This window comes from Odontesthes bonariensis, chromosome 18 (genome assembly GCF_027942865.1).
Source record: "Odontesthes bonariensis isolate fOdoBon6 chromosome 18, fOdoBon6.hap1, whole genome shotgun sequence".
NCBI classification, from domain to species: Eukaryota; Metazoa; Chordata; class Actinopteri; order Atheriniformes; family Atherinopsidae; genus Odontesthes; species Odontesthes bonariensis.
The window spans coordinates 5,382,449-5,526,627 of record NC_134523.1 but is presented as its reverse complement, the minus strand read 5'-3'; the positions used below and the strand labels follow the sequence as shown (position 1 = coordinate 5,526,627).

Sequence of the window (144,179 nt, the reverse complement as noted above, 5' to 3'; positions counted from 1 at the left end):
TTCCTTTAAGATGATGTGCAAACAGATTTTTTTTGTCTGCTCTTTTTAGAAGCTGTTGTAAACCATTATCAGTCATTTCAGCTGCAGGCCTCACTGCCCTTATTACTTCCTTTATTCACCAGCTTGGGAGGGTTATTCTTTGCTGTGATGAATTGCCTCGCATTGTGTGTCTGTGCTATCTTAAAAATAACCTGTGCTTCAACCCACATCAGCCTGTAAAACCACTGTCAATACTGCGGAACATCCGAGCAATCATGTTAATTACTTGTGAAAAGCCTTTCATTTATTGGCTCGTCAAATGGATGCATTTTCCAAAGGCACAATATTTAGGTTTAATGACTGAGATGGAGGAATCAGTATTTCATTTTCTCCACCTGTCTAATCCTTTTTGGGGGTGCCAGGAATGGTGGCGGCTGTCCCAACATGCATTGGAAGACGCTTTTGACAAGTTGGCAGTTCAGTTCTAATGAAAAAGATAGTGACATTCACACGTATGGACATTTACTCCTTCACCTAAATCTGTTCTTTCTTTGTTTAGCAACACCACATGTAAATGCAATGAATTATTACTATTAGAACTTAAAGGAACAGTGTGTGCCTCATAAGACTTTTCAGTGTCTTGCAGAGAATAAGATGAGAGGATTAAAACTATCCAACAAGAACCTGTGTGGCACTGGCCCGGTTTATACCGTAGGGGCTTTATCAACATCATGGTGAGTACCAGAAAGTGCAGCAATTTACTTTTCACATAAATAACAAATACATGCAGTGTAAAAGTATACAGTTCAAAACAATGAGCTACTAAATGGACACAATATTAACACAGGTTTAAAAAGTAGTCGCCTCTGCCTACAGTTTCAGGCTTTAAATCTGGCTGAGTCTGTTTTTGAGCTAACGGCAAAGGTATTTGGATTCCGTTAGCCTAAAGACAGTTAGGTAACAGTTAGTTACCTATCTGTTTTAGTCGTGTAGGGTAGCTGTATCTGTGGCTGAAGCAATGAGTTTGTTTTGTAAATCTTTTTCTGTTTTCACATCGGCCTCCAACTCACATTGTGTAGTCATAAAGCAAACAGCTAGCTTAAGGATATTTAGCTAGCTGTTCCCATGTGATTCCAAAAACCATATATCACCACCTCTAAGCTCAACAAATAAGTATGGTCCGTGTCTTTAAAACAACATTAATAATAAAAAAACTGAAAAAGAAACATAGAAATGCTGAAACACGAAAAAGTCAGTTTTCCACATAATGTAAAATAACTGTCAAACTCAATGAAGTGGTTAAAGTTTGGATCCTGCATTAAGCCATAAAGAGTTAAGCGCATTAGTGAGCTTTATTTTGCTTGTAAAGGGATTTTTTTTTTAAATCACTTTTGTGCAGAGACAGTTTGTTATTTATTTCTGTTTCACAATAATTAATACTAAACTAAGCTAATCCAGTCAATACTTAATGCAAAATTTGGCAAACTTGAATGTTGGTAGCTTAGTCTCACCAGCAGCCTAGTCTCACAGAAAAATGTGAATGGAACAAACATTCAGAGCACCATTTTATTTTGATAACGGCTCAGTTCAGATTGCTTGGTGGTGCCTCAGAAAGCTAAACGTTTATCCTTCAATAACTTTTAAAAAATAGTTTCTAAGCCTTTGTTGGTATTCAGAAAGGTAAGAATGTTGCAAAAAACTATGAGAAGTCAGTTGTTTGCTTTGTTGTGACATAACAAACTATAATTTCGTCTCACATCAAGCTCATATAAATGATCTCTTATAGTAACAGAGTGTAACTTCGGCATCACTCAGAGGACCTTCTTTCTTCACCATGAATTTACATCTGGGAAGCAGCATGCCACACTAATGTATATCCTTGTTTCCTGCCTTTGCCTCTGCCGAATATGCTTCCACTCTTCAGTCTTTTCTTCTTTGGTGAGTCTGATCCATTAGCAGTTTTCTGTTTTTGCATGTGTGCCTTTAGACTTTTCACAAAACAAAATCCACAACCACAGATTCCTCCACTTTCCTCTTATTCCTCATAGTCTATTAAAGCTGCAGTCTGCAACTCTTTTTCAAGCATAATGCCTGGAACTGTCCGGGGATTCTGAAAGTAGTACATTAAATACCCCAATACAAAAAAAAATGAGTTCTCTAGGTTCCCTATATGTCCCGCTAGGTCCCTCCAAAGCCAGCAGGTTTGTTTACAAAATTGCAGACCGGACCGGTAAAAGGTAACCAATCAGGTTACGAGCTGGGCTCTGCTGCCTGTCAATCACCGATTGTGCACGCGCGATACAAGGTAGGCTCGTCCCCACGCTTATTTATCTAGACTATTGAACTTCATTACGGGCTAGTCTACTTACTGTGTCTTCCATGTTCCCAAATGACAGGTGAGTTGATGAATGAGGAGTTGTGTACGCGCATCTGGCGTGCATGTCTACGTGCACGAGTTCTCATGTGTTTTGATGGGGCGGGACAGGAAGTTGAATAACGTTTTATTTTTCGGTTAAAAAATAAGCATTTCTTGCATTTTGCGACTACGGAGGTCACCGTTTTCAACTTCAAGCGTTCTGATAGATCATGTAAACTCTTAAAATGCCAAAAATTAGGACTTTACGTATGACAACAACAAATCCTGCAGACTGCAGCTTTAAACAGCAGCCCTCTTCTATATGACTTTTATCCAAATGGTGCAAAATGGAAGTGCAAATATGGCCATTATGCTATGTAGATAGAAATGTTTCATTATAATGTAAAAAAAAAACAAAACATGTCATTTAGGAAAGTGATTACACTGAGACATAGTGTTTGTAATAATTGAAATATTGTTTTTTAAATGCATCATTAATACTATACATCGTAACTTAATACAATATCTAGATTTTAGTCTTTAAGTAACATCTTGCTCGTAGCCAGCACTGGATAAGTCTCCATTTATTGGACATGTTTAATTCTCAATCTGTTGCTTGTAACAGCAGCTGCGTGTGTGCATCTTTTACTTAAATCAGCAAAACAATTGAGAGATTTTCAAATTCACTTTTTGTGCTTCTTTTCTCTCCCCCTATCAGAAACACAAGTTCTATTTGCTTACTTTTTCACAAACTCGTCCTATACAGTATTCCATTTCCTCTCTCTACTTCAAACACAAGCGCACGTTACACTTTCACAAAAGGCTCATTAACTTTAAAACTCCATATCATTTTCTTATTCTATCTCAAACAAAAGCAGGCTTTGACTTATCTTTTAATTGCAATAAAGGCTCAGTAAATGCAATTCTTTTCTCTCTTGTCACATCTCTCTATCTCAAATACCAGCACAATTTTTAATAACATTTTTAAAAGCAGGTAGACTGTTACACATATCTCCTCATACCTCACATCCTTTCTTATCTCAACTGTGGCTGTGCTTTGGGTATGTACAGATTTTAATTGCACAATAAAGACTCAAAGACTATGGTACCAAAAAGAGTTGCAGCAGTGCTGCTGGAGAGATGATGGCAGTGCACAGTTCAGGAGGTCACTGGATGCGTATGTGGGTGCGGGGGAATGGCTGCGTTACATCATGCGGAGCGTAACATAATGGCGCATTAACATGAATAATGCATCCCATGTTGACAAGTGCAGAGAAACACACAGAGTTTAAATATTCTATAAGGAGAGAAATCTTAGAATAGAATAGTGCTTTGGGAACTAATGGGCCGTCAGGTGTCACATCCTATGATGAAAAGGGAGAGAAGTGTGCGAATGTGTCTATGTGTTTGCATGAATGTGCTGATGTGCGACCGTTCTGCTCATTATTGTTCAAAATGGGCTATAAAGCCCCGCTCCAAAAAGATTTTTAAATGTATTCTCCTTTTTTTGGGCTTCATGCTCTTGGCTTGTGCCTGTCAGGAAGAAAAAGTCTACTTTTTGAAAATACCGCGAGTGCTGCATACACCACACTTCCAATAATTAGATTTCCGGACAGCGAAAGGAGGCCTTACTCATAAATCAAAATAAAGACTGTCACAGGACATCCGTACTTTCTTACGACTTAGACAGGTGCGTTTAGACAAAAATAGTTGAACGTGGGATCTGATTGATTGGATGTTTGCGGTGATAAAAGGAATACCCATATTGAAAAGTCTGCCACAATTTGAGAAAACAAACTACATTTGAACAGGTGCAATTTTTGATAGATATTAAAATGACATCCTCTCATTGATTCACTGTAGTTCATTTCCACTGGGCTTAAAGATAACATGTATATAAACAAAAAATGCTAAATCTTAAAAGTGCAAGTCTTACTTGAGTAGGAAAATAAATGTTTGATAAGTAAAGCACAAACATTGTACTCATCATGGAGGTAAAAAGCATCGTTGTAACTGACTATGATGCAGTTGATTAAAACAGTCTTATCTGTTGTTCACTGCAGGAATTGCTGTTAATTTACTGTATATTCTTCTAGTTCATAATTCAATTCAGTTCAGTTTTCCATCTATACGTCCACCCATCCATTTTGTATTCAGGATATTTATCCAATTCATGGTTGCTGGGGAGCTGGAGCGAATGCCAGCTGCCATCAGGAAAGACAGAGGACACACTCTATAATGCTTAATCACTGCACAAAGAGAAACTGTTTTCAACAAAGAAACAACAATGAGATCAAGTTGCCACGAAGAGTCATTGGATTCATTAGCTTTAAATCTGTTTCACTCGAAACAGATTGAAGTTATCCTCCTTTCATATTATGTACTCCAAAATACAATTAAATTAAAATGTTTCCTTGTGAATACGCTGTAAAATAAAAGTATTATGCTGTTATTGCAGTGTTTTTACGGTCTAGTTAATCCTTTTTATAGTGTTTGGTAGCTAAGCTGATATCATACTTCAGGCTTGTTTTACTGTATATTTTTGTAATACGTCCATCACAGAGCCACAATGGCATCGACTTGGAGAACCTTTATTTCAATCAACTCCTGACTAAAATCTGTTTGCTAAACACAAGTACATGTCTATTTGTCAGAGGTGTGCTGGTTTAGCACAGTGTTAAAAGAGAACATTTTGAGAACACCGAGCATGGATGGACTGAAGAAGCTTATATGCTGAGCTGTGCCGAGGAGAGCTCCAGAATTCTCTGTGATCCTTCACCGCCTTTGTGATACAAGTGATGGATACTCAAACATTTATATCGGTCTTAACACTTATAGAAAAAAGACACAAATAGTTAAAGGCTGACATTTTTACTTCATGTAAATGATCATGTAAATTAAATGTAAAATGGTGGTTATTCATTTAAGTCATCTTTCAGCAGCAGGGAAAATGTTTCATATATTACTTCAGATGAAACACACTCAACACTGAACAACCCTGTTCAATAAAGCCCTGAAGCTTGGCTCCTCTTCACATTTTGCCCCGAGAGGATATATTTCATCTTTCATCTACTGATAATCATTTAATACACTATATTCCATATGCAGATGTGGGGCTACTCTGGGAACAAATCCACTTACACAATCCTGTTAAGTATCTATCTATCTATCCATCTATCTATCTATCTATCTATCTATCTATCTATCTATCTATCTATCTATCTATCTATCTATCTATCTATCTATCTATCTATCTATCTATCTATCTATCTATCTACTCAGCTCCTGTGTCATCTTTCACATCTCAGACAGACTGACCCACTTCTTTTCCTTTGCCTGAAAAACAGATTGTGCCTGGAGGGAAGGCCGGCCTCAGCATAAGGCTGCTGCAGAGCTGACTGGTTCAGGAGTCCATCTCAGCGGCCTTCTTTGCCTCCCCGTCTTCCCTCAAGTCATTACGGCGGCAGCAGACAGCAGACAGCAGACAGAGGGAATGGATGGGTTTCATTCCAAAGCGGCGCTTCCACTTGTCTGATCATTCAAGGTCATATCGAGCAGATCAATAAGACTACACTGATGTATGAGGAAGTGAATAACGTGTGTGTGTGAGTGTGCTTTGGAGGTGCAAACAGACACACACACAGACACACACACACACACACACCTGTGCAGGGTCAAGCCCAGTGTGTTATCTCAGTTCCTGAAGCTGTCACTAGATGTCAGTGGAATGCAGCACAGGGCTTTAAAGTGTGTTTACGGAGTTCATCAGCACAAGCTCCTTTGTTTCTTAAGTCAACCCACGGTGCAACAACAACATCCATGTTCAAGTCCATATAATGTATTTATTCCCTCCAGCTGATCCATTTAGGACCTGACTACATCATGATGTAATGTCAGGAACAAATGCCAGAGGAGTGTTTTCACTCTTTTCTCCATCAACTGTCTATATATATCCTGGACACATTCACATGAAAATTAGATCTGTGATATGTTTGAAGTTATTATTCAAAAGGTCAATCTTACTTGCTTATTTTGCCAGTGCGATGGAACAACTGTGTACATGCGTATTTAAATGTCATGCAGCATCTTTATCCATTAAACACTCTCAATACAGCTGCTTCAGAGCTAACTTGAATGCATCAATGCTTTCCCTAACGGTATGTGCCATCTTGATGAAACCTTCATTTAATATGGTGTCTGCTGTCATGTTGCAAGATGTCAAAGTCTCACGATATAGATCCAAGAGTTTTGGTGTAATCACATTACAGGTGTAGAATATCACCATACAGGGGTAAGGAATTATTATCAGATCAATAAGGCCATTCATCACGGATATAATTAGATAACTCACTGCATGTCATTCCAAACTGGCACATATAAATTCTGTCCCACTGCCCCTCCCCACCCCAAGAAGTCATTAATGTTTCCCAGTGTAATATCATCACACGGCTACATTCCTTTTCTCTATCTAATCTAATTCATCAGTCTAATAGGTCATAATTAATTGCTCCATTATTAATCGAGTGATGTCATACCTACAAGCCTGAGGGTGAAATGAACTGTCTGTCACCAGGAGGACTGCCTTTGAAAGTGCTTCAGGTGTGTGTGTGTGTGTGTGTGTGTGTGTGTGTGTGTGTGTGTGTGTGTGTGTGTGTGTGTGTGCTGGAAGTGGAGATCACAGTTTGACTTTTTTGGCTGATGCAGGCGCTCAGCAGTGTCAAAAGCTCATCAGACTCAAATATCTGCAGATCAAATCTATCACTGTTCCGTGAGACTGTGTGATTACTGCCGATTACCTCAGGTCAAAAGGTTCAAACATCATTGAGGAGGATATTACACCACAGTGGGACATGAATATTTAACTGTCTCATTCTGGTGATGCTCTCTCTTTGGCTAACTTGAGCTAGAGGAGATGATGATTAGCCTTGCAGACAGGGCTAATGACCTGGGATGGATTAGATTGGATGGCCACTGAATATGGCAATGACACGGCATGGACAGACTCATTCTAGCTAAGACGGATTCAGAAGCTCAGACTAGTGCAAAGCGTGTGTTATTTTTGGTTAATTCAACCTTTAAATGCTTAAATTGTGAATAATTGAATGTAGCTATTTGCAAATGTTTTACAGAAAATAACTAGAAGAAATCCTTTTTTTCATTATTTTTCAAAAAAGTACAAGCTAATTTTGAATTTGATTCCAGCAACACATTTTTTAAAAAGTTGGCTAGGGGCATGTTTGCTACTCTGCTGCATCACTTCTTCTTTTGGACAGCAAAAGGACAACAACTAAGGACATCAAAATGAATTTTACTTGATACAGATTAGCTTTTAGCTGCTCAAACAAACCACAGAGTCATGGTGCTGTTATACATGCTGAATGTGGTTTGGCATAGTCTTGTTGAAGCTCTTTCCTCAAACAGACATCATCTGAATCAGTTTTTACTGCAGGGCTACCTGACAGTCCGAAGATGATGTCGGATGTTGAGGGTCACAGTGGTGCATTAATCCTAGCTCTCTCCAGTAAAAGTTAGGTGAACTACCAGGTGAAAAATGAGCCGTGTATTGGTGGTGATCCTCAACTCGAAAGTTTATCACAAAGTTAATCCACTCAGCATCCATTGACGGCAGTTACTCTTAGAATTTCAACTCCCTAGTAGGTACAAAACACTCTGACCTCTGACCTTTGCAATGCAATGCTGGCCTTATATAATTTACAATTTCATTATGTGGGAATACAGTCCCGCTACAACCACTGTAAAAGATTAATAACGTGACCCCTAAATCCAACAAGTATAACTCTGATTTTTTAAGCTGGTGTGTTGCCAGATCTGCAGTGGTGATGCACTTCAGCTTGGCTCTTCACAAAATGAAATCAATCTTTTTTCAACATGCTGTTCATCTGCAAGCCTAAGTATGACAAATCAACCAGGGAAGACACATTTCTGTGATGAAGGCCACAGCTAGATGTTATAGTTGGCTAGTTCGAGGCTAATGCAGAGTGATAAGCCTTGTTTTATAAAAAAAATTTCATTACATTGCAGTGCTAGGGTGGGGGTCATCTTTTGCTTGCCTTAAATACTCACTCTTTTGCATCACAGAGCTCTGATTTTACACATCCTTAAAAATCAGTCCAACTCAACAATTCAGTGAAACATAGGTCTCAGTCTTTTTACATGTTTTAAGCAACTGTTGTTTAACCAGTGTAAAACATGCCCATGCATATCTCAGATTTGAACTTTAGAAATTCTAATGATCAGGCACCGACCAGCATTCTTCAACCGCTCTGAAATTCAATTTTCGAGAAAGGGTTTTATTGGAAAAGTCACAGGTACTTTTAAAAAGGTCTCCAGGACATAAAAACACTCTCAAATACCTACAAAAGACATTTTGTCTTTGTTGGGTCAGATACTGGTGCATAGAGACAGAATAGGGCAATCGTTATTAAAATAGCTAAATATTAGATTTAATCTCATGTGAACTTTAAATTTGAGATCTGCAAATCATTCTATTTATCTTTACTTATATTTTAGAACGTGCCCTAACTTTTTGGACGTTTTGAATTCTCCTTTGTCTTCTGTCTAGTACATAAACATGCTATGAATAGGGGCAAGTTAATAACACACTAATGCAGTGTTCAGCACAGAAGCATGATGAGGTTTATGGTACCTTAGTCTTTCTTTATTCTCATCTATCACCAGACACTGGACATTAGACCTGAAAAATATCTACGGTCACCAGATGAAGGAGTCCTGCCACAGATGGTATGTCGCTCACAGAGCGCTGATCACAACATCATGGGGTCAGGCTGCGACTACATGAGGAGAAAGAAAGCACTGAGACATGCTGAAATCCACAGAGGAATTGTGTCCAGTTCTTTTCTAATTATTTCTGTATTTAACTGTCATTTATGTTCTTATTAACATCAGTCTCTGTATTTTTGTTTCTGCCATGCCGCTACAGCTTTCGGTGTAGGGCTTTATGGAAATGGGTGTAATGGGAAATTACTGTTTAACTGTTAAAAGTGGCAAGATGCAGAAACATCTGTTTGCTCACGTACGCACTTTTCTCACAGAAAGACTAGTATCTATAAAGCAGGATGTGGCGTGAGAATGTGTGCACCACATGTATCCTTCAGAGAATGCTCTAATGCGCTCTTGAAGCAAAATGACCCATTCAGACATGATCAAGCCTGACGCTACATGACAGTTGTTTTTTTTTTTTGGGTGGGGGGGTTATAGTGAGAAGCATAAAAGCAAAGCCAGGAAAACAGAACAAAAGAAATGTATTTTTATTGATTGTTTTACATTTTGTCAGAGGCTGGGAAGGAAAAAGTTTTAGTGGACAGTTTGAAGTATTCCAGAAAACCCCCAGGTTTAACAATTCATTCTTAAATGGAGCATTAAGTCTAAGTGGGATAATCCCACTGTGGTCAAGTGCAAACTGAAAAAGCTACAAAATTTAAGAACGGAAACAGAATGGAACATGCTCTTGAGTATAAAATTCCCCCTCCCCAGTTTGTCTTTTATCATTCGTTTTTGTGATAATCTCTTCTTAGATTGTGGTGAGGCAACTGAAGCCGTGCACAATCATGTGCATTGTTGGAAAATCTTGCTAAAGTGGCTTTAAGAAAAGAACAAATATTCAGAGATCAGCTTGATTTTCTGTCACTGAATCATTATTGGCTCATGCCGGATACCGTTGGCTGTCCTGAACAGCCAACTGAACGTTGGCTGAACTGCTACCCTGATTCTGTCTTTGTACGAGCTGATGATTTGTCTCTCAGTTGTAATATGATAATTTCTCTTTTTTTTCAAACCTCTACAGGGTCTCTGAGCCTACAGAGCTCATCACTTCTGTTTTTTTTTTTTTTTACCCTTTCAGGTTTTCTTTTCTCTTCATCACAGATGTGTCTCATTATCACATACGGTCAAATTGAGCTTCTTCTTTGCTGTCGCCTTCATTGACATATCTACTTAGTTGTGGTTTAAAGTCTTAGCTTTGAAAAAAAAGAAAAAAAATGCAAATCATCAATTAGGCGAGAATCCTCACCCTTTAATGGCTTCCGATAAGAGTAGACGTCCTGGCTGGGCTCGTTAGCATGTACGGCTTTACAGTTCTGCAAAAAAACTATTCACACACACATTTCTACCTTTGTTCAGATGTTGAGGTGTAACTTTAAAGCTGCCGTCGGCAACTTTTATTTAGTCATATTAGCTGGAACCGTCATGGGATTCTGGAAGTAGAATATTATATAGGCTGTTAAGGAAAAAGCCCAAATTCTGTAGCCCCCTCTAAAGCCTGTAATCGTGCTTGCAAAAATCGAGCGCTCCCGGCTGTTTTTAACCAATCACGTTAGGGTGGAGGAATCCTACCTGTCAATCACAGCTTGTGCACACGCTGCTGAGCGTGAGTCTGCCCCAGCTTGTGTGCGCGCACACTGGTGTGAACTCACGTGCACAACCTCGTCCACAGAGGGCGAGGGGTTTGGGGGGCGGTTTGGAGCTTGGTAGATGTTGGGGAGGGACCTGAAAGTTGTATCAGTTCGAATTTTCCGACTTTAGACTCGGAATTTTGAAAACCTGCCAACGGCAGCTTTAAGGGAGCTCGTGATGCCCACCCATCGTCCTGTGGGCAGGTTCCTGACATTCTCGATGGGTCGTCAGCTAATGCAGCTCACCTGGGAACTCCTATGTGGAACTCTGGTGTCCAAGTGTCTCAAAAGGATGAATTCCTTAAATAATAAGGAAATGAGGAAATAAATTCACAAGTATGGAAATATGAAGACAAATGACAAAATGCAAAAGAACAATTTCACATGTATCGTTTCATTCATTTATGCACATATTTGTTATTCTTAGATAAACCTTCATATCTTCTCTGTATATGTCTATATTCTTTTTTTTAAGTATTTTTTTGGGCTTTTTATGCCTTTAATGATAGGACAGTGTGAGAGAGACAGGAAGCAGGGGGCAGAGAGATGGGGAAGACACGCAGCAAAGGGCCGCTCGGTGCGGGAGTCAAACCGGGGCCAGCTGCAGCGAGGACTGTAGCCTCTGTACATGGGGCGGCTGCTTAACCCACTATGCCACCGACCGCCCCTATATGTCTATAGTCTTAAGTTTTTCTTTGCCTTTGCTTCCTCTCTCCGACTTTTTCCGAACCGAGCAGGTTGTCTCAAACTTCCTGTTTATGAACTGCTCCTGTTGTAGAAGGTTGCTTCATCTGTTGCTTATTGCACTTTAAACAAACATCCACACATGCTTCTGAACATACGTGAGGTGAGAAATAAACACTATAGCTGCTGAATCTGTATTCATATAGCATTAAAGGGGAACTCCGGGGCATTTGAAGCGTGTTTCCATTGCTAGAGGTTGTCAAATACTGATAGTAGGACACAGAGAGGTGCAAATCTGCGCTCCCTGTGTGGAGATCGCTCTGTCCGCACAGCATGTCATGCGAGGCTAATACGTGGTGGCTAAGGGGCAAGCGCTAACCCTTCCACGTAAAACAACAACTTGCACACTGCAGAAACGTCACACCACTTTATAACCCATCCGACAATAAAGTCACAAGCCTTACCATCAAAACCATATGCATGGTTCTCACATTACTGGCATGGGGACGTTACAAAACAACTTTATAAACAGCATGTAACTCACCGGCTGGTTGTAGGCTCGCGCATGTGAAAAACCCAAAAGAGTCGATGGAGAATAATCCCATATACAAAACAATTATATTCTCTAGAAAAACTGCGTTCAAGTATTTAAAACATTACAACAATACATGCCCAGTAATATTTTTGTTGCATTTACAGTGTTAATACTGTAATGCTAAACTAAGCGCAGGCATTGCCAAATCATATAATACTGAAAAGTAAAGGTTATAACAAGAATGTTTGTATCCCACTGACTTCATGAAACAATAAGGGGTAATAGACGAGAGAATTGAACTTTGATGCATCATTTATACCCCAAAATATCTTCACCTGAAAAACAGCTCATTTCTTTCGGTTATGATGTTTAAATGTAAGTGTTTTAAATCAACTTTTGGCAAAGCGATCCGCTTCTCTTGTGAGACTGGACAAAAACGCCTACAGTCCAAAACAAATGCACCCATCGGCACTCTGTTGAGAGAAATTCACCCTGATGTTCAGTGAACATTAGTTGACTAAAAATGACTTCAGTGACACATACGTGTATTTATTCCTGCACACACACCAACAGAAATACATCTTCTAACCACCTCACCAGTGTTGGCACTGTGTCACTGTCAACCATCTGCCCCTTTGTTTCAAACAGCATTGTAACCTTTCTGAGAGAGTGCATGTGTGTGCCTGGATATTTGTGGGAGTTGTGTGTGTGTGTGTGTGTGTGTGTGTGTGTTATCACTGGCGTGCACACATGCTTGTATATCCAGAGTGTGTTCTGGCTGCCAAACAGCCATTTGGTTGGGGAGTATTGCCAAGTTAAGGTGGAGGTCACTTCTACACAGCTGAATCATTCAACAGCACTGCTGATAAGCTTCCAAGGCTGGCAAAGCAAGGCATAACACAAAGTCATCATCTGGGAACAAAAAATCTCCCCCAGGGCTGTGCTGTTTAATGATAGGGGTGAGTTAAGATTCACATCACATGACGTGTTTTATTAGATTTAACATAAATTCACAGTATTTACTTTTGCTGTCAGACTGTCTGGCACTCTCAGTTCAATATAACTTAAAGAAGATATTTCCTTGTCTCATTCCGTGCAGAGTTGGCGGTCAAGGCTGTGTTTCTTCTTTCTTTTCTTTTCTTTTTTCCTTTTTTCTTTTTTTCCCTGTGTGGGGCCAAAGATGCTCAGTCCCCACTGAGCGTTTCTGCTTTCATCCTTGGATGTGATCAATAATGGATGGAACTCCCACAGTTTGACATGCAGGGATTGCTTGGAAAAAAAACTTGGAAAACCATCCGCGGCTCTGCCAGCCCCGGAGCGCCGTGTGGGAGACAGGGCCGCGCATGGCCGCCAATTAGCACCAACATTTCACAGTCACTCGCTGGGTTGCGACTGTTTGGAGGCATGCTCAAAGACACACATGCACTCACATGCACACATTGCAAACACCTCTGGAGAGTCGCTGACCTACTCCCCTAACCACTTTATTGATCTGTGGGCCAAAGATGTGAAAGCCTATTGAGGTCATCATTAATGATTCATCATATCCAGAAAATGTCAAATGTGGCTTGGGAGCGTAAACACGAATGCGTCAGATGTTATGGACACATAAGCAAGTGAGAGCTTTGAAGAAATCCTCCGTGCACCTATAGGAATCATACATGCGAGAAGAGGATGGAGTAAAGAGATAGCTCTCAGATAGTGGGATGCAACTACTTAATTGCGATTTGCTGTTATGCTGTCCTCCACTTTTATAAGGACACCCCACAAAAAGCTACATGTCTTTCTGAATAATCATCCATTTGGCTGGGTTTGTGTCTTCTGTGTTTGCCTCTGGCACTGAGCGGAGAGGGGGATTGTGGGACCACTATAAAAGAAGTACATGCATTCTGAAGTACGAGGTTGCTTTACACTTTTAGCCTATACAGATGCCCTTTGATAAATATTCTACCATGTACAAGCACACAGAAACATGTACATTAAATATATACAATGCATTAGCTATTCCACTATGATTCACACACATGTATGTGCTATTCCCACGGGAAGATCAGATGTAGCAGTCCTGCACTTCGAGGCATGTTATTGATGCAGTTTTTGCGCCATCACATACATACCAAATACCCTTAAATAGCAAATAAACTTAAACGCCTCTCCTCTGTGACCTGCTACACGAGGGTTCCCTGCGGTTCTTGGAATGACGTGATAAACTTCACAGTTGTTTTCCTACTGGACCGCTTGCAGAGGTTATGCTCTCTAATACGGAGCCCTCCCTCTGCACCCCTACAGACAGGGGCTCCCAGGTCCAGCACAGAGGTCCATTCAGAGATTCAAAAGTTAGGTTTTATGGTTTGGGCCAAGCACAGACTGGCCTTGTGTGAGAGACCCAGACAACACCCGAGCTGTGGACATAAATTGGACTTTATGAGGGGAACTTGCTCAATCTTAAAAAAAAAAAGGCAGGGCCATGATTATATTCTTTTAATTTGCATTTGCTGTCTTTTGGTTACTCGCACCACCTCTCAGAAAGTGACTGTGTACATTAAGATTGTAGATCTGTAGATAGGGGGAAAAGAATTCAAAGTCCAGAAACAGCTCCTGGACCATCTCAATCCAGCCAGTGCTGTCCTGATCTAAAAGCAAAATCAATCAAAAAACGGTGGCTTGTTCATTAATCTTGGGCCAAATGAATACAGGGTATTTGTGCATTTCACTTGAATCCAGCAGAGTAAGATGTTTTCCAGTTACAGGTTTGTAAGATCCAAAGATGTGATGAAAGAACCAGACTTATGATGAATGCTTCAGAAAATTAAAAGTCGACTCTGAATTTTAACCAAGAGATTAAATCTTAATGTAAGTAGCTGTTTAAAGGCAGTAAGTTGAAAAGACCAAGAGTGCTGATGTATTTCATACCAAGCAAGCTATACATATTTTTGCAAGGAAAAAGAAGAAACATCCTTGAAATTGTCGAGCGAGCCATTTTCTGACGGTGAATTTTTGAAAAACAACATGATAGGGCAACTGGCATGCTGTGCTGATGTTTCCCTGCAACTGTTCAATGTGCTGTCTTTGGATTACTTTAACTAAGTCCTCTGGCTAAAAAACGTTGCCCACCCTAACGTGCTAAATCCATTCTTTCTTGCAGGCGGTGAGGTTGTATGAATGGCAAGGTAGGAAGGGAAATAATGAAGATCAGAAATTCATAAACACATAAATTATTTTCCTCCATACTTTAGTGTATAATGTTGTTCTGCTTAAACAACAAATGCAGCATTTTTTTTAAAAAGGAAATACTATTTAACAAGATACATCTACTTGAGAGCTGCACGGTGGTGTGGTGGTTAGCACCGTCGCCTCACAGCAAGAGGGTTCCAGGTTTCTGTGTCTGCGTGGGTTCTCTCCGGGTACTCTGGCTTCCTCCCACTGTCCAAAAAGATGCATGTTAGGTTAATTGGTATCTCTAAAAATTGTCCTTAGGAGTGAGTGTGAGCGTGTGTGTGGTTGCTTGTCTCCTTTGTCTCTGTGTGGCCCTGTGATGGACTGGCGACCTGTCCAGGGTGTTCCCCCCCCGGCGACCCAACAGTTGGATTAAGCGGGTATAGAAAATGGATGGATGGACATCTACTTGAGAAGTGCGAATTGTTACAACAATACACTAGCTAGTAGGTCAAGTTTGAGTGAAAAAAGGTACTGCACACTGAAATGTGCCTTTTTAATTGTAAATTAATGATAAATGTCCTGTGATGAAACACATTTATGCTGATATAAATACTGACACTTTTACCAAAATCATAATAGTTTGCAAAATCATAAAAGCTCACAATATCTACTGTCGTATCCTCCTGAACCTTGCAAACCAACCTTCGGTACACAAATTTTGTATAAAAGAAGGAAGTTCTCTTCTTCTTATCAGATGTGGTCAGTCCAACATGCCCAGCCCTTCTCATGAGAGGGAGTCTGTGCATCTCTGTGCTCATTGAGACTCTTCATTTGAGTTTATGCTAGTTTTTGCTCAGAAACTGCAAAAGTTTTTCATTTGTATAGTATGGTTTGGACTTCAGCAGCTGTAGCATTTTTTTTAAAATGATGAAAGTGGAGAAATTCGCTGCTGAGCTCTGGGTGACGTTACACCATAGAGACATGGTCACCGTGTTAGACGTGTTGCTGATATGGAAGTGCAATACCACTGATGACCCATCAAAACAACTCTGGATCCAACCGCTGGGTAATAATTAGGTTAAACATTTTTCCAACAAATTATTTTGGTACAAATTGATTAACTTTTAGTTTGGGTTTCAAGGATCCCCCTCATCTCCACTCACTAGTCAAAACATTGTCATGTAAAAATTGGCTTTGTTCTTAGACATTATGAATTAAATAAATCTCAGTACTTTTTCATGATGACCTAAAGTGATCCAGGAGTAGAAAGACAAAACAATTGGGAAAGCCTGGGAAAGCAAGAGCAGATTCACACACACACATTGTTTTGGGCTGATCCAGAGAATATGACGAAGCATGTTACGAAACTTACTCATGTCCAATCATACTCGGTCAAGTGTGAGTCCAACCTATGAGGCTATAAATACAAATTACAACCGGAAATCGAGGCGCAGTCTGACAGACTTCCTGCGGGGACTCTTTCCCACTGAGCCCAGCGCTGATATGCTTTGACGTGTGACTACAAATAAAGACTTCATTTTCACTTGAATTACTCCGGTCCGTTCTTGAGCTTCCAACTAAAAGAACCGAATCTAACAGTCACATCTGGCTTCAAAAAGGTCAACATGGCCGAATCATGAGGAGTCATAAGGGGGTGAAAATCGAGGCAGTTGAAATGACTCCACAGCTCAGTAATGCAACCTAGTTTTTGATAACTTGACAGTTATTCCTAAAATTTTAGTACATTTTAACACTGCAGAAAGTAAATTACCCTTTTAATGTAATTCTTAAAAAGATGCCTATGCCTATCGATCAGTTCATATGCACGAAAATAATTCTTTAGAGCACTTATAGAAAGGTTCTATTGCCACATTCAAATGGGAGGCATTCAACACATATCAATGCTTGTTATAAGTCTTTTTAAATCATATAAATCAGAGGCCTGCTCTTTAATATCTACAAATTGTGTTTCTTTCAACTGTAGGCCTTTGTAGAGGCACCCATGGGAACCGTGAAACCACAGAGTCCATCCAACCTGACAAATCTTCATCTCACCCCTGGCGACCAGATTTGACATATAATACAATGCAAAAGGACAGTGCAGATTTCCCTTTTATTCCATCCCTTTCTCTGCTCTGCAGCTCTTATTAGGCCGGGCTTGTATCTGCAACTGAACAATGACTTGAGGTCCCTGCAGTTAATTATCTGTCTGATCCATACCATGGAGAAGAATGAATGAACTCCAGCGCTCTGTTCCATACATAGGCACTAATGTTCTTTCCATATAGGTAGACACTGGCAGAGTCATGAGACAGAGCTATTAGACCAATGTAATGAGTTTACCTATGAGTAATGGCAGCACACTTACTCGTATAGAGTGCTCCCTGCATATTGTTCCTGAATCAGTTTCCCCGAATCTCCTGGCAAATCTTGAGACTAATTTTGTAGGTTAGCTAAAGATGTCGAGCAAACAGCCTCTGCATGAAGATTTGTGTGTGAATCATGCATGCTAAACAAGGGACATGGCGCATTCATATACACCATAACTAAACGGTATATAAATTCAAAGAGGCTCTCAGTTTCAGTGAGATCTCCAGTGTCTGACTACTTTGGACACTATGTTGGCCTGAAATGTTGTAACGGCCTGTCTGTGGGGCAGTGTATGTGCTGGTCTTGCATCAGTGCTTTTAAACACCTCAGCCATCATTCCGCAGTGCTGGTGTTTATTTAAATGGATTTGGCCTGCTATGGCCGTAAAGAGCGAGGGCATAAAGCACCGAGGTCTAGTGAATTACCAGCAATAAAGCTGCAAGCCGTGCCTGTTGACGGTGCCGAGCCTAGGTGGGCCAAACTAGGCCAAGCAGGACAACCAAATCCCCAAGCTTGCCCCTAACAACAGCCTGAATTCTTGCTAATTGTCTCTTCTTGTCATCCCTGTTTACTCAAGCCTCACCACTCTCTCTGCCATAATGGATTCGGGGGCCTGACAAGCCATGTTTGATTGATTTCTCTCCCTGACCACTCAGTGGAAGGACTCTTGGCTGTGTGCCAGTTGTACAGTGGGTTGTCCCTGGTGTGCGTGTCTGCACTCGCACACACATTTTGATGTGTGCGTGCACAGATGGAGCCACTATAGCATAACCGCCACACTATAACTCTACAGCAGGATACTGCGGCGTACGGCACTCTGCCCGGAGGGTGTCATTAACATTTAGAAACAGCTCCAGCATCAGTCACACTGCCTCTGCTTAGGTGTGTTTAACCTTTCTAGATGGAGGGATACAGCAGCCGGAACAGAGGGGATTTAACAAAGAAATAGACCTGCTAGAATAGAGAGTGGTATTAAAATGTAAAGTGACGTTTAACAGAGGGCACTACAAAGGGACAGCGCATTTCCATATATATCTTTTGGGTGTGCACGATCATCAAAGTCAAAGCAAAGTCATAGAGTTTTCATTTAGGCCCTCGAGAGTGTAGAAAAAGTTGGACTCCAGCACTTCTTAACAAAATTCAACTTCTTCTCTGTTCTGTTGAGTCTGCCTCTGTGCAGTTTATGACTATGTGCGTGTCAGGGCTGAGCAGTTCTTGTGATGGATGTGCCGGCCTGTCGGCTCCGGATCACCTCAGTTCAGATGATAGATCCGAGCTCGCAAAGAGTTCGATCAAAGTTCACGACTCCTGAGTTAAACTTGCGTTGTGCTTCCCCGGGAGTAAGATACACTGCTGATAAAGATGGTGACAATTCAACCGCCGCTTACTCAAGTCTTACTGAGGGACTGGCACATAACATCAACATCTGTTGATCAACATCTGCATTTTTGGGTGTTGTTGTATAATTCATGTCGCTGGGACACAAATTTGTTCACAGTGACTACTTTGTGTCCTTCTGATAACAAAAAGCAAGTCTCCACAGTGTTTGTCATGAAATAAGATCGTAGTGTAAGTCAGTGTAATATTCTCTGGAGTCAGCGTGTGTTTATTTAAGAGCAAGAGAGAAAACTAGTCTCATTATCGCTGCATATCTAAGCGAGCCCTGGCCTGCCAATTATGGAGTGTGACTGTCAAACTTGTTAACATATCTATGCACAGACGTTACGGCAAATCATTATATTCTTTATGATGAGCGATATAAAATAAATCTACTATTTATATTTCATTCATCCTTAAAAGCAATATTTAACATTGCACTGAATTTTTCAAGACAACATATAATTAGATTTAGAATTACACTTTTTCATGGTTCAGCAGGCAACACAACATGTGAAGCATGGGGGGCATGTGTTGTTGGCAAATGCATCAAAATGTCATCTTCTGAAAGTATCTGAAGCCTCAAAATATGCATATTAGTTTAACAGCATTACAAACAGCACAACGTACGCTTCATATGATCTAAACCCGCTTAATCTGGTGGTAAATTATGAAGCACGGTTAAATAAAAGGGGAGCATTAGCCATAGCTGTCAGCTTATACTGATTGATAGGCCATACCAGTTGTGGCAGACAGGGTGAAGTATGAAGTAGAAGCTGCCAACGCTTGTATATGAGTGTAGAGGTAAAGTTGCTATGAGGAAGCCTTGTGTTTTGATGAATGTAAAACAGCACATCCTGCTCAGTACCTAAAAGATAAATGAAGGTATGAGGACCTATATAAAATAGTAATTAGGTGTGAGTCCTATCCTTCCACGTGTCTGATGTAAATGGATATACAAACAACTGTAGTAGCAAGAGGGATTTGTTATTCCACGAGACTTCTTTTGAGAAGGCCAAAAGTAAGGGCTGTTAGTGAAGACCTTCATGCTGCATCTTTAAATTGGAAACACATATACTGGAATAAGAACATTAACTGATAGATTATTGTTTCAAATGCGGTGTTGTTTAATGAGTATTACAGCTCGAACACTGACTAAAATCCACATCAAAGCTGGCTGAAAATGGAAATATACTGAGACTAATTGATTCGTTATAAACACTGCAAAGTGGAAAAAGGGAAGTTGATATTAGCACCTCTGACTTGATGATTGTGCTTCTCACTCATTCTGAACGTCTTATGGGGTTTGTACTCATTATTTGTTTATCTATTTATCTACTCATGATTAGGATGAAACACTGGAATACTTTCTGTTTTGGGAAATAATCTTGTTTGCTTTCTCCCTGAGAGATAAATGATATGATGTAAACCACTGATATGAATTGATTGCATGTCCACATGCTGTTTACAACATGTGCTACCAGAAGATTTCAAGAGGGCAACTCAGCCAGATGTTAAACACCTAGCTTTTGTGGGTTTAATAGTACAAGAGTTTGACAAAATAGCCAAGCTATTTTTGATGAATGTGAAGGTTCAGTTATTGCAATCACGAACACATAGCAAAGCAAAATTGAAAGGAAAGAGCCAATCAGAATAGGTCCAAAGTCACAAAAACTATATTGCTTTGTACCTTTTTTTTCTACTCTACAGAAAAAAAACTGTCTTTTGAATATTAATATTTGTTGTGTGAAAATATTGAAGCTAAAAACATTATTCTGTCAGAGTATAGCCTACCTCCAGTTGCATCTTAAAGAGCTAACTTTTTCCCTAACAGAGCACTTCGCTCTCAGACTGCAGGTCTACTTGTGGTTCTTAGAATTTCTAAAAGTAGAATGGAAGGCAGAGCCTTCAGTTATCAGGCCCCTCTCTTAAGGAACCAGCAGCTAGTTTGGATTCAGGAAGCAGAAACCATCTGTACCTTCAAGATTAGGCTTCAAACTTTCAAAGCTTATAGTGACCCTGAGATATCCCATAGATTTTCAGCTATAGGCCTAAACTGCTGGGGTACCTCCCATGGTGCAGCTTTCTTCACTCTGTTCTCTTTTTATTCTTTGTACATTTAAACATTATTGTTGTCATTAACTTGTGTATCTCTCTCTCAGCAGGTATCCCTGGCCTGGTGTCATGGTGATTACTGTCCCCTCTTTCCCGTCCTTACAAACCCCAGCTGTCCGAGGCGGATGGCTGGTTCTGGTTCTGCCAGAGGTTTCTTCCTGTTAAAAGGGAGTTTTTTCTTTCCACAGTCGCCTCATGCATGCTCAAGATGGGTGATCGGATCAAAGAGAAGTTTTGTTACAAACTGTTGGTTTCCTTAGCTTAGGCTACTTTCTTTGAACTGCCTCCGTATGTGTGATTTGGACTAATTTGCAATGAATTGGATTTGATTGGATTATGACTGTATTACAAAGAGTTGGACTCTAATTGGTTTGAATTGGATTGGATCTTTGAAGTGCCTTGAAATGACATTTATTGTGAGGTGGCACTATATAAATAAAACTGAGGTGAAATTGAATGGAATCCACTGTGCTAAGTTTCGCCAGTGGAGGAAAAGAATCTGCTAATACTAAAAAAAGGAAAAGAGGGCAATTAACAAACCAGCAGGATATCCACTTTCAAATGAATATTAGGCTACAGCCTACTTCCCTATACTAGTAATAATAACAGCCTTCCTTGAAAAAGAAATCGCAGACTTTTCTCACCAAATTTGAAAAAAGAAAAAGAGAAAACAACAGCAGATTTCAAACCATCAGTTTTGACATCTCGTACCATCCACAGAGTGGAACCCTGGCAGCCCAGGCCTGGTAGCCCAGTTCCCACACTGGCTGGATTAGAACTGGGGGGAGACCTCCACTTACAAACTGAAGGATGAGAACAGGAACACTTGGGATGTTGTGCTTTGACATAACGGGAACAGCAAACACAAGCCTGGCCATATGGAAGTGGGGACAACATTTAGGTCTGCGAGAAGAGGAGGACAGTAAAGAAGAGATGGCAGGATGAGACACTAGCCTCTGCAATCAGTCACACTGAATGTAATGACAGGTTTACTGCCATTGCCAGTAATACCAATCTAGTTTTATAAAAAAAAAATGATAAAGGCGGTTCTCCTTGTTCAGATTTTCTCTGTTTTTATTGATTTTCCAGTTCTGACATTTGAGATGACTGCAGCAAAGAGAGATGAAGATCAACAAACTTGAAAGTGTACTCAAGGCCACTGGAGAACAACAATTCTATGGCTTTAAATGGATATTTCCCATTTGGATTGCTCGTCTTTAACAAGTTATTTTCAACTGCGCAACAACAGCTCTCAGCATGTCGCAAGTTTAAAAGAGCAAAACTCTCACACACGCACACACACATTTTTTTTCATGCACACCAAGAGGACACCGAAAATGGCACTCAGAGCTCAGCCAGAGATTCTTTATGATTTCTACAAAGAAAAGAGGAACAGATAAGTACAAACACAATGAGATGCACGGAGCAATTTGAGGAGCCAAACTAAGACAGGCAGTCCCGAGGGGTTTGATTACAAATGCAATGAGCTTTTCGCCACCACAAACAAATAACAATCACTTCAAAGATGGCGCTGTATTCAAAGTAAAATAAGACACTTTCATCCTCTCGAGCCTTCATCGGCATTTGACGGCCAAAAAAGGTAAACACTTTGGTTCTGAGAACATCAATGCCATTAAAACGCTCTATGCTTTTTTTTCCTCCACCGTTTGACTGAACAGATAAATTGCGCTAATTGAGGACAGAAAAAAAAATGTTACTGGCCGTTTGCTGGAAAACAAAAAAAAAAATAACTTAGCTGTTCTGCTTGATAGGCTTAATGGAAGTAGGATGTTTTTAAGGTTGGAGTTTATTTCTATCACAGGGGTGCAGCAAAGCACATGAAACGCATGAAACAAATCCATATGTGTGACTAATATGTGCAGTCAAGCATGGGTGTATTTCTGTGTGTGTGAATCTCTGTAGAATTTGTAGAAATGTGACAAAGCTTCGCGAGGACGAGGTGTGCGATCACAACTCTCATCACACCCCAAGAGTGTCTATACACACCGTATACACCGTCAGTCAAAAGTTTGGACACGCTTAAAGAGGAATTTTGAATGTGTGAAGGTGCCCAAACTTTTTTTTTTTCTTGCTTTAAGGAGTAGGGTTAGGAAGCAGGTGTTATGGATACATGAAGGATAAATATCCAAATGAAAGTAAGTCGATGTAATATCCTCTGAAGTGATGGAAATGGTACTGTGTGTGTGTGCGTGTGTGTGTGTGTGTGTGTGTGTGTGTGCGTGTGCGTGGATGTGCAACCTTATGCAACTCTGATAATCTCTGGATAAGGGCTAAATAAGAATCATTTTCTCCTTGATGAGCTTTCGCTTGAATCTGACAGACGACTGCCTCCACGCCTTTGCAAGATAGTGAGATTACATCATTTTTCATTCAGACACACACACAGGCATACGCACAAATGTGCAAGAAATAAGCACGCTGAGATCTTTCATTTACACTTCAGGTCAAACGCTGTTGATATATTCACTGCTTCAGTGTTTTGAATTACTTGTATGGTAATTTTGGAGAAACTATACATTTAAAAGACCCCATTTCTATGACTCTAAAAAGATATGGGCGGTTTAGGCCAGAATGGCTCATGCACCCATTTACTCCATCAGACACCCAATGAGAGAGCCGTTCAAATCTATAGGGTCTCACCCACTTTCCTATTCAGTGCTCATTTAGGGATAGAAAGATGCGAGGAGATGAAGGGAAAAGCAAGCTGTCAGACAGCGAAATGCTGTGGGCTGGCACCATCACACACACGGCTGTGTGTCCAAAAGCTGGTCGATCATTTCAAAGAACATTCCAGCCACCAACTTAAAGCTGGATCTGAGCCAGCAGCCAAAAGACTCGAATTTCATTCTTAATCTGTAACTCTTTCTCCCTCCTACCAACACATTTTTCTTTCCTTTCCAATTTCACTTATTCTCCCACCTCATCATCTAATCCAGCCAGAGGGGGGAGTGTGTGCATGTGTGAGAAAGATGAGCCGGTCTTAGCCTTGCTATAACCCCCAGCTCCGAATAAACACACACACACATGCACACCGAAATGTGCACATTTATAAAAATGCAGCTCTGTCAGCAGGCATGCACCTCATGCACGGGCATCCACCTACACAGAAACAATCCCCTGAATCACTCATGTCGATACACACGCACAAACACACGCACGCACTTAGCATGGCTGAATAGGTGAGGTCACGCCTCGTCTGTGATTAGAGGGGCAGGGGTTATGATCTAGGAGCCGAAGAGCGACGCTGCATGTATTATACATAGAACAATGAATCTTTGGAGAAAATGGTAATCCAAACACAGATGAAATATTCATGCCGCACGGCTGTGTGGTTCACCTCTTTTTGCTCTTTAACCAGATAAGATCCACACGGGGCTAAAGCAGAGGTAAATGAGACAGAAAGAGGAGGGGAGAGTGCAGAGAGCAGAAGAAAAAAGGGGCACTAATGTAGTGAAGCATGAAATCATGGCTGGCTTGTGTAATTTAGCTCTGGGACGGAGCTCACTAGTGAGAATTTCATTCCCCTTAGGCCTGCTTTTAAAACACCTCTGTGCACAGTAGAGTATATTAAAAATAACAAATCCATTGCAGTTATTTAATGTGTTCTATTCCACTTACACAAACTTTTCAAGACCGTGTCATTCTATGTGGCTTACTTATAGCATCAGGAAAAATTCCTTGGCCCTTATTCTTATCTTTTCCTGTATAGTACTGTATTTACCAGGCTTACATCGCTGTTTTTGATTCACATTTAGAAGATGTGAATAAAAAACAAGATGAATGGAAACTGTAGAAATAAAAAAGGAGACATCCTTGCCCAGAGAAGGATTTTTCTTTCCCGTTATGAAGAAGTCTTGATGTGCAACGGGAGAAATGCGAACAACTTCCCACATTGCATCGGACCTTGCAAAGATTAAAATGACATGACACACCGTCTGTTTCCAGTCTGAGCCAGCAAGCAATAAACTAAAGGTGACTGACCGCCATCTTCCCAGATATGATATAAAATATAGCAGATATTCCCAGAGTGCAAAGTACTTCGTGAAGAAGAGTTCTCTCCATGTTTCTCTTGTGGGTGTCTGCTGCAGTTGTTTTTTTCCTCCTTGAGTTTTGTTTATGGTTTGGACAACTGCTTCTTCTGCCTAATTCCAGCCCCCTCTGGTGACACTACACAGTCCAGTTTGTTTTGTTCACACCATTCATTAGAAACTTCACTCCTCACACGGACAGCAGACAGAAGCAAAGTTTTTGGATTATCATTTAGAAGATGTAAATAAAAAAAAAAACATGAATGAACAAAGAAAAAAAAGCCTCCCACTAATGCACACAAACTTACACACAAAGGTTTATACACTCCCTTAAGGTGTTTTTCCTCCACTGTCCACTGCAGTTGTTATTGTTGTTTTACTCCTTGAGGTGTGTGTCTCCTTGGGATAACTAACTTCCACTATTGCCCTCTCTGGTGACACTATACAGCCTCGTTTATTCCCTTCAAGCCTGTCATTACAAATGTGTCTGATTCACAGGTTCTTTTCAGGCTTTTCAAAAGATTATTACTAACTATTGAAGGGAATTCTGGTTTCTAAAAACGGTGGCACCAAACAAAGAAAAAGACAGCTTTCCCCCTCTCCTCTGGTCTGACAAATACATCTGTTGTCAGAGTCTTTGAGTGTGTTGCAGGGAGGGCTACCTGTCTCTGTTGCCTTGGCCACAATAGGCACTTCCCTCTCCTGACAGTTTTCCATTCATTAGAAAAGCAAATTTCAAAGGATCCCTTGAAAAGAAATATGAATCAGATAATAACAGAATATGAATGACTAATTATGACTCAGATCAGTTCTAATAACAGGTTTCAAGCAAATACATAAGGGTGCATAGAATCGCCTCGGGATGGCAGAATAAGCTACATTGCTAGTGGTTTTAATGCATTAGAAATAGTAGTTCTAAGTTTTCCTTGAGAAAAAAAACAACAACGACTGCAGTGGACATCCACAAGAGTAAAATACAGAGCAAAAATACTTTATGTGTATGCACTTCATTTGTGCATCAATTTTTTAACATTTCCATCCACTGTTTTTTATTTATTTTAATTTCCACCTTCAAAATGAGAATGTAAAACGGCAGCGAAAACGCTGCTTCTGTCTGCTGTCCTTGTGAGCTAACTGGAGCTGTGAGAGCTAAAAAATAAGAGATTGTGCAGGTGTTCAGGGTTCCAAATAACTTTAACTCGAAAAAGAAACACAAGCTGATCAAGTGGAAAGAGTGACAGGAAGTCTGGCTTCTAGCTAGATGAGTTCCACTAGAGAGAGACGGCTGGTAAACCCTCCTATCAGGCAGGGTCAGGAGGTTGATACACGTGTGAGTGTGAGCGTGCCCTATCTCAACATATTCAGGAGAAGCGGGTGCGATGCGGAGACTCGGCTGCCGTCCATAACATTTAATATTTGCCGTGATCTGAAGACGGCTGATAAGCATTACAGCATGACAGAGAAATAGCGCTGTGCAGCTGAGGACACACACAGGGAAAGCATCCATAAGAAATATTTATCCACATGCGCCCACAAACACACAAAGACAGTCTCATCACCCATACTGACATAATCGCACACACACAGCATCTATAAAACACCCTATTAGGCCTCATCCCATCATATCTGAGCCCACCTCATCACTGACCTCACACTATAAAACTTTAACACACCTTGGTGTGCTCGAACACACTCCACAGTGTCATTACAGCAGCTCTAATAGGTTTGTGCATGTGTGTCCGCTCCTCAGGGTTTATTTGCTCTCTGTTTCCTCTGCAGATGGAGGCTTTACAAGCCCAGGAGCCTGTTACTGGCCTCCTGTCACTGTCCCAGTGAGCGGTGTTAAATCTATAACCATCTGACAGCTAAGCAGTTATTGGAGGACCCTTGGAGAACAATGGTACAGCAAGAGAAACACTGTTGCTATCACTTAGTAAAAAGACAAGGCTTTATATGGACAATGCTGCTGATGATTATCATCTGTTTGCTGCTGCACTGCACTGATAGACACCAGGTGTCTGTATATGCTTTTATACGAGGCTGCAACAAATTCCTCTATTTGCTAATGCAGAATGCTATTATACCGCTAACAATGATGCGACCTGTCAAAATTCCCACTCATGTATGTACTTTTCACCTTCCACTCCAGCCTCTGCATCACAGTCTGTGTATGCATGCACACGGGCCCTGATTCACAATGAGCACAGATGCATTAGTGGATGGGGCTATGCGCATTACAGAGGATAATTGCCTATGCATATTTCCTCATGTGCGCTCCCTGCTCACCCTAACAGTGGATTGGATTGGAGTGCCAGTTGCAGAACCATTAATAGAAATTAAGTGCCAGCGAGAGCTACTGGAGAGAGACCAGTGGAGCCAGAAAGGAGTTTATGTGAAAGATAAATACATTTCTACAGAAGAGTGGCTCCGTTTATTGGTTGGGAAATGCACTGTGATATGATAGAATAGCAACAAATGAGTATGGAATGGGACGATATGGCTGAGAGAGAAGAGAACGTTGTGGAATTAGAGGCCTGACTTGAATAGGAAATGTGTTGCATAAAAGTCAGGGTGCGGCTGGAGTTTTACTTTTGTGGTCAGAGTGGTGGATTCAGAAACGTCACAGCTCAAGCTGATACACTTAGATGTGGATGCCACATTATTACCCATCAGTGCTGTAACTGATCAACAAGCAACTAAAAAAGACAACCGGCGCTGCTCCTCTCCAGCCACTTTGGGCTGCTCTCTCTATCCTGTGAATGTGGAAATGATCAGTCACCGCTCGAGTGTCTCTCCCTCTTGGCTGGCTGGTGTCAAACAGATTACATACTCATCACACACATGTGTGCAAGCACACATTCACTTCTGCTAATGAAAATTCAGCTTCATCCCAGGCTGTCTAATGGGCCTAATAACTAATTCACCGGGGATCTTGCGCGTGTCAGGCAGATTACAGGACGCCTGCGGACTGGACGGACAGGTCCTTGGCAGCCAGGCACCCACGCTGACACATGCAAACACACACCACTCTCATCTTCATGAAAAGCTCACCCCAACCGGTGCAACCACCTCAGTGACCACTGGGAGGCAAGGGTGAGCTTTGCCAAATGAAGATAAAAAGCTACTGAGGCTCCTCATATGCTGAAACGCTGGCTCTTCAATTACACACATGACTTAACCCATTGTCATGTTGTTCCACTGAGCAACAGATCATGTTATGTGTATGTACTGCATATTAGGTTTTCTTGTCAGCACTTTGCTTTGGTGAAGTTTCATTATTTTATTACTGAACTGTTCTGTGAGTCCTGAAATGTAATGTTTTTTTCTAAAATTAAAAAAAAGCACACGCAGACCGTGATATCAAGCAACCGAGCACAAGTCTGCTAATCCACAAGAGGCTCACAGACCACTTGATGTGAAAGTTAACATTTCTTGTTGAAAGGTCAAGGAGCCCAGCTCGGCCTGTCCTGACTGTGTGCCCCTCTAGGATTTGAGTGCATATGAAGGATGCAGAATCATTTCACTCAGTCACAGGTGTGTATGCTGGCTGTCATCAAGTTGTCATCACAGCTTGACACTGATTGTTTTTGGAACAGGAGTACCTCACTTTGTCAGCATGCTGGCGGGTAGCCTGTCGATGTTGGAATGAATGGAGAAAAAATGATTATTCGGGTTATTTTGTTTCCACTCTATTAATTATATCATAATACATTTTTGTGGAATCTCTACCCCAGCTGCACCAACTTCAAGTGCAGTTGTAAAGGTTAATTTGAATTTATTGGCCTCAGTTTCAGAGGAAACTGCTAAGTGTATTTGAGATGGTTAAAAAACCTGCTCCTTTTTTCTCCAGATAAGCCACAGCAGCTAATATTTCAGGGTCGGGGGGGGGGGGGGACACTTGATATAGGCTGAAGCCTATTTAAATTGTCACTGGGCGAGAGGCAGGGTACACCAGTTCATCACTGGGCCACACAGAGACAAACATGACAAACAACCATGCACACTCACTCCTACGGACAATTTATAGACACCAATTAACCTAACATGCATGTTTTTGGACGGTGGGAGGAAGCTGCAGCACCCGGAGAGAACCCACACATACACGGGGAGAACATGGAAACTCCACACAGAAAGGCCCCAGCCGGGATTTGTACCAGGAACCCTCTTGCTGTGAAGCAACGCTGCTCCACCACCATGCAGCCCAGCAAGAGATCACTTAACTGAAAATAGGTTATTTCAGAATGTTTTCACAAACCATGGTGAAACAAATGAAAGACACCACGGTTCGATTTGACTCGGACAGACACCTTCTTTTGTCTAAATTTCAGCCTTTTGTTTCAGACCGTGAGGGATGTTAAAGTGTCATACCTCTAATTTCATGTCAGAACAATCCGAAAAATGTCCAGAAATCTGGACAAGAAAATCTGGTGGGCAGTATGCACCTTTTGCTTTTACCTTTTACCTAAAGCTTTTACTCCTCTGGTTGTTTCTCATTTTTTTTCTGCACCTTTTACAATACACTGGGTACACTGTGTCTCTGTCACTTCTACTTTTAATTACTTATTTGCCTTTTACTGTTTACCTGAGGTTACTTGAAGGTTACTTGAATGTTTTAATTGAATGTTTTGAATGTTTTACTTGCATGTTGGATGTTGGCTGAACTGTTGGATATTTGGCTCTTGTCTTGTCTACCTAAATGTCAGAAATGTCTTGTGTACACCGTGGTGATGGAGAGAAACGAAATTTCAATTCCTATGTATGTTTGGTACATGTGAAAGAATTGACAAATAAAACTGACTTGACTTGACAATTACTGTGATATTAACTACTCTGAGATGCAAGGAGGCTAAAAACAACACAAAACAACTACAAAGATACACTAAACAAACAATTAAATGTGTTTTTTGTAGAAAAAAAGTTTAGAATTTTAAAAAACGTAACTACAGCTTTCCACGGAATGGAAAAATCATTACCTATGATGCTGTATAAAAAATGCCTATATATCATGCTGCTGAGATATACTCCTGAGAAAATGTTTAGGGGCGGACCAGACTTTACTGTAATATCACTTTGTACCACTAGATGGGACATGAGTCCCAGAAGTAGCCAGCACTGGCAGTGGCAAACAAACAAAATGCCAGCTAACATATAGACAAGGGAAAGTTAGCGAAACATTACCTTTGCCACCACTTCCTGCCAAAAATGAGCAGCAGAGATATGAAATTACAGAGAAAAAAGCCAAAACAAGAGTGAATGCTTGCTTTTCTTCACTGGGGATTGCTTTTGAGCGGGAACGGACTGAAATCTGGCGCAGAACTTGCGCCTCTTATCTCCACTGAGAAGTAAAAGGCTTGTATTTTTAACACAGGTGCAGCCTAGGTTGTAAGTAGAACTTTTCCGAATCCAAAGTGTGAGCGTGCTGTATGTATTTATGTATAGAAATGTGGTGGCAACAGCGGCGGGATAACAAAGACTTTATTTTGGCCACTTTATGCTAAAAACCGAGCTAATTGTATCATGTAAACTTTACAGTCCACATTGTATCAACAGTAAGATCAAAATTTGCCTATACTTGTCTTGTTTTTGATTGGTTACTTTCCTTGATGACTTTTCAGAGTACATGAAAGGAGCCGGCAGTAATCAAAAGGCAAGAAAGCCGATGAAGACGAGTCTCTCCGTCATGTTGTCATCCGACAGGCTCTAAAGACAAAAAAAACAACCTGTGAATCAGTTAATCAATAAACAATTCCTAAATCGAACGGGAAACACATACCATGTCTGGTAAAACTCTGCCCACTTGTGGTGGTAATTATAGAAGACCAAGGTTACAAAATCCATCTTTCAAGATGTGACAAAAAACAATCACCAGATGCAAGAGATTACTGCAAAGAGATGAAAATGAATAAAAAACACAAACAAAATTAAACCAAAAAGACGTCTACGAAAAGACACGAAAATTTGTAACAATGACAAAACAAATATAACTACTAAAGGAGTCTCAAAGTGACTAGAGAGCTCCAACAATTTAGAACAATGAAAAATAAATTCAAAATGATTATAAGGTGAATCAAAGTGAAAAAAGGGACTACAGCATGTGTTTTAAGTTGTCTGTCTCGATGGAGATGGGGACTCCTTTACATGTTGCATTTGGGCCAATTGTCTCTTTTTCTGTCAATGCTAAAAAGCAAGAGAGAAAATTCCATTAAACACAGGGAGCCCAATGTCAAACGTAGACACAGTAGCCTATTTGATCAAACACAAAGTCCGAGCCACAAGGGACTAAATTACGACTGCCATTCTGGGGGCTTTGAGCTTTGAGACTGATCCCATGTCAAGAGGAAGCCGGAGGAGACTTTCACGTGCCGGCTTAGACGAGGAGAATAGTGAGAGGCTACCAGGTCTGCGTCTGAACTCTAAATGAACCCCAAATAACTTTCCCTTAAGTCATTTAAAGTCATCTAGAGAGTGAAAGAAGGAGGGAGGGTGGCTTAGGAGGCTGAGGAAGGGACACACAGCAGAGAGAATAGAAGAGGGAAGGGTGACAAAGATGTGACGAGGGAACAGATATTCATCACTGGAGGTTGGGAAGTGAGGACAAGTAGAGGACAAGGAAACGGTAGATGCAAGGTATAAAGATGCAAAAGGAGGAATAAGCACAAAGATCTTGCATGAACTGCACCTCAGGCTCTTTTTCTTGATCATCTTCGCTCTGTAATTCAATTATTTGGCAGCAAAGTGTAACTCAACAAGTCTCATCAACCATTAATTAGCTGAATATACTCTGGAGATCTATACACTGTATGCTCATAGGATTGTCCAACTACTCTATAGATTCCATCCAACTCAATGATAATCATTTCAACCAGCTACATTACTGATCACGATACTCGACACCCAAAAAGTATCCGATACTTTTTGGGTCATCACAGCAATGGACTGTTGGAGGCATAGAAGAACATACACTAGATGTTTCTACAGGAGAGCCGGAATATAATTTTTAATCATCTCCAAAATCAAGATAAATTCTTGAAAATTTAAATTTTTTAAAAGCCACTGTTCAATACCAGTGTAGGTAGATGGAAAGTAAAAGTGTAGAGAAACCTGCAGGTAAGCTTGTGACATTTTTCCAAATTTGCTAGAATTGTCCGATATTGAAGCTCTCGTTTGTCCATAGTGTTGCAACAACAAAGTGAAGAATGGCAAATAAGATTACTGATCAAGAAATCAGAGGATCTGTGGCTAAGAAATGTGATAAAAAAATCCCTTAGGCTGAATGGAAATGCAAAAGTGAATGCAGCATGGATCATCTAGTGGTACAGGAGTGTTATAACTTCAAGGTTGCTCGCACACAAAGCTCCGGTTGGGTTGGGTGACATAAATATCATCATTAGAAGATGTATGGAAAGAATAAAGCACACCACATGAGTTAGTACAGTTAAATGCAAAGTTGAGTCGAGCTACAATTAGACAACTTGAAGTCTAACTGTAGCTCGACTCAACTTTGACCAATAAGGAGTCTGTCAGGATGTCAAAATGACTGGCTTACAGACTGGCTTGTAGTGTCGTACTTGCAGGTCAGATTAGATTGAACACAGAGCAAGTTTTCCTCTGAATGTAAAAGCAGCCTTTAGGTCTCAAAATCCCTGCACTTCCCTGCACCTCAACTCTGCATTCCATACAGTGAAGGCCAAACATCGAAGTGAATTAACAGTAAATAACTTTTTTAGTGGATGGGCACTCCAAGGATAAACAGGGCACCTTCTTTTGAACACTCCAGCACAGACTCACTGATCATATGATGGAATTAAAAGAAAAAGACGAGGGTCAGAAACCACATAACAAATATTCCTGCACAGCATCAGCTCTGTCACCCACCCACATGCAGCCCTGCCCCACCCACACTCTACACCCTCCACCCATCCTGTTAGTAAGCTTGGACATGCTTCCCAGCCCGCTGCCCACACATTTCTCAGCTCCTCTTCATTTTGGACACTCATACATTTATGGATTGATTCGGTGCAGGTCTCCCTCCGAGGCATCCAGGATTACTGCACACACTGAGCTGTGGCGAGCAGGTTTTTTCCCTTTTTTTTTGGGGGGGGGGGGGGTAAGAGACCTTTAAATGATGGATGAAAAGACAGATAGAGGACAGGAAACCAGTCAAAAATCAAGATACACTTCCACACAGCAGTGTTTGTGACTATGTGTGTATATGTGTGTGTGAATGAACAGTACAGGCACCCCTATGTGAGTGTAAATGGGTTGCTTAAGATGTCACCGATAATTTAATGTTATTTTTTCATTTCTTATTGGTGCAACACCCACTTTTCTCTTGTGATAAAACACTGTTTATATCATCAATGAGGATGTGGTCCTTGCTTGTGCGATTGTGTGATCGAGGATGTGTGTGTGTGTGTTGTACTCTAATTAGCACCTAAACACACAGGAGAGTACTGAAGCCAGACAGCAGATAAATCAGACAAGGCTAGAAGATCGTAACACTCTAACAGAAGATATCAGCTGCAGTGCAGCTTTACCACACTTGATAAATTGACAATACGGCGATGAGCTATAAGGAGTTGGCTCCTTTCCCAAACCCAAAGCATTGGATTGGAGTTTTGTGTTAGCACTGCATCTTCCTTTGTCCTGACTACAAAGCTGCAATAAGTAATGAGACATAAACCCGGAAAGGTTTTTTCTCTTTTTTTCCCCCTCCACATTCATTTGCTAAAACATGCCCACTGCATTTCTATACGTTTCCCTCCAATTACCAGCATTACTCAAAGTCAGAGCCTCTCCAAGCACATTTTTCATCTTTCACTTCCCTCACTCTCATTCATTAATTTGAATATCCCAACCCCACCCGAGCCGTTCTAGGCAAACACAGGAGTAGCAGCGGAAACGAGCACGCTCCCCGATGTGTGTTTTTGTCTCTCTTCTCTCCTTGTCTTTGTGTGTCGGCCTCCCTCTCTGCTGCCAGAGGCACAGCAGGCGTGAAGGAGACAGATTCCGGCAGTACAGTATGGTCTGGCACTAGTGTGTCCCCGCCCCAGGGGAGTCTGGGAGAATGAGTCCCAGTAGAGGTTTGTTTAAATGCTAGAGGGAGTATTTGCCCCAGACTAGCCTCACTCGCACTAATGGATATGTCTGTGTTATTGATAGCAGGACTGTTGGAGGGAGAGAGAAAAAAAAGTGTATGAGCTTTTTTATGCATCCATTATATTGTGGCCGTATAAGATGACGTCTCATTGTCCTTGTAGGTGAGATCTTTGTGTCAGAGCTTAGAGCTGTGGCATAGAAAGACAGTCCTTATCTGCACCAAAAAATAAACCCAGATAATCAACTTTAAGCAGACAGTTGGGCTGCACCAGAGAGGAGTTTCAAATTCCCTTCGATACCCTTTTTTAAACAAAAATGACTGTGTAGACACTGTAGTAGTGGGTATGTATTTCAGGGCACTCACAGAACTACAACTAGGTCCAGTAACTGCTCCTTGTTCTCAGAGAACAAGCCTGCAAGCCTTTCTGCGATGATTAGGGTACATCATTATTTTTTACCGGACTGATCGTCAGAACACACAGCGGGAGTAAGTTAGCTTCCAGCCATATCGCAGACTGATAAAAGAGATCAATCTCGTCTCTTTTTATCAGCGAGTTGTTTCAGAGCCGCAGGACTGAGTGCCGACTAAACCTTTCCCCATTGCAGTCAAAAACCTGATTTCAGTGGGTGCTTGTGTGATTTTCACCAGTGGGGAAGGAGCTTAGGACTGCACTTAATGAAGTCTAAAAAACAGTTTTTAAGGAAAAAAAGACTGTTTTTACATGAAAGATTGTGTTCAACTTTGCTGGGGGCAAAACTTCACATACAAGTGGACACTTTCTTCCACAGGTTCTCACATGTCTTGCCTTATTTGTGACTTCAAATCCACTTCACATGTATGAGATTTTTTGAGGTGAAAATTACAAGACCTACAAGTGCAAATTTTTGTTGTGTAAGTTTTTACATCTAATTCTATAGGTTCTCACATCAAATCTATAAGCAAATCTTGCATTTTGAAATATTTTTGCCTTCATAGACAGAGGAAAAATTGGAGGGTTTGAAAAGAGAGCGACAAGAAATGCTGATGCAATCAGGAGCACAAGAAAAAAGCAATGCATTTTCTGACCACTCAAACCCATACAACCAAAACCAAATGACGTATTTGTAAATTACTCTGATATGGGCTCCTCAAGTGGCCAGAAACAATACCGCAAAAAACAATGTGTACTGCTGACAATTTGTTATGCTGCCCCCAAGTGGCTAAACAGTCAACTGCTGTCTGTTTGAGTTCAAAAGTAAAATTGGATTATTACACGGTTATAAAACATATATAGTTCATTTTCAACAGCCATATGCATCAATCAGAAATCCACAGTCGCATTCAAGTGTACTGAGAAGACCTGCTTGGTTACGTGACACTTCCAGGAAAGCTATGAAATTATGCTACATGTGATTATTTTTGAAACTTTGTACAGAAGACAAACAATGTGGAAATGGCTGTTTCACTTTTTCATGTCACACACACATAATACACACTGATCTTTTCTGAAATGACTGTACAGACAAACAGCATCTGAATGTACAGCACTAACAGAAGCTCAGGGTTCAAACTAAAGGTGAAGCTGTCCTCTTACAAGTACTTCAGTGACACATTTGTATTTGTTCATGTTGTCAGACAGTGTTTCCACAAGGCTTCTCTAAATGCAGGCTTTTCTCTGAGTGCGACATTTATGTTGAACTGCCTTCATATCTCAGTCTGCACATCGCGCTGCTTTCATCTCTCCAGTTTCATAGTGCAAGATAAACAAAGCCGAATGAGAAAGAGGCAGAGGGAGTGAGAAAAAAAAGCAAAGAACATCCTGTAAGTGAGAGTTTAACTAAGAACAATGCTGTCTGCCTCCATCGGAGACTGTCTGCAGGAGACATTATGTCATGTGTTACGCCCGCGAAGGCGAGAAGCTGTTGTAGTTAATATCTTGCTGCGTGCCTCCAGCTCTCTGTTTGTCTCCCTCACTGAGGATGAAGAACCTGAGCACTCGCGGACGGTGTTGCAGGCTCCTCTCTAACACAGTGCATATTCACACGGACCTCCTCAGCAGCAGCTTACCATCGCTGCTGGCAAGGTTAGCTCTGTTTATGAAACCACCAATTACACATATTTAATTTAGTAAGAGAAGAAAAGCAGACACACTGACTGAATCCAGACCGAGTGTCCCCCTGAGCACTGGGATAAATAGAGCAAGGGAGGAGGAGGAGGAGGAGGAGGAGAGCGAGAAAGAGTGAGAGAGATAGAAACAGAGAGACAGACTTCATTAATTCTGTCGTCCATCTAATTGAAGCCCTGTTGGACCCTACAGCTAAAATGAAGTCCGAAACGAGTTCTAATGAGAAATAAAAAAGAAGAATAGATTTGAAAAAAAGTTGTAGCTGCTTATATCAAGTGAACAACCTTGGGCAATATTAAGACTTGATGTACAGTACACACCCTCGGGATGTCCCAAACTCCCTCAGTTAGACGCTGATTAAAGCTGGATGATATTCATTCAAAATGATGAGACCTGAGGCCTACCTGCATTTCTTTTTAATCTGGCAAACTGATGGAGCGAAGCAGGAAATGTGAACGGGTGTTTGCATTAAAGGCTGAAACTTTGTGCGCTTTAGTGCAGGAAACCAAAAAGAGGCGGTGTGTGCACAGTTCCTTATTTGACACTCTGATCTTCCTTTTAAGAAAGCTATAAACACATTTAAACAGACAGGCTTGCTTCCAGTAAACAGTGAGGTATTACATTGCTTATTTAAGATAGGATACAACACAACAATGTGAAAATAAATCATCACAAGTAAAAGTTCTACATAAAACATTCATCTGAGTAACAGTGCTTGAGCTATTTGATCATTTATGGTGGAGGAAAGAAGAGACAGTCAGAGCTCTAAAAGATTTTTTTCTGAGCTATTACGTCATGTTCATTTTTACTAAAATAAAACTATGTAAAAAGTTTAGTGGGGAAAAAACAATCTTTACTGGTTGGAGATTTCAAAGATGACATATTAAGCAACAATTTCCACACTTTGATCAAAATACTACAGTAAAGCAGAACAACAGTTCCCTTTTAATCCTTAAATTCAAAGCTCCATTCATAGCAGCTGGTTTTTCAGGGTGGAGCGAGCCCATTAACTCCACTCCATGATCCAAATGCAGACATAAATATGAACATTAATTACACTTAATAATCCTTGAAGCATGTCACTACAGTATGACAGAGCATACAGTAAATAGCCTGAGAACTCACACTTGGGCACACCAAACTGATTTCCTTTGTCTTTGAACTGGCCCAGATTATTAAAACACTGCATAACATATGGGGATGCTAAAGTATTGTAATGGCAGCAGGTGTTAGACTAATCAAAAATCATATCTTTAACTTTCTAAGTTGCATATCAGCTCCCTGGCTTTCACTGTCAGTCCTCTCCTCTGTGTTGGAATTTTTCAGAGGACGATGTTAAGGGTTATTGGGCCAACTGTAGGCAATGCTTCACCAATGTTTAAAGTTTGTGTTTGTAATGGCGGAACCACTTTTGCACCACTAATAATGGTGCATTTAATGACAATTAAGAACTTGGAACCTCTTACTGGGAAAATAAGAAAAAAAAAACCCACCGAAAATTCCAATGGAAAGTCAGATTTCCAAGTCAGGATTTCAGACATTAGACAAAGTTCTGGTAGAGCTTTTGTCTATTGTCAACTAACACTTGATGAGAATTTTCTGGTGAGAGCAACGAAAAAAGCAAAAGAGATTTGAGGCGAATGCAGCATTATTTGAAGTTGTAGGTGGGGAAGATGAAAACAGGGAAGCTGGATAGTTCTCCTCTGAGATCCAACTGTGATGACACGTTAGGCTGCAAGTCTGAGCTGAATGACAGATTTTTAGATCTGGGCATCATGGTATAGTCGAGGCAATCTTTTTATCGGTCCTTGATTATGGTGATATAATCTATAGGCATGCTGCTGCTACCACTCTCAAACCCCTCGACTCAGTTTATCACTCTGCCATCAGCTTTATTACTGGAGATCCCTATAACACTCACCACTGCTCCCTGTACAACAAAGCTGGACCTCTCACACAGATTAAGGAGTTTTAAGGAGTACTGAGTATTGTCTCCTAATGTTTTCATTTTGTCTTAATCTTTGTTTTGTCTGTATTTTTTTTCTGTTGTTGTACCTCGACATCATTGTAAATGAGAAAACTTCAATGTTTTTCGAGGCTTGAATAAAGGTTTGAAATGAAAATGAAAATGGTGTTATGTCGGTTTTCAGCCACCCAAATACAGTAAACGCTCGCAAGCACACTGAGTTTCCTTATCATCTCCCCAATTATGGCTATTCGAAGCCAAAAAGATAGTCAATCATCAATTTAACCTCGAACATTCTCCTTTTTAAAAAATATTTTCCTCACCCATTATGTAAAACCTTTATCTTAAAAGGTTTCAAGTAATTAAAGCTTTAAATAACTAGAGTACAATGATCTTAACACACAAATATGTGTTGAATGTCAAAGTATCTTTTCCATTAGACAATAGAAATACGTTTCAGGAGAAATCCTTGCATATCATTTGTTATAAACCACTTGTTATGTAAGATAGGTAATCAGAAAAGAGGCAAAACATGCATTTTGGTGTAGTTTAATTTTCCTGAATGCGTATCAGAGCCCCACCCCAACGGTCCAGTCATAACAAATGTGGCATCCTAGGCGACTCTGGTTGTAATGGCATCAGTGCACCTAGTCTTTGTCTTTCATTATTTCTGTGATCAAAACCAAAAGCCAGACCGCGAAATGAAGGAAACTGAGCTGAACACGGAAAACAAGCACAGCCAAATAAACAAGAGAACTGTGTGAGGGAGAGGAGAGGATCTGTAAGAAGAACAGAGCAGGGTTGTGTAGAGGAGAGAACTATCAGGTAGAGTTGGGCAGTGAGTGACAACAGTGAGTGACAAAGTAAAACAAAAAGAAGTAATAACGAGGGGTAGAGCTGAGTAAAAAACAGTCAAGCAGAGAGGAGGACAGTGTAATTGAAGAAAAGGGGTGAATCAAGTACAGGAAAGGGCAGAGTGTAGTAGACTAGAGTAAGGAGTAACATAGAAGGGTGTTACACAATAGACGTCCGGTGGAATTTAAAAAAAATCCAACCACAAACACCCGTCTTCAGCACTAAAACTACAATTGTTCAAATATTGTTCAATATTCTGTGTTCTAAATACATGTCGTATTCCTAAATTGATATAGAAAATCATTTTTTATCATGCATTTCAATTAATTAATGAAAAAAGGCACAGAAGCAAAACACACTGTCGTTTTTTTGCCCACACTCACCTTCCTGTCCTCGTATTCATTTATATCGTATGAATGATATCCACAAAAAAGTGTGAGCATGACTGTGTCAAGTGTCACTTGGAAAAGCGTCAGTCAGAGTGGAATGACACTTGGCAGAGAGGGTAGAATAAAGCAGGCAGTCAAAGATGAATATGAACTTTGTGTTGAAGTAAACTGGCCTGCCAACAATGACAGCCGCATGGGCAGTTGAATTGTTAAGCTGTCTAATGAAGGTATCTTGTGATATAGCAATCTTAATGTTTGTTAAGTTCGTTGTTTTTCTAAATAGGGAAAGGGTTTTGACAGTAATCCGTTGGCGTCTTCTCGGTTTGGAGAATCAGGGAGGGGATTCTGAAGGGGGGGGCTGAGCTAAGCTAAGCTAATCAGAAACAGTCCCCAGAAGAGCAAATCGTTGCCACCTTAAACGGCTCAATCCTAAAAGAGTTGAGATTACAGCAGTTCAAACTTATGCTGTATGGTAGATTTTTACACTTCATCTCTTTTGCTACAGTTGTTTACTTTGTCACCATATTTTTTCAACTGGCAGAATTGTCAGTCACAGCTGATTAGAAGCAGGATTAATTGTGCAGCCACTATGAAATGACGAGAAGCAGCAAGAATTTCTTTACAGATATAAAGGAGTGCGGTGATGAGCTGAATGGAGTATAATGGGGTATATAGTCAAGTGGAATAGAAAGTGAAGCTGCTTTCAATTCTAAAACCTTACATATCAGGACAGAATAAGAAAAATCATCTAATCCCAACCATATCTTAACATTGATTTTCAAGGCACTTCAAAAATGCAATTGGTTGGAGGTGTTGTGCTGATAAGCTGTGGTTTCACCTAAACATGGTGCTGTGTATTATAGTCAAACATCTCCGCTTTGCTCTTGTCTCGGTGTTTGTTCAGATCCAACCTTACAAACCTGAGTTGTGCTGCCAGGTTCTTTGTGGAGAAAATAGACTTTCTCCACCAACCCTTCTAAACAAGCTTTTATCTAATTGCTTATTGCCTTAAACTGTAATATTTAACATGCTAACTGAGGCCTGTAGAGACTGATTCTGTGTGTAGCTCTTGGGTTTGTGGAGTTTCTCTGAGCATTCCATGGTCTGACCTTGGGGATGTCCACTCCTGGGAAGATGGGACACTTTCTTGAATTTTTCCACTTATGAATAATCTTTCTCACTGTAGAATGGTGGCCACGTACAGAGGGGCACAATCTTGTCGATGATCAGGTAATCTAGTGAACTAACCCTGTTCATTCCCATGGACACTGCACTGGAAAAAAATCAAAGTCTTACCAAGTATATTTGTCTCATTTCTTGTCAAAATATCTCATTACATTACATTACATTACATTACATTACGGTCATTTTGCGGTCATCACACTTAATATAAGACACAACTGCCTAACAAGTACCATTTCAGCCAGATATAGGGACTTGTTTGAAGACAATACATCTGGAATATCTTGTTAAATGAAAAAGTCTTAAAAACAAATTGTTTTGAGTCACATATCATATGAAACAAGCTTTTTTTTTTAAAATTTGAAGAGGTTTTTAAGCTAATTTCAAGATCACTTTTATCTCAAAAGTCCCAAATATCACATCTTATTTCAAGAAATCTCGACAAGCCGATTTTCGACAAGACGTTTTTGCTTATTTCAAGCAAAAACGTCTTGCATTTGTTGTTTTTCTTACTAATTTTTGGAGGGGCATTTTTTCCAGTGTGCTTGTGCATTTTGGATCACTTTTTGTCAATAAGATATATGAACAAGGACACAGTAAAAAATGTCCTTCATCGTTGAGTCAAGGTTGTTTTTAACCTTGTTAAAAGAGGATTTTGTTTTTTTTTCCAAAATGTCCTGATACATATAACCTTAGAATTTAGAATTTTCTTCACATGTCTAAATGTGGAAAAAACATGGTATAGCAGTAGTATTGTACAGGGGAGTGGAGGAGAGTTTGGAGAAAGTGCAGTAGAATATGGACTGCAGAGTCAAAACTGCGTAAACTGCAGAGGAGTAGATTAGATTAGAAGTACAGTAAGAGACGTCATAGCAGAGTTTACTAATGTGCTGCTTACGGGCTGCTGCGTACTCAGTGTCTTGTACGGGATGTTCAGTTCAGTTGTTTGTGTGATATGACGGCAGGGTGCAGGGAGGTCCGCCTACTGCTGACTGTCAGCATGTTACCAGCACCCTGGGGAACCATCATTGGCACCAAACCACCACATCTGAGCTCTCACAGTGAAAATGATTAGTCTAATCTAATTCAACGCTGAGTGCAGCCTCATCTCCATCTCTGTCCCCATTCATAGACACACACACACGCACACACACACACACACACGCACGCACACACAAAGTCCTGTTCTGTGAAACCTCTTCTCAGGAAAAAGACTCCTTATTCAGTGGCATTCCTTCCGCAATCCAATTAGGTTTGATTTCGATTCAATTACAGGTCTGTTAGGGGAGTAGAGTAGAGATCTATTGAATGAACTTTACTTGGGAATTCCATTAGTTCTGAGAAAGTCATTCAAGTCCATAATCTGGATGGGAATGGGGTCGTGGAAGAGAGAGAGGCTGACATTAACCCCTCACTAATACCAACTGCGAAGTGTGCTGTCTGCGGAGGAAATCAGACTCAGAAATCACGAAGGCTCTGGTTCAACAGCAAACTGCAGAGCCACAAACAGGAAGACATCTGCTGCAAGTGGGACCACAAACAGCAAACTGTCATCACCTATCTTCCCTTCACAACCTTCCTCACTGCGAGTGCGCGCTGATGTGTGCGTGTGCACGTGTAGTGCTGAACATGTGCGTCCATGCCAGGGACTGCAAGAACAACAGATAAGGCCCAGCGCATCTCTGTGGCAGCGTGCGTGGCCATAAATTACCAACTCCTTTAGAAAAGCGGACAATGTCACTTTAAACCCTACAAAAGAAATTTCAAACTTCAAAAAGTCATCTGGTCTTTCATTTCAAAAAGTTTTCTCTCTTACAGTTTCCTCGACTTATTGATCAGTTATTGGAAACGTCCCATATGGCACATTTTGTCGACATGGCATTTTTACATGTTCAGCTAAAGGGCTGAAGGACTTACTATCTGTGTTACACTAGCAAGTAAATTCAATAAATTAACTGCAAATTGACCACATTTGCAAACGATAAGAGTCAAATTAAGAGGAAACTTTCCCAGGGTTTGCGCTGACTTTCCCGGTGTTGCACATACCAGCACATGCTTTACAAATGAAATGCTCTTCTTATTTTCAAGGCTGACGGGGATTTAAGAGTGAAACATAACCACAGCGACTTGTTTCTGCAAATCATTTTTTACAGGAGGTAGTATGCTAATGTACCCTGGAGTAAAAAAGAAGTTACAAGACAGGGGAGAAGATACAGATCAGAGACAATGGGCTGCTTATGGCACCATATCTATAGCCAGAAAGAAAACAATGTCTTACTAACTTTTTAATATCATGGTTTTACGGTTTAACAAAAAAAAAAAAAAAAGAGGAATATTGTTTGTTTGGTACAAGCTCAAAATGTGGATGTTATCTCTCTTAAGCTGGCTCTTTCCTGTTTTTCATCTCATGTGCAAACATGGACACACAATCAACACCCCCCCCACTCCCATTTTACACAGTGAGAGCGCTTATATTTGAATTTATCCATTATCCATATCCATCAGCATCAATCACTCACCCCATAACCGCTCTCCCGTCCAGAGCCACACACACACGGCCAGGTCCAAACACCAAAACTCAGATACACTTCACTGCCAGCGAATAGAGTATTGGTGGCGTTTTTACTGGCGTGTGTGGGGCACTGACACCTTTGTGCTCGCTCTATTGATTTTGTTGTCTCACCTTAATGAGCCCTGCGTCATCCATCACTGCTTGGCTGGTAGCACTCAGCTGAGCCTGTGTAGCTGAAGAGGACTGAATTAAGAAGGGACAAGGACTATCACCTTGCCACTGGGTGTATATCAATAGGAGTTTCCCGAATACCATTTTTGAGAGGTGTGAGCAGTCGTAAAAAAATAAATAGATAAATTTAGTTTTAAAAGGCAGCTTGCACATCTGTTCTAGATACGGGGTGTGAGAGTTTGCAACAGGATAAGTGCATCCCGACATGATTTCAGGCCCCATAGCTGCTGACATATGACCCCGCGGGTTCATGCCTTTAACACTTGCCTCCTTGTGTCATGAAAGTGCTTTTAGGTTGTGTTTGCATGAGTGTGCAGGAAAGAGTGTGTATGTTGTGCAATCCCAAGAGCAGGTGTTGAATACAGTGATGATGGGGATCTTAGAAGGCAGCCATCACCCATTACTTACTTACACCTCTTGGAGCACAGGCTGAAGATGAAACACATCCACGCACTGTAGATCCTCTTTTCCATCCGTCCTTCACCCACTCAGCCGTTATGGAAGTTGTTGCCCTGTTTGAAGTCCTCTCTGTGACTCCAAATGGTGTTCTGATGTTCTGTTTCCCCACAATGTGTTGATGCATTTCCAAACAGTCAGGAACTGAAGTAAACATCTTCATGGGTTCAACAATGCACAGCTGAAGATACGGTCAGGTTTTTTTTCAGGGCTGTGTGGACAGAAATCTGTTAATTTCTTATCATTTTCAATCAAATTAGTGTAATTTCAGGATGTGGTCCGAGACTGACATAAGTGAGGACACTTAGGACTCCATGTGGCTATTTGCTTATATGCACATGCTGACCATTGTCATCCTAAGCTTGCAGCACTGCTAGCATAGTCGCTTAAATAGCAAAAACTGATTGTTTTTTCATATATAGCTGGGAAAATGCTTGAGCTTAAGACAACTGAATTTCATTCAAAAAAGGTTTCTCAACCAAGTCTCATCCAAATATGATATTTTCTGTTGTTGCTTTTGATACAAAAGACTCACTCAAAAATGTATCACATGAAACTCAGATGCAAGACCTTTGTAGTTTTACTTTTTGTACAAAGAAACGATGCTACACGGTGGATTTTGAAGCCCAGCACCAATCAGACGATCCATTAAGCTATAGATTGTTTTCTGGTCACACTACGATGAAGGTGATGGGTAAGACAGAAAACCTATCCCTCCAATCCAGTTATGAGCAGTCTGTACTCAGACAGGTTGCAGAGAGTTTTATTGGACCTGTCACACATCCTTCATTCTGAATATGACCTCTGACCCTTTGGCCGAAGGTACCAGAGTCCCTAAATGCTAACGGAACTGTTAGAAAAATGAATTTGTTCCGACCTCAGAAAAAGATTTGACATAATGTGTCCAAAACAAATTTCCCCAAGGTGACAATAAGGTATATTGTATCATATTATTGTATCGTATCCTAACGTATTGGCGATAGTGTACAGTTTTTCATCGAACATCCTACATGAATCCCTCTACGCATAGAAACACAGCTCTGCAATGCTGGATTGGTAAAGCATGTGTAAAAACTCCATGCATTTTATCTGTGATACCTTACATTCTCGGTGTGCTTCTCCGTCGCTATCTGTCAATCCGACTCCGTGGTCACTAAACCTTTCGAAGTTCTCCGTCGGGATGTCGGATACGCAAGGCAGTTCACCTCCCGATCAGTAGGCGTCGCTACGTTAGACGACCCAATCTCGCTACGTCTATCGTGAAAGTCGTTGATTGATAGTTTACCTTCCGGCTCCGTTCCACTCCTCACAGTGAACGATGGCGACCGAGAGAGAAAGACTGTTGTTGGAGTAGGAGCTTATTGAAATTAAAATGCAAATAATTTTGACCAAATGTTGACCGGCACACAGTAAACTCTTTCAAAAATGGCGGTGTTGTTGTTCTGAGAGGAAGGAGCTAAACCGGAAAAGTGATTCCGGAAATTATGTTGTTAGCCGAGCAATCACAACCCTTGCGATCTCCGCGAGTCTCCGTCGCCTCGACGGAAGCACGCAAGCGACGGAGAGCGTCTCCGGGACGTTCTCCATCGCTCTCCGTAAACGACCATAAATCAGGATTAAATCACTAATCTAATGTTAAAACTTACGTTTCATGTCATAAATCCTACAAAACAGATGTACGAGTGCCCTTTAGCCCACATCTCTTACTGTATATCTTAAAATATAAAAAACTATATCTCAGAAAAAGATTAACTTTAGAGTGTAACATTCTACATCCTGTGTCCTATAATCAGTGTGATAAGAATTAGGTGTGAGTGGGCAACCTGTTTTATTTATACAACTGGGATTTCTTAAAGTGTGATGTTTATAGCACATATTTGTTGAAAGTGTACTGTGGGAGTAAAAAAATGCGATTCCCTAAGACTTCTGAAAAAGAGCTGCTTATACTCATCTGACAGGAAAAGTGGTTACAACACCATCTCTATCTCAACAGTCTGAACTCCCCTTTCACAGTCAAATAGACTGTGCAAATAGAGGGAATTAAAGACCTTTTTTACCCTCCCAAAAGAGTGATCAGCCAATGAGCATCATTACAAGATTGAAACATGTAGCAGTCCTTTAGATCACAAAGGAATTCAAGGTCATTCTAACCAACTAAAAGGCCTTTCTCACATTGGAATATGCTATTTTGTACCATCGGAACACTCAACAACAATGGTGTTCATGGTAAAGGAATGAGGAGAAAGACACTGCTCTCCAAAAAGAACATACTGCCCATCTACACTTTACTAAAAATCATGTGGACAATAAGACGGGTCCACCTGTCACTCCATCAGGAGGCTGGAATAACTTCCACCTGATCTGGTATCCCTATTTCTAACCTAATGGGTTTAATAAATGCAGAGATGTGCTAATTTTACAATTTAACTAATGTGTTTTATTTGTTTGCTTTAATTTTGTGAATAGATACAGAATGTCAGTTTAATGATCGTTTGGTTGTGTGTGATACATCTATGCACAGATAACGTCTCAAAGAGCGTTTTTATATGGTCTGCGGTAGAAGTCTTTCAGATGCTGTCAAACATGATTCTATATTCCTCACTTCACACTGATTTTCAAATATAACATTTCTGCTCCCAATTACTTATTTATATGTAAAGATCCTGCATCCTACCACTCACAAATCCCAAAAGTTACAATCTATATACTGTTCTCTACATATTAAATCCGGCATTTTATATAACAAGCTCAAATTTAATTAAAGTACACACTTTGCCTGCTATCTTGCATTTGCAAGTAATCAGTATGTGTAAGACTTACACCATTTTTTTAAACTAATCCTACAGTTTGTTGCCACTATGAAGCACAAAAGTAAAGCAAATGATCTCCAAACAAAGCCAGTTCTTAATGAGAAAGGGGGCTGTTTAAAAAAGGCCAAAAATACAACTCCAGTTTCAAAAAGATTGAATGCTGAGTAAATTGTAAAATAAAAACACTATGCAATGATTTATCAATCTCTTAAACTAATATTTTATTCACAATAGAACATATCAAATGTTCAAGGTGAGATGTTTTACAATTTCATGAAAAATATTAATATGCTGATCTTTAATTTAAGGGCAGCAACACTTCCACAATGGGAGGAATTAGCTTGGTTGGCAACTGATCCGTAACATAACTGGGTATAAAAAGAGCACCTTAGAGAGGCAGAGTCGCTCAGAAGGTCAGATGGTCAGAGGTTCAGCAATCTGTAAAAAAATAAATGTGCCTATTAATTGCAGAAGAATTTCAGAATAATGCTCCTCAATGTGATGAAAATCAATGCTGGATGCCCGTGACCTTTGGGCCCTCATGTGGCACTGCATTAAAACAGGTATGATTAAGGCATGGAAATCACTTTAAACCATCCATAAATGCAGGTTGAAGCTCTATTATGCAAAGAAGAAGTCATGTGTGGAGATGTGGAAAACTGTTCTGGGGTTATATTGAATGAAAATTTGAAATTATTCTTGTAAATAGTGGGCTTCAACGTCGTGGACTAAAGAGACGAGGAACCAGCTAGCTTTTTGTCGGCGCTCAGTTCAAAGGCCTGCGGGGTGCATTAGTTCCAATGGAACTCACAACTTTCACGGTTACAAAGGCACCATCAGTGTTGAAAAATATAAACAAGTTTTAGAGCAATACATGCTCCTATCCAGAAGACATCTTTTTCATGGAAGGCCTTGCATATTTCAGCAAGACTATGCTAAACCACATATTGCATCCATTACAAGAGCATGGCTTCGTGGTAGAAGAGGCCAGGTGCTACACTGGGCTGATGTAAAATACGACAAATAAGGACTGTTGAGCAACTAGAACCCTATATCAGCCAAGAGAGGGTATCGTTATTCTCAAGGTTCATCAACTAGTCTCTTAAGTTACCAGACATTTACGGGCTGCTGTTAAAAGAAGAGGGGATGCTGCACAGCAGTGTTGTTGATGAACATGATGAACTAACATGTTTATGAGCAGCAATCATATTCACAATGATCTCTGCACCAGTAAGAGGCATATATATACTTATATACAGTATGTATATACAGACAGCTGTGCTGCGCACAGACTCTGTCCACTCCTGTGTTATGCACTGCCACTGAGCATGATTTTATCTGAGATGGTACTCCCATGCCAGATGTTGTCAAACAGCTGCTGGTCTGTTTTCTAAGTTCTTCTGGGGTGTTTGGCATGTAGTTGTTGTTGTTATTGGATGTTTTGAAGTTGCAATTTTTTTCAGCGTGCTGTTTATTGTGAGACTGAAGTCTTTGTTACTGGGTCCGTACTGGCCAATAAGCTTTCAGCTGTGTGTGAAAATGATCAAATGGAGTTGGCTATGCACAGTTTGATCAAATGGAGTTGGCTATGCACAGCTGGATTTAGAGTATCTTGATGGTAAGTCACAAAATGATAAATGCGAAGATGTGCATGTACCTGCTCAGATGGCTGTTGGGCTCATGTCCCTGTACTTCATAGCGTCCCATAACACTATATACAGTGTAGAACTAGTTTCTGTGAATCTTACTTGAACAACACTGCTACACAGCGGTAAACATGGCCCAGTCTCAACTTTTTTGAGATGTGTCGTTGCCATCAAATAAGATGGCTTATTATCCATAAATATAATATAAAAAAACAAAGATTTGTAATGTATTACATTAGTTTGTTTTACATTTCAGTTCCAACATCTTTGGAATCGTGGTTGTACACAGTCTTCAATGATGGAGCACTTTGGTGTAAATTTGGGATCTCATTCCTGATCTTATTAGACTCTGAATGTTGCCACTTTACCATGTGCTGGTCTCAGAAAAAGATAAGCTACTTATGGAGTGGTGGGGAGTAAAGTCAGCCTCGACTGTGAGACTATCACTCACCACAAAAGCAAACTGTTCATCCCAGCGCCGTGCTCGCACCACACATTTCAACACAAGCCAAACAGTTCACAGTGTGTTTAAAAAAAGAAGTACACACTTGCTGTGCTGTCATGTGACATCAGTTTACCACAAAAACAGTTTGTGACTTTTCCGTAACATTAGCAGGCGGGGTTTCAGGCACCCTAAGGCTAGCTCACATACAAATGCCAATACAAACGCATGTGTGCACAAACACAGACACACACATGCACCAAATGACCCAGCAGGCTTTGGGAGCCATGCCCTGACCTCTGGTTCTCAGTCAAAGGGGTGCTGTTCAGCAGCATACAACGGCACCACTGATCCCCCGTGTTCCTCTTGTAAATTTTGCTCTTTCTCCTCGGGGGCTCAGAAGAGTGCTATGTTGTTTTGTGAAAAGGAGGAGGAGGAGAAGGGAGGAGCGGAGGGGCAGGAGAACAGAGGAGTGAAGCCACTGTCTGTGTGTGAGGGCTAAATCACTATGTCTGCATGAAGGCTGGGATTGTGCGTGTGTTTCTCCGGGTGTGTGCACGCGCATGGTGTGTGACCCTCTACAGTACATGTGCATATAAAAAGAGCCGAGAACAAGGGACCTATAGTTTTAGATGAAAACACAGTCCAATGTTACAGGCCTAATAAGATTAACTGGTCTAATGGACACACTTACAGTAATTTTACTAATATGTATGAATAGGGAGGATTTTCAAGTAGAATATAATGTAATCACAATTTATATTTAGTCTTTGACTCTTTTTCTAACGTTAGGAACAAATATGCTTGTCTTCAGCCTGTTCATTTTTTTGGTTATTCAGTGTCTCAGTATCTTAAGTTCCTGTTGCTTGTTAAGATGCTTATTAACAGAAATGCATTCATTCAACTCACTTTACAACAACAAGCCTCCGTTTCTAATTTCAAAGTGCTCACACATTTATAAAATCTAAAAGAACTACCAAGCTAAAATGAATGGCCTCTCGTGTCACTTTGCCCTGAAAAGTAATTGTTGAAAGCCTAAAATCTTTTAATACTTATCTATGTTTTGCAACCTTCAATTTTCATGGCTTTGTTTTTACCCTCATGTGTAAAGTGTCCATGCCGCGAACAGCGATGCAACCCCCGTACCATCACAGATGTCGGCTTTGCACCTTTCAGTTACTAACAGCCTGGATGCTCTTTCTCATCTTTGGCACAAAGAACAAGATTTTTTTTTTTTTTTATGAAAGCAGCAGAAACATTGACTCATCTGATCACAGAACACGTGTTTCTCTATCTTTCAGTCAATTTGAGACAAGACTATTTCCAGGGTACTATTGAGCGAGTATCCTGATCACGGTGGCATGACCATTTCTTATACAGTGCTGCCTGTGAGCTCATCAGATTCCCCAGACTCCGTGAATCTTTTCCCATTATCATGCACTGTAGATGTTAAGAGACCTCTCAACACACAATTTCGTACTGAAAAATATTTGGCATACTTCGAATACTTGTTGATAATTTTGTGATTTCAGAATCCATCATTCCTTGGAAAGACAAAACCTTTGGTGGAAGCTCTTTTTTATAACCAATCTTGCATTGTAATGTGCTCTATTTTTCAATATTCTGCATGGCTGGCACAGCCCAAAGAGAACAGGCGAGCCACTTCCAGCAGCTCTGTAACAAAGACGTCCTGATTGAACAGACTTCTCTATCTCCACTTCTTAATTGGGAAAGCAAAATCACACAGTCATCCTACTGTTTTAGCATGTTTAAATGCTACCCCTTATTTCTGAAATATCTCCCTTTCAAGTAAGCACATCATTTGCGGAAGTATCTCATGTACTCACAAAATGCAAGAAAACAATCCTCTCCTTTTTTATAGATGGTAGTGTGGATCTGCAAACCAGCTTAATGAGCATAAATAAATCAGTGATACTGAGGGTGGAGCCACTTGTGTTCCCCTCCTCCCCATCTTTAATCTTGCCTTTCTCATTAACACAAGTCTAAATATGTAAATGAGATGAGACAGCATGGCAATATACAAGCCTATTACACAATTAACATGACTGCTTGATTAAGCAATATAAAACGATTTTATAACATCAGCATGCATATATGCTCTCTTCACTGCAAGCTCAGCTACACCCACATCCATCCGGGCTTTTCCTCAGATGTGTTTTCTTTACACTTTAAATATTCAAACAATCTACCCTTTTGAACCTCAAACCAAACACAAAGCCTGAAATCCAGATGTCATATATATCCTGCAGCTGGATGAGCTGCGAAATTAAGTTGAACAACATAGTCATAGAACCTTACATTTAATCTCATTCTCCCCCTTATTACAAGAGCAAGATACCATCTAAATCTGCTCAATAATTGCAATGCGGATGATGATCAAGTGAGATGGAGAGAGAATGACAGTTAGGGGTATCGCCAGTTTGACATGATTACAGCCCGGGCCTCCAGGGAGCCATATCTTGATTTAGATTAAACCGTGCTCGTCAAAGAGAAAGCACCCGTCTTTAATATCGTATATCAGCTGCCGCATAAAAATCTAAGGTTCCATCAAGTCCATGAAAAGTCATGCGAGGGGTATGATTAAATGAAGAGAGACAGAATGAGGGAAAAATCAAAATGCAGCATAGATCAGAGAGGGAATATGAAATGACAGCCTGCAAATGTTTTGACAACAAGAATAAGTGGATGTGATGGTTCGCACCGGGAAAAGATGTGTCTGTATCACCACACCCATAAAAGTGGGCAACGCAAGCAGTTATCCATAGCCATGTGTACAACATTTCTTTAAGTCGGGATGACAGTATCACAATACCCCTAACCCACCAGGACCAGCACCTGCAACTCCAGAAGTTAAATAAATAAATACAAATGTTTTTGTCTGATTAGAAGTCAAATCTCTGGGATTTTGGGGCATGGAGGAAAACTTTAGACAACACTTATGAGTATCACAGTATAGCATCACAGCGTGTCAATGCTTTGTAGCCACCTAGTCTGTCACTTCATGTTTGGGGGATTTTTATTTTTTTTGCTTCTGGTTCTGTGGAATTCTAGAGCTGTTCCCGCCTGCACTACTTTTACAGAGTCTAAAATCTGCAAATGATAAAAACAATTTAGACTTTTTAAAGATGTTTCGGTCAGTAGATCAGGAGAGTGTGAGGGCATGGCAAAACCATAGTATTTTTTCCTATTGGGCGTCTCTTTTTCATCTTCATCATGTTTTTCACACAATAAAGTCAACAAAGTGTCAAGTTTTACCAACTAAAGATGATGTTTGCATGACATGGATGCATTAAGTTTAGGTTTGCTAGGTGATACATTCTTGCACTTGAAATAATAACTTGTCTAGTGAACATAAAACAAACTAACAGAGCAAATTCATACATAAATATGTTGCTTTCTTTCAGCATGAAGAAACTCTGCTTATGAAATGAATAATGTTTGGGTTGGGTCAACATGATCTACTACAGTTTGAGTCTGAATGTAGAATTAATTCAACCCACCTAATTAAACTCAATGTTGAATGAACCAGTAACCTATACTGATGGGGTTTACTCACATCAGTCTTGTTGCTTCACTTCGATTCTGTTTTCAGTCATTCAACCAGACTGAGATAACAGACAGAATACGTGTTCATGCAACAAGATTAAATTTGGTTTCAGTGAAGATTATGTTAACCAAACCCATGCACATTAAGCGGACACAACAGAATTACGTGATGCTGAAAGAAAGCTATGTATATAGCTGTGTAAAAGTCTGTTCCATGTTTTGTTTTTTAAAGCTCAAGATAAAGCGCAAGATATCTTTTTGCAGTGTAAACAAATAGCGAGACATTTGCTTCCGGAATTCTTATGGTATTCATTTTGAACCACGATTCTGTCTATTGGTGAAATGTTCTCTGTGCTACCTCAAAGCATGATTACTCAACCCTTGTGCCTCACAGTTGGAGAGGTGTTCTTTTCGTAAAAACCTGCCCCATCCCCACAAGCCCAGAGGCCTAACATGCTCATCAAGATCGGGGAGCTCCAATCTCTTCAGGTCCTCAGCACTGTAAGTGTGAAGGGTTTTTCTTTTCTCTGCAGTTTTTCTACTCTAAATTTGAACAAAAATAATAGAAAACCTTTGCTCAAAGTGGTGAGATGAATGTCTTGAAAATCTTGAAATTCGTGCCCGGTAGGGATCAGTTCATCTCGTCCACGCTTATGCTCTTCCTCCCTGCAGCCCTCTGTATTGAGTCTAGTGTTATCTGTTATACAAATGCATTTTTATTCCATTCTTTAAAGGTTTTGAAGCATTCATGTTCACTCGTGAGGCTGCCAAGTGGTATGACTAAGATAGAGGTAGCATTAGTTGTGTTTAACTTTGCTGCAACAAATTTGGTAGAGCTTTTAGGACTGTTTAAATAACATCAGGATCACGGACTCATCATTAAGAGGCTGTTAATTACGGAACTAAATTAGACTTGTTAATGTATGATTAAGTGTGTCACATCTCACCATGGTCTGGTCTGGTGTATCTCACCCAGTGAGCCGTCTGAATGTTTTTGCAGGTGAAGCTTCAGCTTTGGCAGCTTTGGGCATAACTGCTCTTAGTTACGGAACTTTTGATCAGAGGTACTCCATCTTTTGTGTGCCACTGAAAAATGTCTTTCGAGGTTTTCTACAAAGTGAACTAAATGTTGGTTGTAATTCAAAGCCTTCCTGAACAGTGTGAGAGAAGAGACATACAAACACTTGCATGGGACATGAAAAGTAGCATCAAACTATATCAATTCAGACAGCAGTCTTATTCGCATGCCACAAATCATAGAGTGCGCGGGCAGATACTTGGAAGGTGTTAGAAGGAAATATTCCACTGTATGATTTTGAGATGGAGGGAAATGAACACCTCTTTCTATAAAAAGGTATATGTACTTTGGATCAATGTTGGCTAAAACAAATCTCCAAGCAGCGTTGACAACTGAAGGCTGAAGACAACTTTGATCAGTTGTAGAATATAACTTAGTCTATAATTTTGCTGCGAAATACTTTTCACCAGTGTTGTATAGCACATTTGCATGATCACATTTCCCTGGTTCTGGCACTGCAGGAGAGATGTTCCTCACCACAGGAAACATTAATAATGTTAGTACAGCAGGGTGCTCTTTTCCCTACCCTGTACCAAAACTCACAGATCAGCTTATTTTTTCTCTTTTTTTATCCTTTTTCAAACAGTTTGACTTTTATCAAGACCAACTTCACAAAGTGATCTGCAGCCTTGAAGTGAACCTCTTTTCTATGTCCTGACTTAGAAATATGTTGTGGATTATGTCACGATGCCAATAAATTATTTGATTAAAATAACATTACAATGACACAGATCATTTCAATAGATTTCCAAATAGTTTAAGAATTCCGCTGCTACTCCATCATGTATACATTTTTGGTTCCAGTGTTGCGAAGTAATATTGTACCTCATCAGAAACCAAGCCAGTTGGATTTCTACACATTCCATATAACCTTAGAGTGAACAGTTTTCTCTGAAACCACTTTTCTCAGAGAAACTCATTTCCACCTCTTCAGTCTTTGGAAATCTTATGAAATCCAGTGAGAAATGTCATCACCGCCAGCTTCTGCACATTTATCAAACGCTGTGGCTTGACATGAACCGAGACGCGGAAACACTGACACACACTCAACAGTGAGGGAGAAAGTTGACGGATAACACAACAGACATGTGTGACTTTCCTCAGGGGAAGCCTGTGCCGGAGACAACTTCATGAAAGAGATGGATGATGATCGCATGAAAATGATCTTTCACATTAAACACATTAGCAACAACAACACAGAGAAGACAGGGAAATTCTAAGGGAATCCTGGGACACAATGCTGCGTGGTGGATGGATGGTAGCACTCTCTGATTTGAATTGGCGCACCGACATTAAACTTCAAAATGCACACGCTCCAATTGAAAAAATCTGGGATGAAAATGGATGGATCATTTCTAACATCTATGCCTCAGTAAAATCTAATTACTGAGAATATCAACACAGGCCCCAAGTCTTTCGCAGTCGGGGACCAAAAGTAATTTGGAACAAAAAAACAAAAATATCATAATTTCATTGAGTCCTCCTATCCAAACGGTTTCTAAAGCCCAGTTTCTCACCTCTAAATCTAACTGTGTTTACTTTCGTGCTTCATACTGCCATCCCTGACTGTTTAAGTTTTGGCACCTTAACCATCTGGTTAGGTTTAGGCAATAAAAAAAACTTTCTGGATAGGGTTGACAAAACATTATGGTTTGCCTTAAAATAGACCATTTTACAACCTCTAAGGTTAACTGTATGAACTCTGAATTGAACCAAGATGCAGAGTCATTCATAATAGCAGTTAAACAAATACATTGAAGATGTGATCAAAGTTTGTGTGAATACTTTTTTTTACCAGATCTTAAATTGAGTGACTTACCATGTCAGTTTTGTTAAGCCAGTGTCCAGGAAAAACTGATGCATGTCCCAGGCCGGGGGGGTTGGTCCCACAATGCAGGTGAAGCAGAAACAGGACACAGGTCTGATTGATCTGATAAGAACTGAGACAAGAAGACTGGTAGGTTTCAGCATGTAAGGAAAAAGATTTAGTTTCAAACTAAGCAGGTAAGTCTATTATCTGGTGGAGTTTTGAAGTCTGTCTCTTGTCTTTACAGTTGACAGTGATTTGTGATGAAGACTAGGTGAGAGCAGGCTGCTGCGGCACTAAACCACTTCTGTAATTAAACAGAGAGAGAGGTTAGAAAGGCAGGAAGTGTGATACTGCCAGATGTCAATAAAAACTTTTTTTGTAGTTTACTGGGTAACGAGCCCTGGCCTATCTGCTAAAGACACAAACAAGGTGCAGTCCCAAAATAAACCTTCCGCTGAAACAAATTACTGATTCTAATCATCACAGGAAAAAACTCATATCTAACTGTGCCAATCAATTTGAATTTTTTGTCTACTGGAATAATTACCATGACACCAGCTGGTTCATATAGAAACATCTCACTTCTTTGCTCACCGCTGCTGAAAGTGTAAAGTACTTCTGGCAAGAATTATGGCATATTGCCTCGAGCATAATTAGGTAGGTTTCCATCCAAGTGAGAAAATTTGAAGTAAGCTTTTGCTTGAAATGTCATTTCATAGAAAATGCTTGTTTCTATTACGTGGTTTAACCTGTATAAACTAAGCTGCATAGTCTGTGTTTAAATGAATCATCAAAAGATGAAGGGTACATATATCCCATCGGTTGTTGGTGTTATGTGTACTTTCATTTATTGCATAATGGGAAGTAAATCAATGTGAATTGTATCAGCTAAAATAGAGTGAATCAGACTTTTCTCATTGTAAATTGTGATGCTTTCACAAAACGGCACATTTTCATTTCCATCTCATCATAGTTGTCAATGCACATGGTACCCTCATCATCATTTTCTGATGCACAGGGAACTGCTCCACAGCTGCGTATTGCCAGTTGTCTTTCGGCGGCAATAAGTCAGCACATTTACATGACACCAGAAACAAGTTCAGTGTTTTGTCTAACCAAAATGGTGGTGATGGATGTTTCTAACATCACAGCTAGGCCGTAAAGTACCTCATAAAATCCATTTTAGTGTGGAAAGTTTGGCCAACATTTTTCACATTGCCATGACGATTCACCCACTGACTGTTACATTATCAGCTCGGAAACCCCTGCCCGTCACTTTGGTGGCACCCTCTGCATTGAAAAACAACACAACAGGCTCCTGAGCAAGCGTCAGTATGTGAAAAAATAAGATTGAGAATGGGTTGCACCAAACAAAATCATTTTATTTGTGCTTATATACATGAACTGTTACTGTTTTTTAATGACAATAAGCATGATCTCAAAAGTGATCCATAAGAAAGGGAGGTTTATTCCACACCTTTTATTGTAATGTGGAGATAAAACTCCACATCTCCTAAAACCGATATTTCAATCATGCCATAAACCAATATTTGGCCCTAACAAAACACGGGCAGTGACGTTTACCAAGGGTAGGTACAAGTAGTTGGAATAGGAAAATGGCTGTCACTTTGGAAAGAGAAAACGTTTTAGTCCTAACCATGATCATTTTGTGACCATAAACAGGGAATGGCACCGCCTACACCCAACCAAGAATTGTAACTGTCATGTTATTGACTGAATGGAACTCAGAGGTGAAAAATGTTTTATGTTGCCATTCAAACTCATCTTGCATCCTTATGTGGATTTTTTTTTAGCTTGTTGACCTCTTCTGTGATGTGAAAATGCTGATATGAGTTGTATTTATTATTCCCACCACTTGTTACAGGTAGTGTTCAAAGCTGCAGAGGGCGATGTAATCCCTACAGAGAGGACAGCTGAAAATCTCCTAAGCCTCAAAGCTTAGACCTCCCTCCAAAGCCACAACCTCCACAACGTGTGTACACGCACCACCCAAGACAGTTGGAAGAGTAGTGAGTTAGCCTTGGGCTAACACCAGAAACGGAGGTAAATACAGTCACTGACTAACACACAGTGCAGCTACAGGGCTGTGCTAGCTGTATAGTGATGAAAACCATTAGCTACAATGGGGACCATTGTGGAAAAGGTACGCCTACGTTGACTTTGTTTTGACCTCCTGATTGAAACACTTTTATTTGTAGCCTTTTCAAATACAGTCTTTTCTTGCTTCCGGTAGTGGTGCTTGGTGTGGAAGGCTGAAGGTTGGTTTAAGATTTAAGCTGAAAGGTTTGGTTTTAAAATTCCTTCTCTTTTTTAAAAAAAAAACACAGATTCATTGATCTTACAATAAGTGGATTTAGAGAGGATCAGATTAAGGGTATAAATAAAAACAACCTATGTGGTCATATCAGTTGGTGATCAATTGGTATCAATTCTCATTCATGCATAAATCAATTCATACATTGCACAAGTACACTAGATCCCTTGCACAGGACAGCATTTTGTGTATTCTGATAAATTCTGCTTCTGTAAATATGTTAACTTCTATATTCTGTTTGATATTTCTATTCTTTTATTTTTACAGTTTTATTTTTTACTATATATTGGAACTAAATGTTACTTAAGTGCAATTTTCAAGAATTTCATGACTGAGAATCATGTCCCATTGTTACCTGTATACAACAATAAAACTTGAACTTGAAGTTGATATCTATGTCCACAAAAAAAGCTAAAAGTTGTTTCGAAGAAGGTGAAACAAATTCTGTAAATCTAAAACAACGATAACTGTCTGGAGGTTGGAATTAGCCTGAGACAGAGTGCAAGCGGAAGTGCTTGTGTATGTGCTGCCCAACCCACACAACAGTAAAACTACAGCATTAAGGCAGCGATATCTTTCGACCCCTCCTTCAGCATCTATTGTTCTCACATTTCTCTCTATATTGCACTCCTTTTTCTTTTTCAAGACCCCCAAAAAAACATGTTTTAGAAGGTGTCAGCCAATCAATATAGCGATGAGGGTTGTTGTTTTGAGGCCTGATATACTACACGCACACCAGCACAAGAGTAATGACTACTATCTACGGGCACTGTAACAGTCATGAATTATACTTTATTGGCTGCACTTTGTCAGATATATGACTCTCCTGCCTCCTCATATGTATTCTCCAGCTGACAAGATTTGATACATGCATGAGTACACATGCACATGGCAGTGAAAAATAAATACATATATATATATATATATATCTAAAGAATAAGCACTGATCGCAGGACATTTTCCAAACTCCCCAACCATAACCCGAGGCACTCAGTGGCACAGAAAAAAAATACAGATGAAAGCCTTTGGAAATAACAGAACAAGGTATTTTCAAATCAATATGTGTTTCTCTCCCCCTCATCTTGAGCAGTGCTTGATGACCCACGCCATTAAAGCAGACTGGGAGGCGCGTCTGCGGAGTGCTCAACACGCTGAGCGGCGTGAACAATGCCGGAGCTGATTGTAAGAGTCTCCATGCACCTGGGGGGGTTAATAAAGGGGATTGTTCTGTGTTGTAGTTTCTTTTTACTCATTTATGTTCAGCTAGGTGGAGGTCGGACGTGGTGTCCCTGAAGCCATGCAGCAGTGTGAGTGTTTTCAGCGAGATGAGGCTCAGTGGCCTTGACCAGAGAACAGTGTGAACACGCGCTCTCTGCTTCACTGGCTAAATCAATCTTTGATACCCCCTTCTGCTGCCCTCTGAGAAGTATTAAGAAATACAGTGGGGCGCAATGTGCGCATGTATGCCCAACTGTAAATGTGCATCATGAAATAATAACACGTGCACTGCATAAATGTTAAAGCATGTGTTTTACAGCAGGTTCAAAGGTTGAAATGGGACTGTACCTCTCCTGCCGCAGAAAGTTGAAGGTACATCAGCCAAGTCAGCGGCATGAAAAACACACACACGGTCATTGTTAAACTCTCACACATGAACAAACACCTGGCCGTGGAGACTGCGCTCTAGACGCTTCCACTTGGCCACAAGTTGGCCCGTCGCACAAAGCGCCTCAGCTCCCTACAGCTCCAACAGCCAGCCAGTTCATTCATTTTGCCTGCTTGGCTGAGAGTTGGCTAATGACATGACAGAGGAGCTCCATGCAAATAGCCAACATCTGTCACGGCGCTGCCTCCACTCCATATATTTATTTGCTGATCCTACTTAATATTTCTGCATATTACTGGCTGTTTGTTGGAGGCGGACAGTGATGCATGTTCCTGCATGACGCCATACAAAAGAAAGCAATCTCCCGCAGCCCTCACATCCGCTCTTGCTGCTTCTTCTAAATGCATATTTTGTGCTGGCTTTGCAGCCCGCTGAAGGTCAGAGGAAAGTAAGGCCCCTTTATTGTGGAAATAGGAGAAACACATTTGGCGGAGTTAATGCGTGCTGCATTTATCACCGACACAATAAGGAAGGCTAGATAATATATCTCCTACAATGTGGGGGGAATACATTACATGTAGGTGTTGTGATGGCTGCATCTGGGTGTTATCTGTGAGGGTTATTTGGGTTTATCTTGCATCGTGGTGACATTCCGGTTCGGAACATCCAAGGTGTCTGCTGAGTTAGTTTAAAGTCATTTCATGAGTAAATAGATATTTTTAGATGCTGGAACTTTAATAAGCCAGATCTTTCACTCTTATCTTTAAAATAGGAGCTGGTCAGATATCAAATCCTCCTGAGACAACCTATTTGGCATTTAACTGTCAGTACCTCATCAACTTGCATTGCTGGCCCCCCCCCCCCCCCCCCCACCTCCCCACCTCCCTTATAGGGGTGGGGTCAAACGTCGACATGGCTGCTTTTTTTCCGCCGTCTCTGATCCAGTGTCAGCCTTCAGAAGTGATCCCTAACCAACACGGGGCTGTCTCAGGTGCCCCCAGCGATGACTGGCAGGCCTTGGAAGTGGAGAACTGCTTTAGCCCGACGTTCAGTCAACCTGCCTCCACGCTGACACGCTCAGACAGATAGATCACTGAGGGCCAATGACAGCTCGTTATTGCTTGAGATGATAGAAGCTCACCATAGGGATTTGTATCAAAGCAGGAGTGTTTGTGTGTGTGTCTGCTTGCATACATTGAAGTATTAGATGAGAGGTGAAGACACAGGGGAAGGATGACTGGGAGTGGTTTTCTAACCTGAAAACAGAGAAATGAGTTGCTACTCTAAGACACAGAAAGCAAACAATTCAAGCAGCTTTTGGCAAACCTGATCCATGCTTTTCCAAATAAGTTTCTATCTCTGTTTGGAAGAAGGCCAGCAGAAATAAGATCCACCTTAGAATGAAACCATGTCTTCCTTTGTCCAAGTCTAAGGCCAAGAATCAACTTTTTTTGATCTTGCACTCATGTAGCCAACCGGCTCAACTGTCAGCATAGTAGTACTGTGCAGAAGTCACAGTTTCCTAACATTTAGCTTCCAAGCAGACAGCTTTTCTTGTAATCTTTTAAAAAAATGATCTTGATCAATAGTTGTCCACACTGAAGGGTTTTTTCGAAGTTTTCCGTCAGACATTGGCTGTTAGCTGGCATATTGTAGCATGGTGTGCAGTGTGCCTTTGATAAACTGGACAAGTGAAGCACAAAAGAAGAAGTTGCAGGTCTAAAAAAACGATCTTCATCAGATGAACCGTATCTGAAAGTAATGTTTGCAAGGGAAAAATTCAGCAAAGAACTGACGCAGGACCTGAGAGATGCATTTGGTCCTTCGGCTGATCCATCTATTTCTCACTGAAGCCTCATCAGAAATGGTCTCCATGGAAGGGTGGCTGTCAAGAAGCCAGTTTTAAGGAAGGGAAACAGGGAGAAAAAGGCTGAGCTGTGCCAAATGACACAAAAATGGGACTGTGAATCAGTGGCACGAGGATTTATGGAGTGATGAATTCTGCCCAGAACACAGAACTAAATCAAGCATGTTTTGATATCTAGTCACAATTGCCTCTACACTGCCTCTACCGACCACTTCCATATTGCATCTTGTATACACAGTGCACACAAGATGAGCACACGAACGGGAAATCCGAGAGCAATGTATATTCCCAGCCAAAGATAACTTCCTGTCTGCTGATTTCTATGGACACGTGTTCATATCTGATATTTAAAAAAAAAAAAAAACTGGGGTATTACAAAACACAAAAATAGTTCTCATAAAATGTCCTTACTCACTTTAAATGTGTGCAGAGTAACATCACAAATCTACCGTATGAGCATCAATTTTATAGCTTGAGACAGTTTACAGATAATTAGATCTTGGAGATTCCTGATGGAGCAATAATCGAAATGTACATTTTCCACTTTTTGTGTGTGTGGGGTGGGCCATCATCATTATCTTCATCCTAATGCCGTACAACAGCCAATCTGGACCACAATCAGCCTTTTTAATGGGAAGGCTGAGGCAAAAAGAAGCTTTCATGCAGACAGTAAGGACTATTGATCTGAGCAATGTAATCCAAAATGACTTCTGTGTTATTATTTCTCTCGTACTCTGTGACCCAGATAGAACATGAAATGAGTGTGTGTGTGTGTGTGCGTGTGTGTGTGTGTGTGTGTGTGTGTCTAAGGGGATGACGTGCCTCTTTTTATATCTGACCTCAGTTATGCAACACAGGTTATTCAACATGCTGGGCCAATGGGAGGGTTACACCCTGGAGTGTGTTTGTGTGTTGTTGTGTTTGTGGGATTAGTAGTATGTGTGTGTATGTATTTGTCACTTTTTTTCAAGAATAATTTTCACCCACCAGTTTTGGATCAGAAGTGTTTTACATTAGAGGACTGCAGAGGACTCATGCCCTGAGTCATGCCCTGTCTGAATATGTGATATGTGCAGTATATAACAGCTATAAGACAGAGAGAGTGGCCTGCTGTTAGACAGAGTGTGATGTGATAGTAAGCAGATCCCCCATGGATTAGCCTCTTTGTCTCTCTAATAACTTTATGCTGCTCTCTGTGGAGTCAGATCAGAGCTCAGGCCCAGTGATGACTGAAACTGTGTCATACATGCAGCAAGAACACAGCAACTTTGTCAGCGTACAGCTCATTTTAATTCAAAACATTATTGCTTCAGTTGCCAGTTCCGATTTCACAAAGATGGTTTTAATGACAATCCTTCCTGGTCTTTCCTTGGAAAATAAAGTGGCCCAAAGCAAAAAATATGTGTTATGAGTCTGCCCATAGCTGCACATATTGTATTTCAAACTTGATGTGATTAGGAAGAAACAAAGGCGAGCCAGTCAGGATAACCCAACACCTTATGAAATGTAAACCTCACTGTGAAACCTAAACAGAGCATTGCCCACGTTTCTGAACACATATTATACTATATGATATATTCATGGCTGCTAGAACTGATGCTTCAGCTCATAGAATATGAGCTTCTTTCATCCTTGTTTTTTTCCAGGTCCAGTCTTACAGGGTGAACCCTTACTGGGTCCTCTTTTTAGATGAGTTTGAACGTGTAAACAATTTTACATATTAGGTGTCGGGGACGAGTGGTGCATGTTTATAAAAAAAAAAAAGGGAAAGTATTTCAGGACTTCAGAGTAAGCAGCATGAAATCACTTGAGTCAGAGTCATTTTGGAACTGAGGAATGCACGCCTGACACAAATAAATATCTGTATTGCTCAGAAAAACTGAGCTTACCAGAGCAATGCTCCGCATCTCTGTTTGAGGCTCCTGATGTAGTCAGGAGACAGCCCCGAACCTAAAGGCAACTTAACCCAGCACATATCTGAAACTCAATCGTAACTGTCAGTGGTCAGGTTGTATTATGGGTAATGGACGCACAGTAAATGGGCAGTGGACTGCATTTATGTTTCAAGTGTAGTATACCACTCAAGCTGTTTGGAATCCATGAGTTTGTACTGCATTCATTTGGATTCCTCTTCAAAAATCTCTCCTGTGTCTGACAATGCAACGGTAAATCAGTTATGAGCCCCCATAAGAAAATTGTCTGAAGTCAAGTTTTTGATCACCTCCTTTCTATAGCAGAAACCTGTGGCAATCATGAGCTGGTGCTATTGTTTGCTAGTAAGACCCCTTAATTGAGCCATTTAATCTCTATGCTCCCAATGACACGAAGGACTCACAAGGTTACACAAGAATTTTGCGACAGCAATGTCTGGAGATTTGCCATTTTTACTTATATCCTTGTTTTTTTCTTAAACAAGGATATACTCTAAAACAAGCCAATTAAATCCTTCCCCAGTACCATCAGTAGCATGCTAACCTTTAGGGCTGTGAGGGCTCCAATGTATTCTGACCAAGTCAAGTAAATACCACTCCCTCCCATGGGAGAAGCCCATAACTACAATAACATGAAAAGATGGGATTACACTAGATTCTGCAGATTTTTTTGGAACCCAGTTTCCTATAATTCAGATTTTCTGGGACTGGCTTATTCTTTTTTAGCCTGGTTTTCAGCTCACACTGTGGCACTGAGAGTGAGCTTACAACTGTCTTTCAATCAGGTGAAGGCGATCTTGTGTCAGTTTCAGCGCCTCCATGTGTAAAGTTATAGTCACACAGTTAAGGTTTCTGAATGAAAAAAAACTATTTGAGCAGTTTTTCCATTCAGGCTGATCTACCTTAGAGTGGATATTTTTTATCTTCCAAGAAAACAACCAATGAAAAGGTCCTGTTAAAGGCTGTTCCTGTAGTTAGAACACATTTAAGGGCTCTGGCCAACATAAATGGCCTAATCATGAAGACCAAGACTGAACATTCCTAAGTGTCTACAAGAGCCAATCCAGAGATAATTGGACTTGCTGCTTAGTGTGGTTGATTAGGTAGCATTCATTGACAAGAGGCTTACGAGCTGTTGAGTAGTCCCTGACATTTAAACCTATGATGGTCTCATGGATCCCATGAGAGTCTAGCTGATCACAAGACAGTCATGAAAGTGCGGTCGCATGAATTTGTGCCAGGTATGAATGGTTGTGAAACAGCCATATCTACTGGCTTATGATCATTTGCCAAACATCTAAGGCCTGGATAGTCAGACTTCACTGGGCTTCAAAGAGTTATTGCAGAGAGCATAGTGCAAACGACACGCTATACATTTTCTAAAAATGTTATGTTCAATCCCAGTTTGATCATTGAAATGTTCATTTTTGTCATTAAAAACATTTTTGGCCATTTCTTATAAAGAGTTTGTTGGGATTTGTTGTATTTAAAAGAAACACTTACCCAAGAGGCCATTCACCAGGTTGACCACAGGGACCATGATGATGCCAGCGCCACATTACCATCACACCTGTAATCAGAGAGAAGGAATCCCTTGTGGGTGTTGCACGACTTCATTTATGGGTTCCATAAATTGGACCGTGTTCATGTTTGCCATCCTTTGGGAAATGGGACTGTTAAGCATGTCAAAATCATGTTTTCGAGTAAAGATACTGCTGATGTCACACATTTCAGGTGGACAAACAACAGTCAGCTTACAGTGCCGGTTTCAACTCTGTACTTATGAGATTAGTTGTAGTTTAAGTCTCTCCGATGGGAAATGAGTCCCGCCATCTCTTTCAGAGTTTGTTTTTGTGCTCAGTTTTAATCAGACAACATAGACCTCCATATGAGAGTGCGTAGGTCTTTGTGTGTTCATGTCTGTAAATCTCATCAGTATTCATCTGCTAGAAATATTCATTTTTCAGAACCGACAGTGGTCTGGCTGTGAGAAGTAAGATAACAAGGATGCAGCGTTTTGAAAAACAGTGAAAGAAGGAGAAATCTTTAAGCACATGACCTTTTGCCCCCTTAAAGAAAATACATAACCATGTAATTTAAAAGTGTGAAACATGATTGCATGTTTTGTTGTGGTGAAACCACTTGCGAAACCATTTTGAGATTTTCCCCCTGCCTAGATAAGGACACTTTGAAGAAGCAATTTCATGTGATGTTAGTCCAAATCCATTCCCCTGAATCCTTTAAGCTGGAGCTGAAATCTCGCTGGTGTGAGGAGTTTGTGTCTTACTGATTGACTAAGCCCTGTGCCTCTGTATCTGCCACAATTCTCCCAATAAGGGCACACTTTAGCCTCACACAAGTCAGAAGTTGGGGGGGGGGGGGGGAGGGGGTAAATGCCAGCCAGACAGGTTTGAGTTGAATGGTACAATCTGAGAAGCCAGCCTAGAGTTTGTGTGATATTTTTCAGACATCAAGGTAACTTTTTAACTAAAGAGTCAAAACATGGCTTTGCCTCAACAACACTTCGAATCACCTGGCAAGCCTTTTTACACCTGGCTCATTCAGCACTGTTTGTTTCATTTTCTCAACCTGTCTCCTCTTCCCTCGTCCATCATACATCCATCCATGATTTTTTTTCTTCCTCCAACATCCATAAATCTTCCTTCCCATTTTTTTCACTCATTCCGTCCCCTCCCACATTAACCCGTCCTTCCTATCTATTTCTCATCCATCCATCTTTCTCATCCATCCATCTTTCTTCTCCATCAACCCATCCATCTTTCTCATCTATCCATCCCCCTTCTCCTTTACTTATTCTTTCATTCATGACTCCTACTTCCTTCCGTCATCTGTCCATCCACCTCATTCCAACTCATCACCCTTCCTATCCATTTATCCACTCCTTCATCCTCCTACTCTCCTCATTTTTAGGCATTGTCTGGGGGATCATCATGGATTTGGTCAGTGACACCTTAAGAGAGAGCCCCCCTCTTAGTCTCCTTCTCTCAAGCCACCAATCACGGGACGTCCCAGATAAGCGAAACAAAAGGACATTCCACACTCTTGCCTCCATTTCTCCTTTGTATAACCCATTACTTCAACTCCTCATTGAACCAATAATCTTACTCAGATGAGACGAGGTCCTTTGTAGTGAACTTATTTTCAAGGGACGTTTATATAAAGACAAACATGAAAGAATGGCTTTAAGTAATTAACTGCAAACAAATCAAAAAGCATAGAACACGAGGTGGATGAAAACACAAAAGAACCCACATGATTGAACCACCATCAGAGGCAGTTGGCACAATATTCCATATGATCCAATTGCATTGTTCTGAACTGTGCTCAGATCTCGGCATATATTTCTCACAAGAGTTTCAACATTTTTAATTACCAGCTTGTCATCCACCAGAAGAACATCGGCCTGTTTGACTTCACATCTTTCACTGAGAGAAACCACACACGCGGTGATTCACGTGGAACTCGCCGTCCTTTCTCTCCTTTTGCCTCTCTGCCTTGTTCCCTTTTTTCATCTCTGTCAGTTTCCTCTTGTCTGATGACATGACACAAATAAGGGGGGAAAAAAGCTGTGAAGGCAGGCGAAGCATGCAAAACGGAGCTGCTACAAACAAGGATTGCAGGGCAATTGCATGAGAAACAAACATCAACAACCCACGACAGCAGCGGCTACGCTCATAGATCATCATCTGCAGCAGCCGCGGAGCTTCCAGATTGTATTTACCTCAGCTTACACTGTTAGAAGAAGGAGAGAGGGCAGAGATGTTGTAAAGGTTACATATTATGTCTTTGCTCTCAAATGGATAATAGAGGTTAGATGTGTGTAATGTTCACATAATTAAAAGCTGCAAAAATAATCAGGGCTTCAGCCCTCCTTTATTCTTTGGCGGTTAGATGTGTGTGTGTGTGTGTGTGTGTGTGTGTAAGAGAGTTCTACTCAGACGCTAAAGCCAGCACATCCGCCTCAGGAAGAAAACATAACAGTAAACCTGATGAACTCCGTTATCTAATCCTTACTGGAACACACACACACACACACTCAGAAACACATTCTCTATGCATCTCTGTCTATGGAGTTTTGACACACTACCTTCAATAAGGAGTTTTCATCAGTACATCACCAACTTTCACCTCTGTCTGCACTCACTGATTGTGGCCCTCTGGCTGAGGCTAAAACTTAACTCGTCCCCAATTCCAAAAATGTTGGGACACTGTGAAATATGTGAATGAAATTAGAATGCAGTCAATCTCACGAACCGATATTCTACCGACAGCAGAACACGGAAAACGTGTCAGACGTTGGAAGTGAGACATTTGACTATTTCATGAATAATAGCTCATTCCGAGTGTCAATGGCAGCAACGTGTCTCAATGAAGTTGGAACGGGGCAACAAAGGCAGGAAAGATAATTAATACTAAAAGGAAATGGTTGGAGGAACCCGTTTCAACTAATTAAGTTGATTAGCAACAGTTCAGTAAAAAAATAATGTTCCTTAACATAGATTTGCAAAAACTCTGAATATTCCATAATCAACAGTACATAATTTCATCAAAAGATTCAGAGAACTTAAATGAACAGTCTCCAAATTGTATGCGGTAATGAGAGAATCCAAGCAGGTAAGAATAGCAAGTGATAAGTCAGGGGTGCGTATAGACTGCATTCTGGGCTGATTTAAAAAATAAATAAATAAAAGACAGAAATTTCACATCAATGCAGACGTTGCAGTTGTTGTAGAAAAAAAATACACGAAATCCTCCCCCTCAGCATTTGTATTTGTTTTTAGGTGCCCCCTCATCTTTTATTTGTGCACCCAAAACAGTGAAGTTCAGTAATTGGATGGACACATGTACCGTAACCCAAGCCACGTTCGCCTCACCGCCCCATCTGCCCTCAGGCAAGGTCTGAGCACGGATTAGCAAAAACAGTCTGCAGAACTCTACACTCATCTGCGTTGCTGGGGCTTTTAATGTGAAATCCAATAGTTTCAGGGTCAAGTGATCTCTGACAGCACGTCCCAATGTATTATTCAATGCCAGTGGAGGTTCAGGCAGCAGAGGGATGGACACGGAATTGCAGGCAGCCCAGCCTGCAATAAACAATCCGAGCGCATGTCCTTCAACGATGCAAAGAGCTGAAGTGCACAGACAAAAACAACAAGTTTTCTCTTCTTCGCTGTGGTGGTACCTTATGCAACAGATTGAAACTTGTAGTCAATCCACAGCGCTGGAAAACAGAAAAAGAAAGAATCAAAGATGCCGCCTGACTCCTGCAGGGTCACACTTGAAGTTCTGCAGAACAGATCCTGTTGCAGCTGCCACATAAGGTCTCAACATTTTATTTTTATTGCTGTCATGTTCAATCACTTCCTTGAGAACTGGGTCACCCCCTCCTTCTCCTTTCCCTGCCGTCTCTCCATCTTACCGAGCCTCCATCACTTTCCCTGCCACAAAGAGGTCCTTCCTGAGACGTAAACCATGCTGTTAATTAAAAGATTCCTCAATGGGCATCTGTGCAGTAATCTGTGTCACTGCGTCTCAGTCGCATATGGATCATTTGACAAACGCACGGCTACCCATGCATTAATGAATGTATAATCATCCATATAGGAAATTGCTCTGGGAAGAAGAAGAGATGGAAGCAAAAGAAGGGAGGAAAGATTGATTGTTAATAGTTTTATGACTGATAAACAAAGCAATCGATCAATCTGTGTGAAGCCGGAGAGGCACTTACATGGATTCCTGGATGGTTGGGGATAATTTGTCGTCCCCACAATGTTAACCCTTCCAAGCGTGGAGGATGTGGATTAATTGTGAGATGGGTGAGAGGGATGGGCGGATTTCTCCACCATGCAGAAATGATTAACACTGCAGTTAGGCTGCGCCACAAACATAACAGCTGCAGTAAATGTCTAAACGAATATGAATGATTTTTGCCAGTGTGTATGTGTGCGTGTGCATATGTGCGCAATTAGGGTGTGTGGCATAGAAATGGTGCAGAGAAGAGTGATTTGAGATGTGTTTTTTTAGAATTGAAGAATTTCTTTTTTGACTCGTGTCAAAGCACGAGAACATCTGATTATCCTCTAAATTCATCATCACATTATCTGTTATGAATGTATAGAAGGGTTCAAAACAATAAAATCCGCACACTTTTCCTTCTTTTTTACGCAAGTTTTTGCATGCTGTTTGGGTAGTCCTGGAACTGTCCCACAAGAGGCCAGATCATGCGACCATCTGCAACATCCCATCTGGGATAGTCTATCATAAATGTTGATTTGGCCAAGAACGCGCACTCTCTAAGCATAGTGCGCATTGCCAAGGAGAACAGTTGCCAAGACGAGGGAAAACATTTGCACAGTTTTCACAGCTAATTGTAAAACATCATCATTTGGAGGAGAGCAGCGTGCCAAAGCAGTCGAATCAGGATCAGACAGGAAGCAGAGCTCGTCAGATCGACTGCGGAGAAGTCTACAGAGCTCTGCAGGGGGAATTTGTGCTCATAAGTTAATCATTTGTGCTTTCAAAATTGGTGTCAAGTTTGTCCAGCAACAGAAACTGAAGTTAGGTTACAACTTGTTGTTTTGAACGCCCTTGGAAGTTCAGAATGAGTGCCGACTCTGCAGCAAATTATGCCATGAGCATTTGTGTTCCCTGTACCTCCCTTTCTCTTGCTTACTCTTGCAGACTCTGCCGGTCGTCTGTATCGATGTGTGTCGTTTTACAAGCAGGCAGGCGATGCCCACTGGGAAGCATGAAGAAAACAAAAACAAGATATAGGCAGTGAGTTGCATTTCCCCAGCAAGCTTCTTTAAATCCCCAGTGATCTGGAAAGGACCAGGGCCGGGGCATTGTGTCAGCATTATGACCTTTTTGTGACATCATTTGAAACCGTCACTGGCAGGGTTTACTGTTGCCCTGCAGTGGGCATATGGCAGCCCAGTTTTAGGTCTATCGAAAGCAACATTCCATATCATATATGCATTCCTTAGCCAAAGGAGCGCAGCGTGTTTTACACCATGTGGCATAGTGACGAACCTGAAGGTTATGTAAGAAAGAAAAAGAAAAATATCGGTGTTTAGTGCCAGCTTAGTTAGTGTGCTTGGAACCTCAGCTGATTTAGCACTGAAAATAACATCAGTTACAAAAATGGAAAAGTCAAAACAAAAAGTGTAAATTAATGCCGCACCGCATCACTCTATGTAGTGGAAAAACAGTAAGGGTGGAACAGTGATGAAAAGGAGACTAGGAGCCATGTGGCCCTCCGTCTGACCCTTAATAAGCACATGTTTGTGGACTGATGAAGCTGTTGGTCACACGTGTGTCCAAAAAGAAAAGAGCATGTTAGTTCTATGAGGAATGTATACATTTTACATTATTGTGGTTTCCTGAAAATGTATAATGGCCACATATTCTCCTGGCGGGAGGGAGCTGAGACAGGAATGTAAGTCTTGCAAATGTGTGTCGGCATATTTGATGCACAGTTAGCTAGATGTAAGATCCTGGAAATGTTAGCAAAGGTTGCTGGCTAAAAGAGTGGAAAGTTTAGCGTAGAATGCGTGCAAACATATTCTTATTATCTATCTAAAGATAGATACCGTCAGGATTATTCAGGTTACTTACCGCCATCAAGGCTCTGTGATTGGATAGTCAAGCGGTGCTCCTGATTACATAATGAAATGACACAAGGTGGCAGCTTTGATTCTTGTACATTTATTTTGCTCTTGCAGATTTGATGTGAGTTCCTGTAGAGTTTACTTGTAAAATATTCATTTGAATTAATTTGATCAAAACATTTTTCTACTCATTCACACATTTAATTATATTCACAGAAAATGTTTTCACACATTGATGATGAGGATACTCAGTTCCAAAGCTAACATCACTGTCCCAGCTCCATAAGGACAGTAATGAAATCGTCCTTCCCAACACTTCAGGAGCATAATACTCATGTTTACTGTACATATTCATCTGGCCGGTATTGCAAAACAAGGTGTTTGTTGCAGCATTGATGAGAAACTTTTCCGTTCCTCCTTCTCTTCACTGCAGAGTTACTCCAAACACTAAGAACAAACTTATCAGTCATATATGAGACAAGAGAGAAGATACTGTATAGTTAGCAGCCACGTATCTGGAAAGAGTCCTGCATTTCACACGTCAAGAAGTTGACACATTGTTGTTTTTAGCAAAGCAGAATTGAATGTAGTCTGTTGTATATTATTAAGGCTCTTGCTGCTGGTGTTAGATACGTTCTTTGCCTAATAGTGGAGGTTAGATGTCTCAGGTGATTACGAACTGTAGTGTGATTTTTTCTTCCTGATTTGTACTACGACTGCCAAGAGCTGCGATGCATTATCGCCAACACTTGGAAATGGTGTGTGGATCAGGCATTTAAGCCCTTGTGGTATGCCCCTGAACAATTTTGCAATCAAGAGTAATTTGATTCTTATTATTTAACCAGACGCTGTGCAATAAAATACAAGAAACTGCTCCGAAGTGGATACCTCTGAATCACTTGCCAGACAACACCAGGGTGAACAGACTGAGGTTGAGGAAGGATTTGGCACATTTTGCGGAGCCTGTGCATCCCTCGACTGTGCACATCCCACTCCAGTTTGTAGTGTTTCCAGTTAGGAGGATGGACTTTATTCCTCTGTTGCAGTTAATAACTTGGATCTGGACTTGTGTTTTCTTTGGAAGTAGATTAATCTCCGGATATGTGCAATGAACATGACAGGTTCTCTGTGATACTGATCCCCTGGAATCCAAAACGGCTCCATCTCTGGACCACCGGTGTGTACAAGGGTGTAGCAGGTAATGTATTTTGATCCCCTCTATTCTAAAATCACTGATCAGCTTCTTGGTTTGTTGATGTTGAACAAAAGGTTGTTTTTCATTAACTGCACTGAAAGACTATTGATTCTTTCCCAAAGTCTCATCACTGGGTATGCAATCATAGATTGAGTGAACAAGAGAGGTCTGAGCAGATGACCCTGAGGAAACTCCACCAAAGTGAGGGAGGTGTGACTGCCTCCTCCATTCTGATGGAGCCATGCAGAAAGTATTGAGTTAGTTTGGTATCTCTTTCTCATTTTGTTTCATTTTTATTTTTGATGTGCTTTTTTGGCATAAACTTAAACCCCTTACTTCTTCTTTTTTTCTCTATTTAAAGTAGACTCGTGTCTAATTATCCTTTTGTGTGCTTGGTCCCTAACACCAACCATAACATCTTAAACCCAAACCAAGGTCGTGAGCTGCTTGGCAGCTTTTGCCAGGAGGCTTATTCCTCCAGCATTAGTGCCAGTGCTAGTGTGACTGTGAATGTGGCATTGATGTGGTCTTCCTCTGCTCTCCGGCAGGTTCCCTGTGCACAGCTGTTTGTCATCATCTCACGACAAATCTGCGTATCTACCATGACTGGAACTCCACTTATCACTATGGCTGAGCAATTTTATCGATACTGCGATATATATCGGTATTTCGTTTCCCGATAAAGTATCGATTTTTCTTTTTAAATGTTGTTTTTTTTAAAGCAAACTTTATTGAAAAGTCAGATGTTACAATTAGTAAAAACACAGAACATTAAGGTAATACAATACAATGCCAGGGGGTCACATTCTACTAAACAGTGATAAATTAGTTCATAAAAATGTTGTATAAAGTGAATAGCTCTCACGTTTGTGACATGTTCTTTGTTTCTGTTTGTCTGGCTGTGTTGTCCTTCTGGTTCAAAGGTTGGACCACCAGTCCAATCAGCGGTGATTCATGTCAAATCACACTGTCCCTTTTTTTCCCTCAGAAAATTATATAAATGTATTGAATTGTATCGAATTGTATCGTTGGCTGAATATTTTGTATCGTATCGTATCGTGAGATTAGTGTATCGCTACAGCCTTACTTATCACCAGATCGTTTAGTTTCCCTCGGTGGTGAACTTTGGCCAATTCTCTTGTTCTTCTTCTCACACCTAGTCTATGTTAAGTACCAATCTTGTACTCTCTGTGTTTTCCTCAGAAAGTGTCTGTCATCTACTTCGGCTGTTCCTCCTGGAGAGGCGAACTCCTCGTGCCATAACACCTTCCCAGGTTGAACCCACAAACTGCCGGAAACACTCACTTGTCAGCCCGGCTCCTCCGTTCACCCTGGTGTCCATGAGTTATGTGCAATACTCACCTGACAGTTTGACTCCTCTGACCCCACTGAAATCCTCCAGCTTCCTGGAAGGCTACATAAACACCTGGCTTCCTTTGTTCCACTGGAATCCTAATTCCTACATTCACCTGGAAGAACTGCCCTGCCTGCCCACTCGCATTACCAAGGACACGCTGCTGTCTAGAGGCCCTTTACCTTTCAACCATACCAACGCTTCCCTTGGAAACTCGACTCACAAGGACACTCAGTATTCATATAAATATCCCTTGTACTTATTGAAAACAAATTCTTTAAATCATCTTTCAGTATTCGTCTGCTTTTTTTTGGGTCCAGTCTTCAGACCTTGTAACCTTGTTCTTCAAGGTATAATATAAAGAAAGAAAAAGTCCCACAATGATCCACGACCATCTCTTCAAACTACTGCGTGGCCAGCATGTCAAGGCATGGGCAACAAATTACACAATGCAATTTCATGGCAGATTGTAAAATATGTACGCTCGTCCACAAAAAACAATATGTTGCCGTTTCACAGAAAAGACAGAGAGAGAAAGAAAGAAAATTGTACAGTAGCTACATTTTCCTTTTTCTGCTCTTCCACTGCGATGCGGCTCCCATCACGTTACATTTCCACCTCCCATTTAATTAACAGTGTTGACAGTTGGCACTTTACAAAAAACGTTATGTTAGCTTTAGATGTTAAGAAAAATATATGGTTGGGGTTAGAAAACCTCATAGATCATTGTTCCCGCCACATGATGCAGTGTTAACCTGCACAAAACAAGTGCCTATACCAAAACCCTGTCATCTCACAGTTTTTAATCCTGGACTGAGAAACTATTGCATATTAAACAAACGTTCCTATTTCACAAATTCTGGAGAGACTGGGCTGATGTGCACCATGTGCTTATCTTAAAGATGCTACTGACTTACACGAAACAGCAGGATATTCCCAGGACAGGGCATTAGAACAGCTTTCTCACTCCTGATACAGCAACACTTATTACCACGTGACCAAAGTCATACACTTGGATTATCTGGTGAGTTCCATTTGCTGCTAAAGTGAAAGCTAATGAATTAACCTTTTAGACTGATTTACCACATCTCACATCTGTTGCTCGCTAACACTTTACATCTATTTTTAAGTATAAATGTGTTTGGGTTTTCTTTGTTCTGATACATCAGAAGCCAGTATGAAGTGTATGAATACTAAAATAAAATAAAACAATATCTTAGCGATATCTTCTCCATCAAAAAAAGTGTTTTATCAAGGCTTCTGTATAATAATTTAGATTGTAGAACCCATGCTTCCCAAATATTGATTCTCTTGCCATCAGAAAATTAGCATTTACATTGGAAAATATCCTTTCATGTATAGAAATAGTGGATGTGTAGCAGAGAGACTGTTTCTCTAGAATGTAAATATGTAATGTGAATGGCCATTAAAGGCCTCAGGCAAGCAGCTGACAAATTCCTGCATTTTTATCACAAATATAACAATAAGCATGGTCGTGATGCTAGCGGCCAATAAGATGCGCCCTGGACATCATGACAACAAAGTGACTGTGGCATTTCTCACCGCTCTTCAGGCCAGATCGCAGCAGCAGGTGAGGCATCTAACGGGGGTAAAGACTGTTGACAGAGAGTCAAAGTGACAGACAGATTGCGCTTCATATCAGCAGCGACCTCAAACCACAGAGCGCCAGTCCTCCACCATAACACCTTCAGTTTCATTCTGGTGTCATCACCCTGCTTTCCCCTCCTTGCCTCGTCTTGTCTCACCTCACCTCAACCCACTCCTCACCTTCCATAGCTCCCCCCCTCCCCTCCCTCTCAGCTCAGACCCCACCACACCACACAAGAGGAGCCAAGGGGCGCGTTCATGGGGAACAGCACTTTACAGCAACAGTGTCTGTGAATGTTCAAACACTTCGACCTGTGAGGCAACTTTCCATTGATTGTTTACGATCAATGCCTTTCATTTCTTTTGTGTTTAAAAAGCAGTATAAGGTATACGCAGTGGGTGGGAGACCAATTAAACGTTCCAGCAAAGAGATCTTGCACTAATCACTGGTCTGACCGCAGCCTCCCATCATGAATACTTCATCTAAAGTAGTTTGTATTCATAAAATCAACCCGATGACCTCAACTGACTTCACTCCTCACTAATGGGAGCCTATCCGCATCTCCTCCTCTGTGCCTCAGCACCTGTGCGTGTTTGTATGTAGCAGCCTCATGACGTTACATACATATGATTACACTTTTTCTTTTTTTTCATGATATTTTGCTTAGACTGGTTCACTTTCAGTTCAAGCTCAGTTGCTCTAACACTTTATGCAGGTAAACTAATCTACTCCCAACCTGGTTCCCTCACAAAATAACCTAATTAATTATGCCAACCCCATTTCCGACAGAGATGAGTTTTCTAAAACGCGACCAAAACTTAAAATTTGTCGTCTGTGAATTAATTTAAAACTTTATTCAACAGACACAAGTCCAAATAAACCATTTTTCTGTGTTTACTCACCAACTTAATAGTATTTGGCAAAACAAAAAAAAGGTTAAAATAGGCATGTTTACCATCATTCTTTCTCTTTCATTTTTTTGGAAACTGAGGATACAATTTGTTGCAGATTTGCAGAAGTATCTGTGTCTATTCTTGCTGAATACAAGATTTTAGTTTGAGATTTCTGTTCAACAGTCTGTGGTAGATGTAGTCTGATTCTCCTCTTTGTGACGCTCCATACATTTTCAGCAGGAGACAGCTCTGGACTGCAGGCGGGCCAGTCAAGCGCACACACTCTGTGTCTATGAAGCCACGTCATTGTAAGTCATACAGACAGTCCTGCTGAAATAATCACAGACCTGCTGGAAAAAGATGTCACCTTGATGGTAACGTGTATCTCTCCCAAGTCACCCATGTCATAGGTACTGATGCACCCTCTAATGAACATCACAGGTGATGGAGTTTGAACTTATGTACATAACAGCCTGGATGATCTTCCCCAACTTTGGCACGTGGAACCTGATGTTCATTTTTCCCAAAAGCAGCTTAACACATTGACTCCCAAGTCACGTAAAACTACGTTTTTACTGCCCATGCGTTGGCTCCCAAATGGTAAAAATAAGTTTTTACGTTTTTTCTTATGGATTCTGAATCTATACATTCTAATGCACATTCTGTGTGATTTTTGTAATTATGTGATGAACAGAACTGACATAGATGGCAGTCAAAAACTGGTGTCATCATCTGGACATTTTGATCATTACGCCAATGGCTTTGCATCAAATCAAGTCTCAAGAACAATTTTGATAACGCTGCATTGATTGTTGTGCATTTCCGCATTTTGTCCAATCGCACGTGTCGGTTTCCAGAGGGTGGCGGTAAAGTAACATAAACAAACAACAAGAAGGAGAAGAAGACACGCGACAAGTCTAAGGAGGCGGTCTTATGAACAGGTTAGCTTTGCCACATGCGACATGACGCAAATCCTCTGACCCGGATATGTAAGTATCTAAAGTGCGACAGGCTGAAAGAGCGCACGTTTCACAAAAGCCCCGATATCTCAGTTTGTTGTTGATTTTGGTGGATACCCGCCTTGGTTTAGCTAAGGATAGCTCGCTAATGGCGGCACCTAGAGACACGCAGTTTTGACCCACAAAGAGTTTAAAGTCTCAGCTTTCAAACGAGCCATAACATGTTTCAGTGGCCCTATCACATAATATGCTGTGACTGTACAAAAAACGTAAAAAAAAATGGTTTAGAACTGGGAGTCTACAACATAATTCTGTAAAAACCGCTGGTAGTCAATGTGTTAACGTGGACACATCTGACCACAGAACACATGCCCGCTGTCTTTCTGTCCACCTGACATGAGTTTGTGCTCTGACATCTCAGCAGTGTATCTGCGCAGAGTCGATATATCATATTGTTTTCAGCTCTCCAAAGTACTCCCAAGTTCATGTGGATAAAATTATCATGGTGTCAATGCTGCCTGAAGACCAAAGGTCACGCTAACCCAGCAGTTGTTTCCGTCCTTGGCCTTCAGGCACTCCCATTTTCCCAAACTCCCTGAATCTTTTCACAATATTCAGGACGGTAGATCTTGATAAGAATCTTACAGAAGGATGTTACTTGCGTATTCTATAAACTTTTCCATCTTTCTTTGCCTCTTTTCCAACTCTTCTTTTGAGTGGTTCTGGCTTCAAATTCTAGATCTGTTTAGAATGTCTAATTACAATATAGTTTGTCAGTATATACAGAGAAAGTCAATTCATTTGTGCTAATGTCTGTTAAGGTTCAAACATATTAACAAATCAGAGCTTTATGTTTATGTTGCATTTCAGAACTCTTCCCAGCTTTGGGGTTTGTACAAAAATATAGACCTACAATTAAGCCTTAGTGAGTGACATAAAATAGCAAACAACAGCAAAATAGAAAAAGCAAGTCAAAGTGACATGAGCATTCTGTGTGTTGTCATGACGCTGTATGCCTGAAAAGCAAATACAGACTGTGGTTTTGTGAAAATTAGTATTTTGGTTAGCATCATGCTCCAAATGTCAAGTTGAATAAACATCTCTTACAATTTCAACTTTACATGAGCATTATAACAGATTAAAGTAACACTCAAGGACAACAGCCTGAAATATTCCTAAGGATTAAAGTTGTGTGACTGTCACATGATTCTCAACCCTTCAAATCAAGTGGTACGGTCCTTTTTAAATTACGTCCCTTATATGTGCTCTTGCTGTCTGAATACGGTGTGTGTGCTCATGTGAATGTAAGGGGATGTTTTTGTAATTATTTACGAGACGGCCACTTGAGGCCGAGCAGCGTAGCCTCAGTCCTGCAGCCCTATCTGGCGGGCTGCAGAGTACAAGCCCAGCAGGACGACCGGTGCGGTTTATTTACACCTGGGATGAAAATGTTTTCAGGGGCTGTCACTTCAGGGATGTGCGCACATATTGACACGATGAAGCGAAGGTGCTAGAGATTTTTTTTCTGAAACCAAGTCACACATTTAGCTTTTGATTAATGCTGGATAGTGATGGATGGGTAAATTGTTCCTGGCGAGTGTCCTGTCGTAGCTTCACCTGTCTTTCCATTCATCTCGCCCTCCTTCCCCTCACAGTCTTCCCCTTCTCCTTTCTCCCACAGCAGTAGGGAAACTGGGGATGTGAACACACACCTCTTTGCCAAGCCTCACAGCTCCCCTGGCACCACACTGCAACATAACACCTTCCAAACCCTCCTCCTCCTCCTCCTCCCTCCCTCCCTCCCTCCCTCCCTCCCTCCCATCGTTCCCCTCTTCCTCTCTCAGCACGGCTGAACAGCATGTTTGACTCCACAGGAGCTAGCTCTGCCACGTTTTGACCTTTATGGGTTTTCAAGGCCGATACTGATATTTTTGGAGTGAAACTGCTGATGGCAAAATAAACTTTTTTATTTTTTTCCTCACTCCATCAGTTGTCCGGATCTAAAGAAAGCCTGTGAAGCCGCATCAAACCATAAGAAGAGAAAGCAGGTCCTTTGAATCGAGTAATGTCCTGCTGAACCAGCAGCTCCTAGAGACCTCGTGAAATATTTGAAAGGATAACTTGAGTTTGGTGGAATTTTTTTCACTTTTGTCCCTCTTATTGATCTGTGAACCAAGTGATATAATCAGGAAGGTAAAACTTGTTGAATTGATTAAGTAAAGAGAGCAGAAGGCCAAAGCCAAAACGAGCAAAATCACTTTGATTACAATGGAAACTGCCAAGATCAGGAGAGAAAAAGTCAGCTAAATAGTTCCCTTTTTTCACACAGGACTGGTCCAGTGCAACATATTTTATATAGTAAAATTGATTTAAGTTAAATCAGCAGCCATTATTTTATATTTCTCTAAGATTATGTGACGAGCAAGGCATGGATCTGTTGGAACACCTGAGGATACTTGAGTATTATTCCTTTATATTTTGCTTCCAAGCAGTCAGATGTTCTTGTAATCTTTTAAAGTGGTCTTGAGCAATAGTGCTCCAGGCTTTCTGAAGGTCTTCCAAAGCTTTTCTTTGAACATGAGCAGATTTTTCCAGTCCTGACCCTTTAAAGAGAAATGGGTTTAATTTTGTTTGTTTATTGAGCCACTTAAGACTGACCTATGAATCAGTCAGGGATAAAAAAGGCAACTACAAAGACACACAATTTGTATCAGTTGCTTTACAAAAATAACACAGTTAGCAAGATAGTACTTCACCAACAAGACGATTCCAAAAAGATATAATAAAAAAAAAAACTTGGAATGGTGTGCAGTGTGTCCTTAAAAACTGCAGAAACTGGACAAGTACAGGATAAAAGAAGTTACAGGCCTAAAATACTATCCATAGAAGACACCTGAAAGGAATGTCTGTTAGAAATAAGATAAAAATCCAGCAAAGACCCGACACAGGACCTGAGAGAGGCATCTGGACCTTCACTGAAGCCTCATCAGAAATGGTCTCAATGGAAGGGTGGCTGTCAAGAAGCCATTTTTAAGGAAGGGAAACAGGGAGAAAAGGCTGAGCTGTGCCAAATGACACAAGAAGTGGGCTGAAAATCAGTGGCAGCAGGTCTGATGGAGGGATGAATCCTCCCCAGAGCCCGGAGCTCAACATTACTGAAGCAGAGTGGGATCATGTTGACAGAGAACGGAACAGAAGGCAGCCGACATCCAAAGAAGAGCTTTGGGATGTCCTTCAAGGAGCCTGGAGAACTATTCCTGAAGAAATTGTCATGATCCATGTGTTTTGAATTTTCCTTTGTTCTGGTTTTCCTTGTTGGTCTTTACTTATTTGCCGTTTTATTTTGTAGAGTTTCCCCCATGTTTATTCTGTTGAGTCTTGCAGTTTCACACCTGCTTGTCATTACTGATCAGCACTCACCTGTCTGATTCCCTCGATGCTTCCTCAGTATTTCTACCCTTTGGTTTTTAGTTATTCCATACCAGTTCACTCTTTCGTGAAACTCCTCTGGTACGAAGAATGGAAACAGCCAAGTTCCAAAATAAAGACAAAAATCCATAAGTGGCTGAATTAATATATTGATATATATATAAAAAAAAAAAAAAGGGAAAATGTTTTTAGGCAACTGTATTCACTAACTGTGTGTTAATACTCCCGTTTATTTACTTTAATTTTCAGTTCAATTTACTGATAGAATCTTTCTTCAGAGGTTTACTTTTTACTTGTATTTTCTGTCCACTTATTCCCTTTTATTGGGGGCGTTGGTTGTTTCAGCTCTACTACATCCTTTCAGACCACTTCAGCATCAGGCTTGGTCTTATTGAAGTCAAACCTGTAAATTGCTGTATAAGTTGTTAGGGGAAATTCTAAGTTTAGGCAGTTTAGACAAGAATGTATTTCCTTCTGTTTTGTCCTTAAACAAAGGTGAGTAAATTGGGGAAAGACAACTAGAATCAAGACGTATGAAAGAACAGTGTTTTGGCCAATATGTCATAAATGTGTAGAAATACTAAAAAACAAACATTCTCTCGGGCTCAGGGGCATGTTTCAGTAAGTGGGTTTAGTCAAAACTCAGAGTTAAGGGAAACTGAGTTTTCCGTTTCACAGAGCTAGCTTAGCTGAACTCTGAGTCAGTTGCCATGGTAACATACTCCTAACATACTAGTTGGATATTCAGATTGAAGGAAGTCGTCGCTCAGACACGGCGAGTCCTATCCTTGAAAGACCAGTCAACATCCAGGCTCAAATCCTCCGTAGAAATCTCTGTCCAGAGAGGGAGGTCAGACCCCGTTTGGATACTTTATCATTCCCCCGATGATTTTCTGTTGGAGCATTTTCATTTCACATCGCTGTCCATTATTCATCTCAACAATATTTTCAGCCCTCATGTTCTGATCTGTGAAGATCATATGTGAATCAGTCTGTCTCATCAGCAATGTGGAAGCAAAGTGGCCCGGGTCTGAGCGTGATGCCAGAATTCTTTGTGAATCTACACTGAGTATCCAGTGGTGAGTGTATAAAGTACAGCTACAGTCATATCCTGTACCCTCATATTGCGACTTAAAATTTAAACTGTACACTCATTATTACATACATCGTACAGAGTTTTGGCCAAGGGTCATTTCTACAGTGTCTGTGAGTGGGGGTGTTTTTCGGGCCTTTGCCTTTTTCCTATTGGCTAATGCAAGAATGCAAGTAAAATGTGAAAATATGCAGTAAGACATGTACAAAACTTTTGCCATTATCGAAAATATGACATGCTTTACATGAGTTAAAAAGGCAGAAAGGGTAGCTTTTGAGTTTTAGACAAACCAAACCTCCCAATGGCCTGTAATCATACTAACCTGTTTGGATTATATTTTTCTATTTTATCTTTATTTGCTGCCTAGAGCACTTTATCTTTGTTGGGCTACATCTGTAAAAAATAAAGTACAGTTAGGTGGAAGCAAACACAGGGAAAGCAAAGGAGAATATAGGGACACATGGAAAAAGAGAGAGCAACATAAAGAAAATAAAAATAATTTACACAGACAAACTGATTTTTCCATCAATTTTACTCATTTACTCAGTCAGCAATTTTTTGCTTCGCTCGCTCCTGTTCGTTTGCAGTTATGACAGTGTTGCCTTATTTTTTTAGTATGTGCTCATACTCCCTTCAAGCACTCATTAACAGTTTGTGATCCACTGGCGTGAAACTGTACATTAAAGACTTTTTATTATTTTCCATGAGTTCAGAAATGTGCTATACAGCTACTTGTGTCTGCGTTCCATTGATCGGGTCTTTTTATCTACTCCTGAGCGCGCTCTCTCTACTCGGTTAATTGAACTCAGAGTTGCGTAAACCAATTGTTACCACCTGTTCTGAAACTGAATCTGAAACAGAGTTCGAACGCTCAAAGTTCAATCCAGAGTTTGTTAACCCTCCTGTCTGAAACAGGCTCCTGGTTTTAAAGAAACCCGAAACATCCCACCGTTGACTGACAGAAATCTGACAGGTCAATATTGGTAGGATATTGGTCTCAACTAAAAGTCTTCAAGCCAACAACCTTGACAGGATGAGATTCCACACCAGTATTTTCCTCTAACTTTTTCCTTCTCACGCTTGCACCTCCCCAGCTGCCTCCACCACAGTAATGACAGCTTTATCAGTTGAACCACGTTTGCCATCTCCAGGACTGGGATATGTTCCAGTTCTGTCCTCAGCTCTGCTCAGCTGAAGCCAGACGCTAACAAGCGCGCCTTGTACATCCATTATGCAGATCTACCTCTGCTCCCACCATAGAATGTGCATTTCTATATGTGCTGAAACCTGTCCAGCTTTAACATATGGAAGCCACCTGACAACACAGGTTTCACTGACACCTTAGTCTCTTCCAGCTCCAGCCTCACTGCTCATGTGTTCTGGGAAATAAAAGCAAGGTAGACATTTGAATTGAAAAGGAAAAAAAAAAAAAACAGTTTAGGAATCCTATGTTAAAGGAGTATTCACACACCACGTTTGATTTAACCGCATTGCATCACTGTAGCATAAAGTGAACCCTGCTTTCGCAACAATGGCCGCCTTACAATCCACTTTAAACATTTTGCACTGAGAGTAGCAGGTCAAATACAATTATAGGCAGGTCATTCAAGCTCAAAATCTAATACCATCTTATTATGTCTTGAAGTCATCCCTGGAGCTGAAACAGCATTCACACCGCAGTTCTAAATCTTACTCTCCTCCCACTTAAAGATAGATTCCAGCTCTTTTTATAGAGGGCTGAGCTGCAGAATTGCGTATTCTATTTCAGATGTCTCAGGCTCACATCATTGTTTGTTTTAGCAGGCTAACCTTCCCCGTGTATTTATAGGTGTCGAGGCCAGGAGAAAGACCACAGCACCTCCATAAATAAGCTGCCAGGGCCTCCAGCGAGCACCCTGACCAACAAAAGCCCAGTCATTTCACAGGCCATTACCTGGAGCTGCCTCGCAGGGAGGCTGGCCCGGCCTCCGAGGCAAAGGGAGGGTCTCACGGCTTTGAGGTCGATTCAACTCTGTGGGAGGAAGTGAGATGTTTGGATTAATAATACATATGGTGATTTGTTTTACCTGACCAAAGCCTGTGAAAATGTGATGGGAGTGAATGGAAAATAACCATTTGCAATACATCACATATAAAGCTGTTCAGACCAATGTTCGCACTCACTTTTGCTCTCGGCCCTTGTACCTTTCATCCCTTTGCATTTGCTTTCGTCCACAGAGGTTACGACTCACTCCTCTGTCTGTCTTTCTCTGAACTTTTGGCCCCCAGATCCTGTTGGTACCCCGCCCAGATGTCCCCTGGCTCTTAAAAATAGCCGAACCAAAAACATCACACGCTTGCATAGACACACAAAACCCATCCGTGACGTCACACGTCAACAGAGTGTGTGCACTATGCGTGTGCCACTGCTTATCTCTGCCTCCACAGACGCGGTGTAGAAAGCCAGTCAGCAGAGGCCACAGCCAGCGCACTCCGCAGCCTCTCTGGCAGCCAGACCTCGCTGCGCTGAGGAAACTACACCCTGCAACACAAACAACTCATCAGCCACAGCAGCGCTTGAGCGCTGACTGCTGAGCCCAGCGCCTCCCTGCAAGGTACAGGACTGCAGCACGGGCATGGTTGTAGGAAATGGTTGTGTTCTCTCCCATCATTTTGATATGGTTTTTCAGAGACATGAAATATTAAAAAGCATTGTTTCACAGGCCATTCAGCAGTGGCATTTGTCCTAACTATTGCTGCGCTCATTTACTGGGTGCCGACAGTGATGATTCCATAAAGCATATGAATGGAGAGAGTTGTCATGTGGATGTGGCTGTACACTGAAGGCTCATGATTTTAAATCAGAAGGGAGCACTGCTGACTGGCACAGTGGGGGTTCCAGTGGGGCAACTACAACTACTAATTTGTCTCAGAATGGCCCTTTACAATTTCAAGGGCACCATAACTGTTGGATGAGGAGATGTTTTATACTTTATGATTGTATCCCCGTTGCTCACGGTGTGTGTGGTGGTGTAAGATAGCAGGATGACGGCCATATCTTTGCCGGTTCTTGTTACACCTGCAATTCAATTGTATTAACTTTCTATGACTGCACAGTTAATGTCATTGTGGAGAAACAGAGTCATGTATGGCAAAGATAACTTACATGGCATGCCTCTTTGCAGAGAACTGACAACCAGTCTGTTGTAATCTTTTTTTTTTTTCCCTGACTGTGCGCCCAATGAAATAATTTGAACACAAAATTGTACTTTGGATGAATAATCTAAAGCACGACAGACAATAATATTGATAAATTAATAAAAAGAAACAGATACTGAAGGTGGCTCTGCAGAAATTACCCAACTGGTATATAGACACTGTCACCTTGGTTTTTCAAAGTTAAAGAGTGCATGAATCCCATGATTCAACTGTCACATCAGGCTTTTTCAGTGATACAGTCCCTGAGGTTAGACTAACTGACAGTTTACCGTATTGAATTATCTCCTGACTGTCATCTGAATAAAATTTAGCTGTTTTTTTTTTCTACATATTATAAACAGAAGATGCACCCTTTGCAAGTAGAGACTTTGGAGTAAAACTACAGTGTATACTTTAATAACTAATTCTATTGTACCTTATTACTTTTCATGTTATGGAATTAGCAAGGTTGCATGGTTATGTAACCACCAAATGATTATAATAACGAGTTCTTAAATATCTAACCCACCACAATTTAACAATAGCTTTTGTCTCAATGCACGAATAGAAGAGTGAGTGGCCTGATTAGAAAATAATGAAGTCTTTCTCACACTAACAGACACAACATGGATTACTACTTGCATGCATGTCCTTACTAGTACAGTAAATGCCTGTCGCAGCCTGGGGCAGGCTATGAAATAAAAGATTTTTTTAAGGTTTTGAATGTCTCTGTCTTCACTGTAAAATGGCACCGTCCCTTTTTGTAGAGCCAATTATGCAAATAAGAATGTTGCACAACACAATGGACAACAATGCACATGCTCTGCATAACAGTGAGAGTGTCTTCAAGTCAGATAAAACTATTGTTTATACTGCAACAATATCATTTTTCTTTAAGAATTAATAAAGTATAATTGAACTGAATAGAATTTAATTGAAATTGGAAATGCCTGTAGTACTTCACTCAGGTTAAGGGAAAGTTGTCATGGTCAGTGTGTGAAAAGGGGGAGGATCCACATACAAATTACAATTAAAGAGACAACCGGCTGTTAAACAAAGCAAATAAAAAGGCCCACAAAAACCAGGGAGTCAAAAGATCTATCTGATATGAACAAGGGGACAAGCTTTGCAGAGTAAAACAGGAGTAAAGAAAACTACAGAAAACTAAACTATGACAATAAGAAAAATACATAGTAAACATGGAAACTTTACAAAAAGAAAGAGGATCTAAGCAAAACGGAACATCTAAAACCCAAATAACAATAGTTTCAAATTAGTTTCAAATCATTTTATACTATCCTTTTAAAATAAATAAATAAATAAATAGCTTGATTAAAAAAAATAAAAAAATAAAAATCAGGCAAATAACTGAAGCGAAGACTAACCTATTTGTTAAGAAAAATCTAGTTCCAGAAAAGCTGAAAACAACTGATGAAGGTAAAGACTGCACACGGAGGAGGTATTTTCTAGCTGACATTTGGCATTAAATGTCTTTTTATGGCTGTAATTGTACACATCTGCCAGTATATGGGATAAAGCTTCAAAGAGAAGGTGGAGAGATGATGGTTGCTAACAAACACACACATATGGCATCAGAAATGCCAATCCATGCTATACTCTTCTTTATGGAGCGAAACAACAGTCATTAGAAGATGTAATGGATTAGCCATGGATAGAGTGAAGGAAGACAGAGAAGAGAGAGAAGGGGGACAAACCAGGATCGAAATGATGGAGATTGGCAGATGGGTAAAATGGATTGGATAGACCGCTCTACGGATGAGAAGACAAGACGGAGAGCTGATGCCTGCTGTTGCAGTGAGAGATAATGGAAACTGATTACAGAAAAAAAAAATCAACTAGGTTTCTCTCATTCCAGGAGCCCAGCTCAAAAACATGACAATAGTATGATTGGTGAGCCCCCAGATCCTGGTTAAAACCGATTGTTGCTGAATTTGGTCCACAGCTGCAACAAGTTCTGAATATAGAAGGAAAGAAAAACATCACACGCAGACGGAGAATAAAAATTTGAGCTTGAGTTCCGGGTGACAGGAATCACAGTTGCTTTTAGGGGCTCTTTGTGCTTCTGTGCGGCCTCCCTGTCACAAACAGCTCTTGTGTTTACACCATGCCTCTCTGGCTTGTGTTCATCTGAGGGAGTTGAGGAGCTGCAGGAGACAAACAGGATGTCTGTGGGAGGACAGATGAGAGGGGGGTAAATCTGACGAGGAAGTTTGTGTATGTGTGTGTATTAATCCCAGGAAGGACTTCCTCTGAATCCGAGCTGCCTGGGAGTTCTGTGGGAGTTCCAGACGTTGACACGGGAAAAAGCAGGCGAAGGGGGTAAGAAGAAAAGAAAGAGAGCAAGAGGGGGAGAGGTACAAGAGAGTGAAAAGGATCAAGGGCAGAGGCGCTGTTGAATCCCACTTCTAAAACATACACACGCACGCACACACTCAGAGGAAAAACCACCCACACTGAAAGGTTGCAAGAAGCAGCAGCAGCACTGGCGTCATTATGAGCTGATGACGGTCTGAACCCACTCAAATACTTTGCCTCAATCAAAGCTGCTCCAGACCTCTGACTGAACAAACACGCCATCTGACCCGGGCTGAATAATGTGTGCAATTAACCCGCAGTGTTTGTTTTAATCCTCTACATGTGCCAGCTGGGTGGGGGTCCTGACTCAGCACGATATTTAAAGATAAGAAAACCAGTTGTGTTCGTTTCAGATAATGTGACAGAGAAATATGCCCGTGTTGACATGAACAAGATCCAAAGACCAACAGTGAGCTCAACCGTAAAAGGTAAAAATGTCCCGAAAAGACAAAACAAGTCTGTTTGTTCGTTTGATCTTCTTAAACACTGCATGTGAAACAAGGACAGACACAGCCCCTGGCAAAAATAATAAAATCACCACACTTTGATGATGCTCAGTTATAGATTTATAGATAGAGTAACAGATTAGATAGAGATTACCGGTAGATATAAAGAATTCTAACAACTAAATTTATTTGAGGATGGATGTTCAAGGATTCAAGGATTCTTTATTTTCATACCAGCTCATGTTTTGTGTCACATCTGTGTTTTTACTAAATAAAAAAGGTGAAAGCTGAGTGAACATCCTCCATGTGTGGTGATTCCATATTGATATAAGGGTACACTAATTGAACGCCACACAAGTGAAAGATCCAGGTAATCACAGCTGCAAATAAGCAGAAAAGGTATGATGTCAGCCAGAGTAGCGAGCTAATGCCAATCGAAAACTTCCCTAATGCAGGCAAACATAGTTGTGATCAAGCAACAAACCACTCTCAGCTGAAATATTAGAACCTCTTTAAAAAATTCAAACCTCAGCACTGTAAAACACCACCTTAGGTCCGAAGCAATGCATCCAGAAAATTTGAAGCACAGCGGATAAACTGTTGTTGCAAGACTTTGCTTCAGGGTGAAATTAACTTTGATAGACACATTCATGTTTCTGTGAAGTTGAACTGTCTGAACTTTTGTAAGTCTTTAATGGGACTTTTTATCTAGCTCCATCATTAGGTTAGCTTTAAATGTGTCCTGGTCTGTTTATGGTTGAATATTTTTCGAATGTAATGCCATTTTTAGAAACCTCCAGTAGACTACAGCAGTTTTTTAGAAATGCAGAATTGCAGTGAATTGCTGCAGTCATTATGAAGGGGCTTTACAAAACAATGCAAACATCTGAATAAGTAGGACCACTGAACTCTATGTGGAGATAAGCCTGCCAGCTACAAGTCTGGATAAATTATTAATGAGCCCTTGTGTGAACATAGCAGGTAACTGTCTGAAGAAAATTCACACTAAATTAATATGTGCACTGATATTCTTTGCTGCTTCATCTTTTCACTAAATTCTTCCAGTGGTAATGCCTGGGAATACAGATACATGTAGTATTGATATCAGCTCAATAATAGACATCATGATAGATTAGTCTGCCGTCTCATCCATGATCCTAAGCAAAACACATACTTTTTGGATCATGTCCTATCTCTTGTATTCTCTACTCAGACGTTCTTTTAGTGCAACAGGCAGGTGTTTAAACAGAATTAAGTCTCACCTAAGTTCTGCAGTAGGCACATGTACTTATTGGCTCTGGCTCTGATTGGCATTGATGGGAACACAGCACCCCGCTACACGTGCTCATTTTCAATGAGGGTGCTTCATTTGGGCCGTAAGAGTAGGGCACAGCTCGATTTTTCTTCACAGAAACAAACATTCACCAACCCTAACGTCTCACACGGAAGCTCAGAAAATGGCAACAACAACTTGCGGCCAAAAAGAGATGAAATTGATCCATTTCACCCATCAGCAAGACGGCTGTGAGCTATCTCTCCGTCCTGCTGTTTGGGAGGGATCTCCACAGTCTAGTCAAAAATGATAAACTAGCTTCTTTTATCTCAGAAAGTTGTGCTCATCAGAAATTTATGTCCAACACGGCCTGTAGTATGTAGTGTAATCTCTTCATGATGTCATAGCTTATAGAGGTAGTGGTAGTTATTAGACCTCTTCTAGATACATTTAGTGTTGCTCTCAGAGCACTGAGGGCAAACATGCTGCTACAGGCAATGAGAAAAGACTTAAGTGACTTCTATCAGCTGGTGTAGCTCCATTGAAAAAAAAAAAAATGTTCAAACACGTTACTTTTGCTGTAAACACAAGTTATACATTCTTTCCATGTGCAGCTGTAGCACATTCTTTTCTGCCTCATTAGCCAAGAGACAACCCAGACGATGGCACAGGGAGGGCATCAGAGTCTGCAAAAACTGGAGTTGTGCTCGAGTCAGAGAATTTGTGGAGGAATAAATTCTGTAAGATGAAAGTTCCTGACAAATAGGGAAGCTCCACTGAAAGATGGTGCCGAGTTGTGTAATCAGATATGTCTTTTGACCGACTTTTGATTTTGACAGTTTTTAGTTTAGTGTTTCTCATTCATCTCCTAACAGTATGGAAGCTTTATAAAAGCATTCCTTTAAATGATTCAATCTGAGAGAGATCAGTACTATTGGATTGTTACACCTCACGGACACATGGAGCAAGTAAGCAATGCTTGATCATAACCAGCCACGTACAACACCAGGGTCTGTCCTGAATATCATTTAATGCAACTAAAAAGAATGAAAAACCCCACAAAAGGTCAAATGAGTTCTTCCTCTAATAAATCCCGTAACTGGAGCCAAATTTCTGAGTAATCTACCCCCCCATGTGTCACGTTGAACATGACTTTTTCACCAGGAAGTCTTTAGAGCTTACGTAACTGGCAGAAACCACAACTGTTCTCTAATTAGAAAGAAGGAAAGATTTGGCTGGTAAAATGCTGTGTAATATATATACCAAATCCCTCATGAGTCCTGCCTCTCAATTTCCTCATGACCATGTGTCAGGCAAAGCTCTGGATACCACACACATACCCACTCCATCATATGGTTGCTTACTCATCATCACAGTACCACATCAGAGAAGCCCCATGCAACAATACACTTGTCTGTAAGCCAAATGTAGAAAAACCACAGCAAGGGGACCAAAGAGACCGCAGAGGCTGACCCCCAACCCCCCAACCCCCCCAACCCAACCTCCTGAGTCATAACTATCACTGCTTCAGAAGTTTGGGTTCAGAGACTAACCATCACAGACGCTAACCCTGTTGGAAATATATTGTCTTCACCATGAAAGCATCTGTCAAGGGAAGACAATGAGGAAGAAAAACACTAATTTAACACTTATCCTCAGCACTCAGAGGGGAAGGAAAAAGAATGATTTCCAATGCAGGAAAACACACGAATGTAAAAGCCGCGTGATCGTAAGATGTCAACAACCATGACAGGGTTAATGAGCGCCCTCTACTTTCTCTCCCAAAATGTTGCAGAGCCTGCGTGAGCAACATTTCGCAAAACCAATTATCTCTTTTGAATAAAAGGTGTTCTTCTATCAAGTGTGAGCCCACTTAAATAGGGTCAAATACAATTCGCTATCACGCCACTTTCAAATAACATATCAAATTGTTGTCACTTCCATTTACGACAGTAATGTGTACCTACTAAATTGCACTACTGCCTTTGGCCGCTGACAACAGCTAATTGTAAATGTCAGAGTTATTCATGCGCGTCTCGCCATGGTGCGTGATTAAAAATCACCTATAGTTCTCCTCAGATGGGTGATCCAGAATGCCTCATGTAAAAGCTGTAAACATATATTTGAGTGGAGGACAAGGTGTCTGAGAAGACTAGCTTATTAATTTGATGTATGAAAGGCAGGCTGCAGCATGGAAACTCCTCAGACTGCAACAGAAACACAACCAGAACACAGTTGTCCCCTTGTGAATCACCCAGAAACATGTTAAAGGATAGACAAAGGCGATAGATTTAGATTTTATTTTATTTTTCTGGTTTCCATTGTCTCTGGTCACCCATGTCTTTATTCTGGCCAGGCATGTGTGCATGCACACATATGACATGTGACAATGATTTGTTTTCGCTCACGACCATGATTATAGGTTGTCAGCCGTGCTTTTACCAGCGCTGATGGGTAATTTCACTCTGTAACATGGTGCAGAGTTGACGGATTGATTGGCGAAAATGCGCATGTGTATGCGCACATGAAACATATGCACAAATGTCACACATTCAGGCACATACAACTGAGCACCCACGGGTACTCTCACTCAAAGCCACATACACACGCTGATAAGACAAACAAATCAACTGCCATGTCTATTAGAGTGGACTAATCAACAAGGCCTACATGTTCTGTCACAACTCACACAAGAACATTACGGATAATTTGTGTCCATAACGTTGCATGCAATTATTCCTGCATACATTCCTGTGCGCATGGCATTTAATGAGCCAGGCTAATTAAATATGGAAATTAATGAGATACAAAGGAAATAGGAAAAAAAAAAAACACAATCCTGATGCATTTTAAGAAGCTGCTAAAAGCCTTTTATTACATTAGGGACTGGAAGGGAAATGTGCCTTCCTCTAAGGAGTCTATTAGCAAACAGAGTGATTAGCCCTGACAGAAACCACAAACTATTAGTTATTCTCAATGAAGTAATGAACATCATTTTACACTTTCCATGAATCATAAGAAATATCCAAAAAAGTACATGGCTTACAGGCTCCTGTGTTGTTCATTCACATACTTAATGAGATGAGGCACATCATGGCAGTTATTCAACATGAATCAACTTAAATGCACTGTGTTTGATTGTTTCCGCGCACAAAAAAACGATGTTGTCTGCAGATGCACAACAGAGCCTCACATGATGCCATGGTGTAGAAACACGGGCAGTTGTGGAGTGACGCAAACTTCATTCAGCTTGACCTGCTACTGCATGCTTGCTTGCTTTTCCCCTCACACCACATCCTTCTGCAAGTGTCGCATGATATGATGGGAAGCTCACTGCCAATCAAAGAGGCCTTTCACAGGGAAACAAGTCATCACATTAGCCTGTACGTAGTAAGGACCCAACTGAAGACCCATTCTTGTGTGCGTGTCTGTATGTGTGTTGAGAGTTTGGACGGGGAGAGACCTCCAGATAGACAGGGTCATATGCAGTTTACAGACGGGAAGACTCCATCCCAAAAAAAAACACTGATGCCACGGGACAAAAGCTGCCCCAAGGTTATATTAGCTAAACTTGAAGAAAAGGGGGGTAAGAGAGGCTAAAGTTCAGCCAAAATTGCCTCCCTCCCCAAGGGAAAAACCTGACAGGCCGCCTGAAGAACCCCCACACTTGACCTGCGAGCACAGGTCAAAACAAAAAAACACAGCAAAAAACGGCTTCGACTCCCAAGTCTTCATATCAGATGAATTCCGAAGTCATCGACTCTCGTCCCTCACCGTGAAAACAAGCCGTTGATCTTTTTTCCCCTGGATATTACCACTGATGTCACTCCTTCCCCCCTCGTGATTGCTCCTCATTTTCATTCTCTCCTCTCCTCGTCTCACCCTGGAAAGAGGAGTGATGGAGGAAGCAAATGAGGAGTAGGTTGGAGGGGTTTAGTGAGTCCATGCAAGCCTCTCCCATAGGGCTTACCTCATGTTTCTTTCCGTTCCCATCCCTCCCACCTCTTTCTCTCTGTCTTTCTTTATTTATACTGGACTTTTTTTTCCAGCCCTTTCCCTTTCTAGTGTTGGCTGCTCTTCCCTTTGCAGCTGAACTTGCTGCATAGCAGAGATGTTATAGCGCATTTACTTACAAGAGAATAATTAATACCATTTAAGACTAGCTTGTTCCAGCAATGAAAAAAGAAAAAATCTGTTTGTCAAATATGAATCCACACAATTAGCGGCTTATTTTTCATCTAGTCTTGAACACTGACTCACCAATTTGCCCCAATAGCAAGATAGGTTGCTCAAAGAGGAATCAGAGAAATCATTACAACTTCTGGATGTCAGTCATGATTATAATTTTTTGGCTTTCATTCCGACACGAGTCCTTCAGCATTCTGTGGATACATTACACCTGATCCAGCATAATCTATTTTATTTTTTTTAAATATCTCTAACCCGTTTCATCCGACACATTTCGACAAGCTACTCCATCCAAACACTGATGATCCGAAAATCTATCAAGTTCATCAGTTTAAATTATTGATCTGAATGAATGAAATTTTAACTGGGAGTGTTGGACTACTGAAACTGATGTGATGCAATCTCCTGGAGTCAACCTACTTTATGCTCAAATCAGATTAAACCCATCATCTGAGAGGGTCAAACTTAGAGTTTGATGTGTGAATACAACATCCTTTTGGCACTCTAAATATCACATATCAGAGTCAGTCTTACTTGTTTCAAACACTCAACATCCCAAGTCTTTTGAATTTTTCATCTCTGAGATATGCACATTGGCAATGAGCTTAAACTCACTAACTCCAATGGCAATATTAGATGCAGAGAACCAACTTGTTATATTCCCCTGTCAGTCCTGAGCTGCTGTAAATACAATTATTTGGATTGGTTTTCTTTTTTTTTGCACCATGTCCTGCACCCTGTTCACTTTATCCGACCGCGACTCCAGAAAGTTCTTGTTGTGAAAAACATCTCCAGCAAATAACATCTTAAGTGCAAAAGTTCAGGCCAGACATCTCTGATGTCCAAGAGTAAAAAACATTTCTTATCATTGCTGGCATGCGAGCAAAATGCTTTGCTGTAGAGCCAAGCTGCCAGAAAAGGTGAGTTTTAAAATGTAGCCTTTAAAATACCTCAAGCAAATTTCACATTGTTCATGTGACATCTGATAAATGTTAGGGACCAAAGTAAGGGTCTTGTTGTGTGCAAAAAATGTTTTTGGAAATGTTTCCCGACCCGAAATGATGTGCAATTCCGGGTTTTACTGAGTAGACGCCACAGTGCAGAGGAAACAGAAGCTCTGGGCACTAATGTGACTCAGCTGTGTTTTCTTGTCCTGTCGGTACCATCATGCTCGTGTCAGCAGTTACCTCGGTCGCTACAATGGTTCGCCACTAAACCTCACACAAGCATATATTTTCTGACATGTTATCTGTGAAGATGAATACTGCCAAACAGCATCATGAGACTGTCCTTCTCCCCGATCATGCCCATGTCATATGTTCATGCAAGCAGATATTACTTATGAGGTCTGTAGAAAATCCAGTGGTTGTGAGAGCTACGACAACAAAGTAAAAAGCTGTATGATATCCTTAACCATGATTGTTTTCTAACTCTACCCAAGAAGTTTTGATTTATAACCCTAACCAAGTGGTGTTATTGCCAACAGCCAACGTTGCGTTTACATGTAACCAGGGCAACCAACAAAATGGCGCCCATGAAAGTGACAGTTAAGATTGCTAAAATAATGTCCTTCAGCCCTATCCATGATCATTTTCTAACCTTTGTCTAAACCCAACCAGGAAGGGAAAAATATTTTTGGTAAAGTGTTGTCATACTAAGGGGTGAAAGGTATAAGGCATAGAAAGATGTATGATTCCAAGCACTACGAGTAGCCATGTAATCCACCCCTCTCGCTTCCTACTTATGAGGACTTTTTAAACGAATGACTTAAGAATGACAAGTGCTGCTCCGCTGCAGAAATGCTCATATCCGTCGTATTTCCCTTTTGCTGCTTGTAGGGGCGTAACTTTAAAGGATGCTGTTGTGGGTAGTATTGATGGTTTTAACACACAATCATACGGAAGTATCGATTGGAGGACTTGTTGGCAGTTCTGGTGTGACAAGGCCCTAAGGGCTTGTGACAAATAACCAACGAGTGGCTGGATTTCAAGAAACTAAAACCCATTGGGAGCTTTTGGATCATTCACGGTGGGGCTCCCTACAGCTGGGCCGGTGTTCAATAAACAGAAATAAAAGAAGATGAAGACTACTTTTACAGGTATTATGCCACTTAATCTGCTTAATGTTTAATCTGCTTAATGTTTCATTTTCTACACTGTGTGCTGTTCGGATTACAGTAGATCTGATGCTACCACCTGAGGCAGTGAATGAATTGTCAAAGGTGTCTGAGGCCATGCAGTTTCGCTTCACAAGCTCTTTTAAATTCAGATTCACAATGCAGTGGTTAAAAGCATTTTGAATAGGAAAAAAATGGATTGTAGAATTCAATCGGAGGCTCAGAAACCCAGGTGTGAAAAAACAAACGTTGCTGAAGGTGATACATTAAGAGGACCATCAAGTACTGAACTGGCTATGCAAGGTAAGTAAAGAAACTAAACCAAAACTAAAATACATAAATAATTTACACCGATACATTAAAAACCAAAAACCCCAAATCACCTCAATGCCCCAGCACAATCTATTCCCCTCAAGAGCAGTTTAATTGGTTCTGAGAGTATGCGTTTGCCCGACCACCCTGGAGATAACAAGACAATTAATTTCATGTCAGTAAAATTAACTCCTTGTTTTACTGGCAGCTGTCCAGCAAACACTGAGTCACTGCTGCAGACACAGAACTGGATGCCGATTTTCAAAATATACATGTTGCCTTTGACAAATAATGAAGAAAACTTGTGCAAATATCCAGAGTGCTAGCTAAAAAGCTAATGTACGTAATCTTCAAAGTGAACAATGTGCACGAGCATGGTAACAAACTATGTATTCGTTGCAAGAAAAAAAAAAGCTATCAAACAAAACATTTGAAAGGAAAAAAACATGTATGCTGACTCAAAAAATGGCATTAAGAAGTAGTTGATGTGATTTCCAGTGGGCCTATGCTATACCGCCTTTCTGCATGACAGAAGAACTGCTTCAATAAGTTTGTCAGTAGTTTCACGTCTCTGAGAAGCTTAATAATCAATCTTCAAAGAAAATGTAAATTCTCCCAAAAAGCCGTTAGAATCATTTTCTTTTACTGACAGAAAAAAACAAAACAAATGGAATCATCTTAAGGCTTTCTGCTCTCTTGCTCTTTAAGCATGCCTTCAAGACAGCTTTTCCTATTAGCTGCCACTGTGTAAGGTAAACCTTGTTGAACCTGTCTTCCTGGCTCTTCTTTTTGCTCATAAACACACACAAACACACGCATTCTGACTGATTAGAACTACTCACATTTGCATAGATAGCAAAAACAAAGCGAAATGAAAGGAAAGTTATTGCGGCTATAGCTTTCACTCTGTCAAAACATAAGCCGCTATATATGCTAATTAGCAATTTAACATGGATGTCTAATTAATGGTATGCAAATGAGACACTGCCATTATTGGACCTGTTTTATATAGGGATGGACGTGCTATTGAAAACAGACATTCACCGCTGACGCTGAGAAAATCAATTTGGTTAATTGTCAAATATGCAAACACGTAAATTGAAGTCATACACTGTTGTGACCGAGGCGCCTAGCCATTGTCCCAGGAGCATGAATGTGAGCACAGGAGTGAGAACAGACACAACCACAAGCACAAACGCACAGGCACGCTCTCCTCTTATCTCATCAGCCCTTTAATGTCGTTGGTATTCACTGCGCTGTCCTCTGACACAATGCACGCCACTAATTACCAATTCCCTTGATAAGGGCACTGCCCGTAGAATACATGGCGGAGGATGAAGGGTCTGTCTGCTATTGAAAATTCTAACTATACACCACTTTGAAAATTGGCTTTCAATCAACACAGCATTGACTGCTAAATTCTGCCACAGTTGTGTTCTCAGGCTGTGCAGTCTTCTCACGATGGCCCACTAAAACAGCTGCCATCCAGCTTAGCTAAGGAGGACAAACACCTGAGAGTCTCTTTATAAAGTGCAGAACATTCTCATTCCCCCCACACAAGGATGTCTGGGTGCGCTCTGAACTGTACCACCTTGTATATGACCATAAAGCATTAATCAACAAGACAAATACAGAGAAAGTCACCGCAACATTGCCACTCTCCTTCACTCACTGTGACTAAGAGGAAGGCGAAATGCAGACAGAGTAGACATCACACAAAAGATTTGTTTTTCTTCCTTTCCTTCTCTTTTTTTTATTTCTTTTTTTTTTTGTTGCAGTGGAAGTTAATTGAATTTGTATGTTAATGAGGGCTGTGCATAGCTAACGAGCTCAGTGTGCGACCCATTAACATGTTGAATGATTGTTATGCCCGGAGCAAGACTCAGCTATAGGAGCTCAAAACATCAAGACAAAGAGCCAATCTGAATATATTATAGATTCATTTACATGTTCGTTGACATTACGTACATGTTACATTGATATTTGTTCCTCAGTTCCATCATCAAGAACTGACTTTAAAGGCCTCTACAAACTAAGACAGTAGGAGGATAGAAAATACACAAGGAAAATGAACAGAAACACAGAATATTAAACACATTTTGTGTATAATAGTAGAGAAGAAGACAAGAAACCTAAAACTAGTGGGTCATTCAGAAATCTAGAAATCTAACTGTTGGTACTCTCATCATAGATGCAGTTGTGCTTTAAAGTTTGAGTCTCTTTTAGATTGTTCTACATTTCTGCACAAAAACTAAACTTGAAAGTAGATAAAGAGAGCCCAAATTAATAAAGTGGTTCAATTAACTATATTTGGTAGCTGATATATTAAGATAAGTCCAAATAAGTTAAAATTATCTAGCATTAGTATCTGTAGCAGAAGCATGTGAACCTTTGCTTTCAGTGACTAGTGGCATCTGTGAGATCTGACATGAACCATTGAGCAGCAAAAACTGCAATTAACCATTTCCAGTAACTGTTTATCAGCCTTGCACATCAGCTTGGAGGAAATGCATCCAATTTCTGTGTGCAGAACAGCTTTAACTGTGGGAAAGAAACATAGTCTCTCCAACGTGTCCTGGGTCTTCCCCGGGGCCTCTTCCCAGTGGGACGGGCCCGGAACACCTCACCAGGGAGGCGTCCAGGAGGCATCCTAACCAGATGCCCGAGCCACCTCATCTGACTCCTCTCGATGCGGAGGAGCAGCGGTTCTACTCCGAGCCCCTCCCAGATGACCGAGCTTCTCACCCTATCTCCAAGGGAGAGCCCAGACACCCTGCGGAGGACACTCATTTCGGCTGCTTATATTCGCGATCTCGTTCTTTCGGTCACTACCCACAGCTCGTGACCATAGGTGAGGGTAGGAACATAGATTGACCGGTAAATCGAGAGCTTCGCCTTCTGGCTCAGCTCCTTCTTCACCACGACGGGCCGGTGCAGAGCCCGCATCACTGCAGACGCCGCACCGATCCGTCTGTCAATCTCCTGCTCCATTCGTCCCTCACTCGTGAACAAGTCCCCGAGATACTTGAACTCCTCCACTTGGGGAAGGATCTCATTCCCGACCCGGAGAGGGAATTCCACCCTTTTCCGGCTGAGGACCATGGTCTCAGATTTGGAGGTGCTGATTCTCATCCCAGCCGCTTCACACTCGGCTGCGAACCGCTCCAGTGAGAGCTGAAGGTCACGGCCCGACGACACCAACAGAACCGCATCGTCCGCAAAAAGCAGAGACCCGATTCTGAGGTCGCCAAAACGGACCCCCTCAACGCCCTGGCTGCGCCTAGAAATTCTGTCCATAAAAATTATGAACAAAATCGGTGACAAAGGGCAGCCCTGACAGAGTCCAACCCTCACAGGAAACATGTCCGACTTACTGCCGGCAATGCGGACCAAACTCTGACACCGGTCATACAGAGACCGAACAGCCCATATCAAGGAGTCCGGCACTCCATACTCCCAGAGCACCCCCCACAAGAGTCCCCGAGGCACGGTCGAACGCCTTCTCCAAGTCCACAAAACACATGTGGACCGGTTGGGCGAACTCCCATGCACCCTCCAGGATCCTGCCGAGGGTATAGAGCTGGTCCACTGTTCCACGGCCAGGACAAAAACCACACTGCACCTCCTGAATCCGAGATTCGACTATCCGGCGGATCCTCCTCTCCAGTACCCCCGAATAGACCCCCTATAGTTGGAACACACCCTCCAGTCCCCCTTTTTAAAGAGGGGGACCACCACCCCGATCTGCAAGTCCAGAGGCACTGCCCCCGATCTCCACGCGATGCTGCAGAGGCGTGTCAACCAAGACAGCCCTACAACATCCAGAGCCTTGAGGAACTCAGGATGGACCTCATCCACCCCCGGGGCCTTGCCACCGAGGAGTTTTTTAACCACCTCGGCAACCTCAGCCCCAGAAATGGGAGGCCCCACGTCCGAGCTCCCCAACTCTGCTTCCTCATCGGAAGGCGTGTTGGTAGGATTGAGGAGGCCCTCGAAGTATTCCCCCCACCGACTCACGACGTCCCTAGTTGAGGTCAGCAGAGCCCCGCCCTCACCATACACGGTGTTGACGGTGCACCGCTTCCCCCCCCCGAGCCGCCGGATGGTGGACCAGAAACTCTTCGAGGCCGTCCGGAAGTCGTTCTCCATGGCCTCCCCGAACTCCTCCCAAGCCCGAGTTTTTGCCTCAGCAACCGCCGAGGCCGCGTTACGCTTGACCTGTCGGTACCCATCAGCTGCTTCCAGAGTCCCACTGGCCAAAAAGGCCCGATAGGACTCCTTCAGCTTGACGGCTTCCCTCACCACTGGTGTCCACCAGCGGGTTCGGGGGTTGCCGCCACGACAGGCACCGACCACCTTACGGTCACAGCTCCGGTCGGCCGCCTCAACAATGGAGGCACGGAACATGGCCCACATGGCACTCTCCAGTGCCTCCTCCAGGGACTCCAAAAAGGGTGGGTACTCTGAACTGCTGTTCGGTGCATAAGCACAAACAACAGTCAGGACCCGTCCCCCCAACCTAAGGCGGAGGGAGGCTACCCTCTCGTCTACCGGGGTAAACCCCAATGTACAGGCGCAATAAGAATGCCCACACCTGCTCTACGCCTCTCACCGCGGGAAACTCCAGAGTGGAAGAGAGTCCAACCCCCCTCGAGGAGGCTGGTTCCGGAGCCCAAGCCATGCGTCGAGGTGAGTCCGACTATATCTAGCCGGAACCGCTCAGCCTCGTGCACCAGCTCAGGCTCCTTCCCAGCAAAGAGGTGACGTTCCACATTCCAAGAGCCAGCTTCAGTAGCCGAGGATCAGACCGCCAAGGTCACACTGCACCCGACCCCCATGGCCCCTCCCACGGGTGGTGAGCCCGTCAGAAGGGGGACCCATGTAATTTCTTCGGGCTGTGCCCGACCAAGCCCCACGGGCACAGACCCGGCCACCAGGCGCTCGCCGGCGGGCCCCACCCCTGGGCCTGGCTCCAGGGGGAGGCCCCGGTGACCCGCGTCCGGGCAAGGGCACACGGTGTCCAACATTGTCCATCATCATAGGGGTTTTATGAGCTGTTCTTTGTCTGGTCCCTCATCTAGGATCTGTTTGCCATGGGTGACCCTACCAGGGGCTTAAAGCCCCAGACAACATAGCTCCCAGACTCATTGGGGCACGCAAACCCCCCCACCACGGTAAGGTGACAGCTCAAAACATTTGACTCTATTCACTTTTTTTTTTACTACTAATCAGTAAAGGTTTACGTAAATTTGCCTAATTGACAGCATCTGAAATTGACAACAGAAACAACTCCAAGACAAAAAGAAAATGGATTCATAGATTTTTTTTTTTTTACTAGTCAAGCCGATTGCAGCTCAATCTCAGCGTTCATGTGTGGAGGTGATCTCCGTATTCCTGTCAGAAATAATAACCCAGCCCAATTATCTCAGAGAATCTGATACTGTGGTCCAGCACAGCCTGCAGGAGAAGGTAATGTCATCCCTTCATGTTGTCATAGATATAGCCTTCTCCCCTGTAATGACCAGTTCTTGCCCTCAGACAACAGCAAACATGCAACAACTGCAAACGGGGAAGAAAAAAGATCAACTTGCTTTAATTGGGATATTTGGGGATAAACAGTTTAAACATGCTATTTTTGGTCTAAAAAAACCCCCATCATTGAGACTCGTGATGGTTTGCCATTGGATGGACTGCAGTGTTCCACATAAATTAACCTAAATCAAGCTCATTTAAGCGATCACCAACTTTTTCCTCCAACTTATTTTTACTGAAATGCAACACTTTTACTCAGGAGATAAGGTTTTCAGTTTTTTAAGTTTGTTTAGGTAGAAGGAACAAAATGACTACCTCTCACTTGATGGTAGTTGGGATAGTCTCAAACCACCTCATAACCCTGAGTAGGAGAAAAATGAGTATGGATAAAAATGACCGAATTAATTATTTGGTTAGGTCGAGGAAGTGCCTTCATCTGCAACAAGCCTCTCCTTTATCATCTGGGTTACCATGGTGATGAGTCCCGAAAACAGAGACAACGGCCATTGCCCTTCAGAAAAAAAAGCACAGACACATAGTAGAAACACACATACACACCAGAGTGTTATCATTGCTATTGTTAACCAGGTTAAAAAAAAGCGGAAACTCATATTTACAAAAGCATGACCTTCAAGTTTTTGTTACACTTCAAGTATTTCTTTATTTATGGAATAGAATAGAAATAGAATACAAAAATATTTTATTCATCCCCCAATTGGGAGAAATTCTTAATATTTATTTATTTATTCCTAGTCACGGTTGCTTTATTGAAGCTGATAAACAAGCATATGTATTTTTTTTTCCTCTTGACTGTTTCACTCTGCAAGCAAATTCAGTATTTTTATAGATATAGATCTATATATATATTTACCTTAAACTAGCTGGGACAATAGCCTTTACAGACAGTCAATCAACTCTCGAGAAGCCAACTTTTCCAAGAATTATGTTAATATATCTATACTAAATCAATTTCCTCTGCTAAAAACTGCTCTGGGAATCATTAGAGCTGAGGCTTCAGTATTTGTAAATACCTTTCTCATATCTCAAATGCAAACCCATCATTTACAGTTGATATGCAGAAACATAAATCTGGCTCTCTCTGTTTACTGTGCCCTCATCTCACTGCTGTGTGATGGTGTGATTGGGACTCACTGCTGCTATTGGAGGACTGCATAAGGCTGCAGCTGTTGGACTGGAAAGAGAATATAAGTCTCATTATAGTTGCTGTACAGCAAAAGTCTAGACGATTTTGCTCCCGTGGGATCCTATTCATATTACAGAGACAGGCTAATCACAGGCTTTTATGATGTGCACAATCAAGGCACATCAAACGGAATGGAGTACGTGGAAAGTTCAGATCAACCTGAATGTATCATTCATTCCTCTGCTTTTCTATCTCACACTCAACCCCCTCACTGGCTCAGTGATTTTATGAATTTGCCGTGCATCCTCTGGCTGTGCTTATCTCCCACCCTCCCTGCCCTCACTTTTCCAGCTTAATGGCCGAGTGTGTATGTATTGACACAGCTCCTCAAAGCTACACAGCGGTGTGCAGGCAGTACAGTCCAGCTGGAGGTGAGCTTAATGATAAGGTTAATGAGTGTGGCTGGAACTCGGGCATGCCTCCATAGGCTATTACAGGAAGGAGAGAAGAGGTGAAAACAATGTATGTGAAGAAAGGGGAAAGTAGGAAGGCAAATGAAAGGTCAAGAAAGAAAAGAAAAAAAGAGAAGATAAAAATAAAAAAAACAAAGAAATGTAGCTAAAGGAAGGACATGAGAAAATGGGAAAGCCAAAGAAACGGGGGAGGACAGGGTTAGAGCATGGGGTCAGATGACTTGACAGGGGTGTACAGAAAAGACTAGATAAGAAAGGAAGGTGGAAGAGAAAATAAAAAAATTCTAAAAAAAGGGAATAGAAAAGCATAGAAAACATTTGATGAATAAGGAGGAAGAGAGAAGGAAATGACACCAAAGGAAACCAAGAACTGGACAAACACACACGCTTAATCATTCACACTGAGCCAAAATCCCCCACTATGCATTCTATTCTTCTCTCTGCTTGTGGCTCATTTTACTGGATGGACAATAGAATTAATAAGCGCCTGTGTCACTTTATCAGTACTGCTGTTGCTGGTAAAGAGGCAGTCATGCTTCCAGCTAGATGCTGGCAGGCACACCCTCAAGCTGGGATGCAAAAACACGCGCACACACACACACACACACACACACAAGTCGTTCAGCACACATAAAGAGCCCCTGCCCAGACAGCCCTGTAGGTGTAAATCCCCAGCTGATGGACATGTCGTTGATGTCCAGGCAGAGATTATCCTATTTCCTTCTTTAGTCTGGAAAAAGCCCTGAATCAGCTTCAGAATACTGCTGATGCTCATCTCTAATAGGCTAATCTGCACTAAACTCATTTTGTGCATGTGTGTATGTGCGCAAGTCTAAACTGCCTCCTTTTTTAGATTAACCCCACGGTGTCAGTGAGGTGTTGTGGATATGTGCTTCAGCTTTTAGCAAAAGGTATGTGCTGTAAAAACAGCTTATGCTACAGATCAGACCAATGGAAGGCATTCAGGGATTTTCTGTTTATCATCTTTTCATTTCCATTCATTATTGAGGCATTAAGCTGATGCTCCTATCCAGTGAGGCTTAAGATGTGCAGAATGGTAGAATAAACTCAGTTTTTCTCAAAAGTTTCTCAAAAGCAACCAATAGTGCAAAAGGCAAAGTTCAGGCCCAGAGTGCTCTTTACATATTCCAAAACCTACAAAAGGCAAAGCTATTTTCAATCCTATTAGAGCAGAAAAAGTCAACAAAGAGGACTTTGAGATTTTCTAAAAAGAGTTATGGAGTAACATTTTCCTATAAAGGAGTTGACGTGAGCAACATTTATGTCCATCCACAGAAAGAAAACGTTTAGTTTATTCTAATAAATGTTTGACAAACTAACTGAGAGGGGCCACCCTCCCTTGTCTGACAGCCAAGATAAGACAAGCTTGTCTATAGCCCTATTCGGACGGGACTAGTTTAATGGGGGGACCTGGGGTAAAGTAATAATAACCGGGAAATCTAGTCCCGTCCGACCGCGCCATGTCAGTAAAGATAGCGGAGTATGTCGGTAAACTTTGCCGAGAATTCTACCTCCTGTGAAACGGTCCGGAGTATCTACCATAGGTAATACTAATCCCGTGCGAATGCGACCTTCGGTAATAAGTACGGAATATGTCGTCACATCCTTTTAAAGAGAGAAACAATTAGGTGTAAAATAGAAAATGACACTTAAGTTTCGTTGTGCAATCCTTTTTTTAAACTATACTTTACATTCAGGTAAAATAAGTATCCTGAGCAAAACTTTTGGTGAACAGTACTTTACATTAAGGTAAAAAATGAATAAATCTTCTGTTCTGTTATACTGTACAATACGTTTTAGTAATACTTATCATTCAGGTAAACAAACAAAAAAGTCTTCTGCGTTTGTATACAATAATTTTGGAGCAGAATGCTTTATATTCAAGAAAACTCCTCCCATGTTAGATGAATATTACAGGGATTTCTTGTCCCGTCCGAATTGGTCATTTCTTCTCCCTGGCGTCGTCTGGTTAACCAACATTACCATACGTCCCCCCATTGAACTAGTCCCGTCCGAATAGGGCTTATGACCTCAAGGGCAACAGATACTCATGAAGAGAAACACTTCCTCAGTGACTACCTGTTGAGCAATATATCATTCAGAGTAATTTTTTCATTTCGAAATCCTCAGTTTTCACAGTGTTTCTGAAATCTTTGTTTATCGGTTAGTTTGACTCCTCCTTTGTCTGTGATTATAAATCACTAATTCAGTTGGGAAAGCACCCACACTGATAGCTGAAGAATGACTGATGCTGGCAAATGAATGAAGCTCTGTGGGGGCAAGAATGAATCATGAATCATCTATTTATTTCTACGGTATCATTTTCATTTGTCGTTTGCTTTAGTTTACTTCAGTCTGTCATTTGATATCTTACACTTAGGCCACAGTGTATTTCAGAGCTGTAATCCAATCTTGTGCTTCTCATGTTAGTTACCCACTGAACATAAAAAAGTGCTTGTTCAATCACAGGTCACATTTGTTAAATGTATTGTTGATTATCAAAGACCTTAATTAAATGACAAGGAAAATAGATACGTTTTAAGATTGGACTTAAACATTTCTAAAGTATATGACTTTCTAATATCAGCTGGAAAACTGTTTCAATAAAATGCTGCATAGAAGGAAATGCTCCAAAAACATATACAGATGGTTTATGGACAGTAATCTTGAAGTATGTGGCCGTAGAGCAATAGATGGCAAACAAGATTGTCGACAAGATATGTGATAATAAAAAGAGATAACCGAATCAAAAATAACACCAAAGTTGTCTCTGTGACACATGATATGAGTGTCCATAGAGATATTGAGTTCTTATAAAAGAGTCTTTGTGAAGGAGAACAAATGACCAGCAGTTCATTTTTATTCGAATTTAAAAGAGGAAAGTCAGGGGACTTCCGGTCTTTACTATGTAAAATACAACGCTATGTGAACTGTGATCATGCTGAAGATCCGCAAAATCTGCATGTCATCAGCATAGAAATAAAGATGGATTTCATGATGCATCATTTGCATAAAGAAACTATGCAGATTGAAAACTGTGGGCATATATGTGAGGGCCGTACATCACTATTAACTTAACTGAGTCTGTTGCTATAACTGTTGAATTTAAAGCTAGAGCCACCATCCTATTATGTTAAGCTTGTATTTTACTGCAAAAATGGAAGCTAGCAAACTAAGCTAACTAGCATTCACACACAAAATTGAGCCTTGCTTTCCTAAGATTAGCACTCATAATATGTGTGTCGTTTATTTGATTTAAAAGTCCACCTAAAATTAGCATAAATGCTACATTAGTTGATACCAGAGCTAAAAGCATGAGGCAAAGAGTAACACTGAAGTGTTTTAATAGTAGAAATTTCTTTTTTGTTTTTATTTTGTTGTTCTACTTACATTACATTGACATTACCAACTATCTCCACTCCATTAATATAACTGGATGAAGCTAGCTTGTGACTGACAGTGATAGACAGGTGGTCTTATCTAATGTTTTTTTTAAATCTCTACTCTTTTCCAAACTCTTCCAAAGAACTTCAAAGGTCTTTCTGTTTTAAAAAAAAAACACCTTGTGTCAGGTTTTGTAAAGACCCCTGTGCCGTCTTAATGCAACCAATGAAACTGAAATCTTATTTTAAACATTTTTTTTTTTATTCAATTTTGACCATATTCGTACACAAGCACTTTGAATTGCCTTGTGTACGAATTTTGCTCTACAAATAAAATCGCCTTGCCTTGCCTTGCCATAGGAGTGACAAGTCAAAACTCAAGATTTAGGCTTATTTTCCGGAGTAAATTTTGATTGCAATTTAAATCAAATTCCTTTAAAGGCATTTTAGTTCAGCTGCTGTTTCAAATCCATGACTGCTGAGAAAATCTTGTCAAAAAAGGGAAATGAAAGAAGAACAGCGCCTCATCTACCGAACACTTGTGAACATGTCATTGTGGGATACTTTACTCCCAGTTACAGCGTGGGAGATGTCCATAGCCAAAACATTAATGAGCAAACATGATGTTGGGTGTGAACTGCATTGCTAAATTGAAAGAAAATACTTAACACACAAGCCTCAGTGGACCCAGTTCCGAGAGTTTAGTTGAAAAAAAAAAAACTTTGATCAGACCATTTGACAAGCTACCAAATGTGTGTATAAGCCTGATTGACCAGCTTTAATGCCCAGGCGCTCTGGATTACACACATCAGTAGTCTGCTGGCTTCACAGATCAAGTCAGGACCTACTGAAGGGAGATAACTGAGCATGTGTACAAAGACACATATTCGGTGACACTTTATATAAGCGAACTTAAAGTCTGATCAAACATGTTAATAGAGCGCTACAGAATGCTGAATGGTTCCCTATCAGTGATCGCTTGAGTGTGTGTGAAAACACTTTTTATGTGTTAATGGAAATTTCAGATCAAATGTCCTCTGATCACTGGCAGTGATAAGAGGGTGATGTGAAGTTAGTCGTTCCTCATACATCATGGTGTACAACAGCATCCGTGTCCACAGGGAAGTAATTAAAAGGAAAGTAATATAATGTAGCCTAATATATAAACAGAATCTGTACTTCATAAATGTGAAGTGAGGATACTAAGACTTTTTCAAACCAAGAATGCATTGGGGATCAAATTCAGTGTCTAAAGCAGCTAAGCATTTAGTCATTGTCAAGTTTGAAAGCGTCCTGCATATTGTCAACTTTCACAGTGTGCAAATGACTCAGGCCCCTCCTAGTCGTGGATCAGCCTACAAACCACATCTCAGGAAATGTGTTCCCCTTTTACATACATAGGCTTGAAAATGTGTGCAACCCCCCAAAACAGAAGTTTCTTGTGAAAAGTCTTCCATGAACACAATATTTATGTAAGAGTCACTGAGCAGTGGCAAAGAACACCACCATTTCCTGAAAATCTTTTGAAGTCAGGCAGAGGTTTTGATTTCAAGCAATCCTATGATCAACTCTCTCATCAAGTGTTTGTGGTTTTCCAGACATGGACTTGACTTCCATCCTGTTATCTGCATTTCTTAATTAAGTTATTTACAAAGAAAATGGTTCTATGAAACTTCCTTTCCCTCTATTTTCTCAAAGCCTTAAATCTTCTATAACGTGAGAGTCAACTATTTAAACTTTCTCACTGGCAAGTACAATAGACCTAATTGTTGGGAGATCATAGCAAAAATCTATAAAGCTTTAAAATTTGCATCACCTGACCTTTGCAAATGATGATTGTGAACTAGATGCAGCTTAACATATTGTCTGGACGTACGTGTGTGTTCGGTCTGTAATGCAATCTGATACATGGACTGTTCCGCATGGTGTTCAACTTGGGGAAATGTCTTTCTTTTTGGATGAGAAAGGCTATTTCTACCAGCAACAATTTCCAGTTTTATAGGATTTGTGCATGGAATTATCAAAACAAAATTACACTAATGATAAAAGGTAAAAGGTTAGTTGAAAGGAGTTGGTCTTCTTGGTAGCCGTTTTTGTATAAGATGTAGTTAAGAGATGTAGGAATCCCTATGCACCTATTAGGCTGCACAGCTTTGCAGCTTAAGACAATGTGAATACACTCTTAAGTTTCCATTAAAATGTGTTCAATATGTGGAAATAAGTTTGACTTGACACTTGTTTTTTGTTTTTTGTTAGCCTGTTGGCTAATTTGTTCATTTTGTTAATATTTGCATCCAAACGCACATGTATGTGGAAGCGACGCAAACAAAATCATTAAAGTTGAAATGTTGCTGAACCTTACTTATAGTAATCACGGGTGTCCAAACTTTGGCATGTCACTGTGGACGGCATCCCGCCATTCCACCATTCCGACAAGGCTTTCCATATAAGGAAATGTGCGTTACTCAACAGGTGAGTCCCTTCTTTCTGTTCATGGATTTTACATGTTTTAAGACATGTATGTGATACAGCCTTTAAAAGCGTAAGTAAAGCCTCCCCCATTCTCTCTCTGCGTGTTATTCTTTAAAGTTTGTGATGTTTGAATGATATTAAATTGATACTAAATGATGATTTAAGGGTCAAATCTACAGTCAGAGGGGAGGATCAGGTGGATGTGGGCTTATTTCGGATTTAAAATATAAAAATACAAATAATAATAATAATACGTTTTGGGTAGCCTAATATATGAAATTGGTTTTATTTGCAGCACCGGGACGTCCGACACAGGTGAGCTGTCATTGATGTCTGTAATTGCAATTATTAATGTTGCATATGATGCCAGCATGCAAAAGATGCATCTGTGGAGAGCTCCGCTCCAGCTGGCTGCTGTGACAGGTCACTGACACCGTAAAAAAATAGAACATACTGTTATTCTGACAATGGGAGGAAAAAAACGTGTCAGAATAACGGGACGTTTAATAAAAAAATAAAGTGTCGCCATTTCGACAATTGGCCATGTCAGAATGGTGGCATGTAACATGTCACTGTATAGCATGGTGTTATGCTACACTGATTTAAAATGCTTTTCTTTTCTAATATTTCAGTGAGGAAAGTGTAAGCTAGCGATGTTGGCTCGTAACTTCTTGCTCAGAGTGGAAGATAGCCATTTTAACATTTTCTGACTGGTGACTCCACCCTTACTTAGGGTTGTGTTCAATCTATATGATGAGGTGGAGTGTGTATTAGCAATGGCTAATACAACGGGCTAACTGCTTGTGGCTTCCAGGACTGCAGTAATAGTTTTACTGCCCACTCACACATACTGTACAGTGTACGAATCAGATTATGAATAGTTGTCAGTCAGAATACAGAGGATATGCCCTCTGGAGAACATTAACATGGGGGGGGGGGATTTCATGGCAGAAACTGCAATTAAATCCTTGTTTGATCATTTCCAAGTTTCTGATTTAGACCAGGCCTTATGGAACTGGTTTATTTACTTGAATCAGTTTTACAGTCTTCAGTCTTAGTTAAACAGTCCCAATTTTCATGTTTGCCTCCTTTAAGATGCACAAAAACTCTAAGTAGGTAGGAGGAGATTGTTGGCAACAATAATTCATCACTGACTCTTACGCAAAAGAGCAAAGTTGGAGCCCCATCTGACACCATATTATGAAAAATCCTCTCACTTTTCTGTTTCTCTGCCACAAAGGTTATATCTAGGTCTTCTAAAATACCTAAATTTAAAAAAAATACATGCATACGTTTAGATATAAAAACTATATGGTTGTGTTTAAAGACATGGAAAAGGGTTCATTGTTATGTCACATGATGCCGTCTTAAACAAAACAATTGACATAAACTCAAAAAGACAGGGTTGTAGGGGCAGTTTTAAATTATATATACAATATATTTATAGAAGAAAAATTATATACAAAAAAATCAAGCGCTGCCATGTTGCTAATGTGTTTAAGTGTGGTTTGGTGAGTTAAGAATAAAGCATAAGTCCTAAATAGGTACCTGTGGCTCAACAACATGAGAAGTCGGGAAAGAAGGTCAAGAAAAATAAAGGGAGATTTTGCATTTCCTTCCTGGTTTGGAGCCTCAGGGAACAGCAGTGTATTTGTCCACTGCTCTCAGCAACAGGATATGACAACATAAACCTGTTGTGTGAAACTGATCCTGCCACATCATACTGCTGCTGAACAGTAAGAGCTAGATGAGTGAGCAGGATAAATATTTATGGCTCAATGACTTGGCCTATCCTGCTCACTGTCCACCAGCTGAAGTGGCTGTGTGGGCTTCACGTGGGAGGAAATGAAAGTAAAAATAATCCCCAGCCCCCCAAAAAATTTAGACTATATAAGAACACAGAGCAAGATGAATTATATCCTTTGGGGATTATTTTGTTCCGGCTTGGAAATCATATCAACTTTAGCTGTTTGATAGTCTGAGAGCAGGTAATTCAGTCTGACACGGGCATCCAGAGGACTTGGAGTTGCTTCAAAACCTTTAGTGGGACAAAGACAGGAACATAACAACGCAACATAAGAACCTAAACACACAGAGAGAGATAGATGAGGAGAGATGAAGAGAGAGAAGGAGGTGATGAATGGTGTTGTTTTTCTCAGTAAGGAGGATAACTGTATCCTCCTCTGGGAGCAGCAGAGCCGGAGAGCGCCGGTGAGCACCAGTCATGTGTCTCGGAGACAGCCAATGAAAATACATGGATTTGGTTCATATGCGAGTTTACTGGGTCAGAGTCAGAGCAGTGGAGGAAGCAGCAGCCAATCGAAATGTGAAGCAGCGTCTGGAGGATTAGCCAATGAGGTTGGAGTCTGGTGTCTGGTACCAGTTGATGTCTGACAGTTAGACAGACTGTATCTAATTACCACAGCCGAGGCTCAGCGTGGGTCTGCGTGCACGTGTGTGTGTGTGTGTGTGTGTGTGTGTGTGTGTGGGCGTAACTGAGGAGAGATGGAGTGAAAATTAGAATTAAAAAGGAGGAAGGTGGTTTAGAGGTTTTGGCAAAAGTTGAAAACAAGGCATCAGATCTGGAGAGCTGCCACAAGAAATGAAACTGTGCCAAGAGACACTGTAGATATAAATATAGAAGGTCTGAATTCAAAATCAGTCTTTCAAATTAGTCATTTTAGGCAGTAATACAATTCTCCCCACAACTCTACAAACCTATAGTGAAATAAAGCAATTTCTGGTACATTTCATGAACAAAGGAAACATGAATAATGGCTGGATGTGTGTTAAAGTATGTGGATATATGTGTGTATCTCCATTTCCTGTGTGAAAGAATAGGCCTTGAGAAGAGAGTTCAGCTTCCCACAGTGTAATGGTCTATTATTGTCTTCAACATAATGTTCCTCTTAGTACAGGCAGCTTCATCCCATGCAGCCACTCTATTAGTGAGTGAACAAGACAGAGATTGCCAGGTGTTAAAAGGACACACAAACACTGTGAGCATGTTCTGTATATGCGTACACAACAGGGCTCAACACCAGCCAGAGGTGAGCAGGGGTAACAGACAAGGGCAGCTGGTTGGTGTTTTTTTTTTTTCCTGTTTTGACTGCTTCTGTCTGGGCGCAAATGCTTTACACACACATCCACACACACGCACACACCAGCCCTACTCGCATTGTGTCACACAATGGCTGCCACGGTTTGTTTCTGCTTCTTTTCAGGTTTTGATATGTGGCTCGGTGGCCATGGAGTGAAATGAAAACTGAATAAAAAGAGCCAACTTTACACAGCTTAAAGTGAGTAGTTTGAGATTGTCGGAGACGGCCATGTTTGCTTTCTTGCCAATAGTTGGATGACAAGATTTGTAACACACTCAAGGCTGCCTGTCAACTTTAACGGTGTATCTGCAAAGTGAGTTTTTTTTTTTCCTTTCCGTTTTTCCTTTTTTTTTTTAGCAGAAAATTAAAGAAAACGCTCCCTGTCAAACAATTCACAGCAATCCTTCAACTTGTGTGGTAATAGAAGCACATCACGCTCCAGCAATGTACAGTGTCTGGTTGATCCGCTCCTACAAAAGAGCTTTTAAGCGTTTGCAGTGATCATTTTTGCCCAAAATATCAGAGAAATTCCACCTTGGATAGATGAATCAATTTTTTACAATTTCTATCTCTACACGAAGGATTGATTACCTAAAAAGTAGCCATGACTTTATGAAAAGTTACTAGGTTTTTAACTTCGAGGGCTCCGAGCAGCTGCACAAAAATAGAGGCTCTGTAAAAAGACACTGGGTGCCGTACTTATACTCTAGGCAGTCAAATGCTGATGCATTATATTCTTTCCTTTTGGAAGCTACAGGGAAAGATGTTCTCAGAATATAATAACCCCTACCAGGGCTCTCAAACTTTGAGCTCGGCATGAGATTTGGGGTCAGGGTGAGGGCATTAAGTCCCATCTGCATTCTTCTTTCGTGCTTGCTGCCTTCTGCATCGGTTTGTATCCTACTCTTTGTGCTCACATGTGCTGTATATCAAAACAGCCAAAATCCCAATAAAGTCAGATGGCTAAAGATATCAGAAATTACAATTCAAAAGCAGCGCATTAAGACGACCCGCCAACTTGCGATCCCTATTAAAGCATTTCCAAGCTGTCGCTCACTTTTATTACCACCATCACTTTCATGGCCACAGTCCATCAAATAAAAATCACCATTCCAGTGACTTAAAAACAGTATCTGTGCTGTGATTTTGGCTATATTTTCATGTGCCACGAGCTCCCAAATAGAAAATGCAATACAATGTCTCAAATGTTTTTTTAACACAGTCTACAACTTCCTAACACAATAGCTGCCCATGTGCATGTAGCTCGCTGCCAGAGACTGAGTAAAGACACGTGTTCCTGAACATCGCAGATAGAAAGACGAGATAGTAGTTTTTTCTTTTGAAAAATAGTCACTGAAAAGGCATGAAAAGTAGCTAAATCTGTTATGGGGAAATAGATATGCAGTGTGACAGCATGAGAGTGTGAATTGTATGAGTCTTGCTCTAAATGCATTTCAATTCAGGGCCCTGAGACGCCAGCCAGCAGCTAAGCCAGTTAGCATAGCTTTAACTTAATGAGTGCCTGAAGATACAGTTAGCTTCACTCAGTTCGAAGGTGATAAACCTTGGCCACTTGCAAATCCAAAGTTCCCCAGTTTCCATAAAAACTAAGTGTTGTGACTTGACTGCTTGTGATGTGTGGGACCATTTCTCAGCCGACAACAAGATAAATCTTCAGTACTTTGCCACAGTGGTGGACATTACAAATAAATGTCCAAGAACATCTCAGCAGCAATAAAAACAATTTTAGAAAGCGTTTTTCAGCTTCTTTTAACACAATGTGATTTGGGAAACACGCAAAGACGAAGCGTAAGAAAAATGATCATAAGAGAAACAAACTAAAGACTTGTAGCAACTAACCTCCATGATATTTCAGAATTTACACACTGAATATTATTGCAAACAAGATCTTTAATTAATCTGACTGCCTCACATATTTAAGGACTTTATAATTCATGAGGCTTAATTTCTTCATTCGCAGCTCAGCATCATAATAAACAAACAACAAAACATTAGTATTTCCTGCTGAGATGTTTTCTTAAGAGAAACACATCAACACTGCGAAACCAACAACTAGCAGAGAACATGCAGAGTTGCTCAAAGCAGTCCATTGTGTCCCAGTCTCCCATTTACACTTTTTATGTTAACCCTTACAAACACATACAGTATTGTTTGCAGCTTCTTATCTAACAGACATATATGAACATTCTACTCCAACTTGGTCAGTCTTAATCATATCTGGTGTTATTTTAGGCACAACTGGTAGAAGTGAACTCAAATGAGAGAGAAAAAAAGAAGAAATGCCGATGTTAGAATGTACTGTCAACGTGGGTATGTGTTCATTTGTCTTTGCATGCGTGCTTACTTTGATCACTGATCAGAGCACCGTCAACACACATTGAAGTACCTCATCCCACTGTGACTAAACTCAATTTGCTGTGGTGTAGCATAATTAAAACAAGCTTATCTTTAGCATATGTTGGCCAAAAAGGGTAGGACTCAAACCCATCTGGCAAAGACCTTCAGTTAAACTCAATCATCTCCCTGCATCTGGCCTTTTCTCTCTAGGATCTCGCTTTTCATGAGTAAAAGTTTGAACCACAACTCTGAACAGCAAAAACCCCTTATCGAGGATAAGCAATAGTGAGATGAAGTAATAATCCTGCGTTTTTAAGTCAGAAGAGAGCATCAGCACTGTTAGTGTTCCAACCCAGAGAAGGGCTGTTGTTGTTATTCTTTGATCAGACCGGCAGGAATAGCAATCTATTATTCATAATGCTCAGTCTAGTCTGGGAACACTAGGCACTGCACCTTTAATTATTGATCAAACAGGACAGATTTAATATCAATCACTGAGGCTTAGGCAGAAGTGAGCAAAGTAAGAGAAATGGATGAACCATGTGGGCTCTGCTGTATAACTCTCTAATGAAAACAAAAAAGAAATACACTGGGCTTCATACTGTGGTGGTGCGCAAACAGGAACTCAGGCTTAGTTTGGACACAGATTCAATGAGACTAGAACTCACAGGCTACAAGGTCTGTGATAACTGATACTGCTGGTTTGGGAAATGAAGCTGGAGTGCTCAATATTTTTACAAATCAGTCTACATTATTTAACTTTCTCTGTGAATATGATTCCAAGTAAGGTAGAAAGATTTCAGGAGCATCGGGGCTTCGTATCATGGACTGGTGCTAATGTGGCACAGGTTCCTAACCTCTGTTAAACAAACAGGAATATATGTTATGTTGCCTCATAATAGCCTCTTACATTAAAATATGGGTTCCATCTTATCGGAACAAAAAAAAATAAAAAATATATCTTCGTCATCCGGTGTACCTCCTCGTAATTCACACATCCCCTGTATCACTGCATCGCTATGCACGTTGTGAATTTAGCTCATTAACGACAGCACCGTATGTTAGAGTGGCGGGTTCCATGATTCCGATTTCACTGTTGTCCCTTATTTGTTACCTCCCTTACTAGCTCAGAGTTGTTTCAGCGGGCTGGATCGACTTCGACTCTCTGTTCCGCCTCTATGATTTCGCACGACACAATCTGCAACAAAGGCGCATCGTCCTTGACAAGGTATATGTGAAAGAGGTGCCACTAAGTGCCTGAGCTTGTTGATTTGCTCTTTGGTGCCCAGAATAGGATATTGCAAACAACAGAGGAAGCATCCCCGCATGTGTCCCCTTAAGGCTCTAGCATGGTGCAGCGAGCGGTGTTGATAATGTCCCGATTTTGTGCCGGCTATATACGGTGGCGCAAGTCGATGCACCAGTAGTTGCAATTTTCTCCGTCACGGAGGTGTCGCTGCTACATGAAGGTTACCGCTACTCTACAACGAAGAAAGTCGAGAAGAAAACAATGCCACTGTCAAGAGCAGGAATACTGTCATCAATGATACTCCTGCAGAATCTAGATAATTTAAATTTTTTAATTCAGTTAAAAGAGATGAAGGTCTGAAGTCACCGGCATCACCACTTCGAGCCTCTGCCCTCTTCTTCGCTTTCACCAATCTGTCCCGTAGCTTCTTCCACGCACTCTTACAGAACTCTCCCTCTTTCCCCAAAGTTCTGCCAATCTCTGTCCACGAGTTTTGGGAGTTTACGTGGTCCTTGTGCTGTTTCACTGCAGTTTCGTACAGCTACCTGTACATACCCACCTCCTGACTGAGCCTGGTCCCAAATTGGTCCATCCGGTTTGACGTTCTCGGCGCAGCCAAGTTACAAAAATCGAGTGGTGCAAGACAACGTGCTGTGCCGTCTTTTCAAGGCAAGCGCCATGCCTGAAACGTCATTTTGACGTCACGGGCCGCCAGTGCCGTGAGCTACGCTTCAACTGTACATCCAGCTTTACACGTACAACAGGTAGCTGTTAGCTACTACCTATCTAAAAGCACATGCATATGAACATATCTACAGGAGTGACGAGTAATAGAACACAGCATACAGATCAGCAGAAGAGTTTGAAGCAGTACTCTTAGCAGCGCACTCGCTTGTTTGGAGTGAATGTCGTCTCATTTAGCAATCTTCCAGAAATTTACAAGAAAGCTAGTTGGAAAATTTCTGCAAGAAGTCGAAAGAGAATATTGCCGACATTTACGTTTTCAAATGCCACCCCAAGGAACATCTATGGAAAATTGCGGGGCTGTCGAGCATGTGTGAAAAGGGCTTAAGCCTACACTGTTTCTACTCCTATTGCTCCCTTTATTATTACTGCACATTATTCTACGTCTACTTTAGGTCCACTGTAGGGTACAATGTCAGGTCGTTGCCCTGCTTAGACAAAACTGCCTGCCTTAGTCCTTTGTCACCAGAGAAAGGATGATACTGTTTTTTAAACTTTTGCCATTGAAATCCTTTAAAAATTTCCTCATACAGATTTTTGTTACCATTTTCAGCCAAATAGTGAAATAGTTTGTGTCGTTTCACACTTAGGCATGATTATGTCAGGCTAAGCCAATGCAAAACCTGACACTAGGGCCTGACCTTTAATTACGCATTTGGCGTCAATGATGACCATGTTACATATCCTTCAATTTTATGGAGAGTCATGTATTAACACTATGGGTAAGCAAGATGCAATATGAAGGTGTGACTGGTCGGGGGAGTGTAGGGGACAATTAAGCCAGGCAATTTAAGGACATTAAATATCATTTGCTATTACTAAGAAATACGAACATCTTTTATGGTCTCCATTTTTGTTGTTTACATATTACAAATCCAGAACTTCTGTTTGGTCTGAGTTCTCTGGTCTCTGTCCCGTTGTGAAGATCTCCAGTAACAGGCATGTCACAGAGGCAAGTGTGTCAATGAGTACGGTGATTACAGAGCCGGTTGCCTTTGTGAGTACAGATGAAAAATAAAGTACATTATCAATCTAATGGCTCTGTTGTGGACCGACTCATCCAGCCCATACTTACTACCAGTAGGAGCATCAGCAGTGCTGGATCAACTGCCTTTTACTGCAAGTATGGTACTCCTTTACCACCATTGTCTTAATGCTACTATTCCTAATACAGCCACAGTTCATACTGAAACTGTTAACAACACCACAACTCTGACTACCGGTACTTCTTTTGCAATTACAACTTTGCCTAATACTACAATTACTATTAACCCAGTACTTCTGTTGGCTTTGCATCTAGTAACATTAAGTATTACCAATACTGCTAGCACCACTATTAGAATCCTACTATTATCAGAACAACATTAGACTCACGTCAACATAACTAATACTCAAAACTACTTTTACTATTATCACCACTGCAACTACAGCTGGTTCTCCTGTAACTACAATACTATGATCATCACCATCAACTTGACTCTTGTGACTACAAATTTTACTTGCGCTACCACCTAAACTACCATACCCCTATGCAGTTGCCACTGCAATTACTGTGAATCATGGAAACTATTGTAACCAGGACCATTATAACTATGAATAAAACCACAACTCCCATCATTCCTTCAAATTACTACGACACTCTGTAGTAATATTCCAACTAATTCTATGACCATTGCCTCGATTACAACTTTTAGAGTACTAAAAACTCTAATGTTAATCACTACAGCTATTACAACTGCCACCATTTATAATATAATAGTATTATAACAAGGGATGTCCCGATCAAGGTGTTTGGTTATCAGGGTCACTGAGTACACCTCAGCTCTTCAGTCTGTTGGTTCGCGTTAGCTGCACTGGAATACTGCTGTCCTAAAGAGTTGAGGCAGGAGCTTGCTAGCATGTCTGCTGTGTGGAAACATTTTAAAGTGGAAAACAAGACCAGACTCACAGGCACTGATAATGGCTGCAGTTTAGCGAGGCAGTTACAGTGCTTCATTCAATTCTGGCTAAGGCTTGTTCAAAGCTAAAGTTGGCTTGTGATTTGTAGCAAAATGGGGCAGTTTTTTACCCTACACCTTGACTTTTGGAGGCTATCCTCTCACACCACATATCTGACACAACTCTACTTGAGCTATAGAAAAGTACAAAGGTTTTTTGTGTTTTTAAATGTAGTAGTGTGTAGTTTGCAACAGTGTGCTGTAGAAAAATATTGGATTGACATTCCGCACTGGCAAACCTGGTATATTAAATGATTTGGATCAGGTTAAAAAAAAATAAAAAATCTTGATTGGGATATCCACATGGACTCTTTGTACTAATATACGTGTATTTTTAAATTGAGGTAATTGAATGGGACTTTCCCGAAACAGCCAGTTCAAATATTCCATAGGTAGTTTGCAGAAGGCATGCATGTAAAAATAATGTAAACTTTCATGTCATCCAATAAAGTGTCCTGTATAACTCTAACTCTACATGAAGACATCAGCCAGGAGATTAACAAGGCAAAATGGTTTTAGTCCACTGAGTGAGAGAAATGTGCAGCTGCAGTGTACTGATTACATTTGGCCAGTAAGGGACTTGCAGCTGTAGAAGCAATTGAAGACAGACGCGCATGCACGCATAAACACACACACACACACACACACACACACACACACACAGTGCAAAACCCTGACATGCTTGCAGCTTCCTGCTTTTTACTGTCTATTGTTATTTTTAGTGACACAGCTATAACAGACCACTTTCAACACTCAGGGTGCAATTAGAAATGGGCATTTTCTCACACTCGTGCACAGTTTGACACACACAAACTCCAGAGTTCCTGCAATGTGAAGGGGCCCTTGCCTTCCACTCAGTGAAGGAATGCACAGAGGCAGAGAGAGAGAGATGAGGAGAGCGACTGGGACTTTCCCCAGGATCCCAGAGAAAGGAGGGAGAGAGGAAGCAGACAGTGGGAGCGACAGAGGACAGGAACAAATACAGGAGGAGGGAAAATGGATGGGTTGTCTTGTGTGTGGACTCGATTCTCTTTCCCACAGTGGAAATGACCCAGTTATAACTGCACATTGTCTGGAGGAGGCCTTCCTACATGAAGCATAAGAGGAGGATAAAAAGAGCAGGAAATGTATCAGAGAGATTGTACGGCAGCATTCCCCTGTACCAAAGTGAAAAAGAGGAGAAGTTGTAAGAAGATGAAGTTGGAGCTGCAGAAATATGCCTCACTGCATTTTCTTTCCCTCTTCCTTGTCATATCATGTGCCTCTAGAGCTTACTGCAGTTGCCACCGGTGTTCCAACTGATCTCACACACAGCCACCATCGCTGCCTCCCATATGGCAGCGCTGAGGGTGTAAGTGTACGTGTGTGATAGGGATCAGTAGCCTTGATTGTGACTCAGTTTGCGGCATGTGTGTGAAGCATAAGGGAGTGTGTGTGGTCTTCTTGGTGAGCCAGCTGTGGGCATTCAGGGTTGGGTGTGGGTGTTCAGGGTTGGGTGTGTGTAATATTAGAAGAGAACCTCTCTGACATTTGCAAACTTGCCATGTCATCTCAATCCAGCGAAGACTCAGTGTGATAAAAGAACAAGGAATCCTTTCACCCAAGTATGTGTATACATTAGTGCAAAGACTCGAGCATACCATTAAATATGTGTTTGTGTGCACATCCACTGTATCTCCAGGTCATTTTGTGTGCGTGTGTGTGTGCACACGCACATGCGCGGTTATGTTTGTCTGTGTGCTTTTGCCTTTACACGTCTAGATGACTCTGCCTTGAGTGAGGGTGGTCTCCACCTGTGGATTTAAATGTAAACAGTGATAAAGCACAGACCTTCACTTATTCAGCTCTGCTAAATAAAAGTTAAAACACCCGGCTAACTTACTGATGAAAAAGGGAAAGAGAAAGAATAAAGAAATGGCCTGTTACTTTCCAGATCTATTTTAATTGTTTCTTACAACTTAAGCTGATTATAAATTGACTAAAGCACACAGGGACCTAGTTGTTAGCGGCTGCTAGCTAGTGTTTTGTGTGTTTTACAAGAATGTAACATGAGATTCGACTGCCATGTTTAAAGATTTTGTCAATTTATCCCATTTGGAGTTGTTATTCCAAAGTATTTGCCTCTACATTGTGCCTCACATGACACATGTTCATTAGTGTTCTTCCCTGGATCCAGCGCCTCACCTCACGGACTGAGATGATGTCAGAGACAATGGTTCTGCAAGCTAATGGTGTCAATTGCTCCCAGTGTTCATTATGCTATATCTCGTTTCTTTAATGTCTATAATGCTGTGTCAAATTCCAAATTCAAATTTAAATTGGCTTCTGCTCAATGCCTGACTAAAATATGTGAAGCCTTAGATATTTCAAATCACACATTATTTACATCCTTGTCTGCTACTTAGTTTATCCATTCAATCATTTTCCTGTAATTCAGCAGAGCAGCTGCAACCACTTTAAAAATACTTATCGGTTTCATGCATGATACCAACAAAATGGAAGAGCCACTCATACAGGCACAGGTCGATAAGGGCTGTCCACCAATCTGTCAGGGAAAAGGAGGGAGAGAGGCAATCAGGTTGGTCCACGCACCTTTCCTGTTTTATTTTTAATAGACCCTCTTTCCTCCATTGTCATGTTTTATTTCCTGCATTTGTCATCTCCTGATTCTCTGTCTCCTGTGTTTTATTAGTTGATACATCTTTGTGCATCTAGTCCATGTATTTTCCCTCTTATTTGGTAAAATCTCTTTGACTGCTTTTGTAGCTTGTGGTCAATCCCATGTTCAATTTCCTGAGTTTTGTGCCTGAATTCCACTTTCGTACCTAATTTAGTTGTTTGCCCAATTTTTGCCTATTATTGTTATTGTCAGTACCTGCATTCATGTTTTGCTTCCTGCCAGCACTTGTTAACCTGTGCTAGCTTTATATTAGTACTCACTTTTTTTAATGTTTCCGATATTGCAGATAAGTTGGGCAAAATTTGAGCAACATTTGAATGAGACAGGATGCACAGTTTGAAGTATTTGTCAGAGGACAAAGGTTTGAATAAATAGTTTTTGGAAGCACTACATTTACTGGTTTTGCCAGCAAATCATTGAAATTATAGTTGCTGAATGCTTGCCATCAGTCCTTTAAACAAACGAAAATCAAATTAACTGAAAATGAAAAAATCCGAAGTCAATCTTTATCTACCAGGTTTTTTTAATTCACAAATTTTATTTCCGGAGCTTTAAAGCAGACCTTGAAGCTGTGGTGATTAGTCAAACTGTTGCTCACAAGGTTATTAATTACATTTTACACTTCTAATCTCACTTCAGTTGTTATTGGTAAAAAGGGGGTTACAAAATGGATTGGGATATAATTACACTTTTTCCTGATTCTGTGAAATGCGATCTATGCTTATCTGGCCCTATACCCATCAACGACCACCAGCTGGTGAACCTGCCTGCCCTTTCACCGCTTCACTACACAATGGCCAGATCTAAAACTGAGGTAACAGAGCCATACACGTTTGAATCAGAGAGCAATTCTCAAGGAGAACTTGCAGCTACCGGCTGTCAGCGTGGCCGAGAGAGTTTGCAGCTCATTCAGACAGCTGAAGTCCTTTGTACCGAAAGATTCACCACTTATGTGCATGAAGTGCAAATGAAAGCAGGACAGAAAGAAAACATATGAGAAAACATAAAACTTATAAGACACTGATCAGTTCACAGACAAGCCTGCTTGTACTCTTGGTGCTACCTGGATAAAAATTGAACCGAGCTGTTTTTGTGTCAAATTTCCAAAGCAGCTGTTGAAAAGTTCAAACTGATGACCTGTGTGCTCTGGTATTTCTGATTTTAAGACATCGCAATGTCTCCCAAAAATGATCTGAATCCACTTCAGTTGTTGTAAATGACCACTGGCTGTTTCTTTTGCTGTCTTGAGCCACCTTCATCAGAGCTGTGTGCCCTAACTGTATTACAGATACATTTAATTTACCAGGTCCAGTCGCAGAAAGTCTCTGTCTCACGCTTTATGCATGAGTTAGCATGATGCATTGTTATAATTTAACATCTTTGGATAAGACAAAGGCTTACAGAATCTTACCTTGTGTGCCAAAGCCATAAACAGAACACGCCAGGTGTGCCATCTTAGCAGACAAAACACACCATCTAGCTTTTCCACCTAGCTTGTGCAAAAGTTCTCATTTAGCTAGCAATATTCTCATTGCATCAGTTCATCACAGCATGAAAATGAACTGTAAAAAATTCTCTTATTTATTCCAATACCAACAACAAGCCCTCAACTATCCTGTTCCAGCTTTTCATACAAAATTATGTGAAAGCTAGCAACTTTTCACAGAATTTGCATTGATTTATAACATTTATAGAAAAATAGACTCACTGAGAAGTAAGTAAATTTGTTTTGGCAGTATCATTTTTTGGGGGTGGGACGACTAACTTAAAGTTAATAGTGGCTAATCCAGCTTTAAGAACTGTGTCATTAACATAATTGTACAGTGAATCCATTGATGGTGAAACTGACAGAAAGTGTCAAACCAGTAATATAAGAGCTGGCCTTCAAATATCCATATCAGTCTAACCCCAGTTGGCGTGTGAGAGAGAAAGAAGGGGGAGACTGCAAACCACATCTCAGCCTGCCAAAACTCACATTTCCCCTCTACAGTATAGCTGGTTTACATTAACTCTCACACATGCATGGCGAGGCCCGAGTCCACCCACTTCACATTTCATTACCAAGAAAAGCTCAAACTGCTATACCAGCCTCTCCAATAAAGATGAATTCTCTAATGTGATTTGTAAAACTTAACATGAAAAAGAACAGTTAAAAGAAAAGAAAATCTGATGGTTTAGTGCTGGGAAGAGGGTTCGTCAGAGGAGAGAGGCAATATAAATTCATCCCATGGGATTGGATGCTGGAAACTGTAGAATCTAGGTCCAAACATAGCTGTTACATGTGTGATCCAACGGCCAAAGCAGAGCAACAGCTCATAGCCGGAGAGTCGCCACATTTCAAATAATTCTGCTGTTGTCTAACAGTGTGTTCTCTGACTAAAGTGGTTCTTTAGATGCAGACTGTTTTGTATGTCCAAACGAACGAGAGTTCAAATTTGCAGTGATCTTAGATTAACTCATTCGAAAAGAGATATCACTGATTCGGTCATCACAGGAACATACCCAAACGATGTCATCCAGGTTGTTTCTGTGTCCCAGAGCTGGGACATGAAGTGTGAAAGAAATAAGTTTAACAGCAGCTCCAAGTCAGGACAGAATTGGGTGCTTTCGGGGTTCTTTCGGTTATCAGTTGGAAGAGGTACCCCCTGTTTTTTTTTTGTTTTTGTTTTTTAAATCTCACCACAGGACATGAAGATTGTCGTAATTCATAGAACTCTATTTGCAAGGTACATATCTTGGTGCTGGCACACTCCAAGTATGGAGGGAAGCATCTGTGACTAAACTGTATGGTGTCAATCTAAGTGTAAGGCAAGTGGTCAAACACTTCCACACAGCACCAACACCTGCAATTACACAAATTAAATCAAATTACAATGAAATTAAAATAAAAAAAGGAACACTGGTAAAATGCAACCCACATGTACAACGTATCTAAACATTATCTTTGCAAAACAGGGAGATTTACTGACAGTGAAGCCCAGAGAGAAGCACTTAAAGGAATTTAGTCCTTTGAGCAGCTCCCCTGTCCTAATTTCCCCCCAGAGAGCCTCATGAACGTCTTAGAGCACCCTTGGCATCTGGTACTTTGACACTGACAGTTGTTTCTCACAATTCTGAGTAATTCTGTATCCATGTCGTACGCAAGTATGCTATTCATCTTCTAAAAAGGGAAAGTTTCTCTGAGCCCAACTTCCAACAACCGTCTCTACACACAAACACCAGAGGTTTTTTTTTTGGAGACAATTTGATCCAGACCTTTTTTCAAAGTTGCTATTCACACACATAGTTCATAGGGCAAGGAGGTTCTGAGCTTGAAATGAGAAGAAGGTGGAACAAGGAACACTCAATACAAAATGCATGCTTAGGAAATCCCTGTTTTCTATGTACGGCATGTCAAGAATGGCGGACGGAGCTCTTTGATGACTGTATCTGAAGGTCTCCACGAAGTGATGAGCGAGTGGAAAGGAGCAGAAAGATCAGCAGGAAAAAAAATATGAAAGTGAATCTTGCCAGGAGGCACACTCACACATTTGCATAACAAGCTCCAGAAGATTAACTGCAACAATTGCACATTTCATTTCTCACCAATTTTCCAGATGTTTTTGAGGACAAGGCTGAAAGAACCTGAATGAAAAAAGTCTAGAGGCAGTGCTGTGGACGTTTGCTTCAGTACATCTCACTGCTTTGGAAAATTTAAGCTTGCTGGGGATGTGGGACAACTGGTTTGGAAGGTAATGGGGTCTGATATACAACTTTCATAAATTTATTGTCAAAACTTGGAGTAACTGGGAATGAAGTCCCAAGTGTAGCAGTTTGAGTTTTCAAACCAGAATTATCTATGCACAGAGAAACTGTGAATCTAAAGATTCGTTTTAAGAAGATAAAACAAAGCAGGAGTATCCAGCATGAAAAATACCTGAATCTTTTTCAGAGGGAGAAGTAGACACTGTTGCTAAAAAGCATCTGGCATTTCTAATGTTCCGTCTCTCTGAATGATGTTATATGACAGCACTGAAAGATTTACAGGAAGAAGTCACGTTAACATTATGTTCCTTCTTATTGCTGAAAGAAGGACAGAGCAACAATCAGGATTAAAGCTGACAGCTTATCTATTGCTTAATTCAGCCATTTGCTCATAAAATATGACATTGCCCAATTGTTTAGTTTCTTGTCTCAAGCAGCACCCACACGACAAACTTGATTTTAGTGAGCCAGTGAGTGAATGAGCATCTGAAAAAGAATGACTGGCCTGAAGGCAGCCCTGGTAATCCTAGGTGAGCACGAATGAATGAGAGAGCAGCTGTGTTGGGCCACAGTTTGAAGAGTATGACACGTTTAGAGTTGAGTCAGTCCGATGTGTCACCGCAGAGCAAAGTGATGTGGATACTGTGTTTAAATAAGTGAACGCAGCCTTTATCTATGACCCTTTCAATAAACAAGAACGGGATTTTTAGTATCTGTACATAAAAAAAGACAAATACAGAACACATGAAACTATCCATCCATTTTCTATACCCGCTGAATCCGTCGGTCGGGTCGCGAGGGGGCTGGAGCCTATCCCAGCGGTCAATGGGCGAGAGGCGGGGTACACCCTGGACAGGCCGCCAGTCCATCACAGGGCCACACAGAGACAAACAACCATCCACGCTCACACTCACTCCTAAGGACAATTTTTAGAGACACCAATTAACCTAACATGCATGTTTTTGGACGGTGGGAGGAAGCCGGAGAACCCACACATACACAGGGAGAACATGCAAACTCCACACAGAAAGGCCCCAGCCGGGAGTTGAACCTGGAACCCTCTTGCTGTGAGGCGACGGTGCTAACCACCACACCACCGTGCAGCCCAAATAAAACTAAAATGATTCTATTTTGTTACCACTTTTGTTTGAGACTGTGATTTATTTTTGTTGAAAAATTAACCCAAGTAATTGATGTCTGCTTACATTTGGCCATACTAGAAATCCTTTTTCTTCTGTGTTGCCTCTCTTTTAAAAAGAGTTTTGTTCATCTACTACAGTGACATGTTTTAATAAAGTCCATATAACCAAGTCTCAATTCTTGGCAGCCTTCAGGATAGTAACCAGACAAGGTCCCTTTCTAACTCAATAGAGATTCATAAAGGTATGTTCAAAGGTCACTGAGACAAAACTCTATGAATATCCATTCAGATCTTACACAAGTATTTGACAAAAACTTTTGCCAATGCCCGTAGTTCCCATTCATAGTCTAATGAATTATATGTTGTTGGAAAACCTCTGGAGGGAGGTTCATAAACCAAGTTTGGCGTCAGGACCTAAAACTACTGGTGAAATATGAATTCTCCTTCCTGTTCGACAGCTTTACTGCCATTTTAGATTAGCTCTAATGGACCAAGCAAAACTCTGATGATAATGACAACTTTTCTGAGGCTCAGTCTGGTTATTGAGGCACACCTGGGGGTTAAATGCCACTCGTTTTTCTGTCCTTCCTCTAAATGGGGCTCAAAAAACTTTAATAGGGATTATTATTTATTCATTTAAAGTGCAGTTGTATGAAGTACTTATGATGACTCAGCGCCTTGCATACAGTGAACAGTGTTCAGAGAACTCTCACTTTGAAGAAACAGAAGCTTTCCTGACAGGCAACCTAAAGCTAAAAATCTACTTAGAACAGGAACAAACCTTTCACCACCTACAACAACTCAAACTGCTAACAATTATTTGGCGTTATTGTTTTGGACTGGGAAAAATTCTTATTCCTAGTCGTCCTTTTGAGAACAGCTTCAAACATAAAGAGCATAAGCTCGATTCCCCAAACTGAGAGCGCTCTGACTGCTGTCCACTGCAGCACGTTTACGATTCATAAGTACTTCACCCAGTCTCACTTAAATATAAAAGGAAAAAAAAAAAAGATAATATCCTTTTAAGACAGAAAATCTACATACTACATATTTTATGTTTGTGTGAAACATAAAAATCAACTGGAAACAGTTCAGTTTGTGGCCACAGAAAATTTTCTTTGTCCAATGGGGAGGAAGATCCAGTGTGGTGTGAACTGACTTATCGTGCTGCTTTGAACTCAGGCGGATCCAAAGAATTAAACGATACCCAGTTGCGTGCATAAACGGAACGTACAACCCATTTGTGGAACGTCAGAGCAGCAGGTCGCAGACACCAAGATTTTATAAATTTTTCCTTCAGTTTGCGTTTGTTTTTGCGTAATCCTGCTTACAGAAAAAGAAATAATTGCAAAGATATATCGTCCTTGGCTGAAAAAGTTTAAGTTTGATGACTTTGCAAACGTTTCAGGTTTAGAAAGCTTTGTTTTTTATTTTAACAGGTTATACTCCTACTGCTCATGTGAGGGGTTACAAGACACCTGTCATGAACCTGAACCGTGAGTAGAAGACTGTTGTTGCAATTAGGGCTTTTTTTATATATATATATATATATATATATATATATATATATATATATATATATATATATATATATAAATAAAATGCATGCAAACCCTATATGTGGCATAGTGAAATTTTACCTTCTATCTTTCTACCTTCTTTATGTGGTCTCTCTCCCCAATAACACCTCTGGCTTCATTCAGAAATATCCTGCCAAACTGTGAACATAACCTAGTATTTAAAAAAAAAGCCAACATGCACCAGTTAATACTGTACGGCTATATTTCAAACTGTATTAAGATGATGCCATTCCTCTCTCTTTTGCTCTTTTTTCCAACCCATATGGATCAGTTTAAAACACACCATGGTTTGGCCCACTTTCAGAATGTCACAGGACATTTATCTTTATTCCCTTCTTCCTCTTCTTACCTTATAGAGAAATGGCTTTGACAGATGTGCTCCATGCACACTCATCTACCTTTTTTTCTACCTCTCTTGCACTTTACTGACATGGTTTTCTGGCTCGTGCCGAACTACGTGCCTGTGTACGCTTATAGAGCCCTCCATCTGGAAATTTTTATCCTTTTACTTGATGCACTGAAACATTTTGCTCGTTACTCCTTTCATACTCTTCTGTTCCTCCTCTTTTATTCAGAAATATAAGCAACTGTGAGGCAACTGGAACCAATTTATTCATATCTATACATACACACATATACATATTTCTACACACACATATACATATGTGCCCGGTGATGATAAAGTGAAGTTTTGTTGAATGCCTTACTACAGCTAAAAGAAAGGGAAGATACAATATTCTCCATAAATAAAGGGCCATTTTTGCTTCAGTCTCTGCCAACAAGTAGTGACTCGACCAGCAGCTAGTTCATGAAAGCTTGTCGTTGACAGCATTTCTGGCCCAAGAAAGGAATTTTGTTGTGTTTTTTTTTTTTTTTACTCAACAGAATCCGCAGCATAAATTTGTTGAAAGTATCTACAGATATGTTGGTTTGATCGACAGACAACCCAGAAATAGAAATTCAGTATGTTTGCTGATCAGATGAAAGCACGCAGCAAAAGCACCGCACGGCTGCTCTCTTTCACCCTTTCCCGCTCGCTGGTTCCGAGAGTCACTGTACAGAATAACTTTTTGGCAAAGACTCGGAGGTCTTTACACTCAAGTGTATATATGTTAAAGAAAAATAAAATAAGAAATGTCCTTTAATACAAGTGTGTCACTTCAAAGTCAACTTAAAGTTCCGGTGTGTGAAATGTATGTGGCAGAATTTTGTCATGTTGACAAAAAGTCAATATGATATCCTTCACTGCGTTTCCATGGGTGTAGAAAGAGGGCTTCGTATCCAGATACTGAGTTGGTCCTCCTTCTCACCCTGTGCCATGTGAACACATAGATCAGAGCGGACAAATCAAACACTGACTCAAGTGGGCCTTTATCGTTTCTACTCAGTTGGTTGCAATCTACAGTTTCTCCACTAGATGTCACTGCATTGTGAACATTGGAGGATTAGCCAGTACAATGTTGGTGAATTGTAGTTGTAGATTCCTGCTGCAGTGACACAGATTAAAACTCAAACTCTGCATGTAGCTTAAAATGACACACCTGCTTCTAAGTTAAATGTGCCATCAAGCTGGCTGAAAGACCATTGGTGAACTGAGAAAAAAACATTTTGGGTGGAGCTTGAGCTGTCTTCATTTTGGATGTTAGCTGATTTAGAGAGACATCTGACAGTAACCGTTTGGCTTACACCAAACCTAGAACCTTTTAAACAATGTATCCCAAATGACATGAGACGACTTAACCCCGCTTCTTTAAACACAAACGCGCATTTTCACAATGGCAGATTTTTCCATGCATTTGCGCAAACGCAGTTTCGGAGCCTGAGACCAAACTTTTCGGGAAAGTACCTTCCTGGGTGAAGATTTAAACTTCAACACTAACTGTTACGTTTTTTTTGTGGGGAGTGGAAAAAACTCGACAAAAAAAAGTTTTTGTCGTCATCTCCTTGGGCTGACATCCGAATATGCGCTTAATTCCACTTTGTTGCCAGAAAACATTGTGGAAAATATTAAATAAATATTCGTATGAAATACAAATAAAATGGTTGTATAGAGCTGCTTCGGCTTTCATATTGAGGGGAAAACAACATTGATGAGTAAGTGCAGAAAGAGAATTTGAACACTGAGCTATTTAGCAGGTGAGGGGAGATGACCCATGACAGCGAACCTTGGATGATCATCAGAAATAGCTCGGACTAAACGAAGGCAATTATTACAATTTTTACTCTGTGGTTATGATGTGAGCAGTCAGAGTGGAACTTGTGTTGTTCTATCTGTGCGTTTGCATTTCCACATGAACAGAACATTTTTTGTAAATTCTTTCGTGTGGATGAAATTTTTCTTTTTTTTTCTACGAACGGCGGAGGGAAGAGTGTTTTTTGAAAAGTGCCCCTATTCATGCGCCTTAAAGGGATAGTTCGCCTCTTGACATGAAGCTGTATGACATCCCATATTAGCAATATCATTTATGAACATTTTCTTACCCCCTGCTGCGTCCTGTGAGCCGACTTCCAGCCGAGTTTTGGCGTTGACGAAGGTAGTCCGGCTAGTTGGCTGGGGCTTAAAAAATAAAGCGTCTTGCTTCTCAAAACAATATGCGTTCAAAAGAGTAATACATTTGCATCACAAAATCGTCCCTCCAGAAAAAAGTCAGACCTCACAATCGCTTGGTGCTATTTTTGCCTCCCTTGATATCAATGCGTTCAGCCACCTAGCGATAGCCGCACCTGTTACGGTGTTTACTGCTCGGAAGCAGGGGACTGCTGGGTCTGCACTTCGGTCTGCACGGTTTACACAGCCCGTAGTGATACGAAGGTAGAGTGAAATAGCGCCAAGCGATGTGAGGTCTGACTTTTTCTGGCTAACGATTTTGTGATGCAAATTTATTACTCTGTTGAACGCATATTGTTTTGAGAAGCAAAACGCTTAAAGCCCCGGGCAACATAGCTCCCAGACTCATTGGGGCACGCAAACCCCCCCCACCACGGTAAGGTGACAGCTCATGGGGGGGGCAAACAGCAGCTCAGAACAAAAACAAAAATTCTGACAGGAGCTGACCGGGGATCCTCAGTTAGACACATGCATGCGGCTCCACCATCAGTCCTCTAAAAGCAGACTTTGTTTGTTACATGTGATAATCACTCCTCTTGTGACAATTTCACAAAATGCCTCGAGACTACATTACTCCATGCAGATATCTATGTGAGAAATTCGTATGTGTGGACACAAATCAATCGCTAAACAGTTTTTGGTTGCAGTTTCACAAGTCTCTGATGAAAACTCATACGGTTTAAACCAATGGATGATGTTATCATAATTGCTGCACATGTAATGTAATGTTATTCAGGGTGAATGATTCACCCTGAATAACCTGAATCTTCAGGTCCCCTTGGTTTTATTTAGAGTCTCTGCTCTCTTTTTCAAGATGTAAGGCCAACAACTGTTGTGTGTCGGTTCACTCGCTGCTCTCATTTTAGCCTGAGGCACAGTGCCGTTACCACCTTTTTTCTCAGCATTAAACCCATACAAACTTTAAATTTATATTGCCTTCTGTTAGCTACTCTTAAAAAAAAAAAAAAGATCTTTGAATTCAAGAAAACTGCGAGGTTACAAAAATCAATCTTCAGATGCGATAGCCATGGAAAACGTCAAGAGCAAAAGCAAAAACCTACAGCCGGCCTTTTTAGGGTGAGCAACAGAGATCAAATGTTAAAGACATGAAAGCATTTTGAGAGAACTTGAAAACAGTTTGAGAGTTCTGCTTTATTGGCAGGTATATGCCTCGTGATGATACTTCTGTACTGTTGGGTATACTCTCCAGCCGTTTTCTTTATCAGCTACAGCTCTTGCTGCTTTCACTTCAACACCGTTTTCTTAAACACGCCCAAGAAATCGCAGAGCTCTGAGGAGCATCCGTGTCAGGTCTTATAAGTTTGCCAATATTTGACCTTGAGCGGCGTCTAGACAAGCCGAGACACACAAAGAAACCTGCGCGCTCCTCCTGAGTGCACTGCATTGGATGGAATGACCCCGCCTGCCTCCACTCCACTTATATAAGCATAACACAAGTAAAAAAATAAAAACGGCACAAGGAGCAGCTGAATATAGCTCAATGAATCTCTGTATGAATTTGATCAAGCGTGTGAGCTTCAGTTTAGAGGCTGTGCATGAGCCTGTATGTCAAAGAAGGGTGGAGGCAGGCAAACAGCGACGGAGGAGAAGGAGGCAGGGGAGGCTGCACACAAACTCTGGTTTGGGAGAGAGGGAGCAATTTATCACCTCGGCGCGGCTTCAAAGTGTAAACTGTTTGGGCTGTTGGAAATCTACATTTCATACAACTACTTTGGCAGCATTGTTTCCGATGAAAGTCCCAGCAGTCAAGTTAATGCAGTGAATTAAGGTGAGAAGGGAAAGGGAGTCGGGAGGAGCAGCAGACAGGGAGATAAAGAAGGGGAGGGAGTGGAGGTGTGGGTTTGACTCAAACAGCAGAAGGACTGCTGGAGCTGCTTCCACACTTCAAGGGCTTTAGTGACAGGGAAGCTGCTTTATTCAGCACTGTCAGCAGTTTTGCTCACGCATGTGTGTGTGTGTGTGTGTGTGTATATATATATATATATATATATATATATATATATATATATAGTACATGTGTGCCTTTCCACAGGGAACGAAAACTCCCTGTGTTGTGGTAGCATAAAGCAAGGACACTTTGCTACATAGGCGTAAAAGGACAAGTGCTGCTGTACACCTACTCCCCAGGACAATACAAACCTGCATTAACAGATGGAAATGTCAGTGATAACATTCTGTTGAACTCGTCCTTTTTTTAACATTATTAATTTAATCCTCATTTGAATATTTTAATTCACCTTTTGCCTAATCAAATGTATTAATATCTTTGTTTTTTGTTATGTTTGGGGTTATATTACTATACTCGCACTTAAACTCGAATGCATCTGCTTTTGTGCAAATAGGCTCTGAATCAACCGAAGAATGTATTTTTCCCCTCAGATAAAAGGATTGCTGTGAACCAAACAACCCTATCAAAAATCCAAGCCAATATTGTCAAATATTATGCTGATGCCTCGCCTCCTTGTAGGTGCGCTCGTTTTACGTCACAGCATTCACTCCAGCGATTTCCGTTTCTCGATTCCCTTTCTTTCTTTCTTTTTCCTTTGTCTTGTGGCAACAAAATACAGAGACAGTAAAATGCTACTTGTAGAGTTACTTTGTAAAGTGCTACTACCACCACTGTTAACAAGTTCCCCATGCAAAAGTAATTACTCACATTAAGTGCTACTTCAGTTAATGACTTTACTGCATTTAGAAGAGAATTCCAAACAATCTTATTCTGCCTAAATTGGCTTATGTCACTCTATGGATCATACTGAGTTTGCAAGCAAATGCACAAATACCAGCACAACAACTTTGTCTGTCTAACCCTAACCAAGAAGTTTAGAACCATAGACCTTTTGTAACCAAAGAGCAAGAGAAAATCAATGAATCAATGAATGAGCTTAAATAAAGTTCACTGGTCTGGGTGATGAATGACCGTCACGGCCTCCTTCCTTTTTGCCCTACTTTAATTAATTCAGTCAATTTTATTCATCGTCTTTTCTCCCCTTAAAACTGCCGGTCCTACTGACAGTTTTGGTTTGTCCACACACACTCACACAAAAACTAACTCACATTAAGGATCGCAAACTGGCAAAATAGCATTTTGTGAGACTGTGAGGTACAATAGGGATGGATAGAAAGAAACTTATTTTTTCTTTACATAAAACTGTTACAACAAGCAAAAGTTTATTTCACGTGGCTAATGCGAGTAAACAAACAGGCATGCTGACTTAATGCAAGATGACTAGGTCAGCCGGCGAGTTAGTCCCAGAGAGAGATTCCTTATGTAGTCAGCAAAAATTCCAGATGGCTCATTTCTGTTTACCTTCAGTCAGACTTGTATTCAGGTCAGGAAACGAGACATGTTGGCTCTTTACTATCAACTGCATGGATTTAAATCCTGAAAGACTGCAGTGTAGAGGAGTCCTCCTCAAGCAAAAACTACACAACCACATTTAGGCAAAGCAGCTGGGTTCTTGTGGGCGTATATGAAGCAGCGATGACACCATCACAGAATTTCCACAATCAATTAAATGAATACTTTAAAACATATACTGTCCACATTATGGACAGTCAAAATTTTCTATTTTAATATCTGACCATAATTCTGCCTGCTAGTGTTCTAACCTGAGCGCTAGCAAGCCAACATTATTCGTGCAAACATTGTTGGCAATTTAGTAGCTTTGTAGCTAGCTTTAGTTACTTATCAGACCTATCAGCCATGCGCTGCTTACACATGTGGAGCGCTGAGGTTGTGCTTGGTGCAAGAGAAAATATGTGAGACATTCTGTTGCTTTTAAAAATGTTCTCTGAGTAATCATTTCACAGAACATTAAAGAAATCTAGCTGATGACACAGCACAGCCGCCGTCTTGAGGCCAGCAGCCTCAAAATGCCTTGAAAGTTAATGCAGTTTATATATTCTTCACAGGCCAATTTCCTGTCACAATTTCAGACTCGTCTCAACAGTCGCTAACATAAACAGAGAAAATATGCGAATGAGAGAATCTTTACGGGGAATTCAGCTGTATTAAAGATGCCTGTAAACCAAACAGACTTCCAAGAAACCAGCGGTGACTCCAGAATCCATTTGTTGGGTCTCATTGTCTTGCCAGCACTGAGGGGGGTAAACAAAGTTAACGTCACATTAATGTACTACTGACTGAATTCACTACGCTAAATCAAATCAAAGCGATCTCTCTCATCAGACCCAGGACCATTTCATGGTGTTGAATTGGCCCAAAAATTCATCAACAGAGCTACAGTGAGTAATACACAAAAAAAGAGATGAGAGCGACGCCGCATGACCCTCACGGCTTGGTGCATAAGGCCGCTGAGATTCAGTATAACTGAGCACAGGGAGTATGGGACAAGCCAACAGATGAAAAGGACTGGCAAAAAGCAGAATACAGGTGATGATGTCATGGATATTCTGTGACTTTTTAGCAGACTTTAGTTTCTTTTCATCTGACTTAGTAACACAACTATCACAAAAGTACAAGTGAAAACCAGAAATCACATTCCTTCATTATCCCCACATTATAATATGAATGGATCATTCCTGGTATGTGTAAATGTTAAAAATGTCTGGTGTGTGTGACAAATATAACAATCATCACAAAGCGCCTGCTTTGTTCTTTACATTTATTTGAATATGTTTCAGTGTAAAACGCCATCATCTGAATGTAGTATTGATCTAGAAGAGCCATAGCTTCCTATTCAATGCTGCTTATTTCATAAGGACACAAACAAGCACCAGAAAAAAAATCCCAACATGTCAGACCCATGCTGACTGCTGCTAAATTATAGCAAAGAACCCATAAAAGAACATTTGTATAATCAGGACACTACGAACAGCGAAAAGGAATGAACATGAAACATACAGAAACTTGAATCAGAGCGAGTCTGTGTCATGGTGGCACCGTGGCACCCTGCAGTAAAGTGCAGCCATCCCTGGCTGGCACACAGGACACCCATTCACTCTGTGACAGGGTGTCACACCACATGATTTATGACGGGTAATTATGGTTATGGAGGTGACATCATATCCTACTCTCTAGCTCCCGCATGTGCCAGTGCTGTATGTATGCCTGTGCATGCGAGTTTGTATGTTCGCATGTGTGTTCCTGACTAATTAGTTCTGCTGTCTGGATCCAGCAGCGACTGTCTTTGTTTTTCTACAGAACGGAAGACAAGGCATGTCACAACAACACATCTCGCAGTTCCTCAAGACGTGCTGTAATGCACACGCGTTCACGCAAGCACACACGTGGGCCCACAGGAGATCGCCTCCACGACACTGTTTTTGCTCAAAGTTGCAATGCTTTGTTCCATCCCATCCAAACTATTCTGTCACCTCAGGAACAGCGAGGATGGGCCAAAAGTAAAAAAAGACAGAGATCACTCACACTTAACCATCAGTTTATCATGGTCTGAAACTGGCAGCAGGGAGAAGCATACAATTAGAAACCATTACTCTGCACCTAAGTGCTGCTGACAGGCATGGCCACGACAAATGAGAAAATGCAAAGATTAGAACACAATTTCTCTCTCCTGCACACACATGCTAATTCACTTGCCGGCTCAAAATAAATGCATTCGTTTAAACATGATTTGACAAACCATGGATACCTCCTGGATTGGAGATGCCGAGGCTGCTGAGAAAAAATGTGTATGTATGTATGTATTTACCAGAGGCTTCAAACAGTTGTGTTAAAACCCACGTCAACCCGAGACGTAGTTTTTACACATATTTAAAAAATATGGGATATTTTCTTACATAAGACCAATTCTCTGTGTTGTTTAGGGTGTTTGGAGGCTTGCAAACTCTCCACAAGTCACTGACTGAGGCTCATGTGCAGCAGTCACTTTGGGACTCTTCAGAGTGCCCTTAATGAGGCAATTTGGAGGAAACTAAATAATCAAAAATAAAGAAAAGCGTAATAGACTGACCGAGTCAGCCGCCATAATGAGTAGCATTCAAGTTTTGTTTTGGGTTGTTTTCTTCTCTTTTGCCATTGTGCAGACCCATTACCGTTTACTCAAAAGAATGGCCATTGCCACAGGGAACTCATTTGGAGATGGGTTTCAGAACTCCATATTTGAACTTTAAACTGCTATTAAAGCAGCAGCAGAAAAACAAAACAGCTTACTTCTCTCAAAAGTCACCACAGATCAACTTTGAATACCCCATGAAAAAGAAACGCACATATGTATATATGTATGTATTGCCTTGCTCCCTGACCCTGCTAAGATGGAACATTATCGACCTTCTGCAGCTTTTCATCTTTGGCTCAAGCGTGAAACATTCACAAACTCTTGCGAGGGCAAGTTTTACATTGCATGCAATGGTCATTCAAGGTTTTAAAGAAAATAGTATTAAAATAATGCTCGTGGGCTATTGTCCAGAAATATTTTCTCCCCCTTAAATTTGTTTTAAAAAGTATTGCATCATGAGGATCAGTTTACCGTACCTGTTCTTGTCCTGTCCCCCTTTAAGTGGTCAGTGTGGTTCCTGATACAAAGACAGTTGTGTGTAGCTCATCCTCTGCTTGTGCCCTGAGATGCATCACAGATTGCCTCTTCTCCTCATCCTCCTCCTCCTCCTCCTCCTCCTCTACTGCCCGAGCACCACACTGTGCCGCCTGCAGTGTTCCCGTCAAGCTGCGTAATTTAGCGGACGGCACAAGCACAGAGCAGTTACTGGTCTGTGTGACACTGTGCTGTACTTGAAAGTGGTGCTCCTGGGGAACTTTGTGGTGCAGGCTAAGCAGTTTCTAAAGACCACAACGTCATAGTCACTTTATTGTCTGATTAACTAAATGCAGATGTTTGATGTGAAGAAGTCAACTCCAAGTCTTTTTCAAGGACTGTGTTGCATTTCAGGACCGTTCATCTGATAGGAAGGGGACAGTTGCAGCATGAAGAAATGAATGTAACTTGGAGACCAGCTTTGCAGGAAATTTGCAGGAATCATGAATGACTGACTTCTGACAGAACCTGCATGCTCATCATACTTCCCAGATGAAGGACTAAACAAAGTCTGCCTTCATCGCTCAAACGGCAGGAGGACATCTCTTCAAGCCCACCAGAGGATTTTTTTCTTCCTTAGGTTTCAGAAGCTGTTCTCAGGTTTGATAATCAAAAGCATCGTCTCATCCTTCATTCTTTTTCGCCTGCGCACTAAGCCCCGCTCGACTGCTGCCCAGTAGGACGCCGGCTGAAGGAAAGGACAAGACAGATTGTCATCAGGTCTCCTATTGCTGTGTTTCATGAAAAACTTTTATCTGAGAGACAGCACTAATCCGCTGAGAACAAACCACAACACCTGAACAGGAGGGAGTTGTGGTTAGTTTCCCTGCCTCCATCTGGTCCCGACACCCTTCCAAACACCCTCAGACCCCTGTGGAGCTCTAATCCTTGTTTAGTGTTTTTTTTTTTTTTAAATCTCATATTAATTGTACTCGGATGCTCCACTTTTTTGCCTTCCACCTAAATGGAAGGCAAAAAAAAAAAAGTAAACCCTCTTTCAAGTCTAAGGTTTTACATGTCAGGACTAAATGAAAAATGATCTGGGCCTCACCGGGTCTTCAAATGTGGTAATCACCATCTGATGAACAACACATGACATATTACACCGTCTCATTATTCATTTAACCAAAACGGTGAAGCAGGGTGTGAAGAACACCACACACTCTGATTCAGCAGTTTGTAGAACCACTTTTAGCAGCAAGAACTTGCAGTAAATGTTTTGTGTATGACGTTGTTGAGCCCACATGGGCTGAAAATACCCTCGCTGTTCACATCGCTTTCACGTTAGCAACCGTCTCCATTCTCAGCGTCACAGCTCGCATACTTGCCTGTGTAGTACGCTCGTTACAGGAGGATTCCACAAGGGGGCACACCTGATCAATGAGGCCGGAAGCTGCTGTCGAATTTATACGCGAGGCAGCCATGATACCATGTGTATGTGTAGTTGGAGGGAATCTACTTTCAGCCTTACACTTGGTGTAAATGGTGCTTTTTGTATGATGGTGCTGGCTTGTTTATGCACAGCTCTCTTAAGATTCCACCACAGTGTTTCAATCAGGCTGAGGTCTGGACCATTGCAACATCTTGATTCTTTTCTTTTTTTAGTCATTCTGCTGTAGAAAACAAGTCCAAATAATCAGCCCTCCACCACCGTGCATGACAGTTGGTGTGAGGTGTTTGTGCTGATATGCTGCGTTTGGTTTCCTCCAAACGTGCTGCTGTGCATAATGACCAAACATCTCCACTTAGATCTCGTCTGTTCAAATTACATTGTTCCAGAAGTCTTGTGGCTTCTGTGTTCATTTAGCGAGAAGAGGCTTTCTCCTGTAACACTTCCAAATGAGCCTTAATTGCTCAGTCTTTTTGAGACTCCTGTTGTTGTTTTTTTTAGTTTCTCTGAGCATTGTACAGACACATTCACTGTACTCCAACTTGTTACTTTGTAATGAGTTAACCCCAACACTAATGCCAAGCATATGCAACACTAATTATGTTCATTATCTTAGTTGAGCATGCTTAGACTTACTGCTGTATGACTAAACTGAAAACACTTGATGGAAATTATTAAACATGCAAAACGTAAATGGAAACTTTTGAAAAATTTGATTTAAAACTACAAATATTAATGTCAAAATGTGACAGGAAAAATAAAACTCAAAGGTTTCACCGAAGCTATGAGGCATCATCCTCTGGGAACCATGAATGTCTGTATGAAATTTTCATATACTCAACAAAGTAGGACCTGCTAGCGGCACTGGAGTAAAACTGTTATTCATTACGATGCATCTCCTGAGAACCAGTACCATTATTACATTTCATAGTCATCCAATATTTCTTGAAAATATATGCCTGCCATGTGCAATGCGAATGCAATGAGTCACCTGCTCCTTCTTTTCTCCTGCTTTGCTAAAATTGTTCACGCTAGCCCTGTGACAACGACATGATCCATCACCGACTTCCCACCATAGAACTGCTGATGACATTTAGTTGGGCACATGGACAAACTGAATGCCCTGCTGCTGGGAATTCAATGAACAAGCCTTTTTCTTTGTAATTAAACTGAGTTCTGTATTTGGCTGCACTTTGTGAGCAGCATTTCAAAATGTTTTTGTGTCAACTGGACTGAATCGACTTAACAAGTCACTCTCTTTCCATCTCGTGTCATTTTCTTCTTTGTTGTCCGCCGTGTTGGCAAATGCTCAGACAAGCTGGGCACTGAAGTTATGACAGTCCAAGGGGATGATGTAATTTAGGTTGTGTCACAGTAACAATGACACATTCCAGTTTGATCATCTAAATTCAAGCTGCATGTAGGTCGCCTGCCTCAGGGAGCAGTTTTGTATCTCACGTCCATATTATCTACGTCGCAGCCATATGCACGCTCTTGGTGTTGTGCATGACATTTAGCCGTGTTGTCAGTGTTCCCTTACACAACAAAGTGTCCCGTTCTGCACAGACCAGACTGTACACTCTGCCGTGTAAACCTTTAGAAAGGATGTTACAAGGCACAGTTTATTCATATCTTGTTCCCATCTTTTCAAGCATACTACAGCACAACACCTACTACTATGACTCAGATGTCCTCTGTTATGCTAAACTGTTTTAGCACAGGGCAGAACAATGAGTCCTCTATATGCAGTACAGTGGGCCACGACGTCTGAAAGCACACTGAGGCCTGATTCTGGATGTAGGAGGAGTGATACGGTCTCTCGTCTGTCTCGCAGCATTTATCATTTGGAAGGCCTGCTCCAGTGTGCCACTGTCTGAAGTCACGACTTAATTTCTTAATGTGTCAAAAAAAAAAAAAAACTGTTATGAACTTAATGTACTCAGGGGACAAAAACTGAATCTGACCAGTTGCAGGAAGGGATGTGTTATCATTCTGAGCAACTATGGGGTCAAGGAAGGAGAGTTATGTAAAGAGCAGGAGGAAATCCTTAATTTTGTGTTCTCAACCTGGTCAGAAGTCAGTGCTGCTTGAACTACTCTGTGACGTTACTCTATGTGAGGATATGCTGTGTTTGGTTTTCTCCAAACGTGCTGCCGTGCATTATGGCCAAACATCTCCACTCGTCTGTCAGAGGGACATTTTTCCAGAAGTTTTGTAGCCTAGCAAGCCAGACCCGTACAGCAAAAAGCTGTAGCCCCGGAGCGAATTCCATTTGCGGCCGCTAGGGGCGTCTAGATTTCTAGGCTAGAAGTTTTGTGGTTTGTTTAGATCATTGTTTCTCAATTCCAGTCCTCGGGACCCACTGCCCTGCATGTTTTCGATGTTTCCCTCCTCCAGCACACCTCGTTCAGTCTTTTTCTAATTGTACTGTCATGAACGTTAACATTCAGCATGCTAATTGAGGCCCGTAGACTCTGAGACGTAGCTCTTGGGTTTTCCAAAGCTCCTCTGAGCATTATATGGTCCGAATGTCCCATTACTCTTTGCATTTTCTAATAAGTTATTGTTCTGAGGTTCGATTTATCCAACTGTAAGGTTTTTGTTTCTTTAGGTTGTCCTTATATGTAAAATCTTAGAAATAAAAGAAGGTGCGCATTCATTTTCGTCCAACTGTATGTGACTAATAAATGGGCTAAAAAAATAAGCCCAAATAGTATTAGTCTCCCGGGTCCATATAGGCACAATATTTATTGCCAACATTGGTTATTATTAGTTTCATGGGCCCAAAATGGCCATTTTATCTGGGGCTCGTTTTATGAGTCAGCCCCTAAGGTAAACCCCTATTGGCTACCTATCTGGGTCCTGATTGCATCACCAATGGGAATTGTGTGCATGGACTAGGAATAGACAACAGAATTGGGGTGTGATTGTGTTTAACAAATGAAGGGGGAGGTACCCCGTGTAATCCTTCATCAAACCTGCATGTGCTAGATGCAGGATTACAGTGGGATTTACATTAGGCTAATACGGAACCTATGGACAACACCATATGGAGCTTATTTTTCAGCCCATTTATTACCCGAAGGGCCCCACATACAAATATCAGCTGAGAGCGTGTCAAGCTTTCATTACCTCCTCCTGATATGATTTGTTGATAGCAGCGTCATTCCCAAAATGGAGGTGGGATGTTTCCATCACTGAGGCCTATTAAAACTCCAGAATCACTCGACCCAAGGCCAGATGTTTGTGGGTGATAGTGAGTTTTTTTGGGGGAGGGGGTTTGGTGACTGCTGGAAATGTAAATCTCTTAAAAAGTGAAACTAAGTCCTCACTTTCCATCCCCACCCCATTCATTTTTGCACAATCTCTAAATCAACAAAGCCGTCAATCACTGAGCCTCTGGCTGCTTTGAGCAGCGTCAACACGGGGATTTATTTTAACTAGCTGTGTTATTGGCAGACGTGCTGATGTATGTGACGACATGTGCATGAGCTGCAATGACTGATGTTTGGAATGTTTGTTATGAGAAGCAGCCAACCATTAAAGAGCCACAGTGGTGTGTTTACAGCTGTCTACCATGCTATGATCAGTCAATTTGTGTCAGTCAACAGTTTATCTACTGATGGGAATTTAATGGGGGCACTACCCGGTTTATCCAGCCAGGAGCCCTGGGGCCAAAGATGTCCGATGCCCCCCCATCCCTCCCACCTCCCTCCTCCCTCATTGCCAGACATCATTTAACCTCGCGCAGACTGTCCACTTTGTGACTGTGCTTTAATGTGCATCTGTGTGCACTGCAGTCCCCCTCCCATCGGACGCCGTTTGTTAGCCAAACAAACTGTAATCGTCACGCGCGCAACTTTTAGAAGGACGCACGCACGTGACTCCAGGCAGCCGCTGTCCAGCCCCCGCTGTGCTGAAACAGAGAGCAGTCAGTAATCACCGTTTCACTTTGAGAATAATAAAGTGGCTAAAACTTTGCTGCAACACCTGCAGTCGTCCGTTATTGCTGTCGCGCGCCTCGCAGAAAGTTTATAGTCGCGAGGCAGCATCACACAGCCCCGGAAAGTATCTGCACAGCACTTTTTTTTTACACAACAATAAAAGCCAGCAGTCGCTCCTCTGAGGCAACATCTCTCTTTACTGACTCGAAAGGCAAAGCAAATCTTGTTTTAAAGATGTCAAAGCCATCTTCGTAAAAAAAAAAAAGAAAAGAAAAAGATATGAAAATAAAGCCCTCGCGAACGCTGTATAATGCAAGCATCACAGCAGGTTACTGGCGACAAAAGGAGCGTTTACCTCACCTGCCTCCTCATCTGTCGGCGGTCCCACTTTTTCCAAACTTCACGCGCTTCCAGGGTTTGAATTCCTTTTCTTTTGTCTCCGTTCGAAACCGCTGACACACGACTCATGATAAAAGTTGCAGCTTCACTTTTCAAAGTTTTTTTTTTTTGCTTTCTTTTTTAACATCCACCCTTCTTTCGGATTTCCGCCGTGTTTCATTCGACCTGCGAAGCTTCGCAGGCGCAGCTGATATCAATGAGACTAAATTGGGCTTCGTGCCAGAACTGCGGTGTTTATATATTGCTTTGTCTGTCAGTGCCTCCTGACTTTGTGTCCCGCCTTCAACTTCACCGCCAGCCTGCGAAATATCACTCTCTCGTGCCCCATGTGTGGTGTTCAGAAGCGCGTTTGTGTTGATTTAATGGTATTTTTTGATCAACTGTGATTTATTCTATATGATTCCTCTTATGTTCCCGTTGGGACTCACAGTGTATCAGTGTGTGTGATGTGTTTATCATACTTTACTGTAATATTCCAGGAGACTTTCATGTGCTTTAAATACACAAAAGAATACATTAGTTTATACTGGCTGTGATGTCATAATACAGTTGAAGCTTGTACATTAGTTAAATACACCACACAGAAAATATTTTAGTGTAACTGTACACACTGAAACATTACAAGAGTTAGGCATATATAATGAGGCATGCTACTATAGGATAAGTGGCCCAATGCAGTATCAGGCCCTGTGACTGATTCCATATAGTAAACTGTTGACTGTTTAAATGAGGAGGGAAAAGGTTTATAGTTTGTTTGACCTCATCACCAGGTCACGTGTTAAATCTGGCATAATCAGCATGGTTAAATTGAAAATATGTATAGCAGATGAAAAGTATCTGAAAGTGATGTCCTTGGGAAATAGTTGGGGGAAAAAATCCATCAAAGACATAAGAAATGCATCTGTACCTTCAGTTGATTCATCTGATGCTCACTGAAGCCTCATCAGAATTGATCTCCATGGAAGGGTGGCTGTCAGGAAGCCATTCTTAAGGAGGGGAAACAGGGAGAAAAGGCTGAGATATGCCAAATAACGTAAGAACTGGACTGAAATCAGTAGCAGCATGGAGGGATGAATCCTCCCCAGAGCCCGGACCTCAACATTACTGAAAGCAGTGCGGGATCATCCTGACAGAGAACAGAACAAAAGGCAGCCGACATCCAAAAAAGAGCTTTGGAATGTCCTTCAAGAAGCCTGGAGAACTATTCATGAAGACTGCTTAAAGAAAAGCTTGCAGGCTATGTTGAAGAATAAAGGGGCTCATAAGAAATATTGACTTTCAAGCCTGCAAGAATTATACAAAAAGCAAACATTTTTGCTTCATATAGCTACTGTATTATACTGTAAGTATGAGGGTTGACAAGCTTAAAAAGTTGGGGAGTGAATGCTTATACAATATGTCGTATCTCATTACCTTACATGTTTTATTTGTATGTATAAAATCTGAATTGATAAAGTAACAGCAATTGTTTGATAAATGTAGCAAAGTAAATAATACTGAAATGCAGTGAAGCAGACGTGTAATGTGACAAAAGATGGAAACATTTATCCCAAACACAAGCGCCTAATTATTGTATTAGTGAGCAGAAGCTGACTGGCTGTACTTTGTGACCTTCCACCCCTGGTTTTAGGGGTCATTTAACAATACCAAGTCATATTGTGTGATTAAACACAGCAAAGTCTTATCATGTGTGAGGAATGCTCTGATTGAACAGAAGTGGACAGATTAATCAGCTCACTTGAACTCATTCTGGAACAATTTAGAAGCTTAATAGAATTTATTGTCTTTTAAAAAGGTTTTTTTTTGCTTGCACACTCACACAGGGGGCTGCTTCACTTTTGGGCTTGTGTGCTGAGCTGACACTTTGACTCGATCTTGTCAGACTTACTCAAGTTCAAACAAGACACAAACAAACTGCAGCAATCAGCCATGAAGGTTAAATGTGTGGCACGCCTCACGCACGTGCCTGAATGTGGGTCAGTGTGTGAACGCGTGAGCGTGGACGAGGTGAGCGACCGCATCTCTTTATTCCTCCACATTAACCTAACTCCGAGGGACCTCTGCTTCCCCGAGCAGGGGACACCTCGCACAGCCTATCCTGCGTGATGTCGCGCTCATTACAGACGCGTGGGGTGGCCGGTGTGTCTCATCTCCAGGATGGTGTGTAATGACCATGCCTTATCTTTCTCATTACCGAGCCTGAGATGTCAGAGGGAAAGCTGGAGACGACCCTGCTCTCCTGACAGAGAAAGAAAGAGAGAGATGGAAATAATTACCAATGTCTCTAGTGGAATAGGGCGTAAATTGATACACACTAAATACTGTACCTTAGGGGTCCCTCCCTGACTCCTTCTCGTCAGATGTACCAGACAAATGAATGCATCCAGAAGGAATTAATTGGATTTGGAAGCAGTCTCCTGCACAATCCACCAGGACAGACAAATACCCCCCTCGTCTCTCTCTTACCCTCACCTCCCTCCCTCCTTTCGTTTGGCACACACGCCTCCTCCTCCTTTATTCCAGTCATGCCTTGCAGAAATATCTGCCCCCCCCCCTCCCCCAAACACCAACCCACCCCACCCTGATGGATCAGTCTGTGTCCCTTATCCCTCAAACACACACACACACAAGCTGCTCCCCAGCGGATTGCAACCTCTCTTGGATACAGTGTTTCCATGGCAGCCATGTT

At 41.1% G+C, this 144,179-nt stretch overlaps 1 long non-coding RNA gene across 1 annotated transcript; it reads right to left on the bottom strand.

Annotated features, from left to right (window-relative positions):
* Nucleotides 1-46,923: 46,923 nt before the first annotated feature.
* On the bottom strand, nt 46,924-83,556 carry LOC142367719 (uncharacterized). Its single transcript, XR_012767160.1, has 4 exons — nt 83,270-83,556; nt 83,040-83,117; nt 55,214-55,334; nt 46,924-47,099 (listed from the first exon to the last, which is right to left on the bottom strand). It is a non-coding gene; the product is annotated as an uncharacterized LOC142367719 (long non-coding RNA).
* Nucleotides 83,557-144,179: the final 60,623 nt, after the last annotated feature.